The sequence below is a fragment of the Spermophilus citellus genome (genome assembly GCF_964194105.1).
Source record: "Spermophilus citellus genome assembly, chromosome: 14".
Classification (NCBI taxonomy): domain Eukaryota; kingdom Metazoa; phylum Chordata; class Mammalia; order Rodentia; family Sciuridae; genus Spermophilus; species Spermophilus citellus.
The window spans coordinates 87,443,314-87,587,492 of NC_138194.1; positions in this window are offsets into that span (position 1 = coordinate 87,443,314).

Below are 144,179 nucleotides of genomic sequence, written 5' to 3' on the forward strand. Positions count from 1 at the left end.
TGTGTGCGTGGTAAATCTGAAACATGCCCAAATCACATCACGCATCATGGAGTCCTGCTGTCTGCTGAGATGGTTGACTTTTTAAAGCTAGGCATCCTGATTGCAGCCGACAGACTTCCTTTGAATGCCTGCAGGGCTTGGGGGAACAAACAGCCTTGTAACTTGTCCTTTCTGGAACCTATAGTATCAAGGAAGGAGGTCTTCCTCATTCCAAGACCTTCCTCTCTTTTGTTGCTCCAGATAGCAAATGACATCCTTGTGTGGTACATTAAGATCTACTGTGTCCCCCCAGCAGCCAGAGGCCTGCTCAGTGTACACCCTGGCAGTTCTCATTATGAGGGATAATAGGCAACATGTTTCCTTAAGATTTGTTATCTTTTCTCACTCAGCCACTGCCAACGTGTCTGCTGGATATTCACTGGGCCCTGTTTTGCACCACGGTGTGGAAGGCAAGATAGTGGAGTGTCATTTCGTATGGGATTCCAGCTGCAAGCCCAACATCTGCTGAGTATTCCGTAACTTTCTTTGAACATAATTAAATACAATCACCAGCCTCCCCCTCAGCCTCCCACTGTCTACCCCATTAAAAAATGGGAAGAATCCACCATCAAATCTATGTGTGAAAAGGTTGAGCAGTGAGCATAATGCAGCCTCAACTCGTCCAGCCATTTCTACTGAATATTTGAATCATTATTCTCCTAAAATATCCTCTGCAGTTCTTCTTCCCTTCTTTTCTCCCTCCCTCCCTCTCTTTTCTCTGTCTCTCCGTTTCTCTTTCCTTATCTCACCCCTTTCTCTTTCTCTCTTTGTCTTTTTTTTTCTAAGAGGAGGAGTGTTTACATTGTTCAGAAAACTTTGGAATCTTTCTTTCTTTCTTTCTTTCTTTCTTTCTTTCTTTCTTTCTTTCTATAAACAAGTACTAATTTGTTACATCCCAGTATTTAGGCATGAAGGCATACAAGACCTGCCCTTATGAATTCAGAATTATCATTTGTCATTTAAAACAATCTCAGAAACAGAACAGCATGGCGAGAGGCGAAAGCATTGGCTTTGGGGTAAGATGTGTCCAGGTATAAATGCTTCTTAACCATTTCCTTATTATTTGACTTTTCTGGGTCTGCTTTGCTCATCTATACAATAGGAATTATAATTTTTCAGCCTCACTAAGCTGTGGTGATGTATAAACTAGTTAATAAATCATAGCACATAACTCAACACATTATAGTTCTGCTTGTTTTCAAACTGTCCCAGATAGTTTTTGAAAGGGGTTAACACTCTGTTAGTTCCATGGGTTTGGAATCAATGGCAGGTGATGGCATGAGTGGATGTGTGTATTTACTTGGCATTGACTTTGCAAGAAGAGATGAATGTGGAAAGCATATCTGACTGTCTGTGGGCAGGGTGATATGGCTCCGCTCTCATGGAAGTATAGCATAGCCGAGGCAGAAGGGGTCTCATTCTGCATCGACTAGGAAGTAAATCACTATAAGCACTACACTTTAGGCATACAATCTCTGAGGGCTTAGAGTTCGCTGAAAGTCAGGTCTGAAAACTTCTTTCACACCCTTTCCTCTGCTTCATTACACTAGAGTGTCAATTTGAGATCACAGGCAGCCAATCCAAAGTAGAAATGGAGACTATGCTACCCTGTTCCCATCTCTCTCCCACCAGGGTATGTTCTCCTACATGCATTTTCTTTCCTTAAAACGGTTAGTGCACAATTATTATATTTTATGGCACAGAATATTAATTATTCACATAATGGCTATCCTCTTCCTCTTGTTTTCTGAAAATGTTTCCTTTCCAAATAGAAGCAGATGTTTTTCTTTCCCAACCTCTCCTGGAGCAAGAACGTGGGTTTTGAATGGACAGCTGCTGATGGTGCATGAGAGCATGTGTGCATTCACTAGACATTTACAGGTTGTTCATTAAAAATAAGATAAGTGAGTAGGGCATGGTGGTGCATGCCTGTAATCCCAGGGGCTCAGGAGGCTGAGGCAGGAGGATTGCAAGTTCAAAGGCAGCCTCAGCTACTTAGTGAGGCCCTAAGCAACTCAGGCACACCCTATCTGTAAATAAATATTTAAAAGGGCTGAGGATGTGGATCAATGGGTAAGAACACCTGGGTTCAATCCATGGTACCAAAAAAAGAAAGAAAGAAAAAGAAAAAGAAAAACCAGAGAGAGAGAAGGTAAATGAGAGAATAAGGGAAGTAATCTATACTATTACTATCTTGTTACATTTGTTTATATGTCTTTGCATATATACACACAGTGTGAGTTCACACGTGGATGTGCACATGAATATACATGGTCACTCAAAACTAGTCTTTTGCAATCTGTTCATATAATATTACCAGTTTTCTTCACAAGTTGAAGACTTTCTACTTTGTTATTTGGCTATGCAGTAGTTTTGTATATCACTAAATGAACATTTATTTAGCAACTCTAGTTTTCATTATCCAGATTATTTTAACTTACAAATAGCATTTTCATGATTATTCATAGAACTGGAGGTACTTATATTTCCCACAAAATGTTATTTTCTAAAAACATTCTGTTTATAATTGTCTCACTTTTCTGAAGAGCCTAGAAATAGCAAGTCTCTTTTGGGCAGCTTTACATTTTACAAAGCACTCACATATTCAATGTTTCTCATGGTCCTCACAGCTTTCTTTTGAGAATGATAGCTGTTACAATTCTAGTTTTCTTTAGATGAGGACACTTGATTGGCTTTCTTAAAAGCCTGGCAGTCCATAGTAAATCAGGAGCTGAACTGTAGATTTGGAATTTTTCTTTTCTTCCTCTTTTCCTGTTATCTCTCTGCCTGGATCCATCCTCTCCACCTCCTTGTTAATTATCTTTCTTTTATTGTATTTTTATGTGGTGCTGAGGATCAAACTCAGGGCGAGGCAAGCATTCTACCACTGAGCTACAAACCCAGCCACCCCCTTTTTATAATTAAAAAAAAATCTGATCTCTGTCTTCAGTAAGGGGGAATAGCAAGTAAATTGGCATTTGTATCAGCTTATGGAAAATGTAATAATGGGAGGATGGAGGAGTGACTCTTAAATCATTCAGGAATGTTATGAAATGCATCTTAGAAAAGGTAAATTTAAAGAGAGATTTACTTCATATGGAAGTTCCCTCTAAGCAACTATAATCTCACTTTATTTCCAATATTTGCAGTTGCAGTGTTGCATTGGTATAGGGCAGGGTTCTCTGTTCTTGGACAATCAACCCTCAATCTTACCCTAAGCTTCTTGACTATACCCTTCATCTTCCATTATATGTACAATCCATTGTTTTAGGAATACTTATTCTCACTTCACATAATCTCCTCAAACTTTTCTCTGTCTAGTCCTCCTCATTGCTTGAAATCGAGTTTGGAAGTTATATCCTTTATGAAACTATCTTCAAATCCTATGGCTGTACCTGGAAAATACAAAATACTCACAGCATATTGGAGCAGGCTATAACCCTCATTCTGCAAGATTTTCCATTGCATGACCAGAATGAAAAAAACTCTAGACTAACTACTAATTATTGTGGCTTCAACCAGGGAGACAGATACTTGGTGCATGGTCATGGCCAAGGGGGTGTTGTAATGACTAAAGGAGAGTGAAAAGATAGATAGCCTCTGAGGACATGGTTCTGACCATTGTTTTTTCTTTTGTTTTATTTCCTCCAATATATTTTTATTTTTTCATCTTTCTGATGCAGTTTTAGTATCAAATGATAATGGTGTTGCTGTTGAATTTTCTTAATCTTCTCAAAAGCACAGAAGAACTTCATAACTAGGAAAAAAATATCAGAAGGCGAATGAGGTGCCACTCAGAGAAACTAATTAACAGGGCTGGATAATAGAAGAATGCTTCTCAAATATGATTTTTTAATAAGTCCACTCAAAACGCTTTGTTTTGGGAAGCCATTTCCTTAGATTCTTAGAGATTTCTGTACATACTTGGCAAGATTGTTACTGTTGGAAATAATATTTAGCTTTATATCAATAGATTTCACTGTAATTAAAATCAATCAAAGCCCTGAGAGGGTTTGGGGAACTTCACCTTCTTGGCACAGATCTATGGCAACAGAGCAAAGACATTTTGGTTGACAGATAAGCCATACTCCTACAAATATTACTCAAGATCTCAGGAGTTTTGGCTTTGAAAACAAAGACACTCAAATCTGTTGCTGAAGGATATATCTATAAATGGGATCTAAGTTGCCAAACCATATGGAAGTCAAAAGACAGGCAAGTTACACAGGTCATTAAAGATGAAGCTGGAAAATGTAAATTGAAAAAAATAATAATCATCTAGGAAAACCTATTTTATTTTAGGAGACTTGCCCTTCCCTCACAGAGAAATCTGTTCAATTTCTCAGTAAATAATTGTGTTACTTATTTATTGGCGCATAACAAATTACCAAAAACATAGGCATTAAAACAACACATATTTACTACCCAACAGTGTTCCTGTTTCATGAGTCTGGACATAGTTTATCTGGGTTCACAGCAAGGATGTGATCCAGGTGTCAGCTGGGTGTGTTTCCATTTGGGGAGAACCATTTCCAAGTTTACACAGGTTGTTGGTGACATCTGTTTTGTTCTTACTGTGGGTTGATGGCCCTCGCTTCTTGCTGGTTGTCAGTGGGGGCTGTCATTAGTTCCTCACAGTTGCTCACAGTCCCTGGGCATGTGGGCTTTTCCGTAATGGTCCTTTAATTGTGTGAAGCCAGAAAAGCCTCTAAAGCCTGTTGGCTAGCAAGTTGGAGTGCTATATATCATAGTGTAATCTAGGGCATGGCATTCTATCCAAATCACCATATTGTATTGATAAGAAGCCAATAACAGTTTCCTCCCACAGATAAGGAGAGAGGATTGTGCAAGACCATGAACAATTTAGTTCTGGTCAATAAATACACAAAGTCAAATTTTTCCTTCAAGAGTTTTTCTTTTGAATGCGTATTCTTCCGTAGATACTATTTTTTTTTTATTTTTCCACTTGATTGGGTGTTTTAATTTCACCTATTATTCTAGAAAAACAGTTGATGATAATTTAAGACATCAGATTTTTAAGATATACTTTTTGCAAGTATTTCTCTTTAATGTAACTAATGTTTAAATTATTTCATTGTATTTGCTTCACAATGAAGAGCTTTTAAGTTAATTTTTTTATTAAGATATTTTCCTTCAAGAATTTCTGTAATGTTATCTTCTCTGTTCGACATAGAAATTACATTGTTCATGTGCCAAAGTGAAAGAGGGAAATTTACTTACTTTTTGGTTAACCTTGATAACATAATCAGAATAGCCATATTAGGTGTAGTTTAAATAAACATATAGCACTTTGCTTCACACACACTGGGCATTTAACAAACATCAGTTTTGCAACTCCCAGTATTATTTACAGTGTGCCTACACACAAACACCCATACCTGTGAACATACACAAATTCAGAAACAGAAGGTCACCCATTCACATATCGTTAATTCAGAGACTGCATATGTTTAGGGTTTTCTGAAACTATCATATTCTTTTACACCCAAGAATGGGAGTCAGAGGAGGTCTTAAGGAATATTTGGAGTGATTTAAATAAGTATTTCAGGAGGATCACTCATCGAGGACCACTGATAAGAAGATCTGTGGGTATGATACCCACCCATGACTGTGGAGACTAGTGTTTTGGAAGAAAAAGGAAGATACTCCCTTTCATTAGAAGGTAAGACCACCACGAGAGGAATTATGTCTATTTTGATTACCATTGTAGCTTTACTTACCATTGTGTTTTGTGTTCTTGGTACACAATAAATTTTCAATACATGTGTATTTGATTAATAGGTGAATTAACAGATAGTTTAAGAGGTATGGCTAGGAAACAGTGAGGATTATATATCCCATTAAAACTAAAGTTTAATCTTCAAGGCCCTTCCCTTATAGAGAACTTCTGGAGGTTGAAGAGTGTTTTAGGGGCAGTGAGAGACAGCCAGACTGCAATCAAGAAACATCTTTATGTAAGCATTTCTGTAAATTGTCCAAGGAGATCTTTTAAAACAGTGAGTCCTTAATATTCAACCTTCAAGTAAAATTTCTAGCTTATTTTCCTATTCTAAATACATAATCACTTTCTTTATATTTCTTTGAAGAAAATTTCTCAAATATCTAAGCTGAGACACAAAAATACAGTTATATATTCCGGGGAGTGTATATATTCAGGGAAATGGATTAAGATCACCAAATTGAATGCTTATTTTTTTAAAAATAGTGCTTATTCTTGTCTTCATCATTCCCTTGCATAAAGCTTCTGGAGTATTGTGAGAGAGTAAATAGTCCTGTCACATCTCCCAGACCATGAGAGGACTCACCAGGGGTGTATTAGCTAAAGGAAGTAGCAATCAGTGAGAAATCAAGAATCACTCCCCATTATGCAGCTGAGCAGTTTAACACTCATGGAGGGAGAGACAAGCCTCAAGGTTGAAATTGACCATGAGAAAAAATATGATAACTAACATGGTAGACTGAGGAGATACAAATGTGCATTATGTGCTCAGCCTATAAAACATTGTCACTTTCTATGAGAAGGGTATCCATTCAACATAGGATGTTCATGTGGGACAGGGGAAGGGGATGAGCAACTATGCTTATACTATGTATTTCCTTCTCTGGTTCCATTACATTAGAACAAAAGAAGCAGTCACATTCCCTCTCCCAGAAATTTGTAATGAAGCCTATGAATTCCCTTCTTTTTAGGTGCATATCAATTCTACAAAGTTTAGCAACAACACACATTTTAGTGTAGTGGGTTTCATTGTATCATATTTGTACATGCATTTAACATAAGTTGATCAATTCCACTCCCCTTTTTCCCCTTCTCTCTCCCCCCAATCCATTTCCTCTACACCAAGTCTCCTTTCTACATTTGTGATGTTCTTGAATTTTTCCCTTGCTCTAGGTTCCACATATGAAAGGAAAACATGTGATACTAGTCTTTCCTCATTTGACTTATTTCGCTTAACATCATGATCATGGAGCCCATAAATTCTTAATGAGAGCTGAGTGGGACAAAGGACACAGACAGATGTGAATTTGTAAACTAAGTGATGCCATTTTTAGCCCTAAGAACTCTAAGTTAATCAAGTTGGGAAAGAATTTTATAAAGGGAGAGAGGAAGCTAGATGGAGCTAGAGATAGACATAAACAGGTAAGATAGAAAAATAGATGATAAAGAGATAGATAGATAGATAGCAGGGAACGTGAAAAAATAATTTCAGAAAGAAGAAAAGGAAAAAGAACTATCTGGGGCTCAAGAGAAATATTCAGTTATCAGTTTTTTTTGTCTCAAAGTCTAGCAATATACTGTGCTCTTTAGTTTTATTATATATACTTTTTACTTAATAATCAAACCCTTTGTAGTCCTTAGTATTTTTCTCAAGAAAGTTCAACAAAAAAATTGGCTGAGTTGCCATAATCAGTTTGTAGCTAAACTGTGAGCATTAAGGTATTTTCCATGGACATTATTTTTGTGAATTTCTATTAACTCCATTTATCAGTTACCATTTGCTGCAAACAAACCATTCAAGATGTTTGGCTTAAAATAGAATGTTTAAGATCCTGTCCCACATTCAGTAAGCTGAGCACAGCTGGGTAGTTGTTCTGCGGTCCCCTTGGGATCATATATGTGGCTGCCATCACCTGGATGTGTAACTGGAGCCCAGTGATCCAAGAAGGCTTCACTCACATGTCTGGTGATTGGCGCTGCCTCTCATCTGGCCACTGTCCACATGGCTTCAGTGTTCCAAGAATTCACATGCAGAAGCTACAGGGCCTCTGAGGCCCTCTTCAGAGGTACAAAGTCACTTCGTCCAAGTGTATCATAAGCCTAGCATTAAGTTGAGGGTTAGGGAAATAGACTTTCTGATAGAAAGGGCTAAAAGAACTTAAGGTCAATTTTAATTCAAACCCTTAGAGCTGAATTTGGGACAGAGTCTTAAAGTAAGTTCCATTCAGTTGTTTGAACAAGTACTGGAATATATAGAGGAGCTTATATACACCCGTGAATTATCCAAAGAAACTTTTAAAAGAAAATATTGACTAGTTCCTTAACCATTATGAGACTATTTTGCTTGTTAGGAGCACTGCACATTGTTGGCTCCCTTTTAAAGTCCTTTTGTACATTTATGTGTTTGTGCAGAGACATAGAAATACTTGAATACACATGTTATTTACATGTAAATATGCTGATTCTTGCAAACAATCTAAATTAAGTATGGTTCAATAGTGAAAATAAGTAAGATTTTAATCCAACTTCTTCATTGTGATTATATAAGAGAGGAAAGCAAGTTTTACAAATATAGCCCTGAAAGCCTTTCCAAAATCCCTTATAGCACATAGTTTTGGCTTCTTCCATCCTTTGTTGATACGGTGTGTGTGACAAGGACCACACAGGATTTTTATCTACATACTTTTAAAAATCACATAAAAATAAAAGGGAAGTTTGAACACTTTTTTCAAAGTGTTATTTACTGTGATTTTTAAATTATGGCATAGACTAGCAAAGGCATGAAGGGTGTTTGTAGGTAAAATCATTACAGATCAGTATGGGAAGACATTAAGATTAATGACCCCCACTGCCCAGGGCCTCGCACTTACTTAGCAAGCACCCTACTCTGAGTTACATCTCCAGTCTCCACTGTTTTTTTTTTTTTTTAATATTCAACATGTGTTCTATTAACTCTTTACAACTTTAACTAGCACTGCCTCACTGGTCTTATATTTGTCTTAGTTCAATTTCCTGTGTCCTTAAGTATAGCATCAAACTACCTTGATCTGTATACTTTTCTTCTTTTCTTTTCTTTTTATTTTTAGAGTAAGGTGAACAATCCTGGTAGGTCAGAAGTAACTATAAGCTACAATGAGATGTAAAATATTGTTAGGAGATTTAAAAAGTCAAGCAATTATTTTTATGATGAAGTAAGGATTAAAAGAGAAAAAAAGGTGTGTTTCAAATAAAAATGGGATGAGCAAATCAATAGATTTTGAGTTGGCCACGTCACCAACTGCATCTATTAATATGTCACAGGCTATTGTATAGGGTTTTTTTTTTTCAGTTTTTAGAGCTGCAGTTGGCAAAATGTGGCCCTGGCTTCAAATTCAGCCCACCCCTGCTTTTATTAATAAAGCTTTATAGAAACACAGCCGTACACATTTATTTATGTATTCTCTATGGCTGCTTTTGCTCTACAATGACAGAATTGAGTAGTCTTGACCCTAAACATGTAACCGGCACAGCCTCAAAAACTTCCTACAAAACTCTTTTTCTTTTTAATTTATTTTATTTTTTAAATACACAATAGCAGAATGCATTACAATTCTCATTATACATAAAACTATTTACAGAAAAGGTTGTTGGTACCTGCAAACCTTTGATTTCCTCTGTTTGGGTCAATGTAAATGAAAAGCAGTAAGTAAAGACAGGAGATATCTGTGCTTTCTATATATCAGAGTATTGTCAAAAGTTTTAGATTTGGATTTTAGTTGGCTCTTTTCTAGTTATGATAAAACAGACAAACGATTTTAACCTTAGGTTCCTCAGTTTCCAAATTCTCTGCTACTATTACCACTGACATTCAATAGAGTTAATAAATATTTTGAATAAATGTGAAGCATAAAGATGAAGTTGATACTGAAATGACTGTTAATCTTTGTACTTGTCATTCGACATACTTTGCAGAACTTTTCTTATCTTCTTGTAGTAGAGTACAAAGCAGAGCTTGGTATGGCCAATGGCTGGAAACTGAGTTATCTATGTCACCTGGGAAGAGGAACCATTTGGCAGGATCTTGGACAACGTGAGCTCCAACAAAGGGAATCCAAATTAGATGTAAATTTTAGTTAGTAACAATATTAGTTCATTTATTTTCACAAAGGTTGGAGAATAAAGTAAGATGGTAACAAAAGTGAGACCCTGGTGCAGAGTTTACAGGAACTAGCTAGGCTACCTTTGCAACTTTTCTGTAAATCAAAAACTATTCCAAAATAAAAAGTTTATTTTAAAGATTATCTTCACAAGAATTCCTAGAAACTCATATGTTTTTGATTAATAATTGGGTTTTCAGAGTCATATAAAGACGAATAAAATGTTACCTTTGTCATTGATATATTGTCTGTTTATTCATTTGTTAATATATTAATCTATTCAAGGCAAGATCACTGAATACCTAGCTGCCTTACAAAAGACCATGTACAAACCAAACCCTGTGCATATACAGGGTAAGTGTTGATGAATAACTCATAGACTTGGATCAAAACTTGTCTTTTCTTTATTTAAAAAAAAAAGGGATCCTTGGTCCTGTATGAATTGTACTTGCTTCTTATTTCATTAGCATTAATACAAAATGTTTATGAGTAGAATCCTCAGGTTTTAACAGGCATTCAGATTATATCCAGGAAACTCTGCAATGGGCATATATCTTAGATTTTCATCTTGCCAAAGGAAATGGATATAAACTTCAACTGGTCATCTTGGCTCAAAAGTAGAATACAGAGGTCATTGTTGACAGATGAAAATGCAATGCAGAAGGACAGAGAGAAGAGCCATGCAGCAGGATGCAAATCAGCAAAACTCCCCAGTGATAAGTAATTGGCAGCAGCCACGCTGTTGAGTGTTTCCAAGACAGAAAGAACTTCTTAAATTTCGTGAACTGTAAACATAGACTCCAGAGGAATTACAGACAGAGAATGAGGACTAAGCTCTGAGCAATTTTAAACTAAGAGATTCAGCATGCTCTACAGTCCTTACTAGCACAGAGATGCCTGAAAACAGCTAGCTTGATGCAAAAACATTGAGACATAAAGAAATGGAGCAGAATGTGCAAAGTAGAAGAAATTGACAGGGTTTCAACTCTTACTGTTGATAAATGTGAAATTGTTACTCTATATAGGTTATACTTTTTTGTGACTACATATACCTTTTACACAAAAGCACACATACACACACATACACACATACATTTAGGTAAACCATATAGCAAACTGGAAGTCTCCTTCCAAAATGTGATAGCAAGTCTAAAGTAAAAAATCACTCATATGAGTCTCACACACACACACACACACACACACACACACACACACATTGTGCTTTTGTGTTCTTTTTGACAACAGCACTGTGCATTTATAATTATTATTCCCACTAAGAAGTAAGAAATCTAGTCCATGTAAGTTAAACAGCTACTCAATATAATGCAGTTTATTATTAGCTTTGGATACAGATTCAAACTCATCTTCCCAACAAGTATAACAAAAATTTGGATCATCAGAGGAGGCAAAATTAATTATGGTCTCCACATCTCTTTTAGAAAGAAGTCTTAGCCAGAATTGTTCCTGAACAGTACACCGAGCATAAAAAGCAACTATTCTAACCAGTGAACTTGGTTAGCAACAAGAGTGGAGAGTCTGAGTCTTTGTCATAGTTACCTTTGACACTAAAATGGATGGACCCCATGAGGACCTCCATGAGAAAGAGCAACTACCAGAGGAATAGACACAGCCATATCTGAGTCCTCAAGACCTGTATGGTTTTGGTTTGGTTGGTTTATCTTGTTTCTCCTAACTCCTAACTTGTGTTATTCTTTATCTTCTCCACTTTATTGACTTTTGAAAATATGTCTGACATTAAAATTAAGATATCTGAATTAAGTAATATATAGGGCACATTTCAATGCTTTAAATAATAATAAAACAAATACCTGGGCTGCCAATAGTGAACTAACAGTTTTGTATCCATCCACCTATCCTTACCCATTTCTTTCCGTCCCTGCAATAAGTAACACAAACCCTGAATTTCCTTGCTTTTCTCAATAGTTTTGCCACCTACGTGTGTATTTCTATGTAATAAATTATTTAAGTATGGATGGTTTTGACCCTTGTGTAAACAGGATAATCATATATGCATCTTGAGATTCCCCCTTGTTGATATGTTGAATTCTTGCTTCCTGTGGTTACTATGCCCTATCATGAACACTTCAGTTTATTTACTCATTCAGTTGGACTGAGCATTTAGGATGTTTTCCCTTTATTTTTAAAAATCTTATTGGTTCTTTTTAGTTATACATAATAGTAAGATCTATTTTGACATAATTATAAGATTATGGAATGTATATTATTTTAATTCAGACACCAGTACCCCTCCTTCCCCTTCCTTTTCCTCTCCCCCTGCACCCGTTCCTTTATTGATCATCCTGCCACTTTTCCATAGTTACTATTTTCTAGATTAATTTATTGTGGATGTACAAGGGTGAAATTCACTGTGGTGTATTCATATACGTACATAGAAAAGTCAGGTCAGATTCATTCTATCATCTTTCCTTTTCCCATCCTCCCTCCTTTCCCTTCCCTTAATTTCCCTTTGTCTAATCCACTGGACTTTTATCCATCCCTCCTTTTTATGTGGGTTAGCATCCACATATCAGTGAAAACATTTGACCTTTTTGGCAGGGGGCGGGGCATTGGTTTATTTCATTTAGCATGATAGTCTCCATTTCCCTCTATTTACTGGCAAATGCTATAAGTTATTTTTTCTTTATGGTCAAATAATATCACATTGTGTATATATGCCACAATTTCTTTACCAGTTTCCACAAGTTCTTTACCAGTTTATCTGTTGAAGGGCACCTAGTTTGGCTCCATAGCTTAGCTATTGTGAATTGAGCTGCTGTAAACTTTCTGTGGCTGTCACTGTAATATGATGATTTAAAATCCTTTGGATATATACTGAGGAGTGGGATAACTTGGTCAAATGTTGGTTCCATTCCAAGTTTTCGAGGATCTCCATCCTGCTTCCCATTTGGGTTATACTAATTTGCAGTCCCACCAACAACGTATGAATATACCCTTTTCTTCATTCTCACCAACAGCATTCTTGATAATTGCCATTCTGACTGGAGTGAAATGAAATTTCAGTGTAATTTGATTTGCATTTCTCTAATTACTAGAGATGTTGAACACATTTTTCATATATTTGTTGACCATTCATATTTCTTCTTTTGAAAAGTGTCTAGTTCCTTTGCCCATTTATTGATTGAGTTTTAGATAGATAGATAGATAGATATAAGTAGATAGATAGATATGTGTGTGGGGGGGGTGGGTGTGTGTGTGTTAAGTTTTTTGAGTGTCTTCTATATACTGGAATTAATGCCATGTCTGAGCTGCAAGTGGCAAAGTTTTTTCACATTATGTAGGCTCTCTCTCCACACTCTTGATTGTTCTTTGCTGTGAAGAAGCTTTTTAGTTTGATGCCATCCCATTTATTGATTTTTAAATTTTTATTTCTTGTGCTTTAGGAGTCTTTTTAGAGTTTTTGCTGAGAGCCATTGCCAAGTAAGAATGACGCATGGCATGACCCAGGTCGTTTGCAGTGACATTGCATGTAAGGTAACCTTGCTCAAGGACCAGGGCGGATACGGGTTTAGGGCGCTCCTTGGGTTTAGGGCAGTTCCAGGTTTAAGGTGTATCCTGCTGGGAATAGGGCGTATCCTGCTGCCTCCAGGCACCTGCTCCTTGAGTTCCCTTTGAGTTCTCGCGGGATTCAGAGAGTATTTGGGATTCAGAGCCCGGTGGAGAGCATGGATTTTGCCCAGAACCTGTGTGTAGAGTGCCGGTGCCAGTTTGAGAATAAAGAGTTGCTGTTTGAATCTACAAGGTGTGAGTGGCTCGTGATTTTGTGCCCAGCCAGACTGTGGCAAGTTTCGGCAGTATTTTACTACTACTGTCATTGTCACTGAGAATATTCTGCTGTCAGGCTCCCTATCCAGAGCCTGTATTTCAAATTGACCTAAGAAATGCCCTAAAGACAGGAGCTGCTTGTGTTGTGGCATGAACATGTTCAAGTTCACTGGTCATTTCATTGTTTCCCAAAGTATTTGCACCAATTTACACTTCTACTGGCAATGGACAGTAGTTCTCATTGCTCCAGATTCTCATCGAATTGTTATATATTCCCACTGAATAATTTTACTGACCCGGTCTATGTGAAATACTGGATGAGTAACTTTAATGTTTATTTTTCTGATAATATAGTTGAACAATTCTCCATATGTTTATGGAATTTTTTTCTACTTCCAAGAAATGCTTATCTACATCTTTTCGCTGCTTTATTTTTATCTCTTTATTTTTAATAAATGGGAGCTTTTCATATATTCTGAGCATGAGATCTCTGTCAATCATATGTGTTACAAAAATACCTTCTCCTTGCTCGTGTTGTCTCTTTCCCTCTCCTCGTGGTAGCTTTTGATGACCAATAGCTTATGTGTTAACATGATTAACCCTACCTAGCTTTTCCCTTATGTTTTAATTTTTAATGTCAACTATAATTTATTTTGAATATTACTTTTTGGGGGATAGCTTGCTTCTTTTAGGGGTGATTATTTTTGATTTGTTGAATTGTGTCCTTCCAACACCTAATGGTGATATTTATACACTAAAACCCACTTAAACTCAGCATTTAAGTTTTCTTTCAATTTAACATTCTCAAACATGATTCAGGCCCTCCCTCTACCATCCTCCTGTCTGAGCCTTCTTTGTGAGGTATTGCCACACCTAATTAAAAATTATTCTTAATACCTCCTGTGTCCAACTTGATAATTACTGTGCATGACTTAAATTTCAACTCCATCTGCCAACCTCACCTCACAGATGATACACTTTCTGGAAGGTTAGGAACCTCAGACCTTTCACTGCTTGTCAATTGAAGATAACCTGAAGTCACAGAAATCAGGCCCTGTGAGTTCCTTCATCTCCTCTGTGGAGGAACTTTTTTATTAGAAAAGGCCGTGGGGTGGGGTGGGTGGGGGCGGAAAGAGAGAGAGAGAAACAAAAGAAAAAAAACCTTATTAATCCCACAGAGAGACATAGCCATATCCGCAACAAGATGCCATCATTTACCCTGATTTTTAAACACACTTGAATGCATTGTTTACCTTAGAGAATGGTGCAATTAAAGATTTTCAGGTTTCTATCCAGCCATGCAATGTGGCTCTTGGCCCAGGCTTGCTCCTAACCACAAAATCTCCTGCCAAACAATAGGTACACAGAGATACTTGACAGGCCTTACTTAAGACACAAATGAGCTTATAATATTTTTATTCCTTCTTTATAAAGTAAAAATTCATATTCTGGACTGCAATTTAGAAGCTGTAGATCCAATCTTAGCACTCAGGTCAGAGCATCCTCTTTAAGGCTCAGTTTCTTTAGCTACCAAACGTGTTGATATCAATTAGCAATTGCACAGTCCGTATGTGTGTGTGTGTGTGTGTGTGTGTGTGTGTGTGTGTACACACATATATATTATTTACTAAATTAATGATTTCTGTAAATATAAATCACATGTTTTCAATTGATCAGCGAACTTATATCCTTTCTATTGGTTAATCAGTTTTATTCCTGAAAGTTTCTCAAACTGTCAATATTTGGGGATAGATATAGGAGGCATTTACCAAATTAAATAAATATAACTGTCTCTCTCTAGGCATTTCTTATTGACCTTGTTTTCTACCAAAATAGCTAACTCTGTGAAGCTGCATTTTCTATTTTTATCATATGCAGACACTAGACTCAGACCAAATTTTATAATATTATTTTCAATGTAAGTTGGCTTTGATTTTAAATTAATACAGCAAAATTCAGATTCATTTCAAAGGATGTTTTACCTACTAAATCATGTTTTACCTTATATATTTTCAGCCAAAGTTTTTATACCCTCTCCTCCTGACACTGTATAAAACCAATTTTTAAATTAAAAAACAGAAAGATGCTTTTTAAGTATTTTTTTCTATATGGAAAGTATGAATGCTCTTATGGGTGAGAACTTCAATAGCTACTGTACCTATTGATTTAAAATATTTGGTGAATATTAACTTATGAGAAACATGTCAGACTAAATATTGCCCCTTCTGTCATGAAACTCAAAATTTAATGGGAGAGAAAGATAATGGAATAGTTCAACTAGGCACATTTTGCAGTCTAGAGGTATCTAAAAAATGGAACTTCTTTTTCTGTAACTTAATATTTATCTCTATGCCCTCATTTTGCTAGAAGAAAATGACTCCAATCCTTCTGGACATTTCACTCTCTATCTTTTGCCACTGATCTTGGGTCCTTGTGGGGACACCTCTATCGTCTTTAGCCATGGCTTGGGTACCCTAGAATTGCTGTTGTCTCAGCTTAGTGATTCATTGGTCTTCCAGTTTTCCATTGCTTCTCTGCTATGTTTGGAGAGAAAAACAATCTTCTATTTGATTTACTATTTGTCTAGTCACCCTGTGCAACCATTTCTTCTACTGGGTTTTCTGTTTTCCTAGTAGTAATGTAATTCTAACTTCCCAAAAAGAGGAGAAAAGGAGGAAGAAAAAGATGGCCTGTGTTAATTTCCTATTGATGCTATGGCAAATTAGCCGTAACTTAGTGGCTAAAAATAGCACTTCAGTTCAGATGTACAAAATGGGTCTAATAGGCCTAAAATTGAAGTCCCGCCAGGCCTGCCCTGCTTCTGAGGCTCTAATGGAGAATCCACTCCTGAACTTTTCCAGTCTGTAGAAGGATCCTACATTCTGTTGTCCCTGACCCCATTCTAGCAATGACATCATTTCAACCTCTCTTTCTATCATCTCCTCTCTTTCTATGACTCAGCGCCCCTCATGTCTCAATTTGTCAAGGACCCTGGGATTATATTTGGCCTGTCTAGTCAATCCTGAATTAAATCTGCATTGCAAGATTCTAATTTAATCTTATCTACAAAATCTCTTTTGCTACATATGGTAAAATTGTCAGGTCCAAGGATTAACAGCAGGTATCTTTGAAGGACCAGTAACCTGCCATGCACAAAGCCTATAGAATTACAAAGATTTGAGAAAGAAGGATAATTAGGATAGATCTGTTTCTTCTTACATTTTATAGAATCAAATATATTCCATTTTCTTCTTATAATATTTAATATTGTGAATTAATCCTAGTACTAAGAGAAGGTGAGCTTGCAGTGAATCTTGAAATCAAACCTGGAAAATTTTCCCGGAGTCAACCCTCAAGTCTATATTTTAATGTGTGTTAAAATCATCTGGGGAATCTTTGTAAAATGTAGATTCTAAGCTAGTCAATCTGGGGTAGTTACTAACATTCTGAAACATTTTGAATTCCTAATGAACTCCCGGATGACTGTGATATGGCCTGACCACCCTTTGAGTGACAGGACTCTATTCAATGTCTTTAGTGAATTATTAAGCAATTCACTTGAGCTTGAAGCAATTTTATGATTCCAAATGTCTTGTGAACAGAGGCAGAAATTCTCATTATGAAGATTGAAAAAACCATAAATAAAGTTCAAGATATCAAAACTGATAGGGATCTTACATAGTTTTCTAGATTAATTGAAATTAAGAAAAGTGACCCAACTAATGAATAACAAGTCAAGGATATTCCATGATTTTTGTGTTCTAGGCTGTCACAAGTGAACCAAGATGGCTAAATACCTTGAGAAGTAATTACCAAACTATATGAGATAGGACAAAAGGACTTTAATACAGTTTTCCATAGAGCTGATCATGCATGAGATGGGAAAATGTAGAATCCTTATAATGATATATTTAGAACATTATGATATATTTTACCTTAATTATAAACAGCTTATTTATGTCATTTTATGATAAAGATTAACTTCAAAAAAAAACCAAACATCTCATATACCTTGTTTTGGCAAGACACCCACCATACTGCTCTATGATAGAGAGGGAAATTGAGCCTGAGATAACAAGTCTCCAACTTGCCCTACCTGTATATGAGATCCTTCCTTGGACACACCCTTTATGGTGGGCTCAGTGTAACATAGCCTCAAGCTAGCTCTTACTCTGATCCTTAATTATATAGGAACATGTATTTGCACAGAAGAGTTGGCACAGGATCTTACTCTAAGATTTTTATGTTTTATAAAACCTTGGTTTTTGTTCCCCCTAAGGAATAATCTAGAATCTGCACTGCACAAAAACAAATCAAGAGGAGAGGCAACTAGAATATTTTTCAGGAGTGTCTTGGGGGAATTTTACAGGAGAGTCAGTCATTTGATCATACGTGTGCTTTTCCCAAAGAGGAGCTAGTGTAATAATCTTCTAGCTGCTCAAGGCTATCAAGAACAATTCTCAGCTTTAGCTACTTGAAAAAGATATGGTCTAGGCACTATGATTTTAAACTATAGGAAAGAGAACTTGCTTCCAAATATTTCCTCTCCTATTGCTAATACAAACTTTTTGTCTCACATTAAAAAAAAATTACAAATTCTAACACTCCTGGTAAGAACAGATATATTTTACTTCAAAGATTCAATTTATCTTAATATTTCCAAATTTTGTGAGGACTAAAATGTGCACACTATTACACAAGACACTGGAATAGGAGTAGCTAAGATATGCTCTTAGCCCAGGTTTTCTATGAGCAAAGCTCAAGGAAAGAAAAAAAGCACTGAACTATATCTGGGAGCAGGGTTAACTCAGCTGATGCACATAAAGTAAGAAAGAACTGCAACAGGGATAAAGTAAGAAAGAACTGCAATGAGGAAAGATAAAGACAATTCTCTGAGTTACTCTGCTGGTCACTTCTTCACTATAAGCATGGAAGAGAAACAATTGGAGGTTTGCAAGGAATGTTTTATAGCACATAACATTTTATGTTATGGGCTACATAGAAAATTGCATCTCAGTTGGTTCACAGAAAGGAGAAGGAGGAAGGATTTGTATGCCTGTCTCCCTCTCATGTCCTGTCTCACATTGGTCCGAGTTTACCCAGAGTGGTCTGATTCCTTCCAACCTCCAAGTCACAGTATCTGACCCTTGATGGCCATTCAGTGAAGCAGATCCCATTGTCCCTAAAATGATATTTAACCCAAGCCCAAAGAAGGACATGTGCCATGAATAGAGATCAGAATGGGTTTAAAAATAGGGTGCTGAAACAAGTAGTAGTGGTCTCCATGTTAAATGAAAGGCACACATGAGGTAGACAAGGATACAGAGGTTTATGTCTAGCTTAGTAGGCTCTGTGCTACTCCATGTTTTTTGCTCAAAAAAATGTTTTTCTCCAAAATATCTTCTCCTCTGCTACTTTCTATGGCATTTTGAAATATATTTATGGTACTTTTTCAGAGATATTTCACTCATTCTGAAAAAAGAAAATCCCAAATCCATTAAAATACAGAATGACCTAAACTATCTTACTTAGTTGTCATCTGCTAGAGGCCTCAACTGATAAGATAATTTAAAAAGCTACAGCATCTGCTATTGAAGTTGTTCTGTAATTGACATTTGCTTTATTCTTCCTCCACTACCCATTCTAGATTCTCTTCATTATCAGGCAGCACTTTGCTGTTTACTACATTGTATTAGTCAGTTGTCTATCACTGTGGCAAAATGCATGAGAAAAAATCAATTTAAAAGAGGAAAGAGGGGCTGGGGATGTGGCTCAAGCGGTAGCGTGCTCGCCTCGCATGCGTGCGGCCCGGGTTCGATCCTCAGTACCACATACCAACAAAGATGTTGTGTCCGCCGAGAAATATTAAAAATTCTCTCTCTCTCTCTCTCTCTCTCTCTCTCTCTCTCTCTCTCTCTCTCTCTCTCCCCTCTCTCACTCTCTCTTTAAAAAAAAAAAAGAGGAAAGATTTGTTTTGGTTCATGGTTTAGAAGTTTGGGTCCAAGGTCAGCTATTGCTTTGGGCCTGAAGTGACCAAGACATTATGGTGGGGCAAAGTTGCTCATTTCATAGCATCTTGGAAGAAGTGGGGAGGGGCTGGGCACAAGATATATCAATCCAAGCCACACCACAGTGACCTACTTCCTCCAACTGGGTCCCACCTCCTAATTGCCCATTCAGTGATGAGCTAATCAACAAATCACTCCACTGATGAGTCAGTGACTTCGTGATCCAGTCACTTCCCAAAGAAACCATCTCTGAACATGACTCCTTTGGAGACCAAGTCTTCAAAAATGAGCCTTTGTGGCTCCTTCCTAATCCAACTGTAACTCATATCCTAAAGGAAAAATCTCTAAGACATCTTCTTGTCCCCCAGATACATCTTAGCTGAGCCATCAACAAGTTGTTCTATTATTCTACCAGGCCAATTGCTTCTTGTGTGGTTGGATACATGTTCATGGCCCACTGCTGAATCTCCTTATTAATAAAATTTCACCATTCCCTGAGGCAGTGTTACATGGGAAAAGATACTAATGAGTAAATATTTTGTGAGAAGAATCCATATATGCAGTATGAATTTAATTAACTGAAAACAAGTATCTGCTCACTAGACAACCATCATATTGCTGGCTGCTCCCTCTGAAGAATGTTGTGAGTCTCTGCTGCTGGCTGGTTAGGTATTGTGTAGTTGCTATAGTGATAAAGAAATTGTGACATGAAATCTGAGGTACATACTTTCATACTTATTAATGCCCTTTGGACCTGTTCAAGTCTTATCTCAAATATACTACTCTCATATCAATGGATTTGATATCTCAATAGACTTGTTCATATCTCATGGATTTGCTACTATGCAGAATCAGTGTTAGGACTTGGAAGATCCAATAGCACCAAGGTCATGATGGGCAGGTCAAGTCACATAGTTATTTAATATTCTTTGGTCAGGTGCTCAATCTCTGCTAGCACATCAGAACCATATTTAAATGAGAATTGTTTCCTACTAGTTAGGGCATGGCTTCACTCTGAACACCACAGGTCTGCAATGTGTCTTTCTTATGAGGTATTTCTAGGGAATTCTGAGAGCATACCTCCCTACCTCTTAGATCACATTGCTCAAAACAAAGACTAGACTTCAAACTAGCAGCTTCATATGTTACCCAATGAAGAGCTCAAAAGACCTTCCTTCTATTGGTTTTTAAACTTAAAAATACCCATTAATGGTGATAAATAAAAGGCACATCAATTCATCCTTGGAGGGGTTTGCTGAGATGCCCCAGATCAATGTACCCCTAAGATTTTGAAATGTGCAGAAGGTATATGTCTTATGACAATACCTAGGGTGCTCATTGGATTCAGTTAGCATGATGTTATCTATAATTGGCCATATTTAGTCCTTAAAATCATTTGACCGTGGGTATATGTTATACTGGGTTACTCATTAATCTCTCATTGGACAAAGTTGATGATGAATAATATGTGATAGAATGAATAGCATTTTGTTTCTCCAGTGCTCTGAGATTTTTTCCTACCATTAGGTTGGAGGTTATTTTGTTATTTTCCCTAAACTTTGATGAGTTCTGAAGGTGAGTTAGGAATGCATTCTATATGAATGAAATGATTTAGAACTGGAGACAGTGCAATTTCTGAGTGACAGAAAACAGGATTCACATTCTGGCTATGAGATGGCACTAACACTCTGGGCACGTCACATGTTTATCAAAAAATGGACCTACGTCACTCAACTGACCACACTGTTAGGTTCATGTCAGTCACAGAAATAAAAGTATTAGAATACTCAGAGGCATTACAGATTTGAAAGAAATTATAACCTGGTTACTAAATCCCCAGCCTAGATTTCCTGTTGCCACACTCCAGCAGCATCTTTGTCTCTTTGTCTAATAACCACTCCTCACTTGTTCTACAAGAGGATTGAAAAGGATGAGTGAGCCTACTGTGAAGTTATTGCTGCATTCAGAAATGCCCATACTATGGAGCCCACATCATGCTGGGTAGGTAGGGAGCTCACTCTTCTGAATGGAGAACTTATTTGTGTCTTCACTATGCTGCCTAGAGGTAGAGTCATCAAATAGGTTACTGGCTTTACCATGCTTAGCTATTCACAGGCCACAGGCAGAAAAATAGGGAAATATTATAGTATTTAAATGTCCATAAAAGTGTTCTCTGTCCTAGAGAACTAGCTTCTGCCACGTATAAAATGAACAGGACCTACAAAGTAGTGATAGCTCTGAAGAGAAGATGACATTCTGGAGACAAAAGTCAATATGTTTATATTCATAGTATTCATTTGCTTTATTTATTTATTTATTGTACCAGGGATTGAACCCAGCAGTGCTCAACCACTGATCCACATCCCCAGCCCTTATTTAATTTTGTGTGTGTTTGTTTGAGACGGTTTCTCACTAGGTTCTCTAGGGCCTCACCAAATTGCTGAGGGTGCTTCTAATCTGCAATCTTCCTGCCTCAGCCTCCCAAGTTACTGGGATTACAGGCTCATGCTATCACACCAGGCTCTATATTTATCTTCTATTCTAGTGATGTAGTAAGAAAAAGAAAGTCCAGTTATAACAATTGGTCTACAAATGCACAAAGATAAGCTTGAGGAAGATAGACAAATTATAGAGCTATGCATGAATCCCTTGCATTTCTTCTCTAAGGACAGACTGACCTCATAAATCTGGGTGGGGTTTGTTCTACTAAAGTGATAAGCAATCCTCAACTGGTGTCTGGAACAATGGGACTCAGGAGCCCATCTGAAGTTGTTTAATAGGAAAATATCCCTCATGGCATCCACACTATCCTATCACAAGACTATCACTAGAAGGGATGAAAGATACTATTTTGGGCTCTGGTCGTTGATTAATGACAAAATTGTCTCACCAGATAAACCACTGCATACTTGCCAGGAAGCCATGTAAAGGATAATAATCAATGAGTAATGTGTCTCTTTCTCTGTGTATGTATACAGATTTGGAAGGATACCTACTGACGGAGGTCTGAAGGGTGGGGACTTTTGGTCAGAACACTATGATATACTGATAATATTGTGAAGTTATGAGTACTTTGTATGCCTATTACATTTTTTAAATATGAGCAAAACTTTTGAAGTCCCATCTAAAGCTCACCAAGACTTGTCATTCATCTCACTTTTCAGATGAGTGAACCATGACTTAAGAGGGACAGTAACTTCCAAAGTCATATAAATCTTGCCAGAAGAACCAGCCAGCTGCCTGCCCTTTCTGATTCTGGGTTCTGTGACTTTCAAACAGGTAAGAGTTCTCTCTACAGTAGGGGAAGGGGAGGATAAGTGATAAAACCAAAATTTGGGTAGTGATTTAGTTAGTATCCACACTTCATTAATGTGTTTTCAGCAGCTCACAGTGCTTACAACATCCCAAGCAATCTTCTCATTTAATAGAAACTCTGTGATGTAAACAAAAGAAAATAATGGCCCATGTGCACACCCCCCCCCCAACAACAAATACCTGGAACAGAAATCCAAGCACTGATGAGGAATCAAGAAACCCCATCATACAAAGTAGAACGCCTTTCCTAAAATACAGTTCATCACACTCCTAATCCCTAGCATATATGAAACAGGAAGTTGAAGGAGTTGGGAACAGGCTGCCTTCAGGTCCCTTTTGGTCTGAAAACACATCCTATGAGTCTGTACCTGCTGGGCTGGGAGGAATTCCAGTGTGTCCTCCCATGCTGCAGTAGGCTTCCTTGTTGTGTGCGGTCTGTGAGGCGCCATAGAACCCAAGCCCATGCTGATGCGTTGGAAGGTTGGATGCCTATTGGCTTTTCATAACCCCTGCATGAGGATACTGTAATCATAGCGGAGGAACAAGATTCATGGATTAGGTTTGAGCCAGCATCTCTCCATGGCAATGTTTGCAGAAAGGAGCTAGATACCAAGCAAAAGAAGAGTTCACAGCTCCAGCTCAAAACCCAGCAGCCAGGGACGCAAACATTATTAGTTAGTAAGGGAGGAAAAAATAAATAAAAGCATTCGGCAGATCTAGTACCACAGAATCTCAGAAAACAATGTGCTGTTAACCAAGAAAATTCTGAAGCAGATTTTATCTGTGACATGGACTAAAGTCAATGGCACCTAGTTCTCCTCTTCCAAGTCCCTTTACCTCTCTCTCTTGAAATTGAGCTCATGGATTACATCTTTTATATTGAGTTTGGATCAACTAATTTGAGTTTTTTGTTTAGTTTTTTTTGGGAAAAAAAATCATATGTGGAGCCTAGCATCGAGAAGGTAGAAGGCAATAACTGAAGAAGAGCCAGCTTCTAACTACTGAGATGAGAAATTTGAAGTCCACTAATGTGAAAGGCTATTCCCAAGGTTATTAGATCATTGGTTGAAGAACTCATAACAAGGCCTGCCATTACAGGGTGTTTATTATACACTTGGCATACAACATACTTCATATGATGTTCTCTTAAAATTTCATCATAATCCATCTCCAAGAAATTAAGAATATGAAAGTTTGAGAAGTCATGTGCCTAAAGGACAATAAGCTGAAGAGATGGATTTCCATCCCAAGTTTATGATGTGGGTTTGAATTCCAGAGCACCCAGTTTGCAGACTACTTACTAAGGCATCAGGGCTGAAGATACACGGGCCCACGAGGTAACATGGCACAGGGGAAAAGGGAAAGCTGAGGAAGACGAGCTCCCTGCCATGTTCACTCTTACTCCCTCCCTTTCCCTTCCTACTCTCTTCTTCTTCTCCTTCTGTTTCACCTTCTCCTTCTCCTTCTCTCTCTCTGCCCCCCCTTCTGTTAGGGATAACAGACCAGCTGGCTGTATAAATACATCATAGTAAATTCCACACAGTATACATTCACAAGAATGGGGTCCTAATTACAATAAGATCTATTTCGTGCTTTTACAATTATATCAAAATGGATTCTACTGTCATGTATAACTAAAAATAAAAATTAAAAAAAAATCAGAAGGAAAAATATATACTCCATATATTGGAATTATATTGTTCCACCTGTTTAATATTCAATTTATCTTCATTGCATTTGGAAACCTACTGATGTTTATGTGCTGTAAGGTCATTAACCATAGGAAAATCATCTTTCGATTTAGAGAACTTCATTGTTTTTGCTCTCTTTGGGAGCAGAACCTGTATGCGACTCCTCTACAAATGAACCCTTGTTGCCCTTTTCTTCTCTCTGAATTAGTGTGTTACTCATCCTGAATTTCAGGGCTTTCCATTACAAACTTTCATTCTCCTCATCCTAATTATTTCAATGTCCTGTGAATGAAAAGCTTTAGGCTCTCTGAATATTTATTTTCAGACATGTCCTCTTACCTTCTAGTCTCCAAGCCTTCAAATTCTCTTTCTTTCTAATATAGCAGCAAGGACTTCTTTTTCTACTTCTTTTTCCATAATTTTGCTCCAATGAAAAAATCTCACATATCCATCAGAATATAACATAAATCCTGTGTTCCATATATAGCTTTTCCTGTCTCATTTCCTCCAAACAGAATTTGCTATCTTCTTTATCCAAATCTCCATAGCCACTTCCTATTTTTCTGGTTAATTACCGCAGGTCAGGGTGCCTGAGAAGCAAACTCTGAGATGGAAATTTCCATGAAGAAATTTTACTGGGGAGTTCTCCAGGGATTAGCAGGTCAAGGGAGATGCAGAAAGCAGGACTAGGCAAAGGAGTTGGGCTGAAATGTTGCCTCTGCTGGGGCCACAGCCAACCCATGGGGAACTCTGTTGCTATCATGGCCCTTGAGAATTGTCCTGAATTATGGCAAGTGACCCTGGACCTTACATTCCTTTACCCACCAGTCACTGAGTATAAGAACCTTGGGTGAGGTTCCCGTCTTCCTTGGAGGGCAGTAGCAGAGAAGAAGGATTCTCCTGTGAACTGGCAGCTGTCAGTACTTCCAGGAGCTGGGAGTAAATATATAATATATTATATATTTATATTATATATTATATATAATATTATATATTATTATTATTATTATTATCAACAACAAAAACTCACAACCAGCAAATACAATAGTAGCACTAAAATGTCTAGGTTATAAGGGTTAATAACCTTGCTCCCTAAACCTCTTCTCAAAAATTCCTGCTTCCAGTTCTCCCTGAGATGCCTCACCTGATAAGTTATTATACTTCCTCCTGGCACATATTCACAGGCAAAGAACCAGAACTTTCAAGTGAGATTTAAAACAAATTTGGCCCACTGCCCAGGGCTTATACTGTAGGAGAACAGAAAGCATCCTCCAAGAATTTTTAAAAGAATCACTGTTAAGAAGATGACCTGGGATGCAATTCATAAAATCATTTTCAGGAGACTTGCCACAGCCGTAAAATTGGGTGAGGGCATAAAGAAGGTTTTTATAAAAAAGCAACGTGTTCTTCCCTCATTCACCTCTGCTCCCTGACCTATCTCATTACCAGGACAACACAATTCTCCCTGTGCATATACACACCCCCTCTGTGATAGCTTTAGCAGAGAAAGCACCTTATGCTGCAGCCTGTTTCTGGAAAATACTGTAAAACCCCTGCTGGCTAACCCAAGGCATGCATATGAATCTGTTTTCTTGTGCACCCATATGACGCCTTACTTGGTGGAGTTTCTCCTTCAAGGTCAAGCCTGAAGATCCTGGAAGACAGGGGCAGAGTGCAGGCCTGCAAGATACCTGCAAAATCGAGCCCTGGCCATGGTTACCTTGATTACTTACCTCCTTTGGATTCTTGACTTATAAGAAAAGATAAATATATCAAAATCCCATATCACCACTTACACCCTGACTTTATTCACTGCATTTTCAGAGAAGATCTATTCTATTCAATATGAGGTCAATTATTCTTAGATGTGGCTTTTGCTAGGTCAAACCCCCTGCTCAAAAGCCATTAACAAATCCTAACAATCACTATAACATCGAATTCTCAGCCAAGTCTCCCTGAACCTCCACAAAGCAATTTCAAGCTGTTATTCAAGTTCTGTTGTCAACTTCTCTCAGATACAAGCCTCACATCCCAGCAAAATTGTCCTCTAATTTCTTCAGTTAGAAGTAACTAATTCCCAAGTTTGCCAAGTTAGAAAGCCCACTCCCTTCCAAACATGAATGTGCACTTTATGATTGCCCAAACCCTGAGATTGCAATTAGAGAAATTAGTCTGTATCTTGCTATTAGAAACTATCCAATAGATATCAAATTCTTGATACTCAATTCATTGGTATATTATCAGTAATAATTAATTCACAAACTGGACTGGAGAAGCCATGCATAAGTTTTCACATAGACCATGTTCATATTTTACATTATCACTTAAGTTGCACAAGTTTGCACACCCACACACCACTTACATTTTCACACTTCTACCATTTTTAAAGTTCTTTTGTTTTCTACTATAAAAATATTTTTTTTATATACACTGGTTGATGTTCTAATAAGCATTAAAAGTTCAGCTCAATTCAAAGCCACCTCTTCCTTAAAGATTTCTATTGCTCCATTTTGTAGTCCATTATGTTTCTTTTTTTTTTAAAGAGAGAGTGAGAGAGGAGAGAGAGTGAGAGAGAATTTTTAATATTTATTTTTTAGTTCTCGGTGGACACAACATCTTTGTTGGTATGTGGTGCTGAGGATCAAACCCAGGCTGCACGCATGCGAGGCGAGCGCGCTACCGCTTGAGCCACATCCCCAGCCCGTCCATTATGTTTCATGCCACTTTCAGCCCTGTATGGTTATTTGCATTCATATTTTTTTAAATATTCATTTTTTAGTTTTAGGTAGACACAACATCTTTATTTAATATCTTTATTTTATTTTTATGTGGTGCTGAGAATCTAACCCAGTGCCTCACACATGTTAGGTGAGCACGCTACCACTTGAGCCACATCCCCAGCCCCTGTATTCATATTTTATCTTGTCTCCATTAAGCAATAAGCTGGACAAGAGCAGAAGCCAGGTGTCCATCAATAATCTTTTGTTCCTATAATATCTACCACAGTGTACTGTACTGTTAATCTTAAATGAAGAATTGCAAGAACATTTGGCATATATGTGTTAATATTTATTGATAGACATAATAAAACACATTTATTTTGTTACCTTTCAGTTAAAATTTATTGTATGTAGAATGTACAACTATTAACTCTATAGGTTGGAGAATTTATAAAAGAAAAAAGTGATTATGGGCATGTAATCAACTTCCAGATCAAATATGTAGAATAGTATTTCCTCTTAAGAAACTAGCTCTTCCCTTGCCCCTATCCAAATACCAAGTCAATTCCCAAAAGTAATCACTATTTTGATAACCTTAAAACATTTTTTGCTACTTTATATGAATAAAAGATGGTATGAATTTCTATGTTTATTTTTGTTTTCTCCTAATTTTATTTTTACACTACTGGGGATTTATCCCAAGCCTTCTGTACATCAGATAAACACTCTATGACTAAGTTACAAGTCCATATTTACTTTATTTTGAGACAGTGTCTTGCTAAGTTCCCAGACTGGATTCAAACTTGCAATCCTTCTGCCTCAGCTCCCTAGTAGCTGGTGTTATCTGTGTGCATCACCCACTGAGCTCATCACTTGATATTTTTACTCATTATTGTGAGTGTAAATTTTCCCATTAGGTTACTTTGTAAAATTAGATAATTTTCTCCATTTTTGTTCTATATGAATGTAGAACAATTTATTAAGTTCCTTTAAAGATGATGGACATTGGATCCATTTCCAGTTTTGAATTATTATGAATAAATCTCCTTTGAACATTAATGTTGTGTATTTTGGTGTGACATGCATGTGCTTTTATGAATTTAGCTGGGGCTGAAACTGCCAGGCCACAAGCTATGCATACTCTCAGCTTACATGATATTACCTTGCAATTTCCTAAGTGGCTTTATCCACTACAACTACCACCAACATTGCTCAAGAGGTTCTGTTGCGTTACTTCTCTAACATGTATCAATGTAAGAGTTAAATGATTTCAGCCACTCAGGTGGAAGAGTGGTAGTAGTTTGGTGTGGCTTAAGTTAGCATTTCCCTAATGATAAATACTATTGAACACATTTTCTTATGCTGTTTTGCTCATTTGTATAACTTCATTTGTAAAGTGCCTATTGATATAATTAAGCTTATTATATTTGCCTAATTAATTTGTAGGAATTATTTATATATTCTGAATTCCAGTTCTTTTTCAGCTATATGGTTGAAAATGGTTTGCATTATTGCCCTTAATGGTGTCATTCAATGAGTTAAAATTTTTAATTTTATTAAATCTAATTCATCAATCTATCTTGTTATTGCTAGCAATTGTGTGTGTGTGTGTGTATGCTCATGTATAAGAAGTATTCTCTTAACCCAAGATCATGAAGGTTTTCCTCTGTTTGCTTTTATATACTGTGTAATTAGGTTAAGTCTAAGGTATATCTTGAATTAATTTTGATGTGCCAGAAGTGTATCATTTTTTTTCATAAACAATTTTCCCACTGCATTGCCATGGTACTTTGCTATAAAATCATTAAAAATGTTTGGTCTAGGGTCTGGGGGCTGTAGTTCAGTGGTACAGTGCTTGCCTGGCATGTGTGAGGCACTGGGTTCCATCCTGAGAACCACATATATATAAATAAAATAAAGGCATAAAAAATACAACAACATAAAAAATATTTTTAAAATGTTTGTTCTATTTCTAGGTACTTTATTATTTTTTTCTTGGTCTAGTCTATTTATGCTAAAATTGTAGTTTTAATTAGTGTTTTGTTGATACTGTTTTGATTTTAGAGCAGCATATACATTCTAACATTTTTCTTTTTATAAATTTAATTTGATACTTTTGGACCTTTGAATTTCTGTATATTTAAGAAATTATCTTGCAATTTCCACAGAAGTAGCTACCTGGGGTTTATAATTAGAGTTTAACTGGTTCTATAAATCAACTTGTGGAGAATTGATGTTTTTAAATGTTAATTATCCGCTGAGTTCAACTCTCAACTTTTTACTATTCATTATGACTGTAAATTTTCCCACTAAGTTACTTCAATCTATGTAAATATTTTTAAAAATATGCTTCCATCTATGTAGATAGTTTAAAAATAAGTATTAATAATATTTTTCAGTAGGGAATGAGTTTTGTTAAATTTAGTCTGAGATATGTAGTATTTTTTGCTTCTATCATGGATGACTTTTTTTTAATTGGTTGTTCAAAACATTACAAAGCTCATGACATATCATCTTTCATACATTTGATTCAAGTGGGTTATGAACTCCCATTTTTACCCCAAATACAAATTGCAGAATCACATCGGTTACACATTCACATTTTTACATAATGCCATATTAGTGACTGTTGTATTCTGCTACCTTTCCTAATGGATGACTTTTTTTAACATTCAATTTCTATTTGTTGCTAGGAAGTACAAACTTACTTAACTGAACTTTACATGTCACATCATATCCAACAATGCTGTATTCAGTCATTATATTTGTCTTTTAATCTGTAGAACTCTTTTAGATGTTTCATACACACAATTAAGTGGTTTATTGTTCATGCATAATGTTGTTAATATTCTTTTTGATCTTTATACCTCTTGTTTTATTGAATAGGTAATGATATTTTAAAAATGTTAATTGGAGGTGCTATTCACTTTTCCTGCTACACTTTGGCAGAATTATTTAACCATAAATTAAATCAGGTGTTTATTTATTTATTTACTTTTTTCATTTTGGGTTTATCCTTACCAGGTAATTAGGGGCATCTTTCTTTTTATTTACAAATGTTATCATTGGTGACAAGTTTTACTAATTTTTTTTTATATTTCTGTTGATATCTGCAAATGGTCTTTATGCTTTACATTTTGTTAATTTGTGATTCCAAATGCTCAACCAACATTCATTCTTGAAACCAACTCAGTTTGAGAGTACAGCGTTGTTTATCCTTCTGCATTTAATTTTCTACTTCATCATTTAGGTTGTGTAGCAGGCAGACTCATGAGATGTTGGCCTACAATTCATTTTTCTTTCTTACATGATTTTTGTCAGATTTTTTATTAAGGTCATGCTAGACCCATAAAACAAGTTGGCAAATATTTCTTATTTTTCTATTCTCTGGAAGAATTTAAGATTGAGTCCTTCTTTTCCTTCAATATTTGGCAGAATTGACCAATGGAGAAATTTGGGCCTTTAGATGTCTTTGTGGAATTTTTTCAATTAAGAATCCAGCATTTTGTTCATTTTTGCTATTTTTTTCTATGCTAGCTTGTGTTTTAATCCAAACTGTCAAATGTATTACAATGAAGCCTTCCCTGCCATCTTTTCTTCTTCTTCTATTTTAAATTTATTATCTTCTGTTTTTTTAAATCTGTGTGATATTTAGTGATGGTTTCCTTTTATTTTTCTTACTGTTATTTCGTGACTTTATCTCATGATAAATATGTCACAAATGTATCAAATTTCTTGATTTCCTATTGGTTTATGAATTTAAAAAAATCATTTTAAGACAATCATAGATTTATAGGCTGTTGTAAAAACAGTACAAAGAGACCCTCTGGATATTTCACCTAGTTTCCCCCAGTGACAACATTGTACAATAATATAATTATCTTCTTCCAGCGGTTATAGACACCATTCTACAGTCTTCTGTCTTGCAGTACATCCCAGGGGAATCTTCCTTCTTTATTTCCAGAATATTGTTTTCTGATGATCAGGCTTCCTTGGTTTCTTTTTTTAAATTGGTTTTATTTTTTAAATACATGACAGCAGAATGCATCACAATTCTTATTACACATATAGAACAATTATTCATACCTCTGTATGTACATAAAGTATGTTTACACCAATTCGTGTCTTCATACATGTACTTTGGATAATGATGTCCATCACATTCCATCATCAGTTCTAACCCCCTGCCCCCTCCCTTTCCCTCCCACCCCTCTGCCCTATCTAGAGTTCATCTATTTCTCCCATGCTCCCTACACCACTATGAGTCAGCCACCTTATATCAGAGAATCAGAGAAAACATTCGACATTTTTTTGGGGGAGTGGATTGGCTAACTTCACTTTGCATTATCTTCTCTAACACCATCCATTTACCTGTAAATGCAATGATTTTATTCTCTTTTATTGCTGAGTAAAATTCCATTGTGTATATATGCCACATTCTTTTTATCCATTCATCCACTGAAGGGCATCTAGGTTGGCTCCACAGGTTAATAATTTCGAATTGTGCTGCTATAAACATTGATGTGGCTGTGTCCCTGTACTATCCTGTTTTTAAGTCCTTTGGGTATAGTCCGAGGAGAGATATAGCTGGGTCAAATAGTGGTTCCATCCCCAGATTTCCAAGAAATCTCCATACTGCTTTCCATATTGGCTGCACCAATTTGCAGTCCCACCAGCAATGTCTGAGTGTGCCTTTTCCCCACATCCTTGCAAATACCTATTATTGGTCTTCATAATAGCTGCCATTCTGACTGGACTGAGATGAAATCTTAGAGTAGTTGTGGTTTGCATTTCTCCAATTGCTGGAGATGATGAACATTTTTTCATATATTTGTTGATTGATTGAATATCCTCTTCTGAGAAGCATCTGTTCATGTCCTTGGCCCATTTATTGATTGGCTTATTTGGGTTTTGTGTGTGTGTGTGTGTGTGTGTGTGTGTGTGTGTGTGTGTTTAGCTTTGTGAGTTCTTTATATATCCTAAAGATTAGTGCTCTATCTGATGTGTGAGGGGTAAAAATTTGCTTCCAAGATGTAGGCTCTCTATTCACCTCACAAATTATTTCTTTTGCTGAGAAGAAACTTTTTAGTTTGAGTCCATCCCATTTATTGATTCTTGGTTTTAATTATTGTGCTATAGAAGTCTTATTAAGGAAGTTGGGGCCTAATCCTACATGATGGAGATTGGGGCCTACTTTTTCTTCTGTTAGATGCAGGGTCTCTGGTTGTATTCCTAAGTCCTTGATCCATTTTGCAATGAGTTTTGTGCATGGTGAAAGACAGGGGTTTAATTTCATTTTGTTGCATATAGATTTCCAGTTTTCCCAGCACTTCTAAATCTTCTAAGGTCTTCTTTGATTTCTTTCTTTAGGATTCTGTAGTTTTCATTGAATAGATTTTTCATCTCTTTCGTTGATTCCCTAGTATTTTTTTTTCTTTTGAGGCTATTATAAATGGGGTAGTTTTCCTCATTTCCCTCTCAGAGGATTTGTCACTGATATACAGAAATGCCTTTGATTTATGGGTGTTGATTTTATAACCTGCCACTTTGCTGAATTCATTTACTAGTTCTAGAAGTTTTCTGGTGGAGCTTTTGGATCTTCTGGGTATAAAATTATATCGTCAGCAAATAGTGCTAATTTAAGTTCTTCTTTTCCTATATGTATCCCTTTAATTTCTTTCATCTGTCTAATTGCTCTGGCCAGTGTTTCAAGAACTATGTTAAATAGAAGTGGTGAAAGAGGACATCCCTGTCTTGTTCCAGTCTTTAGAGGGAATGCCTTAAATTTTTCTCCATTTAGAATGATGTTGGCCTAGGGCTTAGTGTAGATAGCCTTTACAATGTTGAGATATGTTCCTATTATCCTTAGTTTTTCTAGTGTTTTAAACATGAAGGAGTAGTGTATTTTGTCAAATTCTTTTTCTGTGTCTATTGAGATAATCATATGATTCCTATCTTTGAGTCTATTGATGTGATGAATTACATTTATTAATTTCCTTATGTTGAACAAACCTTGCATACTGGGATAAATCCCACTTGATCATGGTGTATAATCTTTTTGATATGTTTTGTATTTGACTTGCCAGAATTTTATTGAGAATTTTTGCATCTATGTTCATTAGAGATATAGGTCTAAAGTTTTCTTTCTTTGATGTGTCTTTTCCTAGTCTTGGGATCAGGGTGATATTGGCCTCATAGAATGAGTTTGGAATGCTGCCTATTTTTCTATTTCCTGAAATAAATTGAAGAGTATTGGTATTAGTTCTTCTTTAAAGGTCTTGTAGAACTAAGCTGTGTATCCATCCAGTCCTGGGCTTTTCTTGGTTGGTAGGCTTCTGATGGTGTCTTCTATTTTATCACTTGATATTGGTCTATTTAAATTGTGTATATTTTCCTGATTCAGTCTGGGCAAGTAGTATGACTTAAGAAACGTGTCGATGCCTTCAACTATCTTCTATTTTATTGGAGTATAAGTTTTCAAAGTAATTTCTAATTATCCTCTGTATTTCTGTAGTGTCTGTTGTGATATTACCTTTTTCATCATGTATGCCTGTAATTTGATTTCTCTCTTCTTCTCTTCGTTAACATAGCTAAGGGTCTGTAAATTTTATTTATTTTTTAACAGAACCAACTTTTGTTTTGTCATTTTTTTTCAATTGTTTCTTTTGATTTCATCTCTAATTTTAATCATTTCTTGCCTTCTAATGCTTTTGCTGTTGATTTGTTCTTCTTTCTCTAGCACTTTGAGATGTAAAGCAAGGTCATTTATTTGTTGACTTTTTCTTCTTTTAAGGAATGAACTGCATGCAATGAACTTTCCTCTTAGAACAGCTTTCACCATGTCCCAGGGATTTCAATATGTTGTGTCTATGTTCTCATTGATCTCTAAGAATTTTTTAATCTCAACTTTGATATCTTCTGCAACCCATTGTTCATTCAGTAGATATTGTTTAGACTCCAGGTGTTGGAGTAATTTTTTTTTATTTTGTCATTGATTTCCAATTTCATTCCATTATGATCTGGTAAAATATATGGTGGTATCTCTACTTTTTTGTATTTGCTAAGAGTTGCTTTGTGGCATAGTATATGGTCTATTGTAGAGAAGGATCCATGTGCTGCTGAGAAGAAAGTGTATCCACTTTATGTAAGTTTAAATACTCTATATGTGTCAGTTAAGTCTAAGTTATTGATTGTATTATTGAGTTTTATAGATTTTTTATTCAACTTTTGTTTGGAAGATCTATCCAGTGGTGAGAGAGATGTGTTAAAGTCACCCAAGATTATTGTTTTGTGATCAATTTGACTCTTGAACTTGAGAAGAAATTGTTTGATGAACATAGCTGCACCATTGTTTGGGGAATATATATTTATGATTGTTATGTCTTGTTGGTGTATGGTTCCCCTGAGCAGTATGTAATGTCCATCTTTGGCCCTTTTGATTAACTTTGGCTTGAAGTCTACTTTATTTGATATGAGGATGGAAAACCCCACTTGCTTCCACAGTCCATGTGAATGGTATGATTTGCCCAACCTTTCACCTTCAGTCTGTGTATGTCTATCTATCAGATGAGTCTCCTGGAAGTAGCATGTTGTTGGGTCTTTTTTTAAAAAAAAATTCCAATCTGCTAGTTTATGTCTTTTGATTGGTGAGTTTAAGCCATTAACATTCAGGGCTACTATTGAGACATGGTTTGTATTCCCAGCCATATTTGTTTAGTTTTGTTACTTAACTTGATTTGATTTTCTTGTTTTATTAGTTTTTCCTTTAGGGTACTACTTCTCTCTGCTGATTTTCATTGCTGTTTTTTGTTTCCTCTTCATGGAATATTTTTCAAAGAAAATTTTGTAGAGTCAGTTTTCTAGCTATAAATTCTTTTAACTTTTGTCTATCATGGAAGTTTTTATTTCATCTTAAAATCTAAATTTGCTGGGTACAAGATTCTTGGTTGACACTCATTTTCTTTCAGAGCTTGATATTATATTGTTCCAGGATCTTCTACCTTTCAGGGTGTGTGTTGAAAAATCTGCCGTTATCCTATTTAGGTTTCCCCTATATGTAATCTGATTCCTTTCTCTTGTGGCTTTTAAAATTCTCTCCTTATTCTGTATGTTGGGCATTTTCATTATAATGTGCCTTGGTGTGGATCTGTTGTGATTCTCAGGAATCACCAGCTCATAAAGGAACCACCTCAGCCCTCTTTTTTATCAAAACCTCTGCAGCAGGACTTGTCATACCATTGTAGAGACTATTTTACAGATATTCTTACATTCACTTGTAATAGTAATAGCAAGTGATTGTGGTTGCACAGCAATTTCTATGTAGCAGCCTCTGAATTAGTGCTTCTCAAGTTATCTGTATAAAATGATCAGCAGTCTTTTACAAAATGAAAAAATTAAGATGACATCATATAAAATGAAATAAGATGACTTAAAAAGCATTTCTATTTTTATGTTTAGATTTAATGGACACTTATTGGCTGTCAAGCTCTTTTAAAAATATCTAGTGTTTGTCTTCCATTTCTAAACTATCATGACCCTATTATGGGGCTGTAACTGGTTGGGAAGCAGCCCTACATGCATGGGTAGTGCTGTTCTAAAGAGAATGCGTGTACTAGCATGAGTACTCCTCAAACAAAGAGGTAGGTGATTTTAATTTTTCCGTTTTAAAAACAAGGACAGTAAGGTATTAAATTACTTGTTTATGGTCATGCATCATATGAACGTTGAAGAAGATTTAAGCTCAAAATAAAGTTAACACTCTAAACCCTAAACTGTACGGAGGAAAATTAAGATTTGACAGTATGTTTCTAATTATGAAATGATCAAAGACTGAGTTACAAGATTTCTTTTTCTTTGTGTTACACTTTGTACTATGCAAAGTATCTTTGCATATAGTTTATCATTTTGCACTGATAAAAACCCATGAGTATAGGGGACAAGAATTATTGTTCCCATTTTTATAGAGAGGCCTTTGAGTTTCAGGTGTGTTCACTGACTTGTCTAAAGTAAAATATGGATTTGAGTTGAATGTCTAAACAGATTTACTTATCATCTTGTTTGACCATAAGACTCATAGAGTAGGAAACCTGAATTTCAGGCAACATTTAGTTTATTCTATTAAATATAGCAAAAAATTTAATAGGGCAGAAACGAAAATGGTGTCAAATATATACCTATGCTTATTTTAAAAGGAATAACAGGGATATAAATTGCTAACAACCAGAAATAAAGACATAACTGAAATGTAGAAAGCTAAGCATGTCTATTCCTCCCATGCTCCCTCTCTCTACCCCACTATGAATCAGCTTCCTTATATCAGAGAAAACATTCAGCATTTGTTTTTTGGGGATGGGCTAACTTCACTTAGCATTATCTTCTCTAACTCCATGCATTTACTTGCAAATGCCATGATTTTATTGTCTTTTATAGACAAACTCTAGGTAGGGCTGTGGGGTGGAAGGAGAAGTGAGGGAGCATGGGGTTAGAAATGATGGTGGAATGTGATGGACATTATTATCCAAAGTACATGTATGAAGACACAAATTGGTGTGAATACACTTTGTATACAATCAGAGATATGAACAAATGTGCTCTATATGTGTAATAAGAATTGTAATGCATTCCACTGTCACATATAAATTAAAAAATTAATTAAAAAAATGAACGCAGAAAAAGGTTTATGATTACATTAAATAGAAATGACAATACAGCAGAATGAATAGATTTTAAAAAGAAAGAAAGAAATCTAAGCATGTGGTCTGAAATCTTATTGCCTTTGTTAAGTTTACCATTGATTTATTCAGAGGCCCATACTTCAACATGCACCACAGAACAGGAAATATGGAAATGATAGCAATAGACAATAATGAGGGCTTCAAAGAGCCATGTTTTTAGGAATGTGTAACAGAAAAACAATCTATAAAATAATTTGGCAGATGATAAGATAGCTATCTCTCTCTACTGTGATCTGGATGAATTAAAAGTTGTTTCCTTAAGAAATCAAATTTTGAGTAAGTGTGTGTGTGTGTGTGTGTGTGTGTGTGCCATGAAAACAGAAAGAGAGAGAGAGATAGGCAGGGAGAGAGAGAGAGAGAGAGAGAGGAAGGGACATTTATGTTCACACTACCAGCGAAATCTGAAAAATATACAATACAACTGGTGACAGGCAATATGTTGATGTCTAGAGAAAGCAAAGAAGTGTTCTAGAACATATTACTTTTGCCAAAAGAAATTCTGACTCAAAGCAAACAAAAAACCCAGTAATGGTTAACTCTTATAGGATTGTACAAATAAAGGAACAAGAAAAATTTAAACAATGAAAATTAAAAACTACAAAAAAATGCACAAACACTTTTGAAATTGCAAAGTGAAAATAAAGCTAAAATAAGTTACTCAATAGCATTAAGACCTTAGTGTAGGTATAAAATCAGAGATTAGATATACCTGGGGAAGAAATTAGTTAATGGAAAGATAGATCTGAGAAATCTGAGAGAAAGCCTAAGAGACATGCAGACAAAAATGACAATGCTCCACAAACAAATAAAACATATTTCAAAAAGAGAAAATATAGATATTGGTGTACATACGACAAAGTGAAAACTATTAAAACTTATCCATAAACACTGAAAGATATGGCCCCCTAGGGCTTTTAAAAATTATTTAGTTATAGATGGACACCATAATTTTATTTTATTGATTGATTTTTATGTGGTGCTGAGAGGATTGAACCCATTGCCTCACATGTGCTAGGCGAGCACTCTACCACTGAGCTACAGTCCCAGCTCATGGCTCTCTAGTTTTAAAAATCATATTATGTCTTGAACAGGATTAAAATACTGTTTCACTATGGCACATTTTTAATGAACAATCAAAATGCCAAAGATGAGGAATAACATTTTAAACTACCACAAAGAAATATTGTTTTCAAGTGAATTTGATTAACAGTGAGCAGCAGCTCTCATATCAACAAAGGCCATTCAGAGATAATTTTAGTTATCACTTTTAGTCATATTTTATAAATATTTTCAGATTATAAAAACCTTGCCTTTATCTATCCAATAGGTAGGTTTTGAAGGGTGTTAACAGAAAAGTGATATGAGAATATGTTTTTAGTTTCATTCCTTTGTAGTAGTACAATGTATTATAAAACCCTGGATTCAAGAAGAATCTCCTGAAATTCACAAGTCAAAAGAGAATAAACAAGTCACTGAGATTTTCTGAGTGTCCTGTTTACTTACCAAATAGAAAGATTTTATTTTAAATTTCTTCTTCAAACATCATTGAGTTTTGTTCTTTGTTTTGTTTTGTTTTGTTTTTTTGGTACCAGGGATTGAACTCAAGGGTACTTGACCACTGAGCCACATCCCCAACCCTATTTGTATTTTTATTTAAAGATAGGATCTCACTGAGTTGCTTAGCACCTTGCTTTTACTGAGGCTGGGTTTGAACTTGCAATCCTCCTGCCTCAGCTTTCCAAGCCACTGGGATTACAGGTGTGGGCCACAGCAGGGCCAAACATCATAGAACTTTGATGAGATGCAAATTCATATTTATGTGAAATATCAATTAGCTGAGAAGAACGTAAACAAATTATATGTATACCCTGTTTAGGGTAACTATAAGCAATGTGGACATAAGTGTAATTATTCAGAAGACTCTTCACAAATTTATATTACAATCTAAAAAACAAGGATGAAAACTGCCCATATCTGATTCAGTTCTAAAGAGTTTTGTATTCATGACTTATAAATTATTTCAATATTTTGTAAAGGGTTTCTAGGCTTTCTAGAAAAGATGGGGGATGATCCATCTCAAACTTAGAAAAACAACATCCTTTTAAGTTCTTAATAATAGAAAAAAATATATATAATGTGTTTTAATATTTATAAAATATCTTGTAAAATTAAGCAGAAAGACATTATCATAGTTCAATCACAGTAAACTTTATAGCCAAAACTTTGTGACTAATAATTTCCTCCAAGATAATAACACAAAATTCTAAATATTTTAACAAAAGATGAACAATAAAATAGAAGATGTTGTTTATGCATGCAGTAACTGTGGGGTTTTACATATAATCAGTTGTAGAAGTGGAATTTCATAGATAATAAATTTAGGCAAGAAAATAACTCTAAGACTCTTTTCTAATCAGACCTAAAATATATGTATGATTTTTGTGTTCATGTCAATTAACTTTTCCAATCAATACTAATTAAAGTGATTATATTCACTAGAGATTAAAATGCTGAAAATTATAGGATTTAGATGTGTCTCAAAGCAAAACATTCAGTTTGTATTGACTTTTTTTTTAGCTGAAATACCAACTTCTAAAATAAAATGTAATTTGTATATACAAATACACAACTACACAACTGTAGACTTGTGTATATAATTCTGTTTACAATTTCAAAGGTTTAGAGATTGCCCCATCCTTCCCAAATGAAGGGCATCTATACACCCCAGAGAACTGTAAGCCTCTCCTAGGTAAATCACATCAGCCCAAAGTAATAAAATAGAGAAATGCATGTGCACACTGGTAATATCAGAGGTATGTACTAATCCCAGTGGTGGGTCCACAGCAAGGCATGGCAAATTCTGCTAACAAGAAGGTAAAGGCAGCTTCCAAAAGGAGGAGAGGCTTGGGCTGGATCCTACAGAATGAGCTCAGGGGTCAAGAAGTCTCTCTGGAATTTCACTTTCTTAAGTTGTAAACTTCAGGGTGAGAAGATCTCTGAGGTTCTTCTCTTTTTATTTCATCATTTCATGGAACTCAAATGATGAACATAAGTTGATTTCCTTCTCCTCACTGACACCTCTTGATCCCAGTCTTTGTCATCACCATTTTCCTGTGACTGTTCTCACAAACAGAAATAATCAGAATGGAAAAAGAGAGCTGGAATGTTTCACACCAGGGCACGGGAGATCATGATACAAGGTGCCTCCCATTTGAATAGAGAGACCTGAAAAAAATAATTCTTCTCAACTGCCCCCTTTCTCAAGGATGTCTATAATATTTTACCAATAAAGAGGGGAAGCCTGCCATCCATGATGCTAAAATTGTGGGCAGGGTCAGTGAACAGTGACCACACAGAGCAGGAACACACGAAAACATTTCTCAGAAAACAGCATTTCTCTCACTTCAGTTGAGACAATGTTTTGTTTTTGTTTAGGAATCATAGAAACTACGAGTGATCAGGCAGTATTGGGTCATCTAACCTTGCCTCCAGGGAGCTGACGAGTTACTACACCATATCTATTTCATTCTTTTCCAGCTTCATGTAGACAATCCAATGGGGGTTTTCACCACACTTTTGGACAATTGTTCTGTGATCCAACCCAGTATTGCATGAATGAGGCTGTGACATTGGAAAGAAGAGGCAGAGAACCTCCAACAAAAACATTTTTTGAGGGTGGGGGCAGTTAAGAGAAGTTAACTTTATACATAGATATTAAATTAAATAGGTATAAGGGAAATTGTATTTCTCTAAACTGAAGTAAGTAGTGTTTCATAATTTTGATTAGCCAAAAATAAAAGGTTCTTATTTTTGTTTACTAATTCCATATGTGTTAATGAATTTTGTAAGTTTCTTAACTTTTTAAAGTTTGGGGTTTTTTTAAACATATAAATATTATTTTAAACAGTTTAAGCTTGCAAGGGATTCATTCTCATGTGTATGTTCTAAGAGAACATTCATTATATATAAGGAGATATACCTGGGTTTTGTTAAATATTTACTATGTGCTGAATCATTATGTTAAATACTTTGTGTGAATTTTCTCTATGACTTCTCCCCATATGTTGTGATGTATCTTGTCCCAATTATACATAACAAAGAAATAATCAAACAACAGTTTTGCATGGTGTGGGGGGACCGAGTAGTTTAGTGGTAGAGTGTTTGCTTACAGGCACAAAGCCCTGAGTGCGATCCCTAACACTGCAAAACAAATAAACAAAAATCTGAGCTTTACAAAAGCAACCTCTTATTCAATGTTTAGCTGTATGTGCCATAAAGAAGTTTTTTTAAATTATTTTTTTGTTTGTCTGCTGTTTGAGGCATTGAACCCAAAGAGGTTCTACCATTATGCTACATCCCCAGTGCTTTTTATTTTTTTATTTTTTATTTTGAGACAAAGTCTTGCTAAGTTTTCCATGCTCAAACTTATGATCCTCCTGCCTCAGCCTTTGAAGTCACTGGGATTCTATGGCTAGATTACTGTGTCCAGCCAAAATGGAGTTTTGAGCTTCAATCTGATAAAAAGTTTTGGCTACCCTCTGTGTGCAAGATTTTTTTGATTTTTTTTTTTAGCAACTTCAAATCCTCGACAGAAATTTAAATTAATCAACTGATACTCAAATGCTTTTACAGTTAGTTATACAATTAGATAATGTATACTTTTTCAATGTTTATTAATGCTTAAAATCTACAATTTATAAAACACTGAAAAACATATTAAGTGGTAACAAATGAAAATAAAATCACTTGTAGTGATATTTAATAACAAGCATATTTAACATTTTTATATATTTATTGTAAATTTCTTTCATTAAGTATTAACATTTGTCCTGTTATTTTCTGTTGCTTTTGTATGCATATGGTGATCTTATATCCTTTTTCATATTATTATACATTAAATACAATTTTTATCATTATTGTTGTATAAAACAACTTTACAATGGTTACACAAATTAGTTAAGTAGATGGGTTTACATATTTTATTTAATCATTCTAAAAAATGTTGCATACTTATTTATTATATCATTTACATATTATTTTTATTTATTATGTTTACAAATAATACTATGATGGGCATTTTGTACATAAACAAATGCTATTGAACCCTGAATATGTGTAAGGTCCAGAGTGGACACTCCCAGCCTGGGAGGACTTTAGATTCTATTGGGTAAGACTGATGAGTAAACCAGTGAATGCACATCTTTGTTAACTCATAAGAAAGGTGCTTAGGATGCAAAGAGGAAGAGCACCTATCTCCTTCAGGAGTGGGTACTGAAAGGCTACCTGGATCAGGTAATGCTAAAACTGATGTTGAAAGTTGAGTAGCATTTATTAACATAAAGTGGTGGGGGCCACTTTATGTTTCTCTTTTTTCACGAGAAAGAGAGCTTGCAAGAAATGTACATGGTTTGCTGAGGAATATTGACTAGAAATATATTCCAGGAGAAACAGCTGTAGGTAAGATCTTATTTGTCGAGTACTCTGCTAAGTACATTCCTTAATTGATTTAAGTCCTCCAGCACCTTTTTGAAGCAGAGGCTTTTATTTCGAACATTTCATTTTTTAAAACATGAAAAGGAGAGACAGTGAAATTTTGTTAAAAAAAAGAAAGAAAAGAAAATAGAGTGAATACACCACTGATTACATAGACCAGTTTCATTCACCACTTCTTCTCTAAGTGTTTGGGAATGAGACACAAAGAATTAAACTGCATCTCCCCCAAAACAGAGAACAGTTTAAAGATTTTCAATAATGCAAAGTTGTCACTAGATTTTTCTATGCATAATGATAATTAGATATTTATGTACTATATTTAAGCATATGAAAAATGAGTCCCAAATAATGGAAATAGTTTTAGAAATATAGAAAATTTAACAAAGTAGAGTAGAATCTATTTGACTTAGTTATAAATGATGTCTAAATTCATTTATTCACAGTAAATTCCCATTGTAGTAATGTTTGTGTATGGGGTGTGCATCTATTTAAGAATATTGAGCACATTTTCAGATTTTGTACTGTGTGTATGCACCAGTTATTAAGCTTTTTTGTTTGTTTGTTTTATTTTGTTTTCTTTGGTGGTGTTTTGTTTTTGCTCTGCAAGCTCTTTTGTAATCTGCTTTGTAAAGTTGAGTCTGTTTCTCTATAAGTCATGTTTGTCTCTTATCAGCTAGATCTGTTAGATCCTTCACCACGGTAGAAATATCTGGTTCCAGTCTGAAGCAACCTTTTTTGTGGCTCCCAGAATCAGCCTCACTCCATGCCAGCAGAAGTGCCAGCCCCTTACAGGTCCATCTGTTCCCCAGTGTCTCAGTGTGATTCCCGTGGGGTCTGCTCTCCAAGTTTTTAGGTTCTCAGTGCCACGACCTCCTCCCTCCCTCCCCAGTTCTAGGAATGGTAAGAGATCTTCAGCTCCCTATCTCTGTGTTACCATAGTGCCTACTTTAGGCATTTTCCATTTCGCAACTTGTTATATTAAATTTTCTCTGATAAAATAATGGGTAAATAGAGCTTTGATTTTTTTTTGACCAGATTCTGATTTATTTTTAACAGAGCAATGACAGTATTTCTGTTACCAACAATACATTTCTGAACTAAAACAACAACATAGCACAATGAGTAAAACAAATTTACAGCCTATTTTTTAAAAGAGCACTTTTCTTAAGAACTCACATCACATTCTATTTTCTCTATTAGTAATGATTAACTAATTAAATATATTGATGTACTGACTAGAAAACATTTCTGTCATCTTGAACTTTGTACTGGTTTTTTGATTTTTATTTTGCTTCAATCAATGAACCATTAAATTTGTGTACAAATCACCCAAATTCATAAACCAATTCACTTTCTTCATTTGTTCATGTTCAAAAATACTTGCAAATAAAGATTATTTGGTTTGGAATTATGCATAGTAAATTTGTCTTTGGAGATACTTTAGAGCATAAGAAATGTTATTGAAAATCTTAAAATTATAACAGATTTTGAAGTGACATTAAAGTAAATGGATAAACTTCAATTGAATAGAAAACTGGTCAAGACATTAATAAATAACTATTATTTAAACATTTAAACTATTCTGGGAAAGTTTAAAATCTATAGTAGAGAATCTTGGCTGTCACAGAATAGAACAACAGAGGCACATGAAGCTTCAACAAAAGTTATGAAAAAGCAACTTTGTTATGCCCATTTTAACATTTCAAAACTTGATAAATAAATTTATAATTTATATACTTTTTCAGTGTAGTACTTCTCTATTTTTCTTCAGAGAATATTATTAATTTGCTGGTGCACTTTGTGTTATAGGCATCTTTGAATTAAATGTGGTAAACAGGTATATACACATATACATGGATACTTCCCTCATTTCTGCATACATTTTTAATATTGATTACCTACTTGCACTTATTTACTTCAAACTAATTTTTTATTTATTAAAGTTTGTTGATTTAATCAACTAGACAGACATTGTAGTTTCTGCTTTACCTAATTAAAAAAAATGTTTAATTCTCAGTTGACAAAAATAAATTATACATACTTTATCGGGTACCATGTGATCTTTTGATATATGTTAACATTGTGGAATGATTAAATCAAGCTGATTAACATATTCATCGCCTCACATACTTTCCATTTTTGTGGTGAGGACATTTAAAATCTAAACTATTTTAGCAATTTCAAAACATGCAATACATTATTATTTATAGCCATCATTCTGTGCAACAGATCACTGAAGCTTCTTTTTCCTGTCTAGTTGAAACTTTCTATTCTTTGACCAACATCACCCTTTTCCCCATCCTCCCCACTCCCAAGGTCTAATGTAACAAGGATTCTCCTCTCCATCTCCAGGAGTTTGACTTCTAAGGGTCCAAATATAAATAAGCTCATACAATGTTTGTTTTTCTATACCTAGTTTACTTCACTTAGCATAACCTTCCAGACTCATCCTGCTGTTGCAAATGACATGATTTCCTTCCTTTTAATGACTGAATAGTATCCCATTTTATATGTAAACCATGATTTCTTTATCCATTCATCCACTGATGGCTACTTAGGTTGCTTCTTTACCTTGGCTATTTTGAGGAATGCTGCAGTGAACACGGAGTTTGGTCATCACTTCAACATATTGATTTCAATCCTTTGATTAGGTCCTCAATGGTGGGATTGCCAAGTTATATGGTAATTCTGTTTTTAGTTAAGGAACCTCAATACTTTTTCCATTTGGCTCTATTCATTTACATTTCCATAAACAAGGTAGAATCATCCCCTTTTCTCCACATTCTTGCCAACACTTATTATCTGTAGTCATTTTGATGAAAGGCATTCTAACAGTGTGAAGCAATATCTATTTTATCATGGTTTGTATTTGAATTTCTCTCTTGATTAGTGAGCTGAACTATTTTAAAATCTACCTATTAGCTAATTTATATGTCCTCTTTGGGAAAATATCTACTCAGGTCCTTTATCTATTTTTTAATCTGATTATTGGTTTTCTTGTTAAGTTGTTTGAGTTCCTTATGTAGTTTGGATATTAGTACCTATCAAATCTATAGTTTGCCAATATTGTCTCCCAGTATGTGGGCTTTCTCTTTAATTAATGTTTTGTTTGAAGTGCAGAACATCTTTAGTTAAATGAAATCCTGTTTGTTTTTGCCTTAGTTGACTATGCTTTAAGGGCTGTAGCCAAGAAATCTTTGCCCAGACCAATCTTGTAGAACTTTTCTCCCATGGACTTTTTAAAGTAATTAGTAATACATACCATGCTATCATTTTTCTACCTGGGTATTCTACAACACGAATCTAATCCTACGCAAAGAAAGGGAGAAGAAACTTTAAAAATAAAATAAAATATTAAGGATAGGATAGAGTTTTTTTGTTTGTTTGTTTTGTGGTGCTGGGGATCAAACCCAGGGCCTTGTGCATGCTTGGCAAGTACTCTACCAACTGAGCTATATCCCCAGCCCTTAGGATGTTGTTTTGAGGTATTTACATATGTAGCTTTCTGTGAAGCTCAATTTTCTCTAAATGTGTTTTCCCTCTCCAGTTATTAAGAGTTGAGTTCTGAAGTTAATAATGCAAAGTGAAACTTCTGATGAAATGAGCTAAAAATGATAGTAAATGGAATTTGTAATATTTTCTTCCTTCCCCTAAGGATTTTCAGTTTTTCACATGTCTCCTGGGCCACATGCATCCCACTTTGGAAACCACTATCTTGTAAATATAATGAAAATGTCAATATAATTATTTCTTTTTATACTATGACTCTAGTATTTACATTAAGATTTTGAGTTACATATTAATTAAACATTGTTTTTGAAAACTCATGTAGCAGAAGAATTTGAGATAAATTTAAATTCAGATTAAAAAAAAAAAACAGTAAGAAGTTAGGAAGTGATCTCAGTTTTCTTGAAAACTAAAATCCAAAGTATCAAACTGCATGAAAACACTGGATGAGAAATAAGCCCCCATGGCATGCTTAACTTGCTATGAGAGAATAAGGGGAAAAGAAAATTGTTCTGCCTAGAGGCTCAGAACAGAGTTCAAAGACAGGAGCCTTAGCATTTATGCAGCTAAGCTCAGTCCATACACTGGGCCAAGTTGTAGGTAGGCAGTACACGCTAAGAAACTCCTTATCAGAGACATGACATTTTTATTTTGTTGAATAATTCAGAGAACATAAATATGTTAGGATCACAGAGTATTTTTAATTATATTGATGTCATAGCCTTTAGATAAACCCTGTGAAGAAAGTAAGGGAACTGATAGAATCAGCCCAGGAATCAACTTTATATAAATTAGCAAAAGTGATCCATTTTCTCCTGGCACCATTTAAGAGTCTTATTTCAGTTTCAACCTATTCTATTCATGTGATGATGAAGGCCACCATGATGGCAGAGGACATGTCTAATGCCTAAAGAATTAACCTGAACTTCAGTGTAAGACAGTAAAGAAAAATGAAGAGTTAACTTTGATAAGGGGGAGAGTTTAAGTAACTCTGAATGTATACTATCCAGTTAACTGTCACATTCATCTAAAATTTCAACTATAGAAGGCAATGGACATTTTCATAGATTAGTAAGAAAATGGAGAAATCAATTTAATTATACAAATATTTGTGGAATAAAAAATAGGCAAAGAATTCTGATTATATCTGTGAGAAAGATTTGACCTTTTCCCTAAGGAGCCTGGAATTTAGAGATTAAAGTAGGCCTGCCTTTATCTATAATCCCAGGAGATGTCAGTTTCAATATTTCATGAATATTATTCTCCTTGGTCAGAAGCTAATATACTCAATAAAAATATTGAGAAAGAGAACAGCAGGAAAATAGTCAAAACAAGAGCAGTCCAAAAAAGGTGGAATTGAGTCACAAATAAACTTATTTATCCTGAGCTCTACATCTTTAAATTTTTCAAAAGTTTTCTATAATTTTTGTCACCTCCTTGTATATTCTTGTGATAATCCTCAGTGGATTTGACCCAGTTCTTGTCAATTAACAATCTTTTACTTAAACATTGTAAAATGATTTGCCCCTGTGATCACTCACTTTCTGGACAAAGTTATCAATCAATGTTATTCCTTCTGCTCATCTCATAATGTAATTTTTTTTGCCCCTCAACTCTTCTTGTACTTAGAACCTGATTTTATGGAAGCAGATCAATAATAACCCATATTCTGTTATCTGTAAAGGAATAAAGAACATCAAGCCTTGAATTAGAAGGGAGTTATCAATTTGCTGGTTGCATCTAAATTGTTTGCAAATTTAAATAAGAAATACCATTTGCATGCAGCTGTGAAAGCAGCTTCTTCTTTTGTATAAGTTTACCACTCTCAGTCCTTTAGTTTGCCTCTCAGAGCACATCTGCCTGCTTTTCCTTACTAGCCCAGCCCACTTAGTGTTAATGAGAAACTCATGTATGTCCTCTAGTCTAAAAAGTAGGATTTGGAACTATTTCTCCTTATAATGTGAAGTACATCATTCTGGGCTCTGGGCAGTGTTATTTCTTTTTCTTATTGATGACTCTGGTTTGTAGGTGGTGCTCTATCACCCAGAAATCTTCATATTTTAGTATCATACTTATTATGAATCCCCTGGTCTTAGAATCCAGTGAGCTATATTTGATTTAGCAACAAATGGAGCTTGTTATACCCAAGTGAGATCCATGAGAAAGGTGAGATTACAAGGAAAAGGCCTTTGGAAAATGCAAATCTTTTTCTTGGTCTTGCAAGTGATTCTATTTGGTAAATGATTAAAGCTGGTCTGGGCAGCCACAAACCCAGGGTTGATTTATAGCTTCTAAAAACAATACCTTAATACCTTCAGAGATTTCCTCCTAGAAAGCTTGGCCCAGAGGCATCCTTTTGATTGATCTAAGCCCCTAAAGAGTTGCTTCAGCAGCAAACAAAGACTTGTTGTGTTTCTTTCCTAAGAGACTTTGACATTTTATAGTTTTTTATGAAAATATTGAGTGCTGGTAAATAGGGGTCCTGTCTGGATGGTAGACATGCTTTGTCCCAAAGCAAAACTAACTGTTTCCCTGCTTGACCTCACATGGTGCATTATTTATCCAGTCAACTGTGTCAACAGCCATTGCCCACATGTGTTCCTGTCCTAGAAAGAAAAAATGATGGAACTTATACACGTCTACTTTTTGGAAAGTGACAATTTAGCAACAGGGAAAATAGAACCAATATTATACTCCTCATCAAGTATCAAAAAATTAAAATTAAAAATTAAAATTACATTAAATAGGTGCTATTTTGGAAAAAGCTTTTTAATCTTTTATATTTTAAAACTTTGCATAAAATATTTTTCATTTGATCCATGTAAAATTTTCAATCTTGCTCCAGGAAGAAGTATAATTTTGAGATGTTTCAATTGCTTCCCCCACCCCAGGAGATTCTTACCACTGGAACAGGTTTCTTTGCATCATTGTCTTCCTGCATTATACAGAGTTATTTATTTCACCTTGTAGAACATGATCTATATCTAAACAAGATCATTTTATTTGGTATTGTCTATAGCAGATACTATCTCAAAATAATAAGTGCAAGTATATCTCCTATTTTAAAGAAGAACAAAACAGAAGCTTTGAGTATTTGAATATCTCACTCATTTCATTAAAAAAATAAAAGAATGGAATTTTAACACCATCAATTTTCTGACATCATATTGAAAGCTCCTTAGTTCTATGTCACACTGCCACTGACCTTGGGAGCTAAAATTCCTAGTATGTGATCACCACAGGCAGAACTTGTGTCAGTTCCTAAGAGTTGCAGAAGGAAGAGCTCCACTTCAAACAAAGACTAGAACTCCAAGGACTAGAACTACCAAGAAGTGTCTTTTTTTCCCCAAAACAATGCCTGATAAAGTGGAGATGAGCAATAAGAGATTGGTTGAATGGAGCAGGTCATCTCCAGATGAAGTGAGATTCCGTTATTTTAATTCTTTATATGAAAATGTAAAGCTCTTCTGGAAGATGTTGGAGATGGAGCTTTTGCATGAGAAGATGAAATTATATGAACCCTGAATGCCTTCCATATTTGTGATCTAATGAGTGTGTGTTATATGATTTTTCTAGATATTTTAGATAGAATAAAAGAAAATGGCGTGGGAGAGAGTTGAGAGTTGGAGGACCTAATAGGCAACTACTTCCAAGACCTAGAAGTAAATAGACTACCTTCTGATAGATCTGCCAGTCCTGTATCATGAAGGTCTTCCTATCTTGAAGGGAGGTAGAAGGGGACATAATCCCAATTTGTAAAAAGAAAAGTTGAGGCAATGGTTGAAGTGACCCAGTCTCCCATGATCACCCCAAATGGATCATGATTTGCTTTCCCACAAATGCCCCCTCTCTATATTGACACATAAAATGTAATGAAAACAAACACATAGCCTTCCAACCTCCTAGTGCCAGATTTCCCCAGCCTCATGCAAAAAGTTATTTTCCCAGCAGAATCCTCTGGGAGCTTTCAGAGTTTGGAAACCAAGTCAGCTATCAGTGTGCTCAAATGGGGTTGAGATAATCCTCAGCAAGGAGACAATTTGGGCAACCAAGAATCAGTGTTCATTCTTCTCCTCACATCCCAAATGTATAACATACCTGTTCTTGTGTTGATCAAGACTGACATTTATTCTGAGTCACTGGACCCTCTCCCAACAGAAGAGGATCTAGACTTCTTCAGTAAAGTGAATTAAGATGGCTAGTTTGGCATAGATTATAAAGTACTGTATTTTTCTTGCTCAACCAATTCACTCACTGCTTCTCTTGTCTTCTGTTGTTTTGATTAGACTGACTCTACAAAAGAAAAAAAAATCTCTTTGATTTAGACTTTTGGAAAGAGTCATCATTCCTTCTAACTTGGGCCTAACTCCAAGGAACTCCCAACTCATTAGCATATAACACACTTCCCTTTAACTGCTACTACTGCCAGCCAACTGTGTATGTCTTGATCATGATTGATTTCCTTAGGATCATGATATAATTAAAATTCCAATTGTTGAGAAACAGGCAGGGCGATTCTTCTATTGACTAGCAAGATGCTTGATGTGGGTATGAAGCTTTTTCAATCCTAGGGAACTTAGTTCCCCACAATTGCATATATTACATAAATTCAGAGCTAAAGCTCAGGAAATAAGATTATGGCAGGAATATGCATACCGGTATTAAAAAAATAAAATTTTAAACACTGGGCACTATAATAAAACTGAATTCTGCCTGTGGTGGCTATGTGGCTATCATCTGCATGCAGCTGAAGTGGGTGTCCAAGAGACACATGCTAGTCCATCTTCCAAGCGATTTGCAGGGGAAGGGGTCTGAGGGGAGGAGGGGCTAGAAGGAGACAGGGAGAGAGAGAAAGGAGCAAGGAAGCAGAAATGGATGAGAGAAAAGAGAAAGGGGGAAGAAAGTTTTCCAGGATGAATACTTTTTAAAGAACAACTAAAAGTAGATGATATTTTTTTTTGGGGGGGGGAGTCTGTTCATTTCAATGAAACAATAAGAAAACAAACTTTTACAGTATGTGAATCTCTATTCCTATTGATAATCTCAGTTTCTTGTTGAATAATGTACATCAGAAAATTTGTGTAGTAAGAACATTTAGAATGTCAAGAGTCTGGTCACATTTTCTTTTCTTTTTTTTTTAAGAGAGAGAGAGAATTTTAATATTTCTTTTTTGTTTGTTTGTTTTTTTGTTTTCAGCGGACACAACATCTTTGTTTGTATGTGGTGCTGAGGATCCAGCCCGGGCCACACGCATGCCAGGCGAGTGCGCTACCACTTGAGCCACATCCCCAGCCCCACATTTTCTTAATATCTTCTCTTTAAGATTCTCAGAATAAAAAGTAAAGCCAAAACGCAAAAGAGTAGCTCAGCTATGTGTATGCACAATTCATCTAAACATAATTCTTTTTAGAAAGGAGACAGGTCCAAGTATACCAGGAAGAGACAGTGTGTATTTGTGGTTTAGAGGAAGAAATCTGAAGCCATAAACCCTGAGTTCAAGATCCTAGGCCCATGCCTTTTTCACACCTGGACAACATACTCAACTTCTCTGTGTTTCAGTCTTTCATTTATAAAACAGGATTTAGAAAAGCACCTCCATCATAGGGTTACTGATAAAACTCAATGTGATAATGTATGTATGTAAGGTTTAGAGCAGAGCTTGGAAAATACCATATACTAAGTGTTAGGTTCAAATTTTAGTTACTATTATCAAGGCGAATTTTAAAATGCTTTCAAATTACCTCTCCTTTTGAATATAACGTGGAATATCTAAAGTTTTGTTGTTGTTGTTGTTGTTGTTTTTCTTTTGTTTTTGCTTCTCCCTAATTTGTTTTTCTGTCTCTTTCAAACATGCATACTCTCTTGGTGAGGAATCTTCTAGATAAATTCCTTCTGACTTGAAGAATGTCACTTCTAGATTGTCAGCAGACGTTCAGGCTCACCACCCAACCTGTCACTCCTACAGCCCGAGAGCTCTGGCCACCACCTGGGATACAGAAGGCTTCCTGTCAAACATTTGGAAATGCTAGCTAGCTGTAAATGGTAACACTTCCTATCAGGTGTTGTACTTCTAATGAGATTTATGTATATGTATGACTTGTCTTCCTCAGAACCTCATGTTCTTCATAACAGGATTCTTCTCTGCTTCTCTATCTGTCACCACACTGAGCACATTGCTGGCCTAAAGTAGGTGTTTAGTGAATACAAGCTGCAGAGCATTCATTTGTTATGCTCCAGAATGGAGAACCACCAATGGATGGATTTAGACATACAGGGTATCTATATCTTTTGCCATGATGCTGGTTCAAAAGTTCCAGGTGGCACATCCTTATGCCAAAAATTCCCATACTACAGAACTGCCAAAATTTGGTTCCTGCACACCTAACTCGATTCACTCAACAACTCTAACAGTGGTCATTTATAAATCCCATACTAGGCGCTAAGCATTTTTTAAAAGAAGTTTAGCTCCATTATCTCACTACTCAGCAATTATGGGAGCAAGACAATATTATTTTGGATGTGGGGAAGGGAGGCTCAGAATTTTAAGGAAACACATTCAGTTTAGCAAGTAGTGAAGATGGAATCTGAATCTTCCTATGCCCCCCAAACGGACTCCAGATTTCCCTACTAACCACCCCCACACACACACATCCATAGTCAGACCAATCTCTTTCAGAAATGTTCCTTTTTCATTCCTATCCCCATTCTTTCATTGTTCCTCTAGGAATGAGTCAGGATATCTTTGTGCATCTTCTTTGATGTATGCTGCCAAGGAGATTCCCCAGTATACTCAGGCCATATAGGGTTTCACATCACCCTAAACCTTCTGGACTATGTCATGCCCAGTTAAATATTCTCACATATAGTTCACGTATATTGTACTAACAAACAGTCTAGTTTGACAGACATATTTCTCTGGAAACATATTCTTCCTCTTTCCTCTCTGTAACACGCAGTCCAAAGCTAAACCCGTATTTAATACTCAGTACTTAAGAAGAAGTGGATTTCTAAAGTGTAATTCAAGCTCACTAGACCCTGAATTCCATTATCAAATAGAAACTGGTAGAATTTTCATATCCACCACATGCTAACACACCCCCACACTAAGTCTTCTTCAGCATCAGTGTGGCAAATCTCCATGACAGCCATTGATGGTATAGAAGTGGACTTCAGAGTTCAGTGAATGGACTTGTATTAAGCTCATCAGGTGTGGTAGATCCCAACTGTGTAGATTCTGGAAAATCTGCAGAGATTTAAATTTGTGAAGTGAGGATATGGGGCTTAGAATATTTTAAACAGGCACTACTGAGAGGCATGTACAAGTGATGAGTGTAATTCAGTATGATTACATACCACCTTTAATATAATGACCCATAAATTTCCATGGGAATGAAAAGAAAAGGAAAGTTAGTAATGTTTGCAGATTTGGTATCTTTCCCAACATCCATTCTAACCTAAAGGATCGGCAGGCTGGGGATGGTGCAATAGTAAGGAGCCACGATGAGAAAACTCCACACCCATCTTCCTAGAACCCATTTCCAAAAGTTACTTAACAACCCTGTCTTCAGTGTTTGTTTGCACTCTGGGCTCCAGTAGTAAAGGTCTGAATTTTGCAACTGCGACACCATGGCATCTAGTGTGCCTGTCAGAATTCCCTTTAGCAATTAGGATATAGTTTACATGCCTTCTGGGGGAAACTAGGGAGCATTGTCCACAACAAGCTCTGGAAGTAAGGAGGGCAAAAATGACTAGATTCAAAGTTGAATAATTAAAATCAAGAATTTACAAAACAAGCTGCTCCATGGTGGAAATGACTCTCCAGAAGATTTCATTGCTTCTGGAGAGTCATCTCTCTGCTATTTTATATCTAGACTCAAGACAAGGACAGAGGGGGTTTCTTTTCTGCCTCTACCCAAAAATTACTCCACATGAGAAAACAAAGACAGAATAGAAATCCAGATTTGGAGTCTGCTCTGCAACAAGGTTGACACGTACTTATTCAAGTTTCATGTGGATTTCACAAAAAGAATATAAGACTGCTCAAAAATGACAAATGATCCTATGTCCAAAATCAAACAAAAAACAGAGGTTCAGAGGGGAGAACTTGACAGCTTCGGCTGCTCCCCCAAGCACACATATGATGAGGAGGATTAGGTCAGGGAAAAGCCCTGGTCTGGTGTGCTTGCTTCTGAATTCCAAGTCAACCTGGAGCCAGCATCTTCTACTGCCTACTGTATACACTCAGGTCCATCAGGGACTTTATGCTACTTAAATGGAAGATCACATAGGATAGGCTTTATCCAAGAAGAGAAAGAGTAGGATTTTAGTGGCTACAAATCTCTAAGGATTAGAACAAGAGAATAAATAAGCAGGCAGTTTGAAAAATGGCCTGTGGATCTGTGTTTGACATCCTGTCTTCATTTAATCTCTCTCTTTGGGTCCCCCTCTTCCCAGCATCATTCCTCCATCCCTAGGCCAGCTCTGCTCACAGTCTGTACAACATATTTGAGATCAAATAGCAACCAAATAGAAATGATGCAAAACTCCATCTTAAAAAAAAAATGGTTGCATATGACTTGAGTGAAAAAAAATAACAGCTCTAGCAGGAGAGGAGTCAACCTAAAACTCACCATATCCCAGGATGGATGCATTTTTCATTCTATGAGATGAGCTGCCAATTCCTCTATGCCATCATAAGTGGCCTATGCCCTAGGAATAAGTTCTAGGCTCTTCAAAAAGAAGATTCATTCCTATTCTTGCCTCTTGGTCTTTGTACTTAATTTGGCTCATTTTGGTTAACCTTCCCAGCATTTTATATTCCACCTGGAACATGGATGCAAATATTCTTGTTACTAGAGTCCTGCTATTTCAGAAAAGCTATGTCTACTCCAGTGTTATAAATCTTTCACTTTTATGAACATCCAAAGCACAAAATATATTGTATATAAGTCTTTTGCTGTATTGTGTTAGAGGCATTCAACATTCTCATGGGATTTAGGAGACCTTGCTAAGAAAAACTGTAAAGTGGTTTTTTTAAAAATTTTTAATTCTTGGGGCTGGGATTGTGGTGCATGGTAGAGCACTCTTCTAGCACATGTGAGGCCCTGGATTGGATTCTCAGCACCACATAAAAATAAATAAATAAAATAAAGGTATTGTTTAAAGAGGCATTGCCATTTATCTTTAATTTTTTTTAATTCATAAAATATATATAAGATTACAATCGAAACCAATTATATAGAAATACAATTGACAAAATATTAAACAAGTTTGTGACAATATATGATTCCTTATCAATGCACTTAGAAACAAGATCTAGCAGCAAGTCTCATTATAATAAATTCAAAGAAACAGTGAACTTGAAGACTTTTAAATAGTTACAACACCGTGGTGTAATATAACAGCACTCAAAGTCTAATGACAATCCATAGGTATTACTAAAAAAGCCACTATATGGATTAGATTGGTGAATTTTTCTGCACTGATAACAGAAAATTTTTAAATGCTAAATTTCAGTTAGAGGTCAGTGAAAATTTCTGAATTCTATCATATTGAAAGTCCTTGATTTATAACTTAAAGGAATCTTTATCACATGTCTTATCATTGAAACTAGCTGATTAAAAATCAAGGAAACTAGACACAACTTATTGTTTATATCTCCATTAGAGAAAGGATTAGTTTTCAGACCTTGTTGGAACTAAACAGAAAGTTGTTAACTAAATAAAATAAATACCAACTTATGCATAGTTAAAATGTGCCCATCCAACCACAAGCATTACAGAGTTAGTTGGTTTCACTTTTATTTGCCACATCTGATTTTGTCTTATAATATAGCTAATATTTGAATACCTGTCTCAACAAATTGTGTTTTCTTAAGAGTGAACTTTGTACCCAGTTATCTCTGTTCAGATAATAAGATCTTATAGTAAAGATACAATAACAGTACATATGTGGAATGGATTAATATAACATAATAAGAAAGAAGAACTGACAGATTTCCCAAGAGAGAGTAAAGGGAGCCAAAGTTTGATGCAAGACTTTGGACTAGAAATTCTTAGAAAATTAATATGAGTAGGAGATTTAAAGTTCAATGAATGTAGTTGGGGACTTTCAAGATGATGTTCTCCCATTCCTTTCTATATTGCAATTACAATGCCTTCCCCCTTTAGAATACAACAGAATTTGTAATGGTCAGAAATGTGATAAAATATTAAATATAATAGTACATCAAATCAGTCTTGACAACTGTAATATTTTAGCCACATTTCCATGTATTTGAAGAAACATGGTGGAATATAAAACACTAGGAAAGGGAAAATGTGGATTTTCCCCTTCATTCAAAAGGTAAAAAGATCAACTAGAAATGTTTTCCTGTGTTGATTTCTCTGTTCAGATGATGCACTTTGTATTATTATTTCTGAAAGGTGTCAGGCAAGGGTGGAATTCTAAAACATAAGAGGAATGAAGATTGTGATACATCCCTTATATATTCAATACATGTTTCTAGGGATATATATTTATATAAGCTAAACTTGTAGTGTTTAGATCCCATGCAAATCATTGGGAAGCTGGAAATAAAGGTTGAGAATTTTGAAGATCATAAATCAGGGATTTGCATATGTTTGTTTTGCCATACTAAGAACAGAGTATACCAATTGGAGTTTCTGTAAGAAAATTGTTGGGAGAATTGGCTCTGGAATTACATAGACCAAGTTTATATTTCTACCTACTATTTATTAGATAAAACATGTAACATACTTACCATGACATCTGGATCATAAAAAGACTCACAGAATATGAATGTATTATTACTAAACCATTGAATGAGATCATAGGTTGTGATATTTTACAAACCTTCCTTTCAGAAGTTGGGCAATGAATTCTATGATGAAACAAGCAACAACAAAAATTAATAAACTTGTTGTGAATACTATGGAGAGAGAATGTAACAAAACAGACAAAATTATCCTTGGGGAAGAATCTAAGAGTAAGAGAAAGGGAAACCAGAAGAGGATTTGTAGAAGGGAGATTGGACAGAAGATAGAATTAAGATAATGTGGCAACATTCACATTGTATGGAGGTGAAAGTTTTAAGGAAAATTAAAACAAATTGTATTGAATTGAGTAACTTTAAGAAGACTGATAAAAGTGCAGTTTTACTAAAGTCCTGGAAATACCATTGAAAATGTAGGAAATAGAGAACAATCTTTATGGCAATTATGAGAAATGGAAGTATCAGACAGTTGATGATGGGTACAGTCAGGCCTCAAAAAACTCTCACTATGTTGTTTTTGCTTTTTATCTTGAGACAAAGTTCAAAGGCAAGACAAACCTTTAAAGAAGGGGTGGAGATGACTGAAGATACACAAAAGATGAGATAATTGATGAAGCGAAGTCCCGAGAGGAATAGGGAGAAACTCAATTTAGAGTCAAATTGAAAAGTAAAATTCAGGAGGAGGGACATATTTTTCTATGAGTCAAGATAAACTGAAAAATGGGTGTAGTTAGAATTAAAGGTCATAGCTGACAATCAAAGAAGCTCATACAGGATGACCTGAACCTATTAATTGAGATGAATGAGAAGAGAAGTCTAAGTACCACTATATTGCTTAGCCCAATAACCAATCAGAAAGGCTCAACCTGAGTTGATCTGAGGCCAGAGAAGCTGGCTTGGCATGCAGCTCTTTGGAAAGATAGCAAACATAGAGGCTGAATAAGAATGGTGAGCAAGTGAAAGAGGCCATGTCTGGAGTAGCACTTCACATTAGAAGAACATTCTAATTGGCCAGTAAATGATGCACCTTTCTGGGTTCATTAAGTCAGACTTTGACTTTGCCAATTTCATAGTTGAATAAATTCTAAGAATTAATGCATATAAGCTCTTTTGGAGTTTGAAGTTAATGTCATTTGACCAAATACAAGAATAGTGTGATAGAAAAAAAGTTATTTTAACTTTGAATTTTAGCTAAAGAAACCAAGATTTGCCAATTCCCAATATGAAATCCAGCTTTTCAAAAGCTGAAACTCATTGGACTTCAATGGAATTTTGACACTTACGTGTAGAACAATTCTAATTTCATCCGGTTGCTCATTCCTTTACTAGCATTATGAAGCGCTGACAGAGTGGTCACATTTCCCAAGATTTCCTTTCTCCTCAATGCAGATGTGTTTCCAATTGTGATCTAGAAAAAAAATGAATATTTCAGATTTATCTATTGTTTTCTTTTCACAATGTGACTAATTCAAATCATGGTCAAAATTTGACTCGCCTCTGAGACAAAGAATCACATATCTGCCTTATTTTTCTACCCACAAATAATTTCTCTATGATTCAGGAGGACTTTTTTTTAAATATATTCTCCTGTAGCTAACTAAGCACCAAATGATATCTACATATTTAAATACACATCTATTTCATTATTTCATCCTTTGTGACCTAAGCACCATATTTCACCTTAAAGGAAAATGCATTTAATTACATGCAGTATATGTAAATATGTGCATTTGTTAAGTTTTGTTTTACAAAGCATCTTCTTTTTCATCTTGGAAAAATAACCCATGCTATGAATACTCTTTCCAGTATCCTTTGTTTCTTAAATGCAGATAGAAGCATTTATTCTTGGCACATCTCTGGTCAATCAGGTGGGTCTCTGATCTCTACAGAATGCAGGCTGGAGCCCTAACTGAAAAATGTTAGGACTTATTAGCATCCATATAGATTTCTGTTTTCAGAAAAGCATAGATGATAGAATGGGTAAGGGAGTGGAATAGAGTAAAGGAAATTAAAGGAAAACTAACACAGACCAGATGTTAGATGTCAAGTTTCCACTCTGAGAATAATAAATGTAGGCACTGGGTGGCCAGATGAGGTTAAAAAGCATGAATACCAACTTAATTTAATAAACAATTAGATATTCTTCAGGGAGAAAGCCCCTACCGAGACAAATAGTGATTATAAGGAATCGCATTTTCTTTTCTTCTCTATCTGTCCCTTAATTTGGGGGGTGGGGGTATATTTTTAGATGTAATCAGGATTCATAATGACCCCAACTTGTCTGAGCTTTAAACATTCAGAGACCATAACAATGAACAACCAATATTTCAACATTATCATTTCTTGGTTCTCCTCTCAAGGGAGGGTTTCCTGGCTTAAGAGTCCCAGAGGAGAGAAGAAAATAGAACACAGGGGGAATTCAGCATAATTAATACAACCTTATAGGTTCAAGCAATATTTTTTCTGAGCATGTGCTATGTGCCCAACAATGACTGGACTCATTTGTCTGTTTTAAATCCCTTAGATAATGCTCAGAGAAGCTCTATAAGGTCGTTATTACTTTTGGGAAAAATTGAGTGCAGATACTCCGTGTGATCTGATGAAGGCCATATTTCTAAGTAGCAAGTAAAGATTTTGATCACCAGTCGCAGTACTCTGAGCCCAATGTGTCACACCTCTTCCCCAGGTCTACTGTACCGCTCATGTTAGCATTGTGTTAGTTTTGATCTTTCATGAAGTGAAAAATAACCATCAACTAATTGGCTTAAAACAACACACATTTATTATCTCACAATGATTTAAATTAAAAATCACTGAACTAAAATCAAGGTGTCAGCAATGCTGGCTTCCTTCATGGAGTCTGTAATGAAAATTCATTTCTTTGGATTTTGTTATGGTTTGGATATGAGTTGGCTCCCAAAAGCTCATGTATGATATAATGTAGGACTGTCAAGGGGTAAAATGGTTAGATAATGAGACCTATAACCTAATCAGTGCTAATCCACTCATAAGGGCTAACTGGGTCATAACTGGGCAGGTGAGGTATGGCTGGAGAAGGTGGGTTATTGAGGGTGTGACTGGTAAGCAGGGGCAAAATAACTCTCTCTCTGCTTTCTGATTTCCATCTTCTGACTTATTATCATCCCCACCATGATGTTCTGCATCACTCAGGCCCGGAGCAATGACGTTGGCCTGCCATGGACTGAACCTCTGAAACTGTGAGACAAAATGAACGTTCCTCCTCTTCTGGTCACAGAATCACAAAGCTGACAAAAACAGGGAATGGTCTTTTGAGTGTTCTTTGTGTTGTTCAAAATTATATTGCTATTTTTTCCACTGTTTTATGAGCTCTCTCAGATAAACAAGATCTTTGGATCCTCTGACAATGATGCCATCTTCCCCCCATTTGCAACATTAGCACTGAATCACACAAAATCAGGAATCAAATGCTATAGATTTTACATTTACCCTATCTTGCTTTCCATTTGTGTTTGTGTCTTTTGTTATCTTCCCACTTCAATTTGTGATTCTCTTACATTTCAGAACATAGAGGCCTCCTAATTGTGCCAATTTCTACCTACAGTTTTTTTTTTCTCAAATAATTTCCATTCTATCAGTCAGTGCAAGTTGAATTGGCCTGTTTCACAGATCTAAACATGCTAGAAAATCTTTTATATTTCATTTTTGCCTACTTTATTTAAAAAGAAAAACTGGTCTTTATCAAAATCCACTAAATATGTTAACTACTGAAATAGAGCAGTTTATATTACCCTAATAAACTCTGGATGCCTTGTTTTCAGGATGTTGTTTATGTGACCTCTTTGCTTGACACAGTCTCTCTGAATCTCTTATGTTTGAAACCCTCTTTTATAATTCGTCCTCCTTAAGTCTTAGCTTATTTTCCTCCCAGATCTGTCCACACCCTCTCTCATAATGTGTGTGTGTGTATGTATATGTATATGTATATGTATATATATTTTTTTATATGGAGCCCTGAACCCATTCTTCCCTGTATCATGTCAGTCAATTTGATAAGAATATAAAGTTCTTGAGGGCAAGGACTCCATCCTTCATGTGTATGCTCTGCACAGAATCCTACACAGAGCTCTGGGAAATTAGGCATTGGATAAATGACTATGGAGTTGCATTTAAAATTTAAGCATTTACACTGACCTAAGTTGAATCAAGAGTAAATTGTGAAAATATTAAATATTCAGATATTCACCAGAGAAAATACTGCAGACAGAATTTTAACCCTCAGAGGCCACATTCAGGAACCATTTGGTCCTTTTCTAAGAATCATTTATTATTTTTACAGCTGGGGAAGACTGAGAACATGTTCTGGGTGACTTTTTTTTTTTTTTTTTTTTACAGATCAGTGCTAAGCTAAAATAAATTTTATGAAAAAAGAAATATTCCAAAGTAAACTAGGAAATAGTGAACAGAAAATGTCTTTTACTTTGTACTTATGAGTTTATATTCTTAGCAGTGATCTTTTTTCTTCCACTAGTTTGATGTCTTTTGCTAATAGGAAAAAATAGGCACAAATCACATGGTTCATCCTCAGATGCCATTTTTCTTAAATTTTGAACTCTGGAGTGAGATTATTTCACATACTTTTCTACGAGAAAATCTTTTCTCTATTCCTATTAGTATCCAAATTTTGAAAAATTTTTCTACTTGTTTCTCATGCAACAATAAACTGGTGTTAACAACCATTTGTTGTAAAAACAGCACTATTTGATGACATGGAATGATAAATAATTGAAACTATTGACATTCTGGTATACTTACACAGCTTATTGAAAATATAAAATAGCATTTCCAAAATCCTGGTCTAGAAGGATGCTCAGATTGTAAAACATGATATAATGGCAAACATGAATCACTGTGGCCTTCTTAGGGATGCAACATGATCATTAGCATTTTAAAGTTCCAAAGAGTGGTACATAGAAGAACTGCGTTAAAACGCTTTCATAACCAAGTTGTTTTGCCTTATATGACACTATCATTTTCAATGGAAAATTTAGTAACATTTATAAGATACTAAGGATCTGTAGATCTATATCAAAATAAACATAGTTTTAGATAATAATGAAACTAAAATGGTACTGTTTGCAAAAAAGAGGAATTCCTTTCTTTCTCATGGGAAAACTAGTCCAAATGGAGGCCTTTCATAGCTACTATAGCTGCTTTGGTGTTTCCTTATATCACTGGCAACACAAACTGCTATCAGTGTAGTGCATTTTAGTTTTGTTTGTTTGCTTTGTTTTGTTTTGTGCTATTAGGGATTTCATGAAGGGGTGCTTTACCACTGAGTCACATCTCCAGCCCTCTTTATTTATTTATTTTTTTTATGTTGAGAAAGTTTTCACTAAATTGCTTAGGCCTTTTCTAAGTTTCTAAGGCTGGCCTCAAACCTAGGGTCCTCCTTCCTCAACCTCCTTAATAGCTAGTATATTCTATCATTTTAACATGTGACCTTCCTCTTTATGTTTTCATTTGATGACTGTATCAGTACCTGAGCCCAGATGAAAGATGAATAAAAAGACACAAAAATAAGAAGAACTCTTTCCTAAGAGACTTTTCTGAATTACCATTAGACATTACCACTTTGTCTGGTACTTGATCTCATGGTTAGATTCAAAGGTGGAGGGAATATATAGTCTTTTGTGTTAGGTGGACATATCTCCAGCTAAAAATAAAATCATTGTTAAGGAGAAAGGACAAATAGGATGTTATGGGGGAAAACTATCAATATCTTCAACAGTTACTATAAATCTAAAGTTTCAAATTAAATTACTGTTCTGTTGATTGGCCCTAATTCTCCAGCTTCTCTTTAGTCATGCATTCTGGTATTCCTTTCTGGTGACTCTAGACTTTAGTTGTGTGCATTGCTTTGGACAATGGGATACATTTGAACTTGTCACAAGTAGCAGCTTAAAAAGCATGTGTGTATTTTCACCTCCGCTTTTGAACTCTTGACACACCATGAGAACAAGCCCAGACCAGTTTCTTGGGAAAAGAGAGGCCAAGCAGTTCAAACTTTGTCACCCCATTTGATGCCCTACAAGAGTGAATTGCTTGCCACCTGACATGGAAGTGTGAGCAAGTGCAACTGAGATCAGTCCCACGTAGATCAGATGGGCAAAAGCACCCATCCCTCTCACAGGCTTAGGAGACTTAGGGAAAATCAAATGCAATTGTACCAGTAAGGTTTATGGTAATTTATTATGTGCCACAACTAGTTGTTGCAAACTGATAAAAAAAAAAAAAACAGCTGTCCACGTTAATTATCTTTTCCAATGAAAGTAGCTGAGGCTTTTACTTAGGTCATGCTTGAAAATCTGAGAAATAATGAAGGCAAGAATAATTCTAAAGTGAAGAGTATTTGCCGTGGTTACCCATCCTCTTCCCTATTCCCTCCTTGCACTCAGTACTCCTGTGTCCATGTTGCTTCATGCTGTTAAGATAGGCCCCAGCCTCACAGAAGCTCTTCAAACCTATGCACCATGCTATAGTAATTATTTTAATTTTACCTAACCCTCTCCAGTCCTCCTGTACTCCTCCACTCAGATGGGAAGCACTTTATTAACCTAACAAAATACTCTCTTGCAGTAATGTTATCAAACCAAAGGTTTATCTCCATATGATCATCTCATGTATGGCTTAGGCAATGACTTTCAAGCTACAAGGTATTTCAGAGTTTCTCACATAGTTCATCTATATGTTAGTTCCTTGTTGAATTTGAAGGGTTTACATTTGCAAAATATCCATAAAAAATTACTAAGATTGTCTAAAAGAATGTTATGTTTTACTAACATCACCGCTGTGGAATGACCAAAATTGGAAACTGTGACACTGTATTCCACTTTAACTCATTTCAGAAAGACAAATGTCTACTAAATATGTGTATCAGACTATGCATCCTTGCTAACTGAATGTGAAAAATTAATAAAACTATTCTTTCAAATGAAGACAATCATTAAACAGTTTTTTTTTTACCTTGACAACTAGATGATATCAGAATGCTTTTAGTTTCAAGCTATTCCATCCAACAGTTTCTGAGATAAGTATAGTGCAGATAGCAAGGAGTATGAAGATGGCTAGCTGCTGGCATGGGGTCAGCTGCTCAGCTATGTCAGGTGACTCCTGGATTTTCTTAGCCTTTTACTTATGGTTTGGAATGACTGCTACAGATTCAGGTATCACACCCATGGGTTTTAAGGCAGAAGGAAGGAGGAACCGTTCTAATGTAGTCTCCAAACATTTCCCAAGAAACCTCTTGGAACTGTGTTAAAAACTCCCTAGATGACAGACAGCCCAGGTGATATCATACCACCCTCCCAGGGTGTTGTAAAGATTAAGTTCATAAGGGAAATGAAGAGTTCAGCAGATTGTTTAAATACATTGTAAGCTTCCCAGAAGAAGTGTTATGAAACCTTAAGAAAGCAAACAACAAGAGAAAAAACAAACCAAAAAGAATGGATTCTCAATTGTATTATAATAATATCCTTCACTGTATTGAGTAAAAACTAAATGAAAGAACTTCAGAAAAATGTACTGAGTTTATACTATGTCAGGTATTACTCATGGATTTGGGGACAGTGGGAATAATACAGGCATAGTGTGTACACTCATAGAGATCATTTTCTGTAAGAGAAATAGTTAAATAACAATTGGCTTCCAGGACTGATAAAACTGTGAAGAAAGTGTTAGTTAGTTAAGTGGTATAAAGTGATTTGTGTTTGTCAGAGGTTGCCAAAGATAACAAAGAAAGATATCTCTGAGGCAAAGACAGAACAGTTTGGGGAGAAGTACAAACAAAAGGTTTAACTAGGAAAAGGAGGTTGAGCTGAAATGAATCTCGTGTGTGTGTGTGTGTGTGTGTGTGTGTGTGTGTGTGTGTGTGTATAGAACACATTTCTGCCATTGTCCCGAAAATCAATACATATGATGAAGTAAAAAGAAAGATGAGTTAATATTAAAGGAAACTATTTTTATATTTAATATTTGGGTAGAAAATAATGCATATTATTGATGGATACTTTAATCAGTAGGGTTTATAAGCCTCCCAGAAGAAGTGTTATGAAACCTTAATAATGATCACTTTTTAAAGACCATGTCTTCTATTTGGAGAACAAAAAAAATAGGCCTGCAATATGGCAGAGAAGCTAATGGAAAACTTCTGTGCTGTTCTAGGTAAGAAATGTAAATGTCTTTTAGCAGTGGGAGTAAATGTAAGAGATCAGGGTCAGGATGTATTTTGAAGTTACAGGTTCCTAGATTTGTTGAGCTGTTGCATGTGTAATAGGAAGGAAGTAGATGCCAATGATGATTCCTAGATTTTAAGACAGAATAACTGGCTAGAAATGGGCATCTGTTCATTGAGATGGGGAAAGAGTGTAAGAAGAGTTGCTTCGGGCATCTGAAGGATGCCCTTCTGTTCTTCCCGAAATAATGTTGAGATGCTTATTACACTCCCCCAAACAAACATAAAACATTTGTATTTTTACATCTGTCTATGCAATAGAGTTTTACATTGGAGATAAAAGTGTAAATAATATCATTAGTTTTGTGTATTATCTGATGATATAGAATATCCAGGGAGATAATGTAAATAGAGAAAAAATGGCAGAGGACAGAGCCCTGGAACATGCAAAATTTCATTTAGATGAGAGGAGAATAAGGTAAGGAAAGTTCATATAAAGGAGAATACCTTGAGGTGGAAGAGGGTTTGGGTTATGACAACTAAGGAAAATGTTTCAAAAGTGAAGGAATCAATCATTAATCCATAAATCAGTATGTGAGTTTGGGTAAGGTGAGAACAGAATGTTAGCCATGGGTTCAGACAATAACGCTTTCAATAGTGGCCTAGGAAAGAGGTATTTTAGTGAGATACTGGGATTAAACATCTGATTGGAGTGGCCTATAGAGGGACCATGTGGCCAGGAAAAGAACAAGAGAGGGCAGGTGATATGTTGAAGAGTTTGTCAGGTGATATATTGAAGGAATTGTTTTGAAACACATTTGGAATTTGAAATCCTACTAGAAGAATCCAGAGTAAGGATGTCATGATTTCTTTGCATGTACGTTCTTGCTGCTATTGGTATTTGGTTTAAGCCTGTTCACAGGGCATACTTTCATACCCATAGGAATTTCCAATTAGGAAGGGAATTGATGACACAATAAAATGAAGGAAAATTGTTTTGCAGTAAATCTCTCTCCCAAAGATAATACCAAGACAAAGATGGACTTCTTCTCACTTGTATTTTATAATCAACCTGTCCAGGCTAGATATATTTCATATAAAGGAGAAAACTGATAAGGTAAGTTGGATTTCAGGATATGGTACAAGAGTCCAGACTGACTTGTCTCTATGGTGCCCCGCAATTAATGATCTGGAATTGATAGGAATAATGTGTCCTAAAAGAGGTGAAGAGACTCCAGAAAAAACAAAGTGTGCTTCCACTACTTTTTCAGAAGAAAACATACAGGACTCACAGAACAGAAAAAAAATAAATTAGAAAGATCATGAAGTATTCTACACTTCAAAACTACTCACAGGAACACAAAGTGAGAAGGCAGCTGTGGTTGAGATGGTCTTAGTCATTAATAAATGATAAGGGTCAGCAACTACACAAATGTAGGCAGTGATTGGTGACAGCTGATTAGGTTCTTCCTGAAATCCATAATGTGGCAATGAATAAGAGGACAAAAAGAAATACAATCATGGTCAATCAGTGAAAAGCGAAAAGAAAACCGAGGAAATAAAACCTCTTGGAACTCTCTTTACCTGAAAACATAGAAAAAGCTAAGACTAAAGTGGCTTTCCAGGCACTATGACACAGTCTCATATGAGTTATTTGTGTAAAAGGACAGTGACTTGTGAAGATACTCTAGCCCTCCGATCAATTCTGAATAGTTAATACACACACTCCCCTGACTACATTTATTAGGATGCAAAGGATGTCCCTTGATTTGTGACATAGCTATCCCACTTATTAGCAGCCCACACTGCAGGTTCTATTCAGGATGCTTGCTGCAGTGACTTCTCTGTAATTTCTAGTTAAAGACACAAAAATTGTTTCAGTATATAAATTGATGGAATACTAAAAAATATTTGGGAAGGATGTGAAAATTCATTAACCAAGTTCTATTCAGACCAATTTGGTTGATAATTTTATATCCTCAAATATTTAAAGAAACTTCCTGGGGATTTTTTTTCTGTTTAATGTCTGTGTTTTGTAATATTTTTTAGACTTCTGCAATGCTTTCAACTGTTCAAACCCCCAGAAAGTACCTTCACATGTGGACTGGCTTTAGACTCGGCATCCCACAGGGATGGGTAGGATGCCCATATTCTTCCACATATTATAAGCCAGAAGCTTCTTCAAGTTATGAAGTACTTATACTTTTTAGGCCAAAAATGTGCCTTCTAAGGATGGCCTACAGAGGACCCATCATCTGGTTAGAAAAATACCTGCACCTAGCCACACTTGAACTCATTTAAAGCATGTCCGTTAGCAAAATTACTATAAAATATTACGGATCATGAATTTCAGCCAAATTGATTCCTCGTCCTCTTTTACCACAATGTGTTTTGTGTGTGTGTGTGTGTGTGTAACACAGAGCCCACTGGTGACATAATATTTGTTTTCTTTTGCAGTCTCTCAATTGAAGAGTAGCCAGATGGATATCCCAGCCTCAGTTTTTCAGCCTTTCCTCTGAAGCCAGTATCAGGCATTGGGCAGCTGGTTTAACTTCCCCTCACTGTGACCCACACACTCTTTGCAGGACTGTCCTTTAGCAGCAAGTACTACTTCATTGCCTGAAAGGAAAAACCTTTTGCCTACAAAAGTCCCCATTTGTCAATATGACTGACTCTAGTAACATTTCTGGTAAACAATGGCCCCTAGACAAGCTGGGGAACTGTGCATAATTTTTCTGGCAGCTGCAGTCTTCTGCCTCTACACAGAATGTTCTACCCGTGCTGCCTTCTGGACGTGGATTCCCATGGAAGAGTGAGGAGTGCCAGAGCCCTCAGAGCCAAGCGTGGATTTGCCAATTCATGAAATCAGACCTTTTCAAATTGCATAAAACTTCATGTTATTTCAAAGTACTTTCACGGTTGTTATATTACTTCCACAATAGCTCTCCTGGATTACGGTAAAGTAGACATTTCCATTCTCATAAAGATGGAGAGGCCATGTACAGCTCTCCATCAGTTTCCTTATTTTTCTTAATGTCACCAGTATTCTTTCAGAGACCCTTGTTGTTCGTTGGGAGTTCAACTCTTTTCTAGCTTTCAGAAGAGACCACTGAGTTGTCCCCAGGATTCTTTCTCCATTTCTGATGCTAGCATTCTAGAACACAAATTCTTCTCATATATCTCGATTACTGCCACAGTTTTCCAGATGTTCTTCCTAGCTCTGTCCTCTTCTCCTTTGGGGTTGTGCTCAGAAACTAGAAAATTATAGGAGATTGATCACGTTTTAAAAAAAAATATTTCAAAGAAAGGAATTTCCACATTGGTGTGTTCCTGAGGAATAAGACATCTAGCATCACTGGAGGCTGGAGCAGAAGGGAAAGGGTCCTATGAGATGAAGCTAGAATTCAAGTAGGGAGTAGGTCATGTAGATATTTATATCTTATGCCAAGGAAGGCTCATCCCCAAACATGGAACTTATCCAGAAAGCAAGCACACTTAGAGCTTTGTATAAAAGGCATAGTCAAATATAGATGCTCAAAAAATCATACTCAGGTTATAGAGTGAACCTATTAGCATATAGGGAAAATAGCATCATGCAAGGAATAGGAGATCATTTGGAAACCTATATCAATGGTTGAGCCAGGTCATGGTATTCTGGATTAAATTACCAGCAAGGGGATGAATAAAAATGGATTGCTTTAACAGTATACAAGTAAGATTTGGTAAACAAATGGAAGTAGAAATATCTTATTGAGGAAATTAAGACTAATTCACAAACTCTGACTTTGAAATTAGTTTATAATTGTATTTCTTCTACCCAGAGATAACACAGAAGTTAAGTTCTAATCTAGAAATAAAAAGTTTGATATTTTAGGTGCATCCAAATGGAGATGTTTTATGAACAGTTTAATGAGCACAAGTGAAGTTCAGGAAAGACTTAAACTTACATGTTCTTGGTAAAAAAAAAATGGAGCAGATGTTGAAGGAATACACAAATGCTTGAACCTTGTTTAGACAGAATGCTAACCAAGGTGCTATTTATCACATTTGTGTTTTGAGCACCGGGTTAAGATCAAATATATAAAGTATTCCTTTATCTGGAGTGGGTACCTTATTTCATTAAAGTAAAAAATATAACACAAACATTGAAAGTCCTAATATACATAGTCATATATTTAACTGCTATGATTTAAATCAAATCATTTTTTATGTTGCTTTATCCCAGAAACTCAACAGTAGTCCTCACTTTACAGTAGCTCAAAGATACAAAATAAAGGACTCCCATTACTTAGAAATCCAGCGATGCTGCCAAATTATATAAAAAATCCCCCGAGACAATGAAATTTAATTCACATTTAATAATGATTGTTATATGTTTAATATCACAATAGATGTTGAGAACCAAAGTCCCTATTCATATTATTTTGCATTATTATACTTCATTCTCAATATAATGAATAGTACTATTAAATGTGAACAGAGACACATATATGAGCAAATGCCTAAAGTAAGCTACATTTCATTGACACCTAATTCACAGTGTATTTTCAGTCCCTGTGTAACACATAGCAAGAAGTATCATCCATTTTCTCCCAGTACCTCTGGATCATCATCCAAAAGAATCCTTGGTGGTATATAAAAAGTTAATTCTTTAACAGTGAACTAGGCATATAAAGAAACTGTTGCTATCATGCATGTCTCCTCTTCAAATGAATCATCAGGCTAACATTTCTTATTTCCTGTCTATGTCCTATTGTGGGGGAGTGGGTACTGTGGATTGAACCCAAGGGTACTTAACCACTGAGCCACATCCCTAATGCTTTTTAAATTATTATTATTTTTTTTTTATTTTGAGACAGGGTCTCACTAAGTTGCAGAGGCTAGCTTTGAACCTACAATCTTCCTGCCTCAGTCTCCCAAGTCACTAGGATTATAGGAGTGTACCACTGCTCAGCTCTATGTCCCAATTTTAAGGTAACAATATTTGAACAATATTTTCAGAATTTGAAAGTTCTGCATTTCTGTGCTAATTCTATGTGTCATGGAACCCTTTGGCTTTCCAAGTCACCTTGTTGGTTCCCACATAATAGGTCTTATCTCATTCTCAATTAAGCTGTAGTACTCTTTCAGAATCTGCTTATTTGAAGCCATTTAGATTTGGAACCTTTACTCTTCACCTTATTCTAAGTACTACCTGTATTCTTTTTATTTTTTCCTCTTTTGGCCTGTTTCCATGACAAAAGCTGGCAGAACTTACATGACTACTGATCCTTCTGTGTTGTATGTGTGTGTGTTTCTCTAGTTCCCCTAGTATTCCTTTAACTCTGCTCTGAGATCTCTTTCCCACTCTTTCCCTGCTTGGCTGTGTCATGGAAGTCTCATCTCTGTAAACTACATTTCTCTGCCTCACTGCTAGTTTTAATTAGTAAATGAGAAGTATTAATAAATTGGAAACAGAGAGGAAGGGACAATCCAGGCAGTTGTTTTCCCTCTTTGCTCTGGGAGCAGGTACAGGAGTGGCTGTGTCTTCTCTGAGTCCTACTTTTACAGGCTGTTCTGGCTCTTGGCCTCTCCCCTCTCCACCTGCTTGTACTCTCCAACTCTTGGCATATTGCCAGGCTCTATGATTGTGAATTCTGGGTTGTTTCACTGTCCTCTAGTGTTTTAGCTTTTCCAATCTCCTTGATTGTCCTTAAAGTTTTTTTCTTTAAACTCCTTTCTTCTTGATTTCTTTCTTGGGTTTTCTTCACTCCCCCAATTTGTATGTTATTTTTTGTTATTTTTGTTGTTGTTGTTGCCATCTTCCATCCCTTTCTATATTGAAATTATAATTTTCTTAAGTCATATCTAATATGTTTGATAATAGTTTTGAAACTCTTTTTATAAAAACAAATTTTAGTTTTGTACATATATTTTTCCACAGATATTTCAACTTATTTTTGAGTTAAAACCATTTAGTGTGCAAAATACAACTCTTTATTTGTTTCCATAGAATTTTCTGCAAAATTGTTAGCTATAGCTCTCAAAATGCATAAGTAACTTTTGGACTTTTGCTAAAATATTGAATTTTATTAGTTTCCTTGGCTTTGGTAAGGCAAAAAATCTTTCTAGGCAGTAAGTCTTGAGTCATTACACTTTTACATACACACACACACACACAAGCACACAGGCAACAACAAAAGAGAAATTTTCTGTGTTTTGTTTTTGCATAATAAGTCATTTCCTCCAAGGTTTACATATTAAACCATTATGGTATTGTTTATATGTATATTTTGCAAAAATACCTACCCATATCCTATCTTTCAATGAAATCTTGTTTTATTTTCTTTCCTAATAATAATAAACTTGCTGAATATCCTTTGTTTTAATCACTTTTGAGTGTCTGACAGTCTTTCTATTATATTTTGCATACAATAAATGCTAATAATTAATTGAATTAAACTAATCATAAAAATAAAATAAAAGATCAGAAATAATTTTCTTTGGGATATTGTTAGCTAATTGTTTTGTATTGAATACTTCTACCACTAAGATACATTCCCAACCCTTTTTAAATGAGACAGGGTCTCACTAAGTTGTTGAGGCTGATCCTAAACTTGACATCCTCCTACCTCAGCCTCCTGAGTCACTTGGATTATAAGCCTGTGTGCTACAGCACCCAATCTCAATTTTTAAAAAATCTTTTCTCAGTAGATACTGCTTTGAGCATAATTCTAGCACATAAGCCCAGATTCCATAAGATGATGATGAAAGTAACTTTCATATAAAACCTGACACATGGCAGATCATTAAATAGATGCTGATTTTTTTAAAAAAATGATTTCACCCATCCCTGAGGCTAATGCTCTTTCATCTTTATAACCCCTGCCTTATTAATATTTTTTCCCTTATAGTAATTGGCATGAAGTATTTTCTTAACATATTTTTGAGAATATGGATGAATAAAATGATTTTTGGAACTGTTACAAGTGCTTTGATCCTTTTGGAGTGTAAACATAAATTTTATGGGGGGAAGAAAGGAATATACTATATATACTATTTTCTAGGAAGCATTTTGGGAATCTGGCCTTTAATAGCCTATTTTACAACAGGGTTTTTATGATGTTGCTAATCCATAGCTTGTGATCACATCCCTATTCTCGGAGCACAGGTAAAATCCTAGTATATCCAATAGCTATCTTACCTTCACATAGTTTACTATGATTATTTGAAGGCAAGAATGGCTTCATATTTTATAGGCTTTAAATCCCACCACATTGCACAAATGGAATCCTGTCCTCAGAATATCTCATGGTGCCAGAAATATAATGAGTATATAATGAATATTAAATGACTGAATGATTTAATAAAATAATAGATGCATAAAACTGCCATGAAAAGCAAGGGAATGAGGCTGCCCCAGTACTTCCTGGAAGCAACTGAGAACCACCCTTTGGCGCCCGCCATCAAATCATCTTAACATTATTCTTGAAGCTTAAGTAACAAAATTTAGGGCCAAGCAAGCAGAGCTTGAGCCAACTACTTCATTCCCCAGGCCACTGATTGCTTCACTAAAATTTTTTCAATTTGCTGAATCTGTGAAAGCAAGCATTATTATAAGAAAGACACTTTTTGAGAAATTGTTTTGACTTTTAATAATATATTACAATGTCAAGACATGTATTAGCACTATACAAACCTACATTTTTGCATAATTTGAATTAAGTTGAATGTAGTCATAAATAGATTGGGCAAATTACATCTCTAATTGTGTCACTCATGCCTTCCCATCCTGAATTATTCCTTTGCCTGAACCAATTAAATGCTCATAATAACTGTTTTCTGAAATGGAGCAAGGCTGCTAAGTTCCCTGAAAATACCTCCTTCCTATATGCCTGCGGGGTTCCCTCCAGGTCTTGCCACCTACTCACCCTCATAATCCTCGATGACATTTTGTTTCTCTGATTGCTCTCCAATTTCCTGCCCCCTAATTCTTGTTGGTGCTTTGTTCAGATCATCAGTCATTGGCTATGCTCCAGCTTTGAATAAAGCCTCTAAGATTTACCTGGGTTATGGTTTCCAGCTGTAGAGTTAGGCTACCTCTGGTTCTGATGATGTGCCCAGACTTGGTCATGAGAATCTCAAACCTCTTCCAGGAAAGGCCGAGGGCCCATTTTCTTCCTTCAAGGAGAAGCATTCAAAGAAGCTAATCAATCACCTCATTCTTTGGTAAACAGTGTCTGCCTAGTTCTTGCTAATTGTTCCAAACTTAACACAGCCTTTAGCTCAATCAGGAAGTTAACACTAATTTATTAATACTGATTTAATTGTAGCCTAGCATTTCAAAGGTACAGTCTATCCAGTTCCTTTGTCCTTTGTCTTCTCTTGCCTTATATTTTGATAGTCTTTTGATGTATAAATACAATGTCCTTAAACATAAGAACTCTATGAATGATTCTTTGGTTTTGTAGGTTCTGAGGAGGATATATTATACAATTTTTGGGTTTTTTGACTATACTTGTAAAGTGCTTTGCATATAAATAAACTGTAAAATACTATGAAATGGATATTTAAATGTTTAGTTATCTTGTCTATTTAATATTAACCTAAAAATCATACAATAGCTTGTGTGATCTTCTAAAAACTCCAAAGAAAAGATAACACACTCAGATCATTTCTACTTTTCCAATATAATTATAATCATTACATACAATTTACTATAAATGGTTCTAATATGCAATTCATTACTGATTTCACCTATGCCATGGGTCCTTGCCCAGGTCCTTGGGAAGCACTTTTGGAGAGAGGGAGATTTGAATGAACAGGACTTATGGGAAATAAACTGGGAAATTACACCTGAATTTGGTGAGATAAGTAAGGTTGGGCAGAAAGAGGAGTTGAGCTGCAGTACAAATGAAAAGAAGCTTCAGGAATCCATGGAATGACTACTGAGATAATGTAAGTTGAGGCATGGGGGCCACATGTACCCCGACATCTCCCCCTGTGAAGAAAGCTCTGAAGGAGGAGATATGTGTTCCAGTAACATGGCCTTCTTCCATTACCCAAAACACTATAGCTTATATTTCAGACAGAAAAGGAAAAGAAAAGGAAGAATCTGGGTAGCGCATCCAGCAATAGCCAAACACTGTTAAATCTGGACTAATTTTCACCAGTTTTTCTGAGTAATGTGGAACTTAGAGAACAATATACCATAAAGGAATCTCTCCATTTATTAAATTCCACATTCTCATTTGATTGATATGTTAATGTTTAGTGTCTTGTTAAGAACATAAAATGTAATATACAAGATTTGACTCAAAACTATATAGACTTTTGCTTGATCTCCCCACTCTTAAAAACTATTATTCTTTTTTTTTTCACTTCATTAGCACAGAACAGTTCTTGAAATTTGAGTTTTAGTCAGAGACTCGAGTTTGAAATGGGTCTCTACTATAGTACAGTGGTATTAGTTGATATTTAATAAATGTCTTCTGAATTAGTGAGTAATTTAACAAACAGGTAGATGCAATTTCACTGGAAAGCAGCCCTGGCTAAACCTCCATGTCCTACCAAGTGGTAATATTATCAACCTCATTTTATGGTTGAATGAATGAATGACTCTATGCCAATTGCTTTGCATAATGCTTATAATTTGGCCACTACTCAATAAATTGCCAACTCTCGACTTGTTTATATATTTGTTGAATGTCCATATGAATGAATTATATATTTATATATTTATATATATATATTTATATATTTATATATATATATATTTATATATTTATATATATTTATATATTTATATATATATATTTTTATATATATTTATATATTTATATGAATGTTTATATATTTGTTGAATGTCCATATGAATGAATGAGTGATGAACTAAATATGAAAGTGATGATTATGGCATAAGCTTCATGAGGTAGAAGTCAATTGTTAGTTTATATTGTGAGATCCGCAGGATGAGACGCACATGCCCCACACTGGGCACATCTATGATCAGATAGTCTAGACTTACTCTTGCTAACAGACTTCAAATTTATGACTCCCTAACATATCCTCAATGACAGTGGTCAGAATCTTTTCATTGTTCTGTGCTTGTTATACTAGTTTTGTCTCCCTGCCTAGATGGATGGTGTTCTACACTACTTCTCTTTAGGTAAATGGACTGTCAACTCCCATTTATAAAAACACATTTTAAATGTTCTGTATCTCATCTGTACACAAGAATCCATAATTCTATTCCCCAGATTACCTCCTTTTGAAGTCTTTTTGCATTTACTAATACAGGTATGTGTTACCTTCTTTTTTTAATATTGGATTTTTGTAAGTGATTTGCATATAAATCACTCCTCAAAAATTTGTACATCCATCACCACAAAAGTTCTCTTACAACACCTTGAAGTCAATCCTATTCTCTTCCACCTCCAATACTTGGGAACTTCTAGACATTTTTCTGTCTCTGTTTCCTCATTTTCCTAATGAATATGATGTTGAATATCTTTCTGCAGCATTTATCTTTGGTGGAGTGTCTATTCACATCTTTTGTCCACTTACAAAATTGAGTTATTTATCTTCATACTATTGATTTCTAAGAGTCTTTATATATCTTAAATATGCCTTTGTCACATAGATGTTTTGCCATATTTTTGCCCATATTGTAACATGTCTTTTTATTCTACTAGCAGTATCTATGAAGAGCAGAAGCTTTTAATTTTCATGGAATACAATTTATACTTTTCTTTCATTTTTTACATTGTACTTTTGCTTTGCTTAAGGAATAATTGTTTAATCAAAAGGCATAAAAGTTTTTTTTTCCACATTTCTTCTCTAAGTATTATAGTTTTAGCTCTGTTATTGTTAAGTCTACAATCCATTTAGTTATTTCTTTTTTGTTCTGATTAGTTATACATGACAATAGAATGCATTTTGACACATCATTCATAAGTGGACTACAATTTCTCATTCTTCTGGTACATAATGAAAAATCATACCGGTCATGCAGTCATATATGTACATAGGATAATAATGTAAAATTCATTCTAGTATCCTTCCTACCTTCATAACCCTCCCCTCCCTTCACTCCCTTTTTACCTAATCAAAAGTAACTCTATTCTTCCTTACCACCCTCCCCCATTATTATATCTAGAATAAGCTGTGATTTAAGAATTCAATTTTGCTTTTGAATGTGATGCCCAATGGTTTTTGACAATATTTACTGAATTCACAAAAGGGTAATGGAAAGTCCCTTTGAATAACATTGACTTCTGCATAAATTAATGAATATGGATATTTTACCTTTTACTTTGAATATGAATATTTACCTTTTACTTTGAAATAGTGAAAAGGTCATTATTTTGGAGTTATAATATAATGGAAAAATCTCTTATTTTCTAACTGTGTTTTCTAAGGCAATTTATCATGAATCAGTATCCCAATCCAGGAAAAAGATGATTGTAACATTAACTTTTGAGTTTCTTAAAGAATTCTGTAAAATAAATAAGATATATTAAAATTTTAGTATCTTACAGATACTTAAATGTAGTATTTTTGCTTGGTAGTTTTTAACAATTTGCAAATCTTCCTTCTGTACTTATTTGGTAGCTTCTGGAAGTCCAGGATTATTTTTTCCTACCTCCACAACATGAGACACAATCTCCAGCTTAGAAATTGTGTTTGTGGCAGATGAAACACTGAGGGGGGTTTGCATTCTCAAAGAGGGTGTTAAAGAGCATGATCCTGGTTGTGTAATCGAATTCTCAAGTTACTCCATCATCAGGAGAGGTTGAGGTGATTGGAGCCTGATCACACTCTGGAATCACATACATAGCCCTTCACATTACACTCACCTCACCACCGTTCAGTCAGACAAGAAATGAAACATGAATCCTAGTGGTTAAGACAAGGATTTAGGATATCTTGCTGTGCAAACTGTTGAATTATTTTACAGACTGTCTGATCTCCATTCCCATAGCCTGAAATTTAAAGTTAATTGAAAATGCACAGGATTCTCTTCCAGAATCCCCATAAATCAAGCCAACTTGCTGATTGCTTCAGGCAAGATTTCAGGTAAGAGAAGGCAAAAGGACCCAGCTCTCAAGAAATCTGTCATTTCAACTGGGAGCAGCTATGTTTACAGGATAGACTGTTGTTCCACTACAAGTCAAATCAGTTCAGCTCAAATTCTACTTCTGGCTTTGAATAGAAAGCAAGTTGTTGAACAGCATTCGCTGTTAATTTTATTATGTGTAATTGGGGCCAATTTACCTCAAAAGTCCTTTGCAAGTCCAAGTGAGATAATAAATTTGAAAGCACTTTGTAATTATTAACATCCTATACAAATATAAGTCATTGTTATTACTAACACTCAAAGCCAACTTTAGAAAGGAATGTTATTTGTTGATCAATGACAATGACGCCTGGAGGCTTCCTTTCCCAAATCTACCCATGTTCTACTCAAATGTAATGCTACTTGTCATTGTACCATGTGTAATGCTTTGCTTTATGTTAAGTAAACCTTCTCAGGTTCTCATTTAAAATGGAAATGCCTCTGAGAAGTGTAACAATTATAGTTACAGCTTAGTGAAAAGGTCTGAGGGCCTCACATTAAATACCTGGCACCTAGGCAGCATTTATGTGCGTCATGCCCTCCACTCTTTATGACTAGGGCAGTACCTCAGAGTTCTAGAAGCCTTGGAAAGAGTATAAGAATAGGGAACTCTACACATTGGAGAAAAAAAATCAGTCCATGGTAAGAACTTTAAATAGCACACCTTAGGGATATATTACAGTGAACTGACATAAAGAACTCTGTATATTTAAGTGTAGAGTTTAATTAATTTTGGTATATGTAGACTCCCATGAAAACATCACCACTACCAAGAAAATGAACAAATCCATCAGCACCCCCTCAAATTTCATCCTTCTTGCCCTCCATTCCCCTCTCTCTAAGCAATCACTGATCTAACTTGCATTTTCTTGAATTTTATGTAAATGGAATCATATAGAATATTATTTTGTATATACCATTTAAAAATATGTCTCCTTTTACTCTGCATGGTTATTTTGAGATTGGTTCAGGTCACAGTGTGTATCCACAGTTAATGGCTTTCTATTGTTGAATCATGGTCCGTCATGTGGATACCACAGTTTGTCTTTCCGTGTGCTAATGGATACTTGCATGATTCTAATGGTTAGCTATTATACATAAAGCTGCTGTGAACATAAGTAGATAATTTTTGTATGAACACCTCTTTTTATTTAACAGATAATTTTCTGAGAACAAAATGACAGAACCATGTGTCTGATACACATTTAATTTTGTAAGAAACTGCCAATTGGTTTCCCACGGTTACACCACTTGCCTGCTAGCAGTTCATTAGAATCCCAGTTCTTCCTCATTCTCTGCAAAACTTGGTATGATCAGTGTTTATAATATTAAACCATTCTACGAGGTAAATAGAGATATTGTAGTTTTGATTTACACTTTACCAGTGACTAAGAATATTAAGAATCATTTTGAATGTACAAATATGTAATAACCAATTTCACTATTTAATATAATTATAATGCACTAATTAGATAAAAGGAAAATAAACATTTAAGCAAAAATGAGAATTATTTCATGCACTTATTTGCTAATTATATATATTCTTTGGTGAAGTGTCTGTTTAAATATAATTGATATACACTAAAAAATTCCATATACATGAGCTTTTGCTAAAATGTGCACATAAACAACTTTACTTTGATCCTTTGACTATTAATTTTGTGTGTTATGGAAAAAATTAACAAAGATGAAATAAAAGTGTAGTGAAATGATAACTAAGCTTTGAGTTAGAAAACTAATATGATCGGAATGTGGATATTTTTCTCTGGGACTTCTGCTCCCACATGTTTCAAAACAATAGGCAACAATCAAGCTATTATGGACATTTTGGAGAGAATGGGACATTTCAGTCTTTACTATTGCTTCCTATTTGAACCAGTGCTCACTTCTCAGTTTTTGGTCTGAGTTGATTGCATTTGTTTGTAAAGATAAAGAGAGAATGAAACTAACAAACATTTGAAAAAGCCACATGGGTAGAGAGCAGGACATAAATTTTGCTTAATCCTTACAAAGACACGAATAGTATGTGTTTTGCAGATAGGAGGGTTGAGGTTACAAGAGGAAAACTATCTTCCTCAGATTCAGAGATCTGGGTGGTAGAGCTAACATCCAATGCGAGTCTACTTGACCTTTGCCAGTAATTCATCCACCCACTAGTCAAGGTAGAACATTTTGGATTAAAGAAACTATGTACGGGAAATGTATAGATGCCGTAGTTGTCCATGGAGAGAATCTCTGAAAATATTTTTAAGGTCTGCAACAGAATAATACTGAAGCTCAAACCTGGTTTCTCTCTGATCTTAACTCAAGGGCAAGAGCAAAAGTGAGAGGTCATCAGAGAGGAGCAGCTACCAAGAAAAGAGAACAGTCAACTGTATGATCTAAGATGCAATCTTCATTTTCCTCTATTGGCCTGACATCATCATTTGACTCTTCCTTCTTACTCAGTGGGTGATGACTTCAAAAGGGAATCTCATCTCCTATCACTATTGGATTCGAAAGACTGTATACTCCATATTCAGAGTCTTATAAAATTCTATGTTATACTTGAATATGGTATTAATTGCAAAAACTGCTTTGTGCTTTTGTGATTTTACAGTTCTATAATTAGCTAACAGGCATTAGATAGAATCAAGAGGTCTAGGAATTTGAGTTAACAGTAAGGCTCTACAGCTAGAAGTGATGTCCACAGAAGAGCCAGACTAGGGACACAGACCATACATGTTTTATTCTCGGTTCCTCTTGAATCTTTGAGAAGGATGACTAATTTTAAAAAAATGAAACTAAGTAAAACTTAAGGAGAAACGGCCATAATTGGAAAAGGAATGTCAGATCATTTCATGACCAGGATAAAGTTCACTTCAATTTAAGGGATTCCTTCAAGTCAAGCATGTATTTTTCCATTTCCTTAATGAATATTTATTGAGCATTCATTGTGTTCTTTATAAAGATCCAGCTCCTTGGTGACAATTTAAAACAGGGTAATAAGGGAAGGTCTCCATCTCAAAATATCATTTGAGCAAATTATATGAAATAAGGAAAAAAGTCATGCAGGTATATGTGTGCACACACATGTATACATGTGAAAAATTACAAGTAACTGGGGTACTAAATATGAAGGACCTCGGTTGGAAGGGTCACAGCACACTTTCAGAAAAGCATGGTGGCCAAATGAGGTCATGATAAATTTAGCAAGTGGCAGAGTGGTAAGAAGCATAGGTGGTCCACAGGGACTGGATCACATAAAACTTGAAGGACACTATAAAGGCTTTGAGTTTTATTGTAAGTTACAGGGTTAAAGAACCACTGGAAGGTTTTAGCTTTGAGGGGATCCATGTTTATCCTCTGCTGAGATTAGACTGTGGCAGACTGGAAGGGCAAAAGCAGGCAGTCTTCATAGGCAGAGTTTGTAGTTATCTAGAAGACAGAGGATGAGCATAAGGCCAAAGTAAAAGTGTGATCCCTGCATCCATTGTTATTGGAGAGTAACTGAGGATGACATCTTTGCTTCATTCAGGCCACTTTTCATCTTTTACATCTAGCGATATTTGTTGATGTATGGTCTGCCATTTTTTAAAGTTTACCACTTTCCCACTTATTTTTTAATCCTTAAAATACTATTTTCCATAACAGCATCAAAGCAATGCTGCCATGTGATAATCTTTCCATCCTTGTGTCTTAATCTAAATGAACAAAAATTAAAACTGTCAACCTCGTGGTTCCTCCTTGCCACATCTCTCTTTGTGACCCTACAGTTTATTTTTGGTGAACGAAGCTGTTAGGTGCCCTGTTGGTGGGCTAGGTTCTCAGAGGTATACAGTTTCACAGAAAAAAACAGAATTTGGGTATCTTTCCTTATTTATTTTTTCCAATTTCTTCTCCTTTTAAATACAAACAAGAGAAGCCGCTAAACATGTGGATGAACTGATTAAAAAACTTGAAGTCATGTGGCATTGACTTCAAATTTTATGGAAAACATTTTAAATTAAAAAAATACATTTTCCTTTTGACTAAATATATTTTTGGAGCAAAAATTTTTTATTATACATATAGTTACTTTCATAATTCATTATATTAGCCTTAGTTTCTTCTGTTGCCATCACACTTGAAAATAATACTAATGTCAACCCGGGTTTTCAAAGCTAAGCACTGTCAACATCTTGGGCCAGACCATTCTTGCTGAGAGAGGCTGTGCTATGTACAGTTAGCTGGGTGCGTAGCAGCTTCCCTGGACACCAGATGTTAGTTTTGCCCCCGAGTGATGATAATTAAAAATGTCTCCCCAACATTGTCCAGCATCCCCAGGGTGGGAATGAGAACAATTAATCTAAATTTAACAAAACCAATTATACTTAATTATAACTATTGAAGAAAGAGTCTAGTGATAAAGCTTGGGAGGTTTGGCTTCTTTTGCTCCATTCTTCTGTTCCTCTTTCCACGTCTCTCCTTTCCTTCCCCTCTCTCCTTCCTTTCTTGTTTTTTTCTTTCCTTCCTCCACTCCTTTTCCCCTCCTTGCTTCTTTTTTTAAAATATTTTTTAGTTGTCAATGGATCTTTTATTTTATTTACTTATTTATATGTGACACTGAGGATCAAACCCAGGGCCTCATGCATGCCAGCCAAGCGTTCTACCACTGAGCCACAGCTCCAGCCCTCCCTGCTTCTTTTTTTTTTTTACCTTCTTTGCTTCATTATATAAACTTTTTCAAAGAAAATTACCCAAGGAGGTCCCTTGTGAAATATTTTACATGGAATCAGTGTAGGAAAGTCTAATAGATGGACTGCTGTGTTTGAAATGGTGCAGAGACTTACTGTTTCTATTTTCTGGATTTAATGATGTTTTTGGCTTCTTCAAAAGCTTGCTGGCTAGAGAGCTCTAGCTGCAGCCCCCTTAGGGACAGTAAAGGGCTCATCATGGTTCTCATACACAATCCATCCAATCCCAACCGTATAGTGCCAAATTTTAGGTCTCCCTCACCAAGGCAGTGTTTCTCTTTCCTTAAATCATCCCAGGGCCAGGTTCAACCACCAGAGACCCAGCCTGTCCTATGTTATTTTCTCTCCCCTGTTTTGACTTTCCTGGAGAAATCCCATTTAGTGCTCTGGCTTGGACTTGCTCCTTGCTCTTGTCTTCTAGCCCTGAGCAAAAACCTTGCACTTCCTCTGGGATCCTGCAAGGGATGTACTGACACCCACCCTGTGTCCTTGAGTGTAATCAACTTTTCTTCCCATTCTTGCCCTTCTTTCTTCCTGTGGTCGTTTCTACTATAATGTTCCATATCATAACGTTTATAGTGTTAGAACATGTACCTTCTTGACTCTCCTTTATCCAGTTATCCAATCCAGTGGACCACTGGACAAGTACGGTACCTTGACTTCTTTTTTTTAAAATATTTTTTTAGTTGTAGATGGACACAATACCTTTATTTTGTTTATTTATTTATTTTTTATATGGTGCTGAGTATCGAACCCTGTGCCTCACACATGCTAGGCAAGCTCTTTACCACTGAGCCACAACCCCAGCCCTGTACCTTGACTTTTTAATCCTCACAAATGAATTAAGGTAGATATTATCATCTCCAATTACAGATAAGGTATCACAAACTTAGATATTAAGTATTTTCCAAATTTCAACTGTTTTTTTTTCCCATTGCAATATAATTTCTTAAATTAAATTTCAAATAAATGTAGAGCACTATCCCAGGCTTGGGCTATCCATGTGCAGATAGCAATATTATGGATTAAATGATTCCATTGTTTTTTTTTATGGATTGGCTTCAACCTCATTCATCTGAGTTCTCTTTGCCTTTATTTTGCTTCCCCACAATTGACTGCATTCCAAAAACAGTGCCCAAAGAACTATGGCGCTTTTGCTCAGAACCCAGTTATGACTTCACACATGATCCTCTGAGATGGACCTTTTGCTTACCTCTCCTGGTTTATATCTCATGTGAACTACATCCAGATGCTCATAGCTAACTCTTCTCATGTCCACTCCTACCTCCAAGTCTGAGGTGGTGTTGTGACATAGGTCTTTATTCATCTCTGCTTGGAAGAGAGACCCCTCTGTGAGCTAATCTAGTTTTCTGCTTAACAACTCAGCTCACATTTTCAACTGTGGCAACTTTTTTAGTAAATCCCTACTCTTCATTCTGAGTTATTTACTCTTTTTATTCTTAACATTTTTCAATAACATATATACCATTCCATTATTATTCTTAGTACACAGCAATGTAATTACTTGTTTGATGCTTATCTCTTTTATTGTCTGAAACTTTTTTGAGCACAAGGTTGTGTACTTAATTCTATCATCGGTGCCTTGGATAGAACTATGAATATGGAGTCATTGTATAAATCCTTGTTGAATAAATGGGTTAATTTCATCTTAGTATCTTTACTTTACAATTAGGTTAAATCTTTATAAAGATACTGAACAAAGAAAAAAACCCACAATTTTCTTTTGAAAATAGGGCAATCTCCCTGGTTTGCCTAGGAAGTTCTATGGGGTGCAAATCTCCAGATGAGAACATGTGGAGACCTCTAGAAATTCATCACCTTTTTTTGAAAAACAATTATAGGACACATTTTTTTTTTCTTACTGATTGCCCACAGGCAGAATCATCTTTGAGGATAAAGGATGGCATGTGGTTATTTCAGGGAATTTTAATGATAATGAGAAATTGAATATATCTCACTGAGTCTTTTCATCTTTTATTAGCATGTTGATTACACATATTAATGGTGTTCACTGTTATTTTCAAGCACGCACACGGTGTGCACTGATTAAATTCAAACACCTTTTTTCCACCCCCATACCCATCCCTTCCCAGTCTGTTGTAATCTGTATTCTACTTTCATGTTATTGCTTTTTGTTTGTTTGTTTGTTTGTTGCTTTTTTTTTTAAAGTTCCATACATGAAAGACCTCATTGAGTCTTTAAGTGGAAAGGAAAATGGCTTAATTTGAAGTTTCCAAATTAGGTGAATATATAACACCCCTGAAAGAAACGTGTTTCAACCCTCTGAGATTAAAATAAATGAGTGGGAGACGGGAGTCAGGTAGGGTTGTAGAAAGCAGAGATTTAGGAGACCTATTAAAGGAAATCATACTCTTGTAAGACTGAAAACAATTAATAAATACTCTTATATATAAATGCTTACAAACTCCTTCTATGAAGTGATTACAAAAGGAACAGTTTGCAGACGAGTGGGCAAAGGTAGTGTTTGTTTGATAATTTATGCTTGCCCTGGGCCAGCTGCTTTGTCCTTAGGGATCCTCAGTGATCCCTGTCCCCTCCCCCTCTCCTGCTCTGCTCCCTAGCACGCATCATTCTCTGTTTTCTTCCCAATGTGGCCTGGAGTTGATATTGGAATCTCATAGGACAACTGCCACATCGTAGGTAGGTAAACTTTTCTTCTGGAAATGAAATCCATCCTCTCACTTGATTATTCGTATAAATTAGGTTGAAATCTCATTAATCAGTAATAAATACTAATTATTCTTTGAAGGCTTTGCTAAAGCCCAGAAAGCACAGAGCATCCAACAGTGATATATTAACTGAGCAATTTTAAAATGAGTCCTCGTGATCCTCTAGCTTGGCAGAGCCCCCCCCCCCTTTTTTTTTTTTTTTGGTAAAAGCTGTTTCCACAAATTTTTCTGTAAGTTCATGAAGCACAAAAATATTTTAAAATTTATATAACAAGTATTATTTAAGTTTAAATCAATGATTGAAAGAAAAAGACTTAAATTAACTCACAAAAAACCCACTGTGATAGATTAAAAAATTGGCCTTAAATTATTAACCTTCTTTCAAGTGTGGCTTTGTAATGGAACCTTGCAGATGCTCCCATCAAGAAATGGAATCTAGCCAGGCATGGTGGCATGTGCCTGTAATCCCAGTGGCTCAGAAGGCTGAGGCAGAAGGATAGGGAGATCAAAGCCAGCCTCAGCAAAAGTGAGGCATAGAGCAATTCAGCGAAACCCCGTCACTAAATAAAAATACAAAACAGAGCTAGGGATATGGCTCAGTGGGTGAGTGTCCTAAATTCAATCCCTGAATTCAATTTTTTTTTTAAAAATGTAATCTATTTTTCTACTCCTCAAATCTTCAGAGTTGATGTGAGCTATTTCAGCCAATGAGGCATTAGCAGTTGTGATTCAGCAGATACTTCAGCAATCACTTGAAACCCTGGGACCCCCATGTATGCAGACTAGCCTCCTGGATTCTGAAAGACACATGGCTGGGTCACTCTCAAAGCCCTAGTCAATAGTAAAAGAATTGTCAGATACGAGAATGAGGTTATCTTAAATTAGCCAGCCACCAGTGACTCCTCAGCTGACTTCAGACACATATGTAAGTCCATCAGAGATCAGGAAAGTCAGCCGAGATCAAAAATCCAACATAACCTGCAAAATCATAAGCCAAATGCACATTGAATTATAACATTTCATAATATCATTCTGTAGCAGAGTGACTTTCAGCCAATGATGGACCACGTAGGTCAAGGTGATCCTGTAAGATTTTATAATGAAGCTGAAAAATTCCTGTCACCTAGTGACATAGTAGCTCTCATAGCACAATGCCTTAGTCACATGTCTGTGTGAATGCTGGTGTGAACAAGCCCACTGTACTGTTGTCAGTCACAGAAAGACTGTAGTTCATACCATTAAGTACAGTACACAATACTTAATAAATTAATATGTTACTGGCTCACGTAATTACTATACTATATATTTTTGTTGTTATTTTAGAGTGTACACTTTCTTATTTAAAAAAAAATAAAAGAAATTGAAGTGTAGAACAGCCTTGGCAGGTCCTTCAAAAACTTCCTAGAAGAAGGCATTGCTATTTGAAGAGATAACAGCTCCTTGCATGCTATTGCCCCTGAAGACCTTCCAGTTACACGAGATGTGGAGGTGGAAGATAGTGATATTCATAATTCTGACCCTGGGTAGGCCTAGCCTAATAAGTGTGTGTGTGTGTGTGTGTGTGTGTGTGTGTGTGTGTATTGTGTGTCTTGGTTTCCAAGAAAAGTTTTAAAAATAAATAAATAAAAATTTAAAAACATGAAAAATCTTATATAATGAGAATATGGGGAAATAAAATATTTTGACACAGCTCTACAACATGTTTGTGTATTAAACTATATCACTAAAAAACAGTCAAAAATAAAAAAAAACATTAACAGGTTAATAAAATTAAAATTAAATATGCTGAGATAACTTATTACTGAAGAAAGAAAAATACTTTTTAATATAAATTTAGTGAACCTAAGTATCTAGTGTTTATGAAAAGTAGTATACTATGCAAGTAGACTTGCACATTCACTCACTGACCCACCCAGAGCAACTTTCAGTCCTGCAAGCTTTGTCCATGGTAAGCACCCTACAAAGGTGTACCATTTTTAATAATATTTAACCCTATTTTACTGTACCTTTCCTGGATTTAGAAATGTTTACATACATGAGCACTTACCGTGGTGGTCGAACTATGGTGTTCAGCCCAGTGACCTGCCATACAGGTTTGTAGCCATGAGTTGAAGGCTTCAACCTCCACCTGTTCCTGTCATGCTGTGCTGCCACAGACCCAAAGCAATGGTGCCAATCCATCACAGGCTGAAACCTCCAAAGCTGTGAACCAAAAATCAACTTTTTCCCTATATAAGTTGACTTATTTCAGATATTTATTATAATAACAGAGAGCTGGGCTGGGGATGTGGCTCAAGCGGTAGCACGCTCGCCTGGCATGCGTGCGGCCCGGGTTCGATCCTCAGCACCACATACAAAGATGTTGTGTCCACCAATAACTAAAAAAATAAATAAATAAATATTAAAAAAAATAACAGAGAGCTGAGTAACACATTGAAGAAATATGAATTTTGAGGTAATGCTATCTGCCAGACATTGTTATATCAACTTAAAGCTTCTGACTAAAACAATTAAATTGAAATGAGAAGGTAAATGTATAGGTCCTGTGAAACTGTTGCCTGAATCTGCGGTTGAAATTCTTGATGCGTTCTCATGTAATCATTGCCTTTGTGTGTAACTCATCAATACCACATTGGTATTAGTGATTTTCATAGAAAGCCATACACAGAATTTGAACATGGAACTTCCAGTGTTTTCAATCTGTGTAGAGTACACCTGGTACACAGGGTTGTTCAACGTGCGGGATGAACAAATATGTACATACATTGACCTCAAGGTAGAGAAAATTAGGAAATGAAGAGTAATTTCTCTTCTGCCCTTCTACTCATTTTTCTTTATGCTTAGGAACCTGGAAATAAATGTGTCTAAAGATGAGCACTAATATCTGCTAGCAATCTGACTGGGTTATACTGGCAAATCATTAAAGATGTGTGCGATTTTACTTATTGTAAAACTTCCAGCAACAGAATTCTAATTGGAAACTCATTATACAAACACTTTGGAAAAAGTGGTTATTCCTATTTTTCTTTTAATCCACCAAAGAAGAATGGCAATACAAAAATCACACAAATAAATATGAAGATAAACCTTATGACTGCCCTGATTTCTATATACTTTTAAACTCAATCTCCTATGGCTTTAAATTCAGCATGTACAGACATGGGTGAAGATACTTAAGTCCAAAATTGTGATCCCTTTTCCCATGAATAACTATCCTCTACCATCATGCAACTGAAGATTATTTATTCACCACACTTTCAAGAAAGTAACTGGTAACACTTTTTATTTTTCACAAGAGTAGAAAAGGTCTCCATAGCCCCTTAACATCTATTGGGTCCATCAAGAATGAATTTGTCTGTTGTCCTTAGTGTGTTTTCATATGACCACTGGCTGTCTTCAGGTTTGTATCCCCTTAAGACGAGTTCCTTGACAAGCCTGATTCCCAAATGCTGAACCTGATATTAGTCTCTCTTCTCTGAATTGATTACACCTGTTGCGGTCTCTTTCCATCCTATCTTCAAACATGCACACATATCTCCTGTGCTGAATAAATGATAGCAAAAGTTAATTTTTCTTAAAGCTATTTCCCTACTGCTCTTTCAAGGTGTGGCTTGAGTTTTATTGTCTTACCATGTAATTTAATTGTAAGACGTACAGTCTTACCATGTCTTACCATGCAATCTTGTGTCTATTTTCATATTTTGCTTTCTCATTGTTTATTTTACTCCTTTAAACTTTTCATTTTTTTTACATTTTGAGGCAGCATAGTGACTAAAAGTATGAATTTTGATGATGGATAGATTTGAAATTACAGCTTCAGTTCTATACTTGTGTGATACTGGGCACCAAATATAAGATCTTTGACACTTCAGTTTTTGCATATATAAAAAAGGAATGTAATACACATATTTCAGAAGACAACATTGGTAGCAAGTGAATTAAAACATATAACTATTAGAAGAGGGCTTGTCACAGAATCGACACTCAATAGTAGTAGTAACATCATCACTATCATTATTATGTGCATTCTTACCATTCTACCAAAGTTACATTACCAGTGTACTCTGTATAACTTCTAGTTTTTAGGCTCAGTGAGTATCCATCAACCTTAATTCTCTTCATTTCACATTTACAAAATATGGTCTTGGTGATCACTGTCAGTAAATGTCAGTGCAGTGCAGAAGTGAAAACCACTGTACATATATCAGGAGAATGGGATTGAATGCTGGGAATTATTTACTTGCAAAATTGCACAATGGTTTAGAGGAGTGGAAGTCAGAAAGGACTGTCCTGTGGAATCTAACAATGCTTCCTCATGGCTAGGACTCAGCAGTTAGGAGTTTGCTCTGCACACTTCCACCATCACACATTCTGACCCACTCATGAAGCTCAGGACTAGACACTGGAAAACCAAATCTGATGACTAAACTGTTTATGAACTGTCATATCTCCTGCTTCTGCTTATCAATAAAAACTGCAGCAAAAAGGAGGCACTTCATGTCATTCTTCCCAATCTTAAGCAAAGGAGTTTTGGTATATATTTTCTAGGAGTTCAGGAGGTATAGGAGTGTGGGGTGAATATTTTCCAGCTTCTTTTTTTTTCTTCCTTTCTTCCTTTTCTTTTCTTTCTTTATTCTTAAAGTTCTGTCTTGATAACTCCAACTGTCACCTTTAGACAACTACTATGGGGAGTGGTGACTTGACTCTGACTGCCTCACAGCAGGAAGCTGCACTTGTGCTAGGAATTTCCTGTGCAAAAATGCAGCTCAAGATTGCCCAGTTGCTATGGTGACACCCTGCTGAAAGAGATTCTGTGAAAGGCACAAGCTATCAGTCTTGACCCTGAGTTCAGATACCAACTGCCAGGGTTAAAGAATTATGAGCTCAAAAAGATAATTATATTAGGATGCCAGTACTTTGACCTTCAGCCTGCCTGTTTTGAAGAAATTTCCTCACAGAACATACTTTTGATGATAAAAACCTATATAATAAATGTGCTGAGCTAGCTCTGAGTCATTGTTCCTCCAAAAGAGGACAGTGTCCCACCTGGTTTCAGCTTTCTATCTATATGTGTGTGTTTGTATTTTCTCAAACCCCCATTGCCCATCTCTGGTTTCTGAATTAATGGCTTTGCTGGTTGCAGCAAACTGCCTATCAAGTCCCCAGCCCTAACTTTGACTTTATTACCTAATTTCAAATACATAACTCAAATATCTATTGGAATTTTCTTCTCATAGACTATACTTTAGCTTCAAACTCAATATGTAATATAGCCAACCAAAACCAATATAAAACATGAAACTCAACCTAACCATTTTTATTTATGTATAATTTTAGTGATAGATTTTCTCCAAAGAGTTCAATTAATTCAATGAAGGTAAAATAATATGATTCATAATCATTTTTCCTGAGATAAAAAGATTTCAAACTTATCCTTCCAGATTTTTTTAAGCACCTCACCTTTATGATTTACTAGGTACCGTTCATACGTTGTGTCTTTAGTTTTTGGTAATTTCTTCCAAATGGAAGTAATTGCTCTTCCAATTTTTGACCTTTTGAATAATTTATCTTTCCCCTTCTATATATGCTACTTCCTACCATGCATATTTCTGTGCATTTTCCCTTTAGTCTCTGAAAACTCGACAATGGCAGTGTTTATCACAATCTCAAATTCTGCTACTCTTTCCTGATACATGGTTAAATAAAAGACTGAGTAGACTACATGGTCTTCATATGATCTTATGCAAACTTTAAGATGATCATTTTGGCTTCCTAAAAAGTGGTTAGTAACAGCTGATGTTGATGCTTCCTATCATGGCACAAGATTTCTATGAATTTTTAGCTCAAATTACAATGTGTTTTTGTATTTTATTATGTACATTTGGGAGCACTAACAGCTTCCATTGAAACCAGAGTGTCTAATAAAGAGATTTGGGAAGAAGTAGTCAACAAAAGTATGATGAAAAATTATTTCTTTGGAAATTAGATATAATCAGACAAATCCAAATTTTATCTTTGACACTAGAAGTGTGACTTTGGGCAAGTTAACTAAAATATCTAATTCCCAGTTTGCTTAGCATTCAAATAGACATAGCATCTCTATTTTGCACATATCATAGGGTGTTATTATGGAAATTAGATATGGTAAGTTTACAAGAGTGTTTAATCCTCTTTTAGTCCCAAAGTGAAAAAAATACATTTTGGTTATTATTAGTTTTATCCTTGCTTACATTGATGTCAGCCTTTCTATGAAATATGTTTAAAGCTAATTCTGAAGTTGGTATGATTTGATAGTCACTGTTATACTTCTTTGTGGGTTTAAAGGCATGAAATTGATTAGAAACCCTCAAAGAACTCTTGTACAATTCAGTATACAATCCAGTATACAATCCAGTAATCGATGATCTGTGTAGTGTGATTAGAAAATGATAAAAGATCAGTAGGGCAAGGCTATCCCTACTGCTAGGGATAAATTGTGATACCCACAATTTATAAATACTGCTAACTTGTGTGTTCATCCTTCTAGAAGGAGAAACATTTAGGCACTAAACAGAATTTGAAAACCATTGACTTAAGTAATGGTAACTATTGTTCTCTACTATTAAATATAACCCTAGACTGTGTTGATATTTGTTGAGAAAATATATGGGTCTTTTAGCCTTAATTTTGGCATTTTAGCTACAAATATTTACACATATTTTTGCAATGTTAAACTGAACCAAATAAGAAAAATCTTACAATATTAGAGAAAACATTAAAGCTGTCACATCTATTCTCAATTTAGATAGTGATATTGATTGTGTATTTAGATAGAACAAAAACAGCCTAGTAAAATAATTTATTACAAATCACAAGAGGTTTTACAAACATACACATTGGGTCAGGCATTGCCTTACAAAGATGTTGCTATTGATAAGAAAAGGATTTATCTATAATTCTACCTATGAAGAAGACTCAATAAATACTCCATATATAAATAAATGAAATAATGAATTAAATAATTGTTTTTAACTTAATTTGCTATTACACTTTTTGCTAAAATTTCAATTAAAAAAAAACACCTAATTTTTTAGATTTAATTTTGAATAGCTGAATTTGGTAAAATGTGGAAACATTTCTTTCCTGGCTAAATCAAGATCATTTTTTCCAGAATATTTTTCTGTTTTTATCAGCAGTTCCTATCTGTATTTACTGTGCATAATTTCCAAGAAAATCTGGGAGCCACAGCAAAGTGGGCTGAAGAAATGAGAACATCACAGAGAGAAAGACTTCGTCACTGAGGCGTGAGCACATGCTATTCCTCCCCACAATGGGCCCACAGGTCCACAGAGCACTCTCTGGGACATCCCACCATAGACATATTTCTGGCTTCATCTGAGAAAAGCAACTGGATGGAAGCCTCTGCTTTCTCATGGCAGTAGGAGCCTTGAGTAAAATTGGTATCATTCAGGCCTTGTCTCCTTGCAAGAAAAAAGCATAACATCCAAGAGTCAAACACAACACATTCCCTCCCTGTGACCAGGGACTGGGTTGAGGGAACCTCTGCCTGCTTGGCACAACAAGCTCTTTAACAGGAAAAAGCAGAGTTTGACAAGACAGGGGAGCTGGGGGAATGCTTTGAAAACCACACCTCTGCCTCTTGGAATTTGAAGCGTTCTGTGGGGCCTGGTTTTTGGAACACTTTCATGCTCTTGATGAAAACACAAGTTCTAACAGAGCGCCTGTCCCAGTTCTACAGTGCAGGAAGACCTTCTTAGCTAATGCCCTCTGAAGAAAGAGACCACCTGGAACGGATAATGGAGGCTACCTTTGGATTTCTGTCATCACTATAGACACTGCCATTGTAGAGTCCCCACAGAGCAGAGTAGTAAAATGCACAGAAATATACCCTTGGTAGAAAGTAGCATATACAAAATAAGATGGACAACTTGCTCAAAAGGTTAAAAATTGGAAGAACACTTTTTTCCATTTGGTAGAAATGACTAACAGCTTTATGAAAGAGACTCAAACTATGAACAGCACACAGTAAATGATAAAGGAGATATGCTTTAAAAACTCTAGAAAGATACATTCAAAGTCCTTTTATCTCAGGGAAAATGATTCTGTATCATGTTATTTTACACTCATTGAATTAAAAGTAATTAGAATACCAGTTAGTTAAAACATCCTATTGGAGTTTCAAATGGTATTATGTTACATTTATAAATTAACTTGCTGAGAATGGATATCTTACAAATATTTAGTCTTAGTCTAAGGTTTATCCCGCTGAATAAACCCACTTTTCTCTTATTTAACCAGGAAAAGTGGGCTGGATTTCTGCTTTCTCATATATATTTTCCATTGTTCCATGATGCAGTTTGTTTTATCTTGGTTAAGTGTTTACATTTCTTGTCATCCAAATATTATTGGGATTAGAACATGGGATAAAATCGTAGAGTGACCCTGTCCAAAAATAACGTCCTCCTCTCTGGTGGTGAGTAGAATCAAGACTCCAGCCTGGAGACACAGAACACGTTTTCCAGTGAGGTCCCCTCTTGGGTATTTTCCTAACCTTTGTCACACTCATCTTTCTACACACATTGTGCCTTCTAAAGTCTGAAAACAAAAAATTAAGGCCTCCTGATTTAGAGTGGATTAAAGAGCTGACTTGGTGTTGAGACGTGTACTCCCCAGAGAGAGAACATGATCTGCTCACCTCATAGGGGCATAACCTTTGAAAAAGGCCATTTCTGTGGGAAATTGCGATTACAATCAATTTTCAAATTTTGAGTACAATGTGATTGGTGGGGAGGACACTTATTACTTTTCTCTGAACCAATTAACTGTGTCTGAACTATAAATTTCAGCATCAACACCAAAGCGTTATGGCTTCTGGAAGGGAAGTCAATGTAGCATCCCCATTGCTGAAATATTGTACATACAGGAGCTATTTTACAGGAAATTACTAACTGCTTTACACACACTTTAGAAAAATATGAACAGGTATATACACTTTTGGATTCAACTTCTGGGGTTTTATTGAGACTTTGATGTCTGTTCTTAGATCAAGAGTTGGTGGATGTCAAGTCAGGAGACCATGATCTATATGGTTTAAAATTACCCTAAAAACTATTAGCTGCAGGTAAAAATGGAGGTGATGGGCCCAATCCCAATATTGTAATGGTGATATCTTGTGGAAACTGGAAGAGGGTCTGGCAGTGAGAAGTATCCTTAATTAAGAACTGCAAACAAGGTGTTCCCTCCCCCCCAAAAAAGTAAAGTTTTTAAACAAGTTGTCTAAGCCATATTCCTTTGCTTTGGAAATAAAAACTTGAACTAACAACAAAAAATTTCATAAGACAAGTTATTTTATACCATGCATTCAAAACCTATATAATCAAAGAACAATACTTCTTTTTCATAGAAAAAAATGGTTTTCATTTTAAAAACTAAACAATATTTTTCATCATATTAATCATATTTTTGCTCAATATCAGGAAGGCTAATCCTGATATATAACTGCTTTAAAAGAATGCAATGTAATTATTGTTTTTAAATTTTAGTACCATTACAAAGTCCATTTATCTTAGATGCCAAACCAGCTTTCATCATTACTATTACAATTAATGCTGCATCTGAAAGTATAAATGACTGAATACCCTAACTATAAGTAACAGGGAGTCTTGTTGGATCAGAAAATAAATCTTCCAGGAGCAAAGAGCATTAGAAGAAAGTTTTGGCTGGAAGCTATGGTTTCTTACATGGGGTAAGAGGAATGCTCAGAGAGAATCGATTTCAAGTCTGACTCTCACACCCCCGAGGTCAGAGGAAGCTGCTGGCAGCATTTATTTGGTGTGCAGGCCAATTTCCTTCACATTCTATCAACTTACTTCAGCATGGTGATGAGGGGAGAAAATTTTGAGGCTAAAAATCTAGAAAACCAGTAATGAGGAGTACTGGTTTCTGCTCTGAGAAATAATTAAAGTCCTGAAGAAAGAATCATCCAAACTCAATGAAAGAAACTAAGTTTCTCTCAAAAGTTTGATTGAATTATAGGAAAAGAGCCAATGTCCAATTTGGACTGAACATAGGGCCAGTATGGGGAAACCCAAAGCAATGAATGGCACCAGAGGCAGAGTCGAGTTTTGTGAGACCTGGAACTTATATAATTTGTGGGTTGCTCATTTATAAAATGAATTTTACAAACTATGATTTTGCAAATGTGCATGAACAGCCCATGATACACAGTGCTAGGACCTTGTCAAGAAAATTGGAAAGAGTATATATAATCAACACATCTGAAAGTTGAGCTTCTTCCACTTCACAAAACAGCTTTTTATAAGACATACCACCATAGTGTGCCGCAGTCCGGCTGCAGCAAAATAACCAGGGGGTGACGAGCAACTTGTGTAGATTGATACAGCAGGAGTGGGAGCCGTTTATTGTAGGACAGGAAGGATATTTATACATTCCACACAGCTTATCTTAATTAACATAAACTAGATATAGCAGTCAACCAATAAGAAATCTCCACACTTAATGGCTCGCTGGCCCCACCTCACAAACCACTCCCCCTGGCAAAATACCAGGCGCCATCCTGACTTGTTTACAGACTCTAACAATAGTGAAGAAAGAAGTATATAAATTAAATATGGGTCTCAAGCACCTAGTAGGGTGACTATATTGATAATATAGAACCTAGAGTAGAGTTGGCATTCATTTCAATAATTTTTTACTTCTTCTCCCCACCCTTCCTTATATATTTAATGTAGAGATGAACAATTAAATTTAAAAGATAGAACATATTAAGAGGACTTCTTGAAGTAGCACTATATCAGAAAATCTATAACATTTTTATGTAGCTTTTTTAAAGCAATAGAATATTTTGATATGGCTATAGGCTATATCACAACAGGAATTCCCTAGCAGGGTGGGAATTTTTACATATTTTAAATTAGCACTTGAACCATTTATTTATTCATTCATTCAGTATTGGCTAATACTACAAATCCTTTTCTTGGAAAAGTAGAAATTAGCATGCAAGAAATTTATTGGGGCATCTTCTCAGAATTAAACCTGGAAAAGGAAAGGTAGTATAACTGGGCAGAGGGAGAAGGGACAGGGAGTATTGATTGAGATTAGACCAACCAACCATTACTGGTAGGCAATAATGCAGTCATCCTAAATCCTTCAGCCAAACCATAGAGGGGTGTGAGGATAGAACGGTCACTGTTAATCCTCCGGAGTTGGAGGTTGGATATGGCGGTTTATATCTCTATATCAAGCCATGATGATATGCTGGTTGTCCCTGGAAAGTCATGTAACCTTGATAAGGTGGCTCTTTTTTAAAGCAGGACAATTTTCAGGGAGAACTGAAAGATTTGGACTGTCATCCAGTTGCACTCCCTGCATCTGGGGAAATGAGTCCTTAATCCTGCAGGTTGGATCTGGGCTGGATGCCTTATGGATAACAGTATAGTGTACCACTGGCATCATCCAGATCCACTTCTTTGAGTAACTTCTAGAGAAGTTCCTCAGGGATTCTCGTAGGCATTTGAATGGAGGAAACGTGTAAAATCAAGTTTGGTGGGATCAACTGGAGTTATGTTTCTAACTAAACTTCCTTGTTCCACTGAAGCCTGTGACGTTTCTTGTCCGGTTTAAGCTTGACTCATAATGCTCATGATCATTGGAGTACAATTTGCAAGGGCAATAGCTAGATTAGCATTCAGTGAATGGGAGTCCATGTTTTAGAACACATACCTAGCCTCTCTCTCTGCCCGGATAGTTCCTCATTTCCTATGTCCACTGTGTCAACAGTAGAGTGTCCGATGACAAAGCATGGCATATTTGATGATCAATAAGCTCAGTTATATTTCTTGCTTGATGCTCTGTTTCATGCTAGATTCTCTTAGGAGATATTAACGTGCATTATAAATGCCTTTGCCTTTTGTGATTGTTTCCAAGGTAACCTCCAAATGTCTCTCATGGTGCACTTATTAAAGGATTACTGATGATTTGGGGATACAATATATTGCAGTTTATTTTAATATTTCCCACATATGCCAACCACTTCATTGATGAATAAATTCTGCTCTTTTTCTCTTCTGTCAAATCATCATAAATCATATCCATGATAGTGAGGAAAAGGTATAATAGTGTTGGATGCCATAGGAACCTGAGCCCATCAACTTATGTAGCTTATTTCTAACTTCTCTCTGTATTTATGCTCAATCTTTAATTTACCACTCCAGTCTTGATTTGTATTCATTCTGGGATGGTTTCAGTTTACAACTTGGTTTGTCTGACAGAACCAAGTTGATGGGCAGTTCTAGAACTTGTTCAGGCATTAATGTTAATGTTAGGGGCCATTAATAATCCAACAAATATTTTTCCAAAATTTTTATAATCATTGACTGCAAATGACATAGCATTTCTGCAAAAAAATAGAAGTTTACATGTGAGTATTTTATCAGAGTGATTTTTTTACCACAACAGATATATTTGATCCTATAGTATCTATCAGATGGATCCACCCAAATGGTAGAACTACTTGCACTGTACCTTGGACATGACACTGGGAATTTTTCTGCTCAGTGCCTACTCATTTATCCCATCATCTATCATGACAGTTCTGTGAGCTGTTATTTTCTCTAAACTTTTAAGGCCAATCCTAACAATGTGAAAATCCCAACTGCAAAGACTTTTGTCAGAAGTTGAATCTCATTGGTCTAATCTCAATCAATACTCTCTATCATTTGTCTTTACACACTTCCCTCTTGATCCTGTGCCCTCAAAATTCATGCTCATATATGCTCTCCATGTTCCTTCTGTACATACAGCTAGTTCCTGAAGATACTTTGGATATAATCTTTTTTGTCCTTTAGCAGACCCAAAATTTTCATGAACAAATTATGTCATATAAGCCTCAGTTTTTGATTCAGTGGTGAGATGAGGAAGTGAAGGCAGATTTTGGAAGTTGCTCAAATTCTTTTATAAGAGACAGACCTCTGCATCGTCTTCATGCAGGAAGCAGAGACTAACAGATTCAAGAGCAAGAGTAAGCCATTATTGTATGCTCAGAACATTTAAGGATGAACTAATACCAAATCCTACTTATAGAAAAAGATAATATGAGAACCCAAACTAGGATAGTTAATCTTAAATATTTTGATGAATCTTTAAGAACAAGCTTTTGATTCCTTCATTGCCAGCGTAGCCAGATGTCTAGACTCCATTTGTCCTTCATGATGCTGAGTCCTTTTCTTTAACTATACATTGATTTCTCTTAGTTAATGTTCAATTTAGATGCAGGAAAAACAAATTTCAGAATTTTCCAATCCAAAGTTTTGCTTTCTGTTTGTTTGTTGATATATTTCTCATTTAGGCCTCAACTAGAATTTTTAGTCTAAACAAGAAAAATTTGTCATTTTCCACACATTCTCCTTGTAAGCTCCTGATTCTCCTTGTAAGCTCCTGATATTTGCCTGTGTGCCTGCCTGTTTTTCCTACTTACCTCTAGTATCAAATTTGTAAAGATCCGCTGGGCTCCAGCACCAGATCTAAGATCTGATGACTTTAACCTTTCTCTTGGTTTCTCTGAGTCTGTACTCCTCTGGAATTTGCACTCTGCTAGGCCAGCCCCAGGATAGGAGATAATGAATTCTTGGAGTAGCATTGAAATTTGGTATTCCAGGCAGATACCTCTGCCCTCTCCTCTTAATGAATGCTACAGCTCCATAGAGAGATACTCTAGGAAGTATGTCTTATGCAAAATTCTTAACTATTCACTCTCCCATTATTTTATTTTCTTTGTATAACTTTTTAAAAATACAATGCATAGTTATATAATGGATTTTTATTTCATTTGTATACTTACATATTCTGGTAACTGTCATTCTTATCTGTATTCAAATCAATATGTATTATAATTATTTCATTTCCAACATATATTTCTGTCTGTTCTTAGTTGCCTTTCCTGATCATTTCCTTTACATTGCTAAGCACTCTGTTTATTTACTTATACTCCCTTGCAATTTTCTTTCTTTTTTTAAACATATTTTTAGTTGTTGGCAGACTTTATTTATTTATATGTAGTGCTGAGAATCGAACCCAGTGGCTCACACATGCTAGGCAAGGCAACCTCGGCCTTCTTGCTATTTTCTTGATAAATTTGTTTCAGCTTACTTTTTTACTTTGTCAAGCAATCATATTAATTAACCTGGGTTTCATGGTTTAAACATAAGTATTTATTTCGGATAAATTTAGTACAAAAAAGATGTTATTATCCACAGAATTGATGAATATATGGATTACACATGAAATTATGAAGGATTAAATTTAAGAAAATCTTAAATGAAAATCATAGCTTTATTTTTTTTTCTTTTTTTATTGGTTGTTCAAAACATTACAAAGCTCTTGACATATCATATTTCATACATTAGATTCAAGTGGGTTATGAACTCCCATTTTTACCCCAAATACAGATTGCAAAATCACGTCGGTTGCACATCCATATTTTTACATAATGCCCTAATAGTAACTGTTGTATTCTGCTACCTTTCCTATCCTCTACTATCCTCCCTCCCCTCCCCTCCCATCTTCTCTCTCTCTACCCCATCTACTGTAATTCATTTCTCTCCTTGTTTATTTTCCCGTTCCCCTCACAACCTCTTATATGTAATTTTGTATAACAATGAGGGTCTCCCTCCATTTCCATGCAATTTCCCTTTTCTCTCCCTTTGCCTCCCACCTCATGTCTCTGTTTAATGTTAATCTTTTCTTCCTGCTCTTCCTCCCTGCTCTGTTCATAGTTGCTCTCATTATATCAAAGAAGACATTTGGTATTTGTTTTTTAGGGATTGGCTAGCTTCACTAAGCATAATCTGCTCTAGTGCCATCCATTTCCCTGCAAATTCCATGATTTTGTCATTTTTTAGTGCTGCGTAATACTCCATGGTGTATAAATGCCACATTTTTTTATCCATTCATCTATTGAAGGGCATCTGGGTTGATTCCACAGTCTAGCAATTGTGAATTGTGCTGCTATGAACATCGATGTGGCAGTATCCCTGTAGTACGCTCTTTTAAGGTCTTCAGGGAATAGTCCGAGAAGGGCAATAGCAGGGTCAAATGGTGGTTCCATTCCCAGCTTTCCCAGGAATCTCCATACTGCTTTCCAAATTGGCTGCACCAGTTTGCAGTCCCACTAGCAATGTACAAGAGTACCCTTTCCCCCACATCCTTGCCAGCACTTGTTGTTTGACTTCATAATGGCTGCCAATCTTACTGGAGTGAGATGGTATCTTAGGGTGGTTTTGATTTGCATTTCTCTGACTGCTAGTGATGGTGAGCATTTTTTCATGTACTTATTGATTGATTGTATGTCCTCCTCTGAGAAGTGTCTGTTCAGGTCCTTGGCCCATTTGTTGATTGGGTTATTTGTTGTCTTATTGTCTAATTTTTTGAGTTCTTTGTATACTCTGGATATTAGGGCTCTATCTGAAGTGTGAGGAGTAAAAATTTGTTCCCATGATGAAGGCTCCCTATTTACCTCTCTTATTGTTTCTCTTGCTGAGAAAAAACTTTTCAGTTTAAGTAAGTCCCATTTGTTGATTCTTGTTATTAACTCTTGTGCAATGGATGTCCTATTAAGGAATTTGGAGCCCAACCCCACATTATGTAGATCGGAGCCAACTTTTTCTTCTATCAGACGCAGAGTCTCTGATTTGATATCAAGCTCCTTGATCCACTTTGAGTTAACTTTTGTGCATGGCGAGAGAAAGGGATTCAGTTTCATTTTGTTGCATATGGATTTCCAGTTTTCCCAACACCATTTGTTGAAGATGCTATCCTTCCTCCATTGCATGCTTTTAGCCCCTTTATCAAATATAAGAGAGTTGTAGCTTTGTGGATTAGTCTCTGTGTCCTCTATTCTGTACCATTGATCCACCCGCCTGTTTTGGTACCAGTACCATGCTGTTTTTGTTACTATTGCTCTGTAATATAGTTTGAAATCTGGTATTGCTATACCACCTGATTCACACTTCCTGCTTAGAATTGCTTTTGCTATTCTGGGTCTTTTATTTTTCCATATGAATTTCATGATTGCTTTATCTATTTCTAAAAGAAATGCCATTGGGATTTTGATTGGCATCGCATTAAACCTGTACAGAACTTTGGGTAATATCACCATTTTGATGATGTTAGTTCTGCCTATCCATGAACAGGGTATGTTTTTCCATCTTCTAAGATCTTCATCAACTTCTCTCTTTAGGGTTCTGTAGTTTTCATTGTATAAATCTTTCACCTCTTTTGTTAGGTTAATTCCCAAGTATTTTATTTTTTTTTGAGGATATCGTGAATGGAGTGTTTTTCCTCATTTCCATTTCAGAAGTTTTGTTGCTGATATACAGAAATGCCTTTGATTTATGTGTGTTGATTTTATATCCTGCCACTTTGCTGAATTCATTTATTAGTTCTAGTAGTTTCTTTGTAGACCCTTTTGGGTCTTCTAGGTATAGAATCATGTCATCTGCAAATAGTGATAATTTAAGTTCTTCTTTTCCTATTTTTATGCCTTTAATTTCTTTCGTCTGTCTAATTGCTCTGGCCAGTGTTTCGAGAACTATATTGAATAGAAGTGGTGAGAGAGGGCATCCCTGTCTTGTAACAGATCTTAGAGGGAATTCCTTCAATTTTTCTCCATTCAGAATGATGCTAGCCTGAGGCTTAGCATAGATAGCTTTTACAATGTTGAGGAAAGTTCCTGTTATCCCTAGTTTTTCTAATGTTTTGAACATAAAGCGATGCTGTACTTTGTCAAATGCTTTTTCTGCGTCTATCGAGATGATCATGTGTTTCTTATCTTTAAGTCTATTGATGTGGTGAATAACATTTATTGATTTCCGTATATTGAGCCATCCTTGCATCCCAGGGATGAATCCTACTTGATCATGGTGCACAATTTTTTTGATGTGCTTTGTATCTGACTCGCCAGAATTTTATTGAGGACTTTTGCATCTAGGTTCATCAGAGATATTGGTCTGTGGTTTTCTTTCTTTGAGGTGTCTTTTTCTGGTTTCGGAATCAGGGTGATGTTGGCCTCATAGAATGAATTTGGCAGAGCTCCCTCTTTTTCTATTTCCTGAAATAACTTGAAAAGTATTGGTATTAATTCTTCTTTAAAGGTTTTGTAAAACTCCACTGTATACCCATCCGGTCCTGGGCTTTCTTGGTTGGTAGTCTTTTGATTGCTTCTTCTATTTTATCCATTGATATTGGTCTGTTTAAATTGTGTTTATCCTCCTGACTCAGTCTGGGCAAATCATATGACTTAAGAAATTTATCGATGTCTTCACTATCTTCTATTTTATTGGAATATAGGTTTTCAAAATAATTTCTAATTGTCTTCTGTATTTCTGTAGCATCTATTGTGATATTGCCTTTTTCATCCTGTATGTTAGTAATTTGAGTTCTCTCTCTTCTTCTCTTGTTAGCATGGCTAAGGGTCTGTCGATCTTATTTATTTTTTCGAGGAACCAACTTTTAGTTTTGTTAATTTTTTCAATAGTTTCTTTTGTTTCAATTTCGTTGATTTCTGCTCTGATTTTAATTATTTCTTGCCTTCTGCTACATTTGCTGTTGTTTTGCTCTTCCTTTTCTAGGGTTTTGAGATGTAGTGTGAGCTCATTTATTTGTTGTTTTTTCCTTTTTTTGAGGAATGACCTCCAGGCGATGAATTTCCCTCTTAAAACTGCTTTCATTGTGTCCCATAGATTCCTATATGTTGTGTCTGTATTTTCATTTATCTCTAAGAATTTTTTTATTTCCTCCTTTATGTCTTCTGTAACCCATTGATCATTCAGTAACATATTGTTCATTTTCCATGTGATGTAGGATTTTTCCTTCCTTCTTTTATCATTGATTCCCAGTTTCATTCCATTATGATCAGATAAAATGCATGGTATTATCTCCACCCCTTTATATTTACTGAGAGTTGCCCTATGGCATAATATATGGTCTATTTTTGAGAAGAATCCATGTGCTGTTGAGAAAAAAGTATATCCACTTGATGATGGTTGATATATTCTATATATGTCAGTTAAGTCTAGGTTATTGATTGTGATATTGAGTTCTATAGTTTCTTTATTCAACTTTTGTTTGGAGGATCTGTCCAATGGTGAGAGAGGTGTGTTGAAGTCACCCATAATTATTGTGTTGTGCTCTATTTGATTCTTGAACTTGAGGAGAATTTGTTTTATGAACATCGCAGCACCATTATTTGGTGCATAAATATTGATAATTGTTATGTCTTGTTGGTGAATGGTTCCTTTTAACAGTATATAATGTCCTTCCTTATCCCTTTTGATTAACTTAGTCTTGAAGTTGATTTTATTCCATATGAGGATGGCCACCCCTGCTTGCTTACAAGGACCGTGTGCGTGGTATATTTTTTCTCAACCTTTCACCGTCAGCCTGTGTATGTCTTTTCCAATCAGATGTGTCTCCTGGATGCAACATATTGTTGGATTTGTTTCTTTAATCCATGTTACCAACCTATGTCGCTTTATTGGAGAGTTTAAGCCATTAACGTTTAGAGTTACTATTGATATATGGTTTGTACTGCCAGCCATGTTTGATTATTTATCTTTTTTTTTTTGTTTTTTTTTTTTTAATTTAGTTTGTTTCTCCATGATTAGCTTCCCCCCCCCCCACCCTCTGTCATTACCGAGGCACTTCCCACTGATGGTTTTGGTTGTTGTTTTTCATTTCTTCCTCATGTAGTGTTTTGCTCAAGACGCCTATCAATGCTGGTTTTCTGGCTACAAATTCTTTTAGCTTTTGTTTATCATGAAAGATTTTTATTTTGTTGTCGTACCTGAAGCTTAATTTTGCTGGATACAGAATTCTTGGTTGGCATCCATTGTCTTTCAGTGTTTGAAATACGTTGTTCCAGGATCTTCTCGCTTTCAGCGTCTGTGATAAAAAATCCGTTGTTAACCTTATTGCTTTACCCCTGAATGTAATCTGCCTCCTTTCTCTTGTAGCTTTTAATATTTTCTCTTTGTTCTATATATTGGCTACCTTCATAACAATGTGTCTTGGCGTTGGTCTACTGTGATTTTGTGTGCTTGGTGTCCTGTATGCATCTACAATTTGTATATTCGTTTCCTTTTTTTATGTCTGGAAAGTTTTCTGTAATTATTTCAAACAGCAGGTTACTCATTCCCTTGGTTTGAACCTCTGTACCTTCCTCTATCCTGATGACTCGTAAGTTTAGTTTTTTTATGTTATCCCATATCTCTTGGATGTTTTTCTCGTGATTTTTTTACCAGCCTTTCTGAGTTGGCTAGATTCTTTTCAAGATGATATATTTTGTCTTTATTATCTGACGTTCTGGCTTCTACTTGCTCCACTCTGTTAGTGATACTCTCAATTGAGTTTTTAATTTGGTTTATCGTTTCCTTCATTTCTAGAATTATTGTTTTTTTTATATAATCTCTATCTCCTGATAAAGATGCATAACTTCTTCTTTTATCTGTTTATGTAATTCATTTTCAATGTGTTCTTTCACTGTTTGGATTTGCTGTCTCGTATCCTCTTTAAGGTTCTATTCCATCTGTCTAAGGTATTCCTTGAGTTCTTTATATGACCATTTTTCTGATGACTCTAGGTCCTCCTGAGTATTTAGGCTGTCCTTCATTGTTTGTACTCCTTTTCTTCCTTGCTTTTTTATGCTGCTCATGTTTCTTCTTGTTCTGTTTGACTGCTGAGTTACTGTTTACTCTTATAAATTTATTTGATGCTTGGGAGGAAAGATAATAGAAGGGAAGGGAAGAAGTCACTAAAGAGAATGAGAGTAGGCAGGTAGAATTCAAGGAAGGGGGAATAAGAAAATTGAAAAGAAATGAAAAGACAAAAGAGAAAAAATATAAAATAAAGAAAGAAAGAAAAAATTTTTTTAAATAATAATAATAATAAAATGAAAATTAAAATTAAAAATAATAATAATAATAAAATAAAAAAATCAAAAACTTTTAAAAAAATTTAAAGAACAACAACAAAAAAAAATGAAAATTAAAGAAAAAAACCCCAAATTAAAAATAATAATAATAATAATAATAATAATAAATGCAGTCATAGAGTTCGATTAACTTCTTTTCCAGTAGGTGTCCCTGTGCCCACTGGGCCAAGCTTCTCCTCTCAATAGGTGGGAACCAATCACTGTGCAGCAGCTCTTCCTCCCAGACTGGGCGGGTCTGCAATCCTGAGTGTCTACGGCCTTCTCTTGTGTTTCCTCAAGCCAGGCCCCGCTCACCTCTGACGCTCACCACAATACTGGCTACACACCAGGTCTGCTGCTCCTGGGAGCCCTGTTTTCATGAACGCCTGGGCACACTCTCCCTGTTTGCCTCCCTCAGACCCTAAGTTTGTAGATCTTGGGGCTGAGAACCCCCAGCGGATTTGCTTGCCCTCCGGTAGCCACGCCCCCGTTAGCTGGTGCAAGAGACCTCAGTTGTCAGCACTGGTGGGAGTGGTAGCCGGGAGTTCCGCGCCACTCCTGATTCCCTCCGTCTGGCTATCGAGCTCACAGGAGAGCTGGGAGGGGCCCTTAAGGTTTCCCCACTGTGTGGAGAGGGATGGCTAGGGGATTACACACCTGTCACCCTGGTTTCAATGAAGTTATCTCCTCTGCCCGTGACGTCAGTTCTCTACCATGGTGGTATCCCATGCAAATGGTGACCATTCGTTCCCTTTGCCGGGTGACCAATGCAACGGGTGTGTCCTGACTGTCTTTCCCAAGCCCCGTTTCAATCCTGTGGCCACTGCCTATGAAGGCTCGGTTGGCTTTTACCTCTGTAAGTTCAGGAGGGGCGACCAGTTATTTCAGCGGGATTGTTAGTGCTGAGTCACGAGAAGCAGGCGAACCGGAGATCCAGGCTCGATGTGTGTTCTGAGAGGCCCAAACTGTTCGCCCCAGATCCACATCAGCTCAGCATTGCCTAGTGATCCTGAGCAAACAGCATTTAGACAGTTTATGACTCCCTATGCCCGCGCAGCTGAAGAGGTCACAGACTTGATCTCTCCGCGCCTGCCGCCATGTTGGTACTCCCCCAGCCAGGTGTTTACAACTGAATGTTCAAGCTTTATTAGCGACTTGACATTGAAATTTGCCTTCATAAGAGTCATCCAAAGCCCCTTAGCTTTTTCTTTTTTTTTTTTTTTTAAAGAGAGAGTGAGAGAGGGGAGAGAGAGAGAGAGAGAGAGAGAGAGAGAGAGAGAGAGAATTTTTTTTAATATTTATTTTTTAGTTCTCGGCGGACACAACATCTTTGTTGGTATGTGGTGCTGAGGATCGAACCCGGGCCGCACGCATGCCAGGCGAGCGCGCTACCACTTGAGCCACATCCCCAGCCCCCCTTAGCTTTTTCTTTGGGATTGTTGTGATGGCTCCTCTGACCTTAAGGGTCTGCAGAAGAGAGCCATAGCTTTATTTATTAGAAATAAATGTGTATAACTTTTTAAAAATCCTAAAAACGTACCAACTCATACGACTCAAACTCATTCAATTGATTGGGCAATGTTAGCTTATGTGTACTTGTACACACACATGCATAGTGAATTCACAGGTAAGTAAAAGACATAATTTTTGTATTGTATTATCTACTCTACATTTTGTATTGTATCAAATCAAGCCATGAATTTATACCCTTGATAGTAAGAAAAAGCTTAGTTAACTTTTTTTTTTACATTGCAAGTAACAAAAAAATTCATCCAGACAAGCATAGTATTAAAAAAATTATATGTGCTTATATTTGTGTGTCTGTTTTGGTATTTATTAAGAAAAGATGCAGATTCTGAGGCAGTGGCTATAGTTTTATATTGCCCCACCGCCGCCCCATATATTTCTTCTAGATCATCTTTTTTATGTTTACTGCATTTGGTTCCCTTTCCTGTAAACCTCACTTTCTCTTTTCTGTATTCTCTACTTGGAAACCCTGTAGATCCTGAATTCATGGGTCATCCACCAGTGTCAAGAAAGACTTACTGAGAGAGGATGTCTAGAGTTCATATATTTAGGACAGATACAATTAATTTAATCATCTGGAGAAACATTGCAATAAAGTTCTCTGAACTCAGCTTTTCTGAATTTCATGAGCCATTCATGGTTCTAGTTGTGGGTGATTATCTGACTAGTAAGGAAATTAACAGATGATCAATTTAACGTTTCAACAATGTTGTAGGTTGATTGATGTTGTAGTTGTGAATTTTAAATGTTTAGTGTAAATAGGAAGGAAAAATTTTCAGTGAAGCTTGTAGTAATTGATAAGAGCCCAGATCTGCTACAGGAGCATCCAGAGAACAAAGCACCACATTTACACTCCAGTACAGCTCCATGGAGCAGAAATACTGGTCTCAACATATTGTGATTGTTGCATGTGCTCTCAAGTGTTCCTGTCTTGTAGCAGAAAGATTGAAACACTTCCCATGAGAACAACATGCTACAGATTTCCCCAAACCTGCACCCCTCAGTAGTCTGTGTCAGCTACGAAAACATGAGTAAATTGCAGGGCTTCTGTCTAGCTATTGAGTCCCTTAGTGAGATATAAAGAAAGTGAGTAAAATGTTAGATCCAACTGGCAACTGACTTCTGTTTAACTTTACCTTTCTGACAGAAAGCTCCAAAGAGTAGGCCCAGAGAAAGAAAATACTCCAGTGTTAAAATCCTTTAGTACACTGAAAATGCAATTTAACGAATTAATTTTGTGACAGTTTGTATGAGTTTAGACTGAAGAATTTTCCCTTTCAGTCACATGGGTAGTTGTTCAATATACATTTATGAGGCTGTACTAAATTTTAGGCATTGGCCAGAGGAGGAGAGAACACAAAAATTAAAAAGAAGAAAAAAATTGAAGGTACAATGTCATTTTTTTACATGCAAAGGGCAAAAATTAAGATGCTGATAACCTTCGAATATTAGTGGGGATTTGGGAAGACAATTCCTTTCTTGCATTATATAGTGAAGACTTGGAGGCAAACTATTAGAAGCAAATGTGGTGTGTTTTTAAATGAGATATCATGCAGTAGTTGAAGATATCAGTTGTGCACACAGTAATAAAACTAACAAATAGAGTGCTGAGTGAAAAACAAGTAAATATATACTAAAATCCATATATATATAATATACCCAAAATATTGCATATGAATACATACACATCCACACATGCACACACATGCACAGACACATATATATGGATGCACAATGTAACACTTGACCAGTTTTCTCTTCGAATGAAATGGATCTACAGTTTAGGGCAAAGTAGGAAACAAAAACCAAATAAAGGAAGGTTATTAATAAATTATCAGAAGCTTAGTCAACTTTTTGTGCCTGAACCCTGAATTATGCCTTCTCCTTACATCCTCACACATGTGCACCAAAGAAGTTTTTAATGGAAAAAAAAATAATGGCTTCATCCTAGCCTTTCTGGAAATGTCCTTTCTGGTGCAGCAAATTCATTGACTGGGACTGGAAGAATAATGTAGTATCACCAATACAATGGCTACCCATTCTGTCTGGACTCCTGGTGAAAAATGTTAGCAGAAAATCCAAAAGTAGTAGAATTGGAGTTTTTATCCTGCATTTTGATTATTTCTGGGGGAGCAGGAATGACTGTCTCTTTTAAAGTTCTTTTTATGGTTCTCATGGCCTCCTGTCTTCTTTCCCTTCCTGTTCTCTTTCCTCAAACACTCCTCAGGGTGGTGTTCTTGAACAGAACAGATAAGGGTCTTAGATAACAGCATTACTCACTACCCCTGGAGCACTTAGATAGATGCACTTGGAAGCAACTCAGGGTTATTTGGTTTTATGAAAATACATAGCAGTTTTCATTAAAAAATAAATCTAAACCAGAACTCTTTTGTGAACCATTAATACATATAAGAGGAAGAGATAAGTTGTGCCCCTGAGGTCAGGTTAAAAAAAATTGTTTTCTGTATTCTTACACCATCATCCCCCCTAATGATATCCTTCACACTAAATACTCCCGTGACTCAAATGAGAGCCTCTTTACTGCTGGAAGATCTGCCCTCAAATTTCAGGACCTGAAAGCAACCAACAACTCTCCTCATCAACACCCCATTTTTCCTGCTTATTTCAGCTTTATTGTTCTCATGACCTTGTTTCTACCTTGGTTGAGTCCCAAGTCAGTATATATGCAAACTTAAGCCTTGAGCCCCTCCCTGTCATTTGTCAAAAATCAGACTTAGCTCTAGGTGTGGAGGTGCAGGCCTGTAATCCCATGACTCAGGAGACTGAGGCAGAAGGATCACAAATTCGAGGGCAGCCTCAGCAACTTAACAACACCCTGTTTTAATTTAAAAATAAATAAATAAAAGGTGGGGACCACGGGGAATAGCTTAGTGGAAGAGAGCCCCTGTGTTCAATCCCCATACTCCCTTCAAAAAAATATTACTTAGCATTTTATCAGTTCAGTAATTTTACTAAGAATTTCAGAATTAATAAGACAGGATCACACTAACAGCCCTTTGACATTTGCTGACTTTTATATATTGTTGCATTTGTTCCAAAATGCAAGGTACTGAATAACTTTCACATTGTGCTTTCGATCACCTAGAACCCTCTCCCTTTATTCAAATTGCTTATTATATACCACAGATAGTATGATCATCAAAATCAGTTTTCTCTAATAATAACTATGATTTTTTTCTTAATACGTTCATACTCTATCGTATACTAGGCACATCCTGAGAGAAGTCTTTAAATATTCATCTTTATGACTCCATCTCCAGAATTATAGGTACTCATAATAGGTTTGTTGGATTAAAGAATAGATTACTTCATTAATGAATGAACAAAAGAACAATTGCCAGAATACAAAAGAAAGCAAGAGAAATTAAGTATCTCTAATATGATGTATTATAGCCAAAAACCCTCTGAATTAAAATGAAAGAAATGTTCTAAGGGAAATGAAAGAAAATGTTAGTAACGTGGTAAAAGCAGTGTTAATACAATAAAGTGCTGCAGACAGTACATCAGCTTGTCTCCGAAGACACTCCTCCAATGAACCATTACTTCCATATTTATGTCATTGTGCAGTCTCCTCCCCTTGAATCTGGATTTGCCCTCTAATTTGCTCTTAACAAGTGAAATTACATGGAAGAATTACAAGCATGTTATCTGAAGCTAAGTCCTATGATGTCTTGTGACTTACATCTGGATGGTTTGGAACATGTACCATGAGGAAAAGTAACACCATGTAAGAAATCTACTCTAAGACCATCATTCTTTGATGAAATCTAAGCTAGCCTCACAGAGAGGCTATGTGGAAAAAGAGAGGGACAGAGAGAGAGAGAGAGAGAGATGCATGACCCCCCAGCCAACTGTCACATCCATCTCAATCAAGATGCTGGATATGTGAATGAAGGAGCTGCGTAACCTCCAGCCTGGACTTCAGATAACTCTGGGACAGTCACTGATACTGGACAGCTGTAGATGACCGATATCTAAATGAATTGAAGTGTCAATTATCTTGAAACAATATTATATTTGGGCAGTAACATTCCTATTAGATAAATTTCCTGATACTTAATTTGCTCTTCATATGACAGAATTTATTTCTCTGCCATAAATATTATTGGATTTAATATTTCTCTCTTTTCATCTAGGTCATTTCTTATGAGACTTTCATCTCTAATGTTGTATGATTATTATTTCTTTCACTAGAATAGGTAAACATGACAATACACTATCCTCATTTCCTTAATTAAAATGTATTTAGAGTTCTATTTCAGTAGGATTTATTTTGGTAGGATTTATTTCAGATAACAAATTTTTTCATTATCACCAGTCACCTAATAAAGTAGGCCTTTTAAAAATATGTATTTCACACTAATATCTCTATCACATTTCCAAAGCCCCAAATAACCATATACCTTAGTAAAAAAAATGTTTAGCATTGAAAGGATATTTAAAACATCAATTATGTACAGGATAAACACAAAAATTGAAGTAATATATTAAGGAAAGTAACTTAATGATAAATTTTGAATTTAGTCATTTTCAAATTTTCTTTTGTTTCAACTTTTTGCTGTTTTGTTCTGAGAATATTGAACAACTTCAGTCATGTTCTCCTTTAGGATCTTGAGGTGGGCCCAATGTTTTGATCAATAACCTCAATATATGAGACTCTAGCTTTGAGTGAAAGTTGCATCTGGACTTATTTGGCAAATTTAGTTACAATTAAATAAGTTGCTGATAGTTCATTTTGTAAAACACACATACCCTTGTTTCTCCTAAAATGTAAGAGCTCAAGAAAGAATTCTGCTGACTCAAAAGATTCTGCTAGTTGGTTATTTAAGCAAAAGTTACTGCAGTGTGATAAGGCTTCTTGGCTAATTTCACTACAGTCAAATTCGAGGGCAACAATAAAGAATATGCAGCTATTTGTTTTTGTACAGTCCCTGCTTCTAATGCAATGGGGATTTGACCCTCATTGTGCAATTCCACTTACTAATGGTTTCCAGAGCACAGGCATTGCTATTAACTAACTCTGCTAAATATGTGCATCCTCTGCACACTAATGCTGGCTGAAGCCCCTAATATTGGAATAACCTGATTTGTTTTTCTGAGGAAACTTCTTTTAATGCAATATTAAAAATAATGTTCTACTTGTTGGCGTCTATTCTAAATTCTTCTTTCTTTGTCTAACACTTAGATTGAGAGGCAATAATATTTTCATTTTTAGGGTATTTTAATAAATACAACATTGATACCTACTACCTTATTTTAATTTTTCTCAAAGGTCTTAAGGGCAAAATTTAGACTGAACTCTCAGAGCCTGTCAATGGCATAATGGGAATTTTTCTTCTAAGTATCATTTTATATTCAGTAATAACGCTCTTTCAAGCCAAGGTTTCCCAAAATTGAGACTCCTTATTCTATATCCATGAAAAAAATTGCATTTTGTAGTCTTTCTGAAGGAATGTTTAAGAGAATTTTCTTTTATTTTTTTTAACCTTATTGGTTTGTGTGTGTATGTACATAATCCAAATTTTTCATTCTAACAAAAGCATATGCCTCTCATTACTATTTTCTTTTCTAATGTTTTGCTTTTTGTTTTCTGTGTTATTGTTTCTCTTCATTCAAGGACTCCCCCTCCTCAATTTATCTTTAATCACAGCACCTGTCCTTTAGCATCAAAGCTGCTTTTTCCAGACAGAAGGTGCGCTCAGGCAGCATCCTGGATACTGAAAATAGCCCCCACCTTGACAGTAACCCAGAAGCATCTGTGCTCGAATGCTGTACCTGTTCCTCCACTTGCTACATGTCTTCCTATGAGTCCCTGGGAAAGAAGGGTGCTCTTTTTATAATCACAGGGCAATTGAGTTCCAGAAGAAATCTGGTAAAAAAAAAAAAAAAAAACATGTCAGCATCTCTGACTTTTCTGGAGGTAATCTAGGTAAAGCAGCCAGTTTGTCAGACCAGCTACCAGGGCATCCTTGTGGCACAAAGAGGGTTATTCAGTTTCGACAAAATGACATGTACACATATGGGAACAGATAATGTTCCTTCGCCTTACGGACCTGCTAGAAAACTTACCCTGTTTCCTGCAGAGCCAGTAGCTGGCAGAAGCCTCCCTCACACAAGCTCCAGATGTTTTTGCCAGATGGTATACGAGACAGCAAGAATAGCTGACTAGAGAAGGCCTTTAGGGATATGAAGATAAATTGATATGAGCATGTGGATATGAGGATATGAGGGTAAATCCTGGGGTAAATTAAAGATTTTATAAAAAAGCAAAACTTTTACAGTCAAGGAATGTGAGTTCCATCCTAGAACCTCACACATCTCATTGACACAACCATCGGAAACATGAACCTGAACCCACTGGGCTCTGACAGGCCCCAAGTCTTCCATGTGTCCTCCCTCAGTCTCACCAGCCCTCAGGATCATGACTTCCCTTTACATTTTCTTTCCATCCTACAGCACTGACAAGGAACTTCACCTAAAAGTAGGATTAATCATCCATGTAGAACTTTTAAAAAAAATTTTTCTCCATACATGATTGCACTTGATCTTTAGAGAAAACTTAGACAAAAAAAAAAGTCTAATGAAAAACAAATCACTCATATCATCAATTAGAAACACAGATATAAATACTTTGGTTGACAACATACACTATTGCCCATCATGGGATATGGAGGAGAACCTGGTACCATTTATTTGTTTTGATTACAACTTTCTTCTCTTTTCCTAAACCAAATATATAGAAGGGTCTGACCTCTAAGCAGTCTTCTATTGACAGTTCAAATAAGAGCCAGGAGGATAAGGGAAAGGAATGGAGCCCCAGGTCTGATCATCTTGCTTTCTTATACCTCAGAAAGTAAAATGCCTCTTGCTTGAAACCTTGAAGGAAGTTCATCTAGGAGCTCTCTTGGTCCCCATCTCCTTCTTCCCTAATCATGGCACACAGCCTTTTAGATTTTTCTTTCCCATTTGTTATACAGCCTCTTTTGGGATCTTCTTTGGTGGGGGGAGGGAAGATATTCTAGTTCTCAACTCACCTTTCTCTGCAGGGGGTGGGGGTTGTTAAATATTAAAAGCACTGAAATTCTCTAGAAGTCAGTGACTTCTTCCTCTATACAGTGTCTGCTGGTTTGGTGGAGAGAATGAGGCAGAGCTGTGTGCGGAATCCTACAGAGACTCCTACAGTGGGCAATTTCCACTCTAGAAGTGTTTTGCATTCTAAGGTTTCTGAAACCATATATCTTACAAGTTGTAGGTTCACTTCCTTGTGAAATGTACCTGTGTAATGAACATGCTATAATACATTGTGTTTGGTTAATTCAATTCAATCTATTTTCTTGCAAACTAATAACCCTGATCCAAGGAGACATCATCATCCTTCCCACTTTTTTTCATAAGTCCTGGGTTTCTCCTTCACCACCTGAGAACTTTTCAGTTCGCTTGCTATTTTCTCCCTTATTGGTGTTTGTCTCAACCATGATTATTGATCATTTTATATGCTACTGCATTACTTAATCAATACTAAAATTCTCAACATTTGCTATTGTCCTTCTCCCACCTCTCTCCTATTCTATTTTAAACAATGCTGTGATTTCTCTTCTACCCACTATTTTTTTTTAAAAAATTAGCTTCAATTTTGGCCTTCAAATAATATCCAAAAATGGATCTGCTACATCAGAGTGTGAGAGTCCTAAGGCCATTAATCCATACAGTCAATAGAGTTTGCACTTCTAACAGCAACATATAAGAATTCTTGCTTTTTTGGACAATGCTGGACATTTTGATTTATTAAAACCTTGGTCCATTTGTTAAGCAAAAATAACATATTAATATTATTAAAATTCTTATATGTGTCAGTAAAACCTGAGGTTGGACAATAATTAAAATAAGATCAAGTTGAAGCCAGAATTAGACAGGCAGTCAGTGTGCATAGGTAAATTGAGTCAGGTTGAAACAAGGAGGGCCAATTTTGAGTGAATCCAGCAAGTTGGAGACTGTCCTCTGAGGGGTCTTATCAGAACCTGCCCCTGCTCCAACCAAGGTGACCTGTCCCAGGAATTTCCCCTCTTTGTTAATGTGTCTTTGGCTAGTCCATCCTGCCTTTCCCCCATCAACCCACCTGTTTTGCACCTTTTGGCTCTCCCACGAGCTTTCCTGGGCCTAGTCACTATGCAGGAAGGAGAAAGATAAGGGGGGAAAGACAGGAGAACAAAGGAAGCCTAGGACACATAAAAAGGGCAGAACATCTGGCTTCTTGGGATACCAGGATACCAGCTATGGCCCGCTTATCCCTTCCCGGAGAAGTCTATGTAACACCTTTTAAAATAAACCCTTATTATATGCTTGCCTCGGTGTGCTTCTCTAATGTTCGAACTTCAACATGTGGGGAAGCAGGACTCGTCACCCATAACCGGAGGTATCAAAATCATGAATATAATGCATATCATATACCTAATTTAAATAGAAGCATAACTTTTAAGATTTATGATATGTTAGATTATACATCCAGAGATTAATTCTCTTACGAACACCTTATTTTTCCTCAAATCTCATGTTTTAATCTGTGTCAACATGTTGCGATTGTAATTTTCTAAATTCTAATGGGCAAAAATTCATTCTACATTCCTATACTGTCTGTAAATTACCAAGCAAGGTTTCCGCTGTGCTGGATTGTCTGATGGGTGATTTTGTTCTTATTTCAAAAAGATGAGGAGGACGTGGGGCCCCCAAAAGTTCAGTGACTTCCCCAGCATCCCATGCATCTAGTGAGTGCCAGATCCAAGGCTGTGCAGGAAAAGAAAAGAATCAGCACCGCTTTTTCCTTTACCTCCTGGGAAATTCTTACATTAACACTGGCTCAGCAAGGAATGAATAGATTCTTTCAGAAATAGAGTTGTCAGAGTCTGATCTAAGTTAGCAAGCTTTCAGTTTGCTTAGACAAAGAAAACAAAATGTTAGGCTGGCTTCTCAGCCTGAGGGCCTGAAGTGAAGGAAGCCCTGGATGGCGGGATCCTTTCAGCTACACTGAGCACGAATTAACTGACTGGAAAGCACACGCTCTGCATGAATATGGGGACATCCGGATTGTTATTTACCTTCACTGGAGGGCAGGTAACCTGATGCGACCACAGATTCTGCAGACTTCAACAGGCAGAGAAGAATGCGGATTTGGATCTTATATTTGTACAGCATCCTTTAGGCCAGACGTTCCCTCAAGAGTTGGGGAGCCAATAGTCAAAACTGCTATGAAGCTGTGAAATACTAGCTGTCCATCAGCAAATATGCAAGAGGCCCTAGACAACAGAGGGTCCCTCTCTTTTACAGCTGGAGAGGAAATATCATGAAGCAGCATTCATAATTACCCACACTGATTTGGGAGCTAAAAGCTCCAGAAAATTTTGTCTTAAGACTTGAAGGCTGAAATTGAAAACTCTCTGAATTCTACGTGAGTGGGAAATCATCAAGGTGATTCAGTCATAGCCCCGTAGGTTTTCAGAGTTATGTCACTTTTCTTTCTACACTGTTTTGCACAAGCATGATCCTATGTGATTTATTCCTAGGCAGACAGGTATTATTTCCCCATTTTATAGGTAAATAATGGGGCTTAGTGCAACTGAAAAAAAAAATGAACTTCCAGAACCTTCTAGTGGATCCTGGTCAAAGGAAAGGGATTTTGTTTTAGCATATATCAAGATGGATTTGGACATAAAAAGGCAATCTGGAGTGAAGTGAAGATAATAAGAGAGAAAACTGAATGACTTTGAAGACAATGGATAGAATTGGCAGATTTCTGGGTCAAGGCAGGGGGAAGAAGATGGAGAACTGGAAAGCATTTAGAAGAAAGAGGATTCTAGAAAATATGAAAATATTCCTTCAGAGGGCTAGTTGAAGCTACTTTTAAGTATAATTTGGAAGTAATATTTAATGTGTCTTTGTGCTCTTCTGCTATAAAATCCGTCCCATCTCTAGAAAGTTTGGGAGATGCTTTGGGAAGTTGTTGTAGCACTTCTAACTGGAAACAGGGCAATCTAATGAACCAAGGAATTTGTTCCCTCCACAAAATGTTCAGATACGTGTGTGGGTAAGGCCTTGACTTCACACCGTATGGAAATGGTTCTCAAAATATTTCTAGGTCCTGAAAGACAAGAAGACCCCACAAAACAAATAGGTTATCTCAGAAAGCAGTATACACACACACACACACACACACACACAGAATGCCTGAAGAAAAAAATTGAGTGGGGTGTTTTTCATCTGTTTCCGTGCTTCTACATCCAGAGCTGTCTTGCCCAGAGAAGGTAAGGATTAAAAGACATTTATATGTATGTCATACATATATTTATATATATAAATATATATTCATATATATTTACCAAGCATAAGCTTATGTTTATATTGGTTGATTGGTGCTATTAGCATTCTATAAAAATATTTTATATGTATATATTTATAATAAATTTCTACCTAAGTCTTAATTACTCTGACAAGTAGATTAATCTGTACAATAAAGAGAGAGCTGATATCAATCCACTGACAGAAACCCCTGTTGACATACCCACAATCCCCACCCTTCTCCTCTTCCTGCCTAGTGACTAGGATTTACATGCCCAGACCGTATATTCATAAGTCTCAATATCTTATCATTATTAGAGAATACTGGTATATTCCCATCCTCCCAAATTCTAAGTAGTAAGATCCTATTAAGGCATTTTTGTTTTAAGAATAATAGAAGGGCTGGGGATGTGGCTCAAGTGGTAGCGCGCTTGCCTGGCATGCGTGCGGCCCGGGTTCGATCCTTAGCACCACATACCAACAAAGATGTTGTGTCCGCCGAGAACTAAAAAATAAATATTAAAAATTCTCTCTCTCTCTCTCTCTCTCTCTCTCTCTCTCTCTCCTCTCTCACTCTCTCTTTAAAAAAAAAAGAATAATAGAAGATACATCAGCTTTATAATCAAGCAGCAGTCTTAAACTCAAAGCACACCAAACTGAATTGTATGGAAAACAATATTGAATGGTCACTGACCATCAAATTCAGAGTGTTTATCTAATGTAACTTTAAAAGAGTTTTGCTGAGTTTTGAACTCCCCCAAATTTCAGGGACATAAAATTCCATCTATGAAATAAATATAGATTTCTAAAGTTTAAACTTTTGATTACAATTTATACCAAGAACTTTCTAGCTTTTGAACTGTGCTTACATTGACATAAATGTTGTATGAATTTGAAGCCAGAATCAGACAGGCAGTCAGCATAGTTAGGTAAATCAAGTCAGGTCAGATCAAGGATGCCAATTTTGAGTGAGTCCATCAAGTTGGAGACTGTTCCCTGAGGAATGAAATATTACTCAGAGCCTTTCCTCCACCCTTATGAAGAAATGCCCCCTGCTCCAACCTGTTGCTAAGGTAACCTGTCCCAGGAATTGCCCCTCCCTCCAGGAAGCTGTAAGGTTATTGATTATTGTGTACTTAGCGGCTCCATCCAGCCCTGCCCCCTTCAGCCCACCTGTTCCCACCTTTTGGCCCTCCCAGGGAGCATTTCCTAGGCCTAGTCAAATGCCTAGTCACAGGCAGGAAGGAGAAAAATAAGGTTTTTTTTTTTAAGAGGACAGAGGAACAAAGGAAGCCCTGGACATATAAAAAGGGCAGAACACCTCACCTTGCTTCTGAGGATACCAGGATACCAGGTGTGGCCCCCTTCTCTCTCCCAGCAAAAGTCTATGTACTCCTTTTTAAATAAACCCTGCTTTAATAATACTTGCCTCAGCGAGCTTCTCTAATGTTCAAACTTCAACATGTGAAGAAGCAGAACTCATCACTGATAACCAGCAGTATCAAATTGTTAATAACGTGAATACCCAATATAAACTTAAGATTCTTCTTGATAAAAATTATTTAGCCTAATAAATAAACTAGCACAAACTTGATCAGTTTAGAAATACCCCTGTTTGGCAAAGTATCTTAATTCTGCTAAACTAGTAAAATAAAAGGTGTCTCTTCCATCTGGTAAAAATTTTAGAAATGCTTTTCCGTGTAGGAACATTTACTGTACTTGTTAACTTGGGAATCTAAGCATGTTGGAGATATTTTATCAGGCAGTGATACACACAAACACACACACACACAGATACACACACATATATTTTGTACCGGGAATTAAACTCAGGGTCACTCAGCCACTGAGTCACATCCCCAGCCTATTTTGTATTTTATTTAGAGACAGGATATATCTGAATTGATTAGCATCTTACTTTTGCTATGGCTGGCTTTGAGCTCCCAATCCTCCTGCCTCAGGCTCTGGAGCCATTGGGATTAAAGGCCTGGGCCACGGTGCCCAGCAGCAAATATCTGAATGCTGACAATACCTCAGGTATAAAAATGTTGACAAGAGAAGAAAAATTAATAATTAATAGTGCAGAATAAACAGATACATATCTAACTATGTTAAAAGGCAAAAACATGATAAATACAAAGCAATTTGCTGCAGGGAATCTGGCTAGGAAATCCTGAAAAGATTTCACTATGGAGATCACATTTGAGTTAATTATTCTGTCTTTTGGTCCTTTGTCAGGAAATAAGATTGAGCCATTAGCCACTCTTGGTTACAATCAACAGAAGAAAACCTTATGATATTATTTAAATCATATTGTCAAGAAAGTCAAATAAAATTTCCTATTTTTTATTTATTCATTTATTTATTTTTATTTATTTATTAGTTACACATGAGAGTACAGTGATCTTGACATATCATACATTTGAATCAAATGGGGTATAATTACTCCTTTTTCTGAGTGTACCGGTTGCTGAATCACATTGGTCATACAGTCACATTTATACATACAGCAATAGTAGTGTCATATTTTTCTGTTCAATTCTTCACATTATTATCTTTTTCCTTTCAGGTTTAAATTAATGCAGAAAGCACTAATTTAAAGTACATCCTCCTCTTCTGAAAGTGGAAAATCAGAGAAGTATAACAATCAAACTTTCCCAAATTCATTCAAAAGCTGTTTATTAGAAACTAGTGGCCCATATCTGTAATCCCAGTGATTTAGGAAGCTGAGACAGGAGGATGGCGAGTTCAAAGTCAGCCTCAGCAACATAGTGAGCACATAAGTAACTCAGTGAGACCCTGTCTCTAAATAAAATGTAAAAAAGGGCTGGGGATGTGGTTCAGTGGTTAAGCACCTGGGTTCAATACCTGGTACCAGAAAAAGAGACAGAGAAAGAGAAAGAGAGAAACTAGTTATGTGTTTGAGCTTTCTGTTGATACTGGTGATGCATAAGTCAATAAGACTAATATTAGACATGATGGTTGAATGCAATGAACATTATTATCTAAAGTACATGTATAAAGACAGGAACTGGTATGAATATACTTTATATACAACCAGAAAAAAAAGACTAATAATGTAATAATAAGAACAGATGTTAATGGAGCAATTATACACACTCTAAAGAGTTTATATACTAGCTATAATATGTAAAGGATCTTTCAAAGGTAAATAGCAGGGTTTGAATTAAGTGAAGTAGATAATCTATTTAGAGATTGAGAAGGCATTCAAGCATAAAACATTTGAATCTGGTCTTGGAGTTTTTTGTAGGAGGAGAAGCAGGTAGAGGCGAGGCAGTAACATAAGCAAAAGCAAGAAAGAGGCAGCACCACCTTGTATCTTTACAGACTCCACAATCTAAATTTATCATGTCCAATTGATACATGTTTTCATTTCTACAAATAATAAGTGCTGTTATATTTAAGGTTCAGAGCTCTGTAATAATCAAGGTGTGTGCATTCTATGGTTTCCATTTGTAAAAGATTTGCCTATTTAGATGCTTGTTGGAAAACTGCTCTGCTTGAAATTCTATTAGGTGACACAGGGTAATGTTGACAGGCAGGATCCTTCTCTTTTCAAGTGGGAGCCCCTAAGGAGCATGGAAGAAGAGTGGTTTGGGGTGATTGCTAAGAGGCTTTTGATGGAAGCTATATCTGAGCTGGGATGTGAATAGAGATTAAAGTGAGGTTGATGGGAGTCATTTCTTGGTAAACAAGTCAGACACTTCTCAAGTCTCAGTGAAGACAGATCTAGATCTGTGCACATATTAAAGACAGTAAAGTTTGTTTGGCTTTTGGTTTCAATTTAAGTATTTCCAAAATACATGGTTCAGCTCTAGCTTTTTCCTACACAATGGAATCTGTATGATTATCATTTACAATTGATGACGATGACAATAAGGGGAAGAGGAAGAAGAAAAAAAAATGAGGAGGAAGTGGAAGAACTGGAAGAAAAGAAAGAGGGAAAGGAGGAAGAAAGAGACAAGAAATTGTTGCACTTATATGGACAATTTTGATTTATGCTACATGTATGCTTTAAGGTCACCATCTTTTCCTTCAGAAGCCCCCACCAATGACAAGATAGCAACAAAGAGAATTGACTGTCAAATTACTTCCCAAATTAAACTGCAGCATAACATCTCTCTGTGGGAACTAAAGAAATGAGAGACCTAATTTTTTATGACATTGGAGATCATTTCATCCAACTTTCTCATTTTATACATAATGAAACTAGGGCTAAGAGAGTTTAAATGTCAGCTGTCAAATTCCACAGTGGGTTTGTAGCAAAGGTTTATTGAAAAATAATAATGGTATTCTATGGAGATATTGTGTTAAAGTACAAAAACAAAGAGCTTTGAGAACTGGAAATTTTGCAAGTTTTTCATACTGTAATATTATTTCCATACACCGCAATGCCTTTGAAATTTTTAAATGGTCATATATTTTGCAAGATGCTTTCCCTTTTCTTCCTCTTTTTCTACTTGTTGTTCAAAGTAATTTAGAATATAGCTCTCATGTTGCATATACACTTTTATTTTTCCAGTTTTTAATCAATAAACCTCAGTCACCATAAAACTTAGGTTACTTGTTTCACAAACTATAATGTGGAACTTACTTGATCTTATAAATCACTAAATGTTAGCTAGAGATTGAAAACTCAGGTTATTTATTATTTTGTTTATTCTTTTTGTCTATGGCACTACAGTGAATTAAGAATTAAAAATAATTATTAAAGGACAGGAATAATTTAGTGTTAAAGTATTTGTAAAACCCTTTTTCTGTCAAGTTGCCAATTTCATGAGTTAATTTCTGACACCTAAATTTTGTGCCATGAAGGCAAATATACTGCATACTTATCACAATATATAATAATACATTTATTCTTATAGTTCACAGTTTGTATGAGGATGAGATCTGAGAACAATTTCTAAAATATACTAGGTAAACAGAAAATATGAAAAAACGAACACTTAAAAATGGAAGACATCGATGGGAGGAGCATAAGCCAGGTGTGCTGCATGATGTCTACTCCTTGGCCTCATGAAGACTTCCCACCCACCCCATGCCCCATTGTATTTGTTACTTCTAAGCTTGGGCTCAACAGGCTGTCTCCCTTCTCACAACATGTTTCCCTCTGAGACATCTTACAAATTAATTAGACTCATTGGTCAATGCCACTGGTTTAGAGCTTATACTCCTATCTCTACAGCAACATAGCATGTGTCCCTGATGGTTTCTCACCATGACATCTCTCACATTTCATTGGCCAAAACTGGACACAAGGTTCAATGTAACCATCAGAAGGCCAGAAAGCAAAACCCAGCTTGTGTCCAGAAAGGAGGAGGACCAGAAATATTTGTAGATACAAGTAATGGGAAGAATGAAAGAGAAATGAGAATTGAGGGAGGAAAGAAAAAAAAAAGAAGAGTGAGATGAACAGAGTATAAACAGCAATTGAGGGTTATCGCTATGACATCTTTTTAGAGATGTCAACTTGATTAGGTAAAAGTTCCCAGTGACTCAATCAAACACTCATACAGGTATTGCTGAGAAGGGATTCTGCAGATGTAACTAAAGCCCTTAATCGGTTAACTCTAAATCATGGAGATTATTTGGGATGATCTCAATTAATCTGATTTAATCAATTGGAAGGCTTAAATGCAGGGCTGAGGTTTCCCTCAATAAAGATTTAAGAAAATTGCTTCAGTTATGACCCGTTGAAAAAAAAAAAAAAAACAGATATCTCTCGTGTTCCATGAGATATGTTGAACAACATTAAAAAAGTGTGCAGATTCACACACTCAATTAATATCATCAAATGATTCTTAACTACAAAAAGGTAACTGAATAATCATAGTATTTTATGAAATTGGTCAAATGCAGAAACAAAAACTCCAGACCAGAAAAGAAGGTGTGAGACCAAATCAAGGACTCTGAGAAAATCTTTCTCGCTCTTCCCCTAGAAAACAAATACAAGGGCAGAAGCAAATACAAAAACAAACAAACAAACCAAAAAAAAATACCCAGAACTTTTTTCTCATGGTTGTTTAGTGAAGCATTAGGGATAAAATACCAAAGCTTCTAATTCCCACTGTTTTCTTATAGAAATTTGGCTTTGGGGGGACTTTAAACTTAAAGGCTGCCAAATTTTGACTCATTCATCTTGGCAAGTGCCATGGAGACAGGCTTCCAAGGATGGCAAACTCTTGTGTTTAAATTCACAAAGAAAAGTATTGAAAGGAGACACCTGAACCTATTGGTGACCCTTTCCCAGGGTTGTTATAAGATGGGGTCTCCAATGTCCCATGCTTTCTGAAATGCCCCTGTATTTCACAACACCCTAAGAATGGGGAAAATAAGGAAGTGCTTGGGGAAAGGATGAAGAGCCAAGTCAGGAAGAACTAGAAATAAAAGGACAACAGAATGTGGGAAATTTCTTTTGAGAAACATGGCCAAATGTTCACAGCTTTGGATCAGTTATATGACTTGCCTTGCTCAATGTGCATTCTGAGGTCTTGGCATCCCTGCTCATTTAGGACTTATCCAAAAATCACACATTTCCTGGGATGTGGGTTGGATATATTTGGATCAAGTGAGTAGAGAAGAGGAAAAAGGACATAGGCCTGGCTTCAAGAGGGAGCCAGTTTCTCGTAGGCCATCCTAACTTTCCTTTGTCACTAGGTCAATGGTCCTCAGAGTCCTGGTGGTTTTATTGGAAGCTATGGGTGGGGACAATACTTGAGGATCTGGATGTTTTATGGTGATGGGAAAAACCTTTGCAGGAGGAATTTGAAAGCAGATCACTTCCTTGAAAACAGGCCAGTTTGATTCTGACCTTTCTAAACAGAGTGTGCAGTAAGACTGTGGCTCAGGTCATAGGTAAAATGGCAGGTTTTGAATGCTCAAATTTACCTTTTACCTTTTGCTAGACATTTGCCTAGATTGGGGGTCTGCAAGTTATGGCCCACAGACCAAATCTGGCCCACACAGTCTGCTTTTCTAAGTAAAGTGTTATTGGAACACAGCCACACTCATTGATTTCTATGTTAATGTACGGTTGTTTTCTTGCTACAACAGCAGAGTTGTGAATGAAGTGCAAAATTTAAAATATTGTCACTTGAGCCTTGCCAACAATTCAAGTTGTTAGATTTATTATTTTTATTCTATATATGATCATTACAAAATAGCATCTTATTTTTATTTTACTAAATAAAATTGTATTTAAGTTCCTTGCAAATGCCTACTAAGTGAGCCAGCTTTTCTCTTCTAGAATTGCCTATTGCTCTATTTTAAACTGTATTGCCTATTTTTCTTTGTTAGTATTTTAATTGTTTATTTGTAAGTGTTCTCCATATACACTGTAGAGTCTATTACTTTTTCAGTTATTGGAAGAGATTTAGAAGACAGAGGTAATTTAAACTCCACAAAAAAAGAACATTTTCTTTTTACTTATTTACTGATATACCCAGGGCATCTAGAAAAATCTCTGATATATAGCAGGTGGTCAGTAACTATATTTTGAGTGCCAAAATGTTTTCACCTACTTTGTGGCTTTACCTTTTATGCCTTTAAGAATTCTTTGGTTGAGTAGAAGTTTATAACTTTACCAAATTTATTAAAACTACATGTGTTGAGGAAACGCAAATGCACATGTCCCCATAGAACAAGTGGTTGTATTTTACACACTGATTTAGATTTCTGTCCTTGGTGACTTCATTCAATTTTCAGGTGGGAAGAAGTCGGAGTCATAAAGATTCATTTGAGTCTTAAAATCTTCAGACTGGAGACTTGCTCACACATATATGGACATTTAAAGGTGGCCTTCAAAGGAGAGTTCAAGGATGGTATTTATAATAAATGAAATTGAGAGAACTATGAATACATATTTGGACATAAATTACATTAGGATTCTATCTCATTCTTTAAACAAAAGAATAAGTCTACATATGAAAGGCAAATCAACAAACATTTTTAGCAACATGGGGGGTGTCTTTATAACCTTGAGAAGGGCAATATTTTTGGAAAGACACTAAAAGTAGTCATCATGAAGAATATTATTAAAATTGATTATAGTAAATTTAAGGATGATAGTTCATTTAAATCATTCAAAATGTAAAAGAAAGTTTTTGTAAAAAGAAAAAATAATCACAAAGTGAAGAAAACAATTGTAATGTAAGTAAGCATAAAAGTACTACAATTGAGAAATTGTTTTTTTTAAAGTCTAAAAAAATAAATTAGAAAAAAGATTGGCAACCCAACAGAAAAACAGGATTCACAAAAGATTAAATTTGAACTTAAAGAGTAATCAAACATATGAAGCACTGGTCAATCTCTTTATTATTAACAAGAAAGCAAATTAAAACCATGAGATAGCATTATATATTCAGTATATTAGTGGCCAGTTTAAAACCAATTCCAAATGTTAAATGTAGAGCCAGAAAAATACTCATGAACTGTTGATTTATGTGAAATTTGATAAAATTACTTTGAAAATAATTTGGCTTTATCTAATAAATTTGATAATATACTTAATTCAAACATTTTTATTCCTGAGTATACTTCCTAACAAAATATATCCCCATTGCAGCACACACATGCACATTAATGTTTATAGAGCATCATTTATTAAAAGAAAATTAGAACGAGCCCAAATGTTTACCAATAGAAGAATTCATCACTAAATTGTGCATATTTAACAATGAAAATGAATGAACTGTAAGTTGTTGCCTATTGATTGATCTTCATGTATGATTATAATGATATATATATATGTATATATACTTGTAAATAATTACTTGTAAATAATGTTGAGCAAAAGCATCAGACCCACAAGGTATTCACAATACATGATGAAATTTATATGAAGTCCAAATATACTTACCTTGAGTAAATAAGTTATCTCCATTTGATTTAGATTTTTCTTTTTTATCCCTGTACAATTTTCTAAAGATTTTTAAGTTATTATTTAGTGTATTTTTAAAATGTTTTCATTTTGTAAGTGCCACTATTTTAAAAATTGCATTTTTAAAATATTTTCTTGGATTTTCTATGAATTAATTTGATTTTTATAAATTGCATTTTTTTTAATCCACAATTTTCTGTTATCAATTAGAGGAGTTTTTACGTAGATTAGTTTTGGTGAATAAGAATCACCTCTATAAATAACAGCTGTTTACTCTCTTTATTTCTAGTCTTCTAAACTTTTTGCTCTATTCCATTTAGTTTATTGATATCTCTTGTCTCTCTACGACATTAGAACCCTTAAAACAATGGACAATTGATGCAGTGATAATAAGCATTTTGATTTTGTAATAAAAATATTGGCAATTTTTCAAAGCTCTGTAAATTTACTAACCTTCAGTAGTCTCGTCATGAAAAATGAAATATATATTTTGTTTTATTTTTATTATTAACAGTTTTGAGTAAATCTTCAAGTGTTTACTTGCTCTTTGTGTTATAGTTGTGTTTTTTGTTTGTTCTTTGAGATGTCTGTTTCCCTTGTCAACTCTTTTTCTTTACATTTATGATTTGTTTCAAATTTGCTTGTTTCCTTTTCTAAAAAATGCTGCAAATTGTGAGGCAGGGTACATGACAAACATGGACACGATGATGTGAAACACAGGAATGGTTAATTATTGTGGGGGCCGGCAGTCTGATGGTGAGAACTCTTCCTACACTTGAGAATTACCAGTGCTGTGGGTTTGTTGTATTCACTCAGTTTGTCTCCAGATATTTATGTTCCTTTCTCTCTCTCACTTTTCTGTTCTTTCTTCCTTTTTCCAGGTCATTTCTTTCTCCATCTCTTTCTTATCCCTTCCCTTTCTCTACTTATTTATTTATTTATTTATCTTTTTTCTTTCTAAACTTCTCTAGCCCTCCTTAGCTTCTTTCATTTCACTCACTCTGTTTTTCCATTTGTCCTTTTAATCATTGTGTTTTATATGTAAATAAAATTTATTAATATTATCCCCTATGAAATCTGGGTTTAAAAGTTTTAAATTATGTTTAGAAAAAAAAGAACTCTCCCTCTGTGATAAAATACTAATTGTGTGATTAATTATGTTAAACATTGGGTACACATGGGTTTGTTTTGGCATATGTAGATTTGACTGTATTTTTCCGATGACTAGTCAATCCTTTATAACATCGGTTATTATATAATTCACATTTTCTACGTTATGTTGGAATTCTGCTTTTCATTTCCATATCTACTTTAGTCTCATGCTGAACTTCCTCATTGCTTCATTGATCTTTTATGTCTCTTCTCGTACCAGTACCTTACATTTAGCAATGACTAAATTTCTAAAATATGTCTTTACATTTTTCACGGCTCTTCCGCTTTCATTATTTATTTTGTCAAATCTTCATTTATTATTTCATATTTATTTTTACAAGTGTATTTTAGAAAAATACTGTCATCAAATATCATTCAAAAATGTCTTGCTTCAGTGAATTTACTTTTTATTCATGGATAAATACAAAGTAAACTGACATCTTTACAAACTTCCATTTTGCTAATAAAAAACAAATATATATATATACACCATGGGTTATATTTTCTAGCAATACAAAAGCCTACATATTTAGTGAAACTTTCTAGACATAGACCACCTAAAATAGTCAAGAAATAATTTAAAAGATATATTTTAAAGTACAAATTTTTTAATATAGGAAAATAATTTCAAAAGAAAAAAATTATGAAAATATAACGATTCAAATGATGAACAATCAATAGTGCTAATGATTGTCTTGGGGATGTTGAATTGACCTTGGGGATTTAGAACCTTAGTCTATATGGACTATCATCCTAGAAGTATGAAAAAAATTCCTAATACCCAAGCAAAGAAATATATTTATCTAATCAGAGATTCCTGCATAAAACCTGAAAACTCTACTTCATAGAGAATGAACCAGGAAAAACAAAAACAAAAATTCTTATTTTCAGAAAAAAGACATGAATATATACTTTATGGCTAATAGAAGGCATAAAAAAAAAAATTCCTGACCCCTGAAGCTTCCTAGCACAGGCCTGATCTTAAGCCCTTGTGCACTTAAGAGAATTCACTTCTTCACAAAAGCAAAGTTTGGTAAACAGGCCCTTTAGATTAGAAGGTCCCCAGATAGAAATTCCTGTATTATCCCAGAGAGGCAAACACAAATAACCCCTGGGAAAATGAACTTTAAAGTCAGAATTTAAAGATAAAGTTTCAAGGACTATTAACTCACAATAAACACTTAAGGAACAAGCAAATAGGACCCAGATTAAGCTGTTATATAGAATGACATTGAAAAACAGAATCAGAGAAAAAAGCATTGCTGATATTGAAAGTATCAGATACAGAATATGAAATATTGATTCTGATATATTTTCATTTGACAGATATTTGTTTATATAGGGTAACTGTATCCAGAGGCTATCAACAATGCTCTATAAAAATGAAAAAAAAAATGCAAGAAAGAACAAAAGTTCATAAGAATTAAAATTAGAAATTTAATTGCTAGACTATACAGCAGTTTTGACATAGTAGCAAAGAAAATGAGTAATTTGAAAATTGATTTAAGGAAATAATGTTCCACTAAGGGACTTAATGAGAGAAACCAGGAAATATGTTCATCTAGGTTAATAATGAAATAAGCTTTTTAAAACATCTGTATAATAAGCATTCCATAAGGAGCCAGAATAATAAACTGAAGGACATATTTGAAATTGAAGTGAACATTTTCCACTAAATAACATGTGATTTAAGATTTGAGGTTGAAGATTCAGGTCAGAGGCAGAACACTTGCCAAGCACCTGCCTAGCATGTGGGAGGACCTGGGTCTAATTCTCAGCACCAGGAAAAAGAGAAATCTTTATATTCAGAAAAATTAAATATCATTTAAAAACACATCAAAAAATTAGGATAAAACATCAAGGAAATGAATATGAAAGTAATAAGAAATTAGAAACAATTCACTTATAAAGAATGACAAATGACTTTGCAACAGTAAAAGAGAAACCTTAAAAATATGGAATAATATTTGTAACATGAGACAATGAAAAATAACTCTCAAGACACATTTCAAGAACAAATTAAAAATCTTGACATACAATAGTTACAAAGGATTACTTAAACAGAGTATCATTATAAAAATTATTTAAAATATACTAAGGAAGGATAAAAGCAAAGTCAGAATAAAGATTAAAAAAGAATAAATGATGAGAGAAGAAAAATAAAACTGTGGAGAACTCAAGAAAAAAAATCAAGTTATTAAAACCACAGCAATCATACACATAATATCTAATTTTTGGATTTACAGATTATAGGATGAAGCTTAGTGACTCAACCGTAATAGCATTTAAATCAGCAGAAAATGCAACCCACATAGAATTATTCCAGTATCCTTCTAGGGTTGGGAAGACTACTAAAACTGTTTTGTTAAGTTATATAGACATATTTTGTTGACCTAACAATGAATTTAAATACAACTGCTAACTAGTGTAGAAATAACATGTAAACTTTCAAGATAACAAAGAAAAAAAACAATGAAATGAAAATCCAAACACTACTTTTACAGAGATGTCCATTAATTGAAGGACACATCTTTGTCATCAGTGTTCCAGCTGGGGTCCCTCCTGGAAAACCAAGTGGCTCTTGCTTTGCTATGATTTCCTCTTGCTTTTTCAATCCCAACAGGGCACTGGGGTGTAGCCTGCGAGACCCCACCCTGGGAGCTGTTCTACTCATGAGTTCCAATTTCCTCCCAATCCTTGTCTAGTTCTTGAGTGATGCTTTCTAAAGGTTAAATCACTTGGCTTAGTGATTTAACTAAATATAAGATGCAGACAAGCCTGGAAATTTAAAGCCCTCTTATCCCTCTCTTTTAAACATGTAGACTAACCACAGAATATGAGTCCTACTATAAAACCTTTGAAGAATTTCCCATAAGGAAAAGACCACTGGATTTATTTGGTGAGTAATGTACTGAAGAATTGGCAAGTAGGACCACAGGGAGAGCAGCAGATCTTCAGCAGGACCATTTGGCAAGGATCAGCTGTGCCTGAGCACGATGACGGCCATGTCCTTATTACAGATTAAAAGCTTTCTTGGGTTCAAGGAGTTTTTCTGTCTTCTATAAGCTAGAAGAAAACCAAACCAACTCCATGGTAACTTACTAAAACCCAAGTCTGGTTACTCAAGTTTGTTTTCTTGTTCCTGTTGACTTTTAACACAACACAAACCCCCAAGAATATCTCCACGGATTAGTCTTTGACTTCATAATTTCCTCTCTGGTTCAAGACCAAGTGTCTCCTGGAGCAGCCCACTGGTCTGGTGATATCGCAGTAGAGCAGTTGAGAATTCTCAAAATGAAGCTGAACTGCCTGGGTTAGATCTGATCTTGGCAATGTACTAGCTGTAACTATAATCTTAGAGCAAACATTGAGTCTCCTAAATACAAATTTTCTCATCAGAACAATAAAAAAAAGGTCAGAGTCAGAGTAGAAAATGTTTATAAACATGTAGTTCTTTCAGGGGGACTACAAATACCCACATGTATAAATTATAAAGAGATACATACAACTTTATAGATGCAATTTATCCCCTATTGAGTGTTAGAAATGACAAGGTTTTGTTTATATCTTGTGTGGGTGTGTGAGGAAACAAGAACTTTAACAAATTCTTGCTGAGGATGAAAAGTAATTCTAAATTTTTGAGAATAATAGTTTGTCTCTAAAGGGATATTTTAAAATAGGCTTTATATTAGTTTGAAAAACTAATAAAATAGGAAATAGTAAAAACTTGAGTTTTTCAAAGACACTACTCAAACATCTCATTTAAAAAAAAAATTAGTTAATTTAAAAGACTTCTCCAAAGTTTCTGATCTACATGAAAATATTGATAGTAAGATACAGGAACTTTCCTTTCCTTTTGAAGATGAAAATCTGAATATCACAATTTTATATTTTTTATTTAGTTATTATTGTACCAGAGATTGAACCCAGATGCTCTTTACCACTGAGCCACACCCCAGCCCTTTTATTTTGTTTTTGTTTTGAGACAGGTCTCACTAAGTTATTTAAGGGCCTCTCTAACTAACTGAATATTGTAATTTTAAAGGTGTTCTCCAGAATTAATAAGGTGGTCTCACATACTGATTCTAATGTCACAAATTAAAAGTTGCCCTTTAAAAAGTGATACTTATTCTTCAAAAAAGAGAAACATGAGTGTAATTCAATGGATTATTTCCTGAAATGTTTGAATTTAGGGACAATTCCAGAATCTGATAAAAGCAGAAATTTGGGGGATCTCTCTCTTTGAGCAAAGCACCCCAATAAAGAGTAAGTCAGAATTTCTCAAAATGTGATGCTAAAAGCCATATATATGTTAATATCACATGATAATTTTAAAAAGCAGATTCTTTGCCTGAAGAGTCCAGAAAAGTGCCTGTTTCTCATTCAAACCATAATGTAAGCAACATTGCTCTAAGGTCTGAATCAGGTGGTCACAGGGCTAGATTTTGAAAACACAGCTCTCTAAGTTCATCATCTCTCTTTTTATTTGATCTTTTATGTATCTTATTTGCTTGTTTACAGATAAACTAGCAGTCTGTTCACATGGGAGTTGGATGAGATATCTGCACAGGGCAACTTTTCTGAATAGGATTTTAGCTAAGCCCCTGCGGTGTGGCTGACACTAAGAATTGATGCCTTAGAAATCTCAGTTCCATTACATAAGGTAGCTGGTACTTACTGATTAGGGAGATTAACAGAAGAAAACACTAGCTTTTAATCTCTTCCAGACTTTCAGACTCCTGTGACCCACAACTCCTCCTCTCCTGTCAAATTAGAGATAAAGAGGCTTCATTGATGCACAATTCTATTGATAATTTCCCGGTGGCAGTTTAAATTTATCTTAGGAACTGGTTCTTGAGTGAATGCTTTCTAATCTGCCTAGCTGCTGTATTTCTGGGTAGATAGTAAGAAATTTCAAAAGTTGCACCACTTTTGTGGAAACAGCTTTATAAAAAGTGGGGATCTATCACTTTAGAGAGGCAATTGAATCTGATCATGCTGATTGTATCTCTGGTTTAGGACTCATGGCATGCCTTTATATATGTAATCATTTTAAATTATTTTTTGGTAGAAAATAAAGGATACAAGTATGCTTTATTCGGTCATGGCATCTGTCACATTTTTTTTTTTCTAAATCAATTTTCTACTCTTATTAAATTACTATCTAGTAAGTCCCCAAATAACTAATTTTTATTCATGTTTCCCATTTTTTTGCTTTATTTAATTGACTTTTTTCAGAGACCTGATTATTCTATAACCTCAGTGCAGCTTCCAGTGTGAAGAATTTTGGTAGCTGGATATCTTACATACTTCCATTCTGGATCATTAATAGGAACATACTGAGTATAGGAGATTGTACCATATGCTCACAGGCAGAACTGAAGATTAATTGAGTATTTTTTTAAATGAACTTTGTAATATGTATTACAAACATTAAAAGGTCTATACATTTTATTTGAGTAAATATTTTTACCTTTAATCATTCACATTAAAGAAACAATCATAGAAGTTATCAACATTTTAATTGCAATGAAGTTAGTGTTCTACTAGAAGTCAATTGAAAGCATATAAATATTCAACATTAAAACATACAAATTATTGTCTATTTATGTTAAAGGTGATTATGTGTCATAAAGCTACAGTTTTCACATACGATTTTTTGAGACCAGCTCTCCATATAAAAATACAAAAGGATCAGATAAAAATTGTAAAAAATTACTTATTCTAATCTCATACAAAGTGCATATATTTGTAATAATGTTCTGGTCTCTGAGGATGCAGCAACACCATTATTAGAAAATTTTTAAGATGAAAGGGCAGGAAAATGTTAGGGAATCAATTTTAGGTATGTGCAATAAATAGGAGATAAAAAGGCTTGTCGCATGCTCTAGAAATAGAGGTCAAGTAAACCCTATTTGGGGTAATGATTTTAATATCAATTTTATTGATATTTACACTGGGAATGATAAACTGCGTCTATTTGCAATATATAACTTGATGAGTTATATTTATAAAATTACCACTATGGTCAAGCTACAGATTATAGCCATCACTCCGCAAATTTTATCTGTGTTTCTTTGAATTCATTCTTTGCCCCAAGACTGCAGCAATCAAACAATCAACTTACCTCTTTTCTTTTAGTTTATAATAGTATGACATTTTCTAGACATGAACATGATTTTTTCTTTCTCTTTGGGAATGATATGCAGAGAAATTGTTTAGTTGTATGGTAGTTATAGGTTTAATTTTTTAAAAAATACACTTTTAAACTGTTTCCCAAAGTGGCTGTATAATAACGTTATGCTTCCATGGTTATAGGAGTCCCAGATGCTCCACATCATGTCAACATTTGAATTATCAGCCCTTCACATTTTGTTCACGGTTGCTATCTATCATGGGTGAAATGCTGATTTGGGCATCTCCCGCATGTCTGAAGTGGTGTGGTATTGTCAATGCCATGCATTTCTTGATGCAAAATTATGGTGAACGTCATTTTATGTGCTTATGAGAATTTGTCTCAATCTTTCACAAAGTGACCATATAAATATATTTCATATTGTAAAAATTAGGTTTTCTTTTCATATTTGAATTGTGAAAGTCTTTCATATATTCTTGTGTGTAATAAAGTATTTATTTGCAAGACACAGTATATAATATATACTATAATACTTGTACATATATATGTTTATATGCATAATGTATTTTCTATGAGATTGTGGGTTACCTTTAAGTTTTCTTAATACTATCTTTCAAAGAGCAACTGTTTTTAATATTAAGAAAGTTCAACTTCCCATCTTTACTTTCTTTCATGGTTTGTGCTTTTTGTTCCCTATCTATGAAAACTTTACAAAACTTTTCTTTTATCATTTTTTCTAGGAGTTTTTTAGTTTTGCCTCTTGTATTTAAGATCATGGTCCATTTAAACAATTTTTGTGTATGCTATAAGATAATGGTTGTATAATTTTTATTATAAAAATGTATAAAGTTATAGCATCATTTATTAGAAAAACTATTGTGTCTTTTTGATGATTTGATGTCTTTGTTGCAAATCAATTGACTTCATATGGGAGGTTTTAGTTATTAGATCTTTTTCTCTTCCATTAATCTATATTTCTGTCATTTTATGATACTGATTCCTACAAATTTATACTGAGATTTAAAATCTGGTGGTTTAAGTTCTCTAATTTTCAAATTGTCTTGGTTATTTTAGTTTATTTGCAGTGCCAAATAAATTTTAGAGTAAGTTTGCCAATCTCTACAAAAATAAAATCCATAATGTTATGAGGTTGCATCAAATTTGTACACCAGATTGTGAAAAGTTGACTTTTCAAAAATACTGAATCTCTTAGTCTATATTTTCCATTAACGTAGACCTTCTTTAATTTACTCCAGTAATTTTCATAATTTTCTGTGAAAAAGGGACATTTTTGTTTTACGTATTTCTAAGTGTTTTCTTTTTACTTTTGATACTATTATAGAGAAAATTTTGTTACTTTTCAATTTTTTGTTAGTGTATATAAAAATATGCTCACTTAAAAATAACTTTACAAACAAATACTGTAAAGTTTATCTATCACAGTGAAATGCTGATTTAGGCATCTCCTGCAGTTGTTTCATAATTTCTGGAATTTTACATATACAGAGTTACATTAAGTACAAAACAAAATTCTCATTTCTTTAATTCGAAACATTATGCCCCTATCTTCCTTTAATTACTTATTTATTTTTTGGTTTCTTACTTTCTTAATCTAACTAAGACATTTAGTAAATATTGAATAAAAGTGGAAGGAGAAAGCATTTTTGCCTTTTTCTCAATCTTAGCAAAAAAGTAATTAGTATATAAGGTTTTTCATTGATACCCTTTATGAGATTGAGGAATTTTTGCTATGCATTTAATTTCCAGGGAGTTTTTATCATAAATTAATGCCTGATTTGTAACATGCTTTTTTGTATACCTATTGAATTCATTAGATAATATTATAAACTGAATGTTTATGTTTCTAAATTCACACATTAAAATCTAAGCCCCCATTGTGGCTGTGTGTGGAGATGGAACTTCTCAGGCAGTACTTAAAGATAAATGTTGTCATAAGAGTGGTTTCCTGACTCCACAGAATTAGTGTTCTAAAGACATTAGAATGTGCATCCCTCGCCCCTTCCTTTCTCTCTGCAAGAGCTCTACTAAAATCCAGGAAGAGGGTCCTTACCAGAAACCAAATTTTTCTGTTTTATTCTGTTGAGGTAATGAACTATACTGACATTTAAATGTGAGCAAAACATTTCATACTTGTAATAAACCCTTAAGTGTCATTTTATATATTTATTTTGTTGCATTGCCAAATTTGAAATAATTGACATTTTGTCAGTTTTTATTTAATGTCCAATTGGTAAGTTGCATCCATTAAAGAATTTAATCATTTCTCCTAGGTTGTTAAATTTTTTCATATAAAGTTCCAAATAATGATTATTAACTTTCTAAATGTTTGTGATATTTGTGATGATAAACCTTTTTGATTGGTGTTATAGCTGCTTTGTTCTTTCCCCTATTTTTTTAGTAGCTTAGATAAGGTTTTTTAATTTTGTCAATCTATTGGGCTCTAATGGCTTTACAAATATTTTCTATTTTATGTTGATTCTGCTCTTTCCTTTCTCACCTTTTTCCTTCTACTTTGAATTTATTTTTTTCATTCTTTGCTAGCTTCTAAACTTCTTTAAAGTTAAGACTTTGATTTAAAACTTTCTTATCTTCTTTGTATATGCATTTATACCTACTTTTCTCCGAGTATTGTTTTAGCTATATTCCACAAATGTTGATGTTATGCTTGGATTATTATTCTGTTTGTAATGTTATATTGTAGTTTGTTCTTTGACCCATGAATTCTTTGAAAGTATTTTGCTTAATTTGAAAAACAAGTGTTCTCCAAAATCTAATAGCTGCTCATTTCTAATTATTTTCTGTTGCTGTCCCAAGACATATTCTTGTACGTCTTTTATGCTTATTTGAGCTACTTTTGTTGCCAGGATAGGGTCCATTGTGGAGAATTTATATACGTTTGAGAAAGTATGTATTTTAAAGTTATTGACTAAAGGACAACCATAAATATCAACTAGGTAATTGACAAAATTATTGAGATCCTATATTTATTCACTAACTGTTGTCTAATTTTTCTAGACATGGGTGTTAAACTACTCTATGAGTTTAACTAGTTTATTTCCTTGATAACTGCTACATTTTTGCAGCTTTGACATTTTAAACACATATTTATGACTATCAAGTCTTCCAACTGAATTGGTCCTTATGTCCTATGAAATATCTCTCTTCATCTCTGATGGTACTTCTCGACCAGAAATGCAAGTCCTGTTTTCTTAGGATAAATATTTACATGGCATATCTTTTCTCCATCCATTTATGTTAATCATATTGTTTATTCCAAAAATACTTAATGTTATTGTTGTTTGGGATGTATTTAGGCCTTCCAACTCACTTGCTTTCTCCTTGCTTCTCTCTTCGTTTTATTTGATATTGTTCCTCTAATCACACTTTTTTTAACGTTTATTGCATTATTTGAAATATTTAGAGTCTAGATTATCTATATTTTGAATTACTGATTATATTTTTCATTTTGGGGGTTGTTCATCTTCCCCTATCTAGTTCCCATCAATATTGTACCACTGTGCATGAGATATTTAAAAGCCTTGTAAACAAAAGGTCCATTTATTCATGTCCACTTTTCTTTGTGCTGACATGTAGAGTTGTTTTGTCTTTGGTTGAGGTGATTTGAATCTATTCCTTGAAAGCATATTTCCAGGATCAACTAGATATGGGAGCAAAATTTACACCCAAAATATGGGGCTCCCTTTCTCTGAATATTTCTTTTATGGGATTCTTCCTCACTTCCTGTTACCTTGGACCATTCCAGGATGTGTATTGTAAATACTCAGAACTTCAGATTTTTTGAACCATATTTCAACTGTGGCTCACTGATTTTTGCCTGGTGACCAAATAATAAGAAAGATACAATTAAATGAAAGCCCAGAGGGGGAGCAAATGACAAAAATGGCCCCACAAGAAAGGGCTGATATCAAACAGCTTTAGGCAATCCCAATGAAAACCAGTCTGTCTCAATCATAGGTGTACAAATGTATCTTTCCAGGGAAGAACTGATACACAGGAGCACAGACAGTTGAAAGATCACAGGAGAATCACAATATGTCTAATAGTAGCGAGTAATTACCGGTAAATTTATTTTTATGTAGATTCTTGATGTTTAACCATGTTATTTTAGGTTCAAGAAGAATTAAAAATGAAAAATCAACTTGTCTTTATGATGTAGATAACATGCTTTAAATGTTCCTTTCCTTAGACCAAACACAACTCAACAACCACTCAAACGTGTCTACCCATGACTCATTACCTAGACATAATCCGACATTCCTTCACAATGTCTCAGGTGGTAAATATCTATAAAGAAGATATGGGTTAAGGATAGAAATTGTAGGCTGAAGAAGAACAGACTGAACAGGAGTCAAATCCTCAAACTCCTCAAGCCTCTCATTTTCAAGAGGGTGTGACTTTATGTTATTTGCTTCATGGAGCCAATAAATTGACATTAAAAACAGATCTCAAGCCCTTCAAGTTCCAATTCCTTGGTGAGATTCAATGGTTCCAATTAACTGATGAAGCCAGAATAATATAAGCAATGCAGATGGGGAAAAGGCTTTAGCCTGCACAAATGTAAGCCAATTTCATATTCTCCATATACAAGTCCTGGTATGACACCAGCCTATTCCATCTATTTCTGCCTCCCTCTTCATGTCACCATCATCATTGCATTATGCATAATTAAAACACTATTCACATCTATCCATGGATGCTCTTTCCATCTGCAACATAACTAATGGTTTACAAGTGCTTTCATTCCAGCCTTCTCCGATCTAACTTTGCTGTTAGCATCATAGGTTAAATTCTCAAATTATCTTACTCATTTGGATGTTATCCTTACCTGCCTTCTTTATTGTTAAGTTCTATGCAAACCATCCCTTGGAAGCATATATCTCATTACTTAATTCTGGTTCATCAGATAATTTGACTTCCTGTCATTACCTAAAACTTCAGTTTTCAAGCTTTTTGATTTTAGGTTAATAAATGAAAAATGCTTAGTATGAGGACTAGCACCTAGTGAGTTCCCAACATATATAGACTCTTTTTACATCACATAATTTCCAGATGTCCCCCATATTATACTGACTGTAATTCTTGTTTCCATTCTTTTGGGAAAATAAATACTGATAAATTTTTAAAAATAATAATAAATAGAATGAAAACAATGGATTCTGCAATAAATCTGCACTAATCCCAGAACCATCTACACACATTTGAGCATGTGTGTATAGGTACCATAGTCCAAATTCTTGTATTCCCCTGAAAATCATAATTAGTTGAAATCTAATTAACACTATGTTCTGTTCTGGTATTGTAAAGAAGTAAGGCCTCCTAGGTTAAGAGGGTGAAGTACTTGTGAATGAGATTGGTGCTTTTATAAAGAAGGCTCAAGGGAGTTCTTTCACCCATTCCACTATGTGAGAAAGCAGCAAGCAGGCACCATCTATGAGGAAGTGAGCTCTCAGCAGAAGTCAATTTTGCCAATGCCTTGATTTTGAACTTCTCAGCTTTCAGAACTGTGAGAAATAAAGGTGTATTGTTTATAAGCTATCTGGTCCATGGTATTTTGTTATAGCATCCCAAATAGACTTAAGTATGAAACACAGTTTGTGGGCAATGCTTTGGTGTACCTACAAAAATTAAAACTGTTTCAATTTTATTTTCAAATTTGAGCAATGCTTATTTGGACCACTCATTTCTTTTAGGTACTGAAGAAGCAAATGTTTAATTTCAGGACTTGAGCACATATTTATATGTCATCAAGTAACCATTTTTTAATCTTCTTGCCAATATCTGTGTCCAATATGACTTGCTATGGGGTTGGTGACCAATTTGCTTTTAGCCAAAAATGGGCATTTGCCCCAGTCCTACTTTTAGTTAGGAGCAAACAATTACTGGGGGTAAAATATATCTGATGAGACTCAGAAATAAAATGCATTACATAATCTATGGCTTTAGTTAAGTCCTTACCACTTATTCATTTCAAAATGACCACATATACAATCCGACATGTTTGTGCAACATAATCAACAGCATATGCCCTAGAAAGTTTTGTGCAGCCGAGTCTACATGGATTCCAGCATCATCCATGAAGAGCATGAACTAAAAACACTGAATATTCCCATGGAAAAAAGCAGATGAAGACTGACAATATTTTTGAAATGTAATTTCCCTCTGGAGTTTACAGTGAGTCAACAGTAAAGTCATTAGAGGAATAATTATACCTTAAAGTCACTGGTGGAGATGCTTTAGTCTCTAAGTACACTATGTTACTGTGAAGAAACAACACATAGATGGTATATTTTAATCATGTTCCTTGAGCAAAACACCAAAAGTAATTTATAGAAAAGAGGAGAACCCAGATACTCATGCTAGTGTGAGCAGGTTTTGACCTGAGGGGCTGTTAGTGAACTGGAATCTCTGTTTCCACCCTGTTCACGACCCTTGTGCTTCTGTGCCTTTTGCTCTTCAATAACTTGCTCCAGATTCAGCCCCTATGTGATGGCAGACACTGTCACGCATCTACTTTAAAATCTGTTCTTCCCTTTCCTTCAATTTTATCAGAATCTTAATTTTTATCTAGTATTTCCAGGAAAGTTTCCAGACAGAAATCTTTAGAGATTCTTTATAATTTTATACACTTTTAAGAGTATGTATGCTAGGTAATGGATTTTATTATTTGATATTTAAAAATACCTCTGAAATGGCAATCTTACATATAATTTCCTTCATTCTTTCTAACCATTTTGTCACAATGAGGTGCTCTTTATCCATTCCATTGAGTATGTGACTGGGAATGTGTACTCATTGCCCAAATTCAAAAAAAAGCAGGTCCATTATTAACTTTTATCATTGAAGTTGTACAATCTCTTATTAATAGCATGGAAGAAATTTAAGAAAAGCCAGAGGTATTCTGAGAAATCCTAACCACACTAAACAAATTAAGAAAATAAGATCAAAATATTCTACAATTTTCTTCCTTAATTGGAAATATGTCTTGGCTTGGTCATGCACTAAGGGAAAATCATCTAGAATTGAAATCAACTCCTATTCCTTTTTAAAAATAAGAAGGGCTTCTTGTGCATGTTCTTTGGTAAATGGAGAAATTAAGAGCTGTCATCAAGAAGAATTCTTACGATTTCCAAGGAATAATATTTAGCCCAAGAATGGCAACTGAGAACCATACTTTACTTGCAAGCTTTTAAACCGGATGCTAAGCCTTTGTTATGATGGAAGAGTGAAAATTTCTTCCTATTTTTAGAGAAAGGATTAGCAAACTTGTATTATGCTGATCATTTTAGGGGCTAAAGGATATACTCATGAATTTAGTAAGATTATATTTACTGAGTCACTAAAGAGTGACTTTCAAGAGTAACATACTTGAAACAATGAATGATAGTAAAAGCAATATACAATTATCAGTTAAATGTGCTGCTTTTCAAAGAAGTATCAGACTTTCAGGCTCTTGTCTTCAAGGATTTTAGACTTGTTTAATTCAGGATATAATTTTACTTCATCCAATCCATCTCTTGCATGTTCTTTGAATGTTTTAGCAGGCATGTCCAACCCTTAGTGGTCTTCACTAAAATGTATTCAACCTCAATAATATCAATATTACTATTTTTCCCCTCCAGAAAATGGTCATCTGAAAATCACAGTGTCTAGAGTAGGAAGAGATAAGAATACATATTTATATTTCTGAATTTGAACCTGTGAAAACAATTACCATGAATTCCTTTGGGAGTCTAATGAAAACCGAAATCACTCTTGTTCTGAAAAATCCTGCATCCACATACATATATGTAAGCACACATAAGTATATCCACAAAAATACTTTGTTCATGAGTGCCCTGGAGCCCATCTATGAACCCATTGATTTCCAGACCCTTGAGAGAACAATTCCAATGTTAGACTTTACACCTTTGTCTTTTAGTATGGTTTTAATGCCTGGAGAATGTGTCTGAATCAAGCAATTCTCCCCTATTTCTATAGTTGGTGTGGTTCAGATATGAGATGTTCTTCAAAAGCTCATGTGTGAGATGATGCAAGAATGCTCAGAGGTGAAATGATTAGATTATGAGAACCTTGTCCTCAGTTATAGATTAATCTACTGATATGGATTAACTGAGCAGAAACTGTAAGCGGGTAGGGTATGGCTGAAGGAGGTATGTCACTGGGGGTGTGATTTGGGGGTTTATATTTTGTCCCTGGTGAACAGAGCTTTCTCTCTGCTTTCCAGTTCCATGAGCTGGTTGCTTTCCTCACCCACATCCCTCCACCATGATGCTCTGTCTCACCTCAAGCCCAGAGCAATGTAACCAGCCCTCTATGTACTAAGACCTCTGAAACACTAAGCCCCAAATACACTTTCTCCTCAAAGTTGTTCTTGCTGGGTCTTTTGGTCACAGTGATGAAAAAGCTGACTGAAATAGTGATCAAATCCTGCATTGTCGAAAACTAAATTCATCTTTAGGAATTAGACTTGGTTTTCCTTATTAGAAAACCTAGCAATCTGTTGTTGGTGTTGCTATAATTTTTGTTATAATTTTAGGTTTCTTTTTGTTTAGGAAGCTATGGCATAGTAATAATGGTTGTAACAGTAAATTTTACAATACAGTTATTTTAGAGAAAAGCCTTTCAACTATATTAAATTAGAAGAACAAATTTTAAAATAAGAATCAGTTCATCACTTCTGTACTTGAGTAACTGATGGAAGCAATATGTTACAAAGGGATGATCACAGGACACAGAATGAGGAAATCAAATCCTCATTCTTGATTCTATCGCCATGTACTGGCTAAGTCTGTTCAGAAACACTGAGTTTAAGCCTAAATATTAAGTCAAAGTAAATGTTTATTGTGATTCCATTTTGCATGTACTACTTTAATCACAATCTCAGAACATGCGTCATAAATAAAGATACTTGTACCATAGGATTGCGGAAGATTTTCTTAATTTTATTCACCCTTAAAAGTGATGTTCTTTAAATAAACTGTCAGCAGATTTCCTGAAGCACTTGAGAATCCATAAAGAGGGATGTTCAGTTTTTACCTTCTGAATTATTATAAGAAGATGACTACTGAAAAGAAAGGAACAGATTTGTAAGTCATACTAGCTTGGATAAGTTATTTAAACTTCCCAATTCTTTTAAAAGGAAGAGAATAATATTATCTTTCTTTGATGAGGCTAATATTAAATGTTCAAGATGATTAGACAGGAAAAAGGAAAAAAAATGCCTTTCTTTCCTGAAGCAGTCATTTATATTCTAGAGGTTTAAATATCACAATATACGACGTGTTTGATTGTCAATAGCTCAGAATCCACAACTAGTTGGCTCAAGGACTACTGGGGCATCTGTGCAGGTCTGCCTAGTTCCCCATATGCTATTTCCTTCAGCACACCAGAATCACTAGAGGCACGGAGCAAATCATGTTCCCAGGCATCCTATCAGGGCCTGTAGTGACAGGAAGAACTGGAGAAACTGATACTAAAACGTAGACAAAGCTTAGGGTCCTTTAAATATCTGTGTAAAGGAAGAAGGCATTGTGGAATCAGTGCCCAGCACTTTACAGGGATGTCTGTCTCTCCATCATTTCAACAACATTCCAGTCATAGAGGCTTCTTTGAAACCGCAATTTAGATACTATTATATAAAGGCAAATCACTTTATCAAGGCTTAAATATTACCATTACTTACTGCTAGAACTCCATTCTGTTTGGTTATTAAGTGTTCCCTAGACTATTTTTTTATGTTGAAAAATAGTTTTGGGCTTTAATCTGTTTCGATCATGATTCAGATATCATCCTGAACTTTGGAGATTTTGCAAAGACTAAATGCCCAGTCCTGGAAACTAGGGAAGGTATCAGTCAGTTCTGCCTAACATGTGGTGGAGTGTGGAATGATCTTGTGTTCTGAAAACTAAGGCTGTCATGTGGCCTTAGGATGCCCTCTGGCTGCTGATTCTCTTGGGAATTCTACAAGGTATACCGCCCTGATAGGACATTTTAAGCACATGCCACAGAGTTGGTACATAAAAAAAAATGAATTTAAGTATCATATTGCTGCTTAACTCCACCTGATTTCAAGGTGAAGAAGGCACAAGGGGAAAGGTCATGGAATGAGAGAATAGTAGTTTTCTATGGTAATATCCCAAACTTTATTGGAATAGTGTACATCTGAAACAAGAAAACAGCCATTTGCAGCATTTTCTGGATTTTGGACTATGTATGAAAGATAAGCAGATATTTACCACTCAAAGTCTAAAGACAATCTTGACATTCTGAGAGGCAGAGGGAGAGGAGACAGACAAAGGGGACAGAAATCAGCTGTAGAAATCTAGTGTTGAAAAAGCCTGGGAAAGTCATCCTGTCAAATTCAAATCAGCATTTACTAATTTATTTCTAACCTATAGAGAAGCAAATCTGAGAGTTGACCCATAAGTTCTATTTCTGTTTTTTTTTTTTTTTTCATTTTGCTTAGTTTCATCTTATTTTTAAGGCTCACTGTACAGCTGATTTAGAGGTTATCTAATTTTTAAATATTTTTCTTATTTATTTTAATTAGATATACATGACCTTAGAATGCATTTATGCACTTTGATGTATCATACATAGATGGGATTTAATTTTTCTGAGTATACATACATATATACATACAATAATAATATCTGTTTCATTCTACTATCTTTCCTATCTCCACGTACTCTCCTCTTCACTCCCATTACATCCCTCTACCTAATCTAAGGTAACACTATTCTTCCCTAGTGCATCCGCCCCCGCTCCTGCTCATTATAAATTAGTATCCGCATATTACTGAAAACATTCGGCCTTTGGGTTTGTGGGATTGGCTATTTTGCTTAGCATGATGTTCTCCAACTCCAACCATTTACTGGTAAATACCATAATTTTACTCTTCTTTAAAGCTGAGTAATATTTCAATGAGTATATATACCACATTTTCTTTATCCTTTCATCTATTGAGGGACACCTAGTTTGGTTTCATAGTCTAGCTATTGTGAATTGAGCTGCTATAAACATTGACATGGCTGTGTAAAAAATATCTTCTATGTTTTGTGACTAGAAATGCAAACAATGCATTATACTAGAAAAAGATGCAGATTTGTAATTAGAAGACATGATTTTTCTTCCACTACTCAAGTACCAGCAAGGATACCATATACTCTGGTGGGTTCTGGGTTTTTCCATATGAAAAGAAAGCCATCCCTCTGAAAGTTAATTCATCAAAGCATCATTTTGTTGAAAAACTAACTTGATGAGTATATCAATCTACAAAATCTTCTTTAATAATGATTAATGTTTTCCTAGTTTAAAATCTTATTGTTAAAAGGATATTCTTAACATATTTTATCAATATAAACTTTAAAAATTTAATTATCATTCCTCAT